Source organism: Phalacrocorax aristotelis, chromosome 5 (assembly GCF_949628215.1).
Source record: "Phalacrocorax aristotelis chromosome 5, bGulAri2.1, whole genome shotgun sequence".
Lineage (NCBI taxonomy): Eukaryota > Metazoa > Chordata > Aves > Suliformes > Phalacrocoracidae > Phalacrocorax > Phalacrocorax aristotelis.
Window position 1 is genome coordinate 17,238,496 of NC_134280.1, and position 141,824 is coordinate 17,380,319.

At 48.8% G+C, this 141,824-nt stretch overlaps 2 protein-coding genes across 2 annotated transcripts; one reads left to right on the forward strand and one right to left on the reverse strand.

The window, feature by feature from the left end:
- The first annotated feature begins 15,078 nt into the window (after nucleotides 1-15,078).
- IGFBP2 (insulin like growth factor binding protein 2) lies at nucleotides 15,079-79,145 on the forward strand. The gene is made up of 4 exons (XM_075093132.1): nucleotides 15,079-15,635; nucleotides 73,670-73,893; nucleotides 75,380-75,520; nucleotides 77,680-79,145. The coding sequence occupies exons 1-4, from the start codon at nucleotides 15,233-15,235 to the stop codon at nucleotides 77,845-77,847; spliced, it is 936 nt and encodes a 311-aa protein (XP_074949233.1). The 5' UTR covers nucleotides 15,079-15,232; the 3' UTR covers nucleotides 77,848-79,145.
- Nucleotides 79,146-86,467: 7,322 nt separating this feature from the next.
- On the reverse strand, nucleotides 86,468-108,126 carry IGFBP5 (insulin like growth factor binding protein 5). The gene is made up of 4 exons (XM_075093131.1): nucleotides 107,061-108,126; nucleotides 88,264-88,490; nucleotides 87,968-88,087; nucleotides 86,468-87,584 (listed from the first exon to the last, which is right to left on the reverse strand). The coding sequence occupies exons 1-4, from the start codon at nucleotides 107,389-107,391 to the stop codon at nucleotides 87,453-87,455; spliced, it is 810 nt and encodes a 269-aa protein (XP_074949232.1). The 5' UTR covers nucleotides 107,392-108,126; the 3' UTR covers nucleotides 86,468-87,452.
- Between the last annotated feature and the right edge of the window lie 33,698 nt (nucleotides 108,127-141,824).

Sequence of the window (141,824 nt, forward strand, 5' to 3'; positions counted from 1 at the left end):
ACTGCAGACAGACACCTTCTTGATCCATACACTATTGGTGTGGGCAGGTCCTGCCTGTCCCCATGACTGTACTCACACTGCTCAACCCATGGCTGGGTGTCTTTTAGCCTCTCTGTCCCTGAGAATTTGTTCTTCTTTTGTATGTATTTTTCTTATTCAGGATGCCCCAGCAAGGAAGCATGGGTGAGTGGAGGTCTTATCATATGGTACTGGGCCCCTTGGCATGAAAACACCACCATGCTGTCATTATTTTTTGCACTCGATGTGATAGTTCTTACAGCCATTCTTTGCTTTGACCATTTACAAGCCCTGATTTTAGTCCAAAACAAGCTTCCTTGAAATAAAATAGTCATTTTCCAGTCTTCCTGTAGAAGCCAAAAGTATTTTAAGTTGGGCTGGACTGGCCTAAACACAGGGTGGGGAGGCAGGCAGTAGGTTGGGGACATTTTAATAATGAAAAGAAGAATGTGAAAGGAAGGATTAAACTTGGTGTTTTATGTGTATTTATTGAGTCAATTTATAAGGTGCCTTTTGCAAAATATCTTGAGCGCTGCATGAAAAACCACAAAGCGAAATATTTGAAAAATCTGGACATGAAGCCAGAGTGTCCCAGCATACAGCCAGGCAGTGGAGGAGAGCCTGGCACTGGGAGCAGCTCTCTAATCACCAGGTACCAGCAGAAGATCTATGTCTGTAGGGCAATGTGAGCAATCAAGGGAAGGGCCTGTTCCTTATGGGCCAGCCAGCCACTGGTGGGTCTCTGTGGGCAGCCTGGAGGATGGGGTGGCTCAGGCCATCAGATCTCCTCCAGGCAGAGTGTCCTGGGGTGAAGGACCTTGTTGGAGACAGGGTGACCCTGGCTGAGCCAGGAGGCTTGGAGATGACCCATTGCAAACCTGGCCACTGAACAAAGAGTCCCCAGGAGCAGGGCTGCCCAGATGGGGAGCACATTGCAAAGTGCAACCATTGCTCCTCCTGTACTGCACGATCCCCGGCACTGCTGCCCCTGGGCCAGTTTCAGGGAGAGGCCAATTAACAGCCTGTTACAGTAATTTCACCTGGCCACGGCAAGAGCACAGATGTTTGTGGTACAGTCTCTGTTATGGGATTTTCTTGCTCGCAGCTGAAGGTCAGCATGAATGTTGACTCTGGCACGCTGCCGCACTGACAGCGTGTTCCCATGAGACATCCAGAGCTTCCCCTTTCAACTGCAGGGTTCTGCTCAGCCCTGCTGAGGGGCTACTGAGTGCTGCCCCAGGGTGGCTGCCTCCCCAAAACCTTTGGGAAATATGTGGAACATCTATGCAGTGAGGAGCACTATAAAGAAAGTGGTTAATGGAGTGCTTTGCAGTCACAGGCAGCTGGGTAAGCTCTAGAATGGTGGACTCCTTTTGCGCAGGCATATGAAAAATATTCTGTTGAGGGTTTAGCTGAATTAAAGAGCAGGTAAAGAGCTCAGAACAAAATTGCATGACCTCTATTATGCACCTTCTGTAATCTTTTTTAAGGGTGGCAAGGAACTGAAAGTGGGTAGAGCAGAAAAATGACCATGCCAATTGCTTTGAGCCACACAAGATATATTTTTTAACATCTGTAGTGTAGTTAATTTCCGAATGCAGTATTTTTCCTGAAAATAGTTTACTGTAATAAAAATGAAGGAACACCATGCCCAGGGGACAGTGATTAATGTGCTGTGCACAAGGACATTTCTTCAGGGGAGTTAGCATACCTACAAGATGAGGTTTCATTGCAGGAAATACTGTTCACCAAAATGCCGAACTAAACATATTTGAAGTGATAACTTTGCCTTACTAACTTGTGCAGTATCTGCTGTGACTCAGGCTGGGGGAGATGAGTGAGATCAACAAAACATTGTGAGCAGGGTGTACTTCATCACTTCCTTCCCTACAGTCTTCTAATGAGGAGGAGAGTAAAATACTTAAGAAACCAAGAAAACCAGCTCATAAAACTACATCTGTTGGCAGTGAGGCCCAAGATAGGACTTCAGTCTGGTTTTAGCTTGTGCTCAAGCCACAAAGTAGCCCTTTGGTTGTCTGGGACAATTACTACAAATAATAAAGCTTTGGCAATCTCTGTTGGGAAAGGTTGGATTCCCAGTAGGAAGAAGAACATGGGGAAGAGTCAGGGGTGCTCTAAATGTGATCTGTTTTACTAATGTATGGTCTGCTTGTCCACCTGTCTATCTGTCTGACCCAGTCTTGGAAAAGAGGTGATAACAAGAATTATGAAGCCCAAACCTTCTGCTGGGATCCTGAGTGAGAAGCATGGGCTGATGCACCTGTGTCTTGGTGTGAGAAAGACAGCATTGTCACTGAAGTTGGGAATAAACCTCGTAACACCAATGTAGTGTTAAAAGGCAGGCATTCTTTATTTACGGCGCCGGATGCATGTTAGGAGGAGCGATCGGTGACAATCACCTCACTTCCTGTTGTATGGTTTAGAGGTATTGTTTGGAGACTCTTCTTGCCTTGAGAACTTTACCAGGTAAGAGTAGAATTGATTTACAGCCTGGGTTTGTTTTTTTTTTCAGAAATATGTGTGTGCCCAAAGCAGAGTAGTACCTTTGTGGAAGATGTTAGAATAGGAGATGAAACTAAAAGTATCCTCTGGCAAAGCATTGCCAGAGGAGCTGGTTTGCATGCAGGAGGATTTGACCTTGAACTTTCTCCTGCAGTTCAAGCCAACATCCTCTACCCCCCAGGCCTGAAAAATGTTCCTTCCCCTTGTTTTAAAAATACATTTGTTATGTCTAATATTTCTGGCCAGAGCAATGGTACAGACTTTTACCCGCAGAGCTATGTGGGTCAGGGGTGGGAGGTGATTTGTGAGTGGCTTTAGCTGGGCTCACTGAAGTCCCCAGAGCAGTCACACCAGCAGAGCTGTTCTTTTCTGGGGACAGTTTATTGCCATCCCAGGGGATGGTGACTTTATTGTCCCAGTGTGAAGTACAGCCCTGCTAGACTTTCTCATGCTAGGCTGTGACATCACGTTTCCAGTTCAAGAGTGGGTTTGAAAGAAGATGCCCAGATCTCTGACCTGCTCATGTTCAAAGGACCTGCCAACGGGCTCAGGCTCTTGGTGTCTCTCGAGGACTGGAGCAGTGTCTCTGATCATCATCATGTGAACCAAGACTTGAATCTCTGCTGCAGGGCTCCAGGCCTCGTGTGGGGCATGTGTTCATGTGTGAGCAATGTGGCTAGCAGGTAAGTCCCATTCTGGGGACAAGCTCAGGTAGAGTAGTCATGTCCCATGTCATCCCATGATTTAGGTACAGAACATGGCATGGACAGAAGCAGTGATGGAGCAGGTTTGTCTGCCTGTGCTCTCAGAGCTCTGCACAGAGGTTGAAGCCAGACTGCCTGGTCCACACCCGGAGCATCTCAGCACCCAGACCCAGCTTCAGACTGGTTTTCCTCAGCATTGTGCACACATGTCCTCCACCACAGCTGTCAGGTTTTGTGGGGGAGAGCAGAGGCCACTGTCATGCTGCCAGGTGCCTGGGGTGAGTCACGGAGTGCAATTCCCGCCCCCCTCCAAGTCAGTCTAGACACAGGGGAAGTCCAGTTGCCTGCAAATATCCTGTCCCATCAGCTTCCCAGCCAAGCTGCACTGTCCTGGCTGGCCTGGGTAATTTGGAAGGACTTCAGTGGAGGATTTGGCAGGCTGATGTCTCACAACTCTTCCCAGTTCAGACCAATGTGGTCAACTGGTTTACCAAGCACTTTATACTGTTCATTGTGCTTTTACCCTTCTTTGAGTAATGACTGTTTATTGGCAAAATGGCAATGTGCATCTGGTGACAGCCTTTGTCCCCAGGTGAGAGGTTACCATTATGCTGGAGTGGGAGCAGCTACTGGCTTGTGTGTGAGAAAAGCAGGAGCAGAGGGCAACTGGGGTGATTTTTCAATCAGCAGTGTTGAGTATAGGAAGCTGGGTCCCATCTATGCCACACCGGGGTGGGTTTTCCAGTGAATTCCCAGCAGTGGGGAATCTGCGAGGTATCCTAAGAAAGACTCTACCTGTCTGGGAGGATGCAGGCAACTGAGCATATATCATGGCACCATGTGGATCACGCTGAACTTACTATCAAACCTCTCCAGGTGCTTATCACTGCCGTTGATTTTTTCAATGTGAATAGTTTGTCTAGAGAAGTTGACGTTTTCCCACAGACCATGATTTAAACCTCATGGGAGCTCATGTGCAGGCTGCTGGTGGTGTGTGTATACAGGAATCCTGGCTGGCTCCCATGCAGCTCCCTGCCCTGACTTGTTCCATGAAATTATGAGATGCAGAAGCTATCTCCTAGGAGATCTTTTGTGTTTATGCTCTGCTGGGTCGGGCTGGCCTAGAAAAGCCATTGGGCTGGGGGTTGTTTCTGCAGTGGTTAAGTGGCTGGAGGAGTTTGAAAGCTGGACATCTTCACATAGCACCAGCTATGCCCCCATCTCCCCTCTGTGGAGCAGGGCAGTCCTGCTAGGACAGACGGATGGCAGTACCCTCCTGACATCCACCTCTTGCTCTTCTAGGCATGTTAATGCAGCACTAGAAAGCAGTGTTAATCTCCTTCAGGAAGACAGACGCCTAAATCTTGAGAACCCGAGCTAGAAAACCTTGTTTCATTGAGACACTGGGCAATTCAGAGAGGTACAAGTGGCGAGAGGAAGATGTTCTTTTTTTTAACTCACCCTACATCACTTTCTGTATCCATTGCAGTTTCTAGCTCTGCCGCACCCTGTGTTCAGCTTTTCCCTACCCCTTCCCTTTGCAGTTCCCAGTGAGTGCATGCAGCCCTGCAGAAATGCAGCTCTGGACTGTAAAAGAGCTGACTTTAACCCCGGTGCTCTGGGTATTGGGCTGGGCTCGCCGAGCTCCTGGCATCCGGCAGAGGGCAAGCGAGCTAAGAGAGCAATCCCGTCTCTGCAATCCCTCCTGCGTTGCTCACATCAGGCCCAGAGCAGCAAATCCAGCAAATTGCTCAGGAAAGATTCTTTGGGATTGTTTTGGGCTCTCAGCCGACAAGATCACATTATCGAACCCCGTTTTTTTCCCCTTTTCACCTGGCTGCACCTTCCCACTTCTCCTGCCCAGTAACACCATATTTTATTCTTTGCTACACTGGAGTCCTGATTGGTACTGGTATAATCTTATATTCAAAATTCTTAGCTATTTTTCAGCCTTCCTAATGTGGCTAGATACAAGAAGTATTTTTTGTATGGTTTTTGTTCCCTATGTCTGTTTCCTGCTGTTTTGGAAGACATCTTCCTCTTTTTTTTTGGTCCACTTCGGAGCACAAGCCCTTGGATCTTGAAAGGTAATTCCCTGGAAGAGCTGCTGTTTTCCCAGCCTGCCTGCTGTAAGCAAGGAGCAGTTCTGCCAAAACTTTGCACAAACATTGCTAAAATTGTGCCTGCTGCTCCTTTACAGCTATAGTGCATCCATACATTCATGTTGTTACCTGTTACTGTTCCAGCTGGCAGGCATACAGTCCCACGCGCTGCAGGACAGAATTTCCCTAATCAAGTCCCCTTTTTTCTGGGGCTGTGCACTGTTCACCTTTAGACCTGGCTGAGGTTTAAGATTTAAGATTTAACCAGCAAATTAATAAAAAAAAAGCAAGCTTGAAGTGAAGCAGATATTTCTGTCTTTTTTTTGGGGGGGTGGGGGGGGAATGTTCTCTCTTTGTTCTCAGGACAGATTAGTGTTTGTGCATTATCAAAGTGATTTAAAGTGTGGTTCAACTCTCAAAAGGCACTGCAGAAAAACAGCACCAGTTGTTGTGCATTTGCTTCCTTTGAAGGGTCGGAATTGGGCTGTACTTGCTGCAGGCTGGAAGAGTTAAAAATGCTGTAGGAAATCATGTACTCATTTGCCTTTTAATGCCTGTAGTGCACAGGCTCCTAGTTCTCATGGGCTCTTCTGAAAAATCCCAGTAAGGAAGGTAAGTAGGCTTTACTCCAGCTCACAGCTGTTATGGTAGGTAAAAATGTAACCAGTTTATTGCTTAAAATAAGGGCTGTGTTTTCTATTGACTGCTCCCCATACACCCCTGCAGCTAAACCAGCGGTGCCCGCTGGGACAGAGTGACCCATGGGAGAGGCAGGTGCTGGAGGAGATGGATGGATCCAGCACAGCGCAAGAAGTGGTCTAGCAGGTTCTGGCTGGGGGGCTATCTCAAAGCCAGGGTGTTGCACAGGGTTCAGGGAGGTAGATTTGGACCCTTTCTTTTAGAGCTGGTGGGAGAGGGAGGAGAACCTGCATTTGCAGAAGACTCGTTAGAAAACAGCTCTCTCTGGTGGGATGGGTTTCATCTGGAGTCTGCGAGAGACAATAAACAGGAAGTCCCACAGTGACATTTTTATTGAGCTTTGCAGAGTGAGACTGTGCTTAAAAGCCAAATTTAGTTTACTTGAGTGGGAGCGTCTTCAGTTTTAATGTCCACTTGCTTTCAAAGCAGTGTGATAGAGCTTGGCTCATGCAGCTCCAATGTCCAGGCAAACCCATGATCTGGATCCCTTTTGCTATCTTCCTAAAAGTCCTCTGCCCTTCCATTGGGCTCTGTTGGTGCTCCTGCTTTGAGATCTTAGCTGTAGTGTTTTTGTGAAGGGTTAATTAGCAAGCTGTATTTTGCAGCAGAGATGACATTTTAAGGTTTAAGTAGCTTTGTACAACAGGCCAGTAAAATATTCTTGGAAATAGACACAGAGCTATAAACCTAAAATCATGCTCCACTGCTGAGTGAGACACCAGAATCTTTAATGAAAGGTCTGGTTAATAACTAGCATGTGATAGCAAGTGATGAGAAGAGGCTGTGGGTTGGGTTTGTTCAACATGGAGAAGAGAGGGCAAGAGCTTATTGCTGTATTTGACTCTCTGAAGGGAGGGTTCAGAGAGGATGGAGCAGGTCTCTTCTCAGAGGGGCACCACAAAAGGACAAGAAGCAATGGGGACAAGTTGCTGCGAGGGAAGTTCTGTCTTGATAAAAAGAAAATCAGTTCACAGGGAGAGTGGTTTAGCCCAGAGAGGCTGTGGGATCCCCATCCCTGGACATATTCAAAACTGGACTGGAACAGACCCTCAGCAAACTTTTCCAGTTCTGAAGGGGAACTTGGGAGGTCTCTAGTTGAACCCTCTGCTTTGCATGACATGCTTGCTTGTGGGGGGATCTCCAGGAGATACTGGTTTGTGGAGTCACCAGAGGACCTTTTCTTGGGGTGGAAGGAATATACAGCCTTGGGCAGTGGTGGCCCATCCTTGCTACTTTTGTCACGCATTTTCTTTGGCAGGGTATCCATGTCAGCAAGGAAATGGAGAGCTTGTTAGTCCAGCTCCTCTGTGTAACAGGAATCAGTGAGGGTCCAGAGCAGCAAGCCAGAAATGAGCAGTGGTGCTTGGCAGAAGGTTGCAGAAGAGGTCTTGCTAGTGGGCTGCAGGTCACTGCTTGTGTTCACAGGCTGGTACATATCAACATACTGAAGAAATTGAAAGACTCGCTGCCATGGGAGTGTCCTGCAAGGGGAAAGCCACCTGCCAGGCTGCCTGGCTGTCTCAGCAGGGCTGCAACAGTGCAGAAGGGTTCATCGCGTTACCGTGGAGTGAGATCATTCAGATCACCTCCTCCCACACCTGCCTTGACAGGTAGTGTGCTTTAAAGCATATGATTAAATATTCTGAGTTGAGGCTCTGTGTTTTTCTGCTGGCTTCTTGGTTAAGAACTGTTATCAGTTGAACAGCCGTGGTGCTCACCAGAGATTTTCATCTGTAGCTGCTAGCAGAAAAGGATGCTTTTATACAAAGTTTGCTCCTCAGTCTTTCTCCTGTGCTGTTGCTGAGGAGGGCAAGGGGTTTTGTCTGGAGGCAGAAAGGCAGAGCTGATGCTGCCCCATGTTGCCCTACAAGTGATCTCTGCCTGTACCACTGAGCAGGGACAGAGGTGGGACAGAGCTTGTCTGAGGCCAGGGGAGCTGTGGGATGAGGACCTGTTTCTGCAAGATGCTCCGTCCCTCGGCCACATCTCCAGAAATTAGTCAGACCCAAGAGAGGTGCAGACACAGGAACAGGGAAATGGGACTGGGGAAATTCTTGTTTTAAGAGTTGGTAGGGGGTCAAAGGCAGGACAGCCCTGTGTGCTCCCTAGTTCTGGAGTAGCTCCTGTTCCTCAACAGTCAGGAGATTGCAGGGACCTGGGGTTTGCTTTATGTTAGAGGTAAATATCAATGCACCGTCAAATACTTCTCTTGCCCTAGGAGAGCTCTGTGCTCTGGGGTAGGGTCTGAATGGGTTGTCTTGTCCCCAGCCAACACGAGACTGTTCCCTATATTCTTTCCAGTACTTGTTTTATTTGTCCCAGGAGATGAATACAGTTACTTCCCTGAGGAGGCTTTACATAGACAGCTAAAGACCAGCAGCTGGAGTCTTTTCTTGACGTGTAGTTGCACCACACTTTCCTTTCCTTCATCCTATTCCATCCAAGCACTTTCTGTGGGCTCATGTAAGCAATCACTGCTCCTCCTGGGGCTGCAGCCCCTTTCCACTCCATTCCTGCATGCAATGTTGTTACTCAAAGCAGTATCCCAGTGTGGTGCCTAGGAAAGAGCCATTTTCTCTCCTGAATAGGTTCTCCAAAGCTGTTATTACTTTTCCAGCAGCAAATACAAAGCAAGTGGAAATGTTGGCTGATGCTGCTAATGAAATTCTTAAACATCTACGTGTGCTTTGAAATGTTTTCATCCCGCTGCCCTGCTCAAGGGGTACTAGACACCAAGGGAAAGCCTGTCAATGTAAATGTCAAAGGGACTTAGGGTTCTCATATTTCTCAGGGGGATCCTGCCCATTTCCTATTTCCACTCTGTCACAGGGCTGGGAGGCTGTTCTAGCCCTCTCCAAGGGGCTGGACCCTCTAGCATCTGGGCTTACTGAAACAAAGGGATTCTGAATCTAACTTTTATCTGTGGATCTAAATCCCCATGGAAACCAGGGCACATATTGGAAGACTCAGTAGGTGTAAGCAATGTGGTGGCTCTTATGCCCAGGCCTGTGAGTTTGTGGGAGGGAAATCAGGGTTGAGTGGCCTGGAGAGGGAAGGTCCCTGAGACCAGAGAAGCAAGTCCTCAGGTAAGAAGCTAGGGCTTTTAGCCACCAAACCCAGAGAGTATTAATTCCCGTTCCCTGTAGGTTAGGGCTGGAATTTTGTGATGTCTGAAAAGGTACTGAAGTTTTGTGTCTTTGCAAAGAGGTCACCTTCTGCTGATATCCTGAGGACTGCAACTGGGAAACTGTAATACAGAAGCTGTGGGTAGTACCAGGTCCTTTAGCCATCCAAGGCCCACTTCAAACAGAGATTTGTTTAAAGTAGGAATAGCTCTGCAAAGATGTGCTGCTAACTTGGACTACGATATGGTCTCTTCCTTCCCCTCCCTCAGCTACATCTCCTTCATCCTTGCCAGGTCCTCTTCCAGCAGCAGTTAACCCTGGTACCTGCTGAAGTCAAGGACAGTCTCCACACAAATCCCCTCTGCTCTTGTTTTATTATCCCTATAAGCTGAGTCACTGTACCTGACCAGCGTAGGTCAACGTGTAACCCTTTCTGTATCACCTCCTCCTGGTCAGCTGCTTGGTTTCAAACTGCTTTGTACACCTGAGACTAATGAAAGGATCTTTGAGGGATGCTTGGGGATGAGCGAGGCTTTGGCTACCAGGGTGTCCAAATCCACAAGCCTCTGCTACGCATGGCAACTGCATACCACACAAACTCATGACACCCTGCCTCCCTCCTCTGCACCCTTGCTGGAGAATGGCGGTGCCTAGGAGACCTGCAGATATGAAGCACCTGGCCCCTGAGCCTGAAAACCACCACTGCTTTTTGCCTTCCAGCTAATGGGTGGTTTTAGCTCTCCTAATCTCTAATCAGTGCTGGAGAAACCTAAACAAACTAGCCTGGACCACTCCAAAGCACTTGTAATTACTGGATCAGGCTCATAGATAACGCATTTAGGGCTGCTCTAAAAACATCTCAGATAGGGTAAATGTAAAGAAAGTGGCCTATAATTGACCTGCTGACATTTGAACTCCGGCCAGGCTGATGCACCTGGGGAAAACAATTTGAGGATGGAGAGGGGGGCCTGGGGCATCAGGCAGATTCAGGCCTACCTCTAAGCATGACCTGTGGAGCAGACTGGAGCTGCAGGAGCTCGCGGGGTACCTGTGCTCCTCGCACCGGAGCCAACCAAGCTCCTAAGAGCAAGTGCTGAGGGAATAATGAAATGTGCTGGATGAGGTTGGGGGTGGTGGTGGTGTGGGGGGTGGGACAAGAGGCTGAGGTGTAACCACAGAGCAAACAAAAGCTAGTCACCACCAAGAGCAAAGGCTGGAGGGCAGGGACAGGCAGAGGGTGTGCTGCGGAGATGTGCAACAACCCAGGTGGTACAGCTCTGTCCCTGCCTTGTGTGAGCAGGGGGAGTGTTCAGAGCCTCCTCACTCCTCCAAGAGAAAAAATATGAGCTTCATTTCAGATGAGAACCATTCCTGCTTCCATGTTCAACCACTTCTGCTGACCAAGCCTGGTGGGTGGGCAAAATCTGGTCTTGCACCACTTGAAACTTAGCTCCCTCCTGCATGCCCTGGCAGCACAGGGCAGCACAGGTTTGCAGCAAACCTCTGGGCACCCAGCCCTGAGAAGGAAAAAGAGGTGATGCTGGCAACTTATTTCTGGGCCATACTTTTATTTCCTTGAAGGTTGCCATTTTCAGCATGATTGCCTTGCAGAGCAGCTAGCACTGTGGGCAGGCTGGATCAAGTGGACCTTGCAGTGTCTCCCTCAGCTCACTCCCACCACCCCATTTCAGTGGCCTCCTGTGGCCAGGGGACAAGGTGGTGTGGGGGCTGGACCGTCAGGGACCTATAGTCCTAGGGAGCGTGTAGGGAGGGACAGGGAGCCATTTTCCAAATGCCAGCTTAGGGAAGGGGAGCTGGGCTTGTGGTTGGTGTAGGATTTCCCCCCAAGAGTGTGTGAGACGGGGATCCAGCCCCCAAAGCTCTGGCAGCATGCTTGGCCTGCTGCTGAGAGTAAAAACGTGCTGGCTGGCAAGGGCAGGTCATCACCTGAGACCATGAACACACATGTCTTGTGAAGAGACTTGGCGTTGCTGTAATTGGATTTTAAGGGTAGTATGTTCCATTTGAGGGGGAGCCCCAGTCCCCCCTGCAGAGGGCAGGGATCAGGGCAGAGCTCCTTCTGTCCCCACTATCGACTCACCCTGACCTTGGGCATATCCCTCTGCCACCACCTGGGGAGGGACGGGGGTCAGGGAGAGCAGACCCCTTGCTGTCCCACCCTGATGTGCTTTGCAGTGAGTCGGTGGCAATGCCCAGGTCCCAGCCCCTCAGTGAACTCATGGCCAAAATTTGCAAAATCTCCAGAGAGAGAGCAAGGTGCTGGCCACCAAATACTCACATCAGGCCCAGCATGTATCCTTGCAGCCTTCCCTTCCACATCACCAGCCCCTCACCATGCCATCTCTGGGTCATGGGAGGTTTTCTCCAGCACTTTATGTCAGTCTATTGAAAAGGAGGCCTTTAAAAATAAGACAACTGTTTTATTCTTCTTTCCTCTTCTGTTTTTTTTCTTTCTTTCCCCCCTCCCCCCCATTATCCTGCAGGCTATAAATGAGGGAAAGGAAAATGCAGGAGGACACATTGTTTTCTCCCCACACACACCCGGAGCTGTAAACTACTTCTTAATCACTGGGAGCAAGAGGATCTCAGTGCTGGGCCTCCACTTTTTGTTTGTGAGTTTATTTTTCCTAATTCATCCTTGACAAAGGACAGAGCCATAAAAGAATCGACCAGCACGTCTGTGGGAAAAAACTGCCCTGAAAAGGGTCGGAGGAATACTGTAGCATTTCCAAACAATTCCAAGGGCTAAAGCCTCTGTGAGATGCAGCTTCAGCTATAACTTGCCTTTCTAGGAACAAGCCTACATCTGTTTGGCAATGCCATATTTCGTAGGGTAAAATAAACCCTTGAGAACAAACAGGCCAGCTTATCCAGAGGGGTAAATGCCTGGGAACAGAGCTCACTTGTTAATCCTAAAACTGTCAGCAAAGACCCACTGGAGAAATTATAGCTGGCCACGGGCACTCAAGCTGTTTTCTCTCTGCCTCCCCGCCTCCCCCCATCCCCACAACAGCTGTAAAATCTTCTTTATTGTTCTGCTCGAGTTGGAGAGCGGCACAGAGAGGTCTCCTGGCTGAGGGCTGCAGCAGCAGGGGCAGGGGGAATCTGATCCATTGTATCTGCACCGGCATTATTGCTTCGGTGGCGGACAAAGAAAATGATGGCGATAAAAGAAGGAGAACAGCCCGAGCACCTACTAAAGAGGCATATGAACAGGAAATCCTGGCTCATTCCCACATCTGAGCTGCGTACGGTTTCTTTCCCTCCAGGATCATTATGTTTAATGTCCTCCTGCAATTCAGGCAGCTGAGCCAATGGAGCCCCTTCCCTCCCCCTCCCTTCTCCCTTCCCTTCTCTCATCAGATTTCGAGCCCTCCCTGTGGAAAAATGATTTGTGCACAAGCAGCCTACACAACGGTGCTCATAAGGAATTTGCCCCTGCCAGGAGTTATTAATGACAGCCCGGTAAATGCCCCCAGCAAAACGGGCCGCTGCAAGCATCAAGTGCGTGTTGAAAAATCGGGTTTAAATCGTCCCTTGGGGAATGACCTATTGGCCACCTAAAAAAATGCAGGATTGGTTTGCTGTATAATTAAGTTCAGGCCATCTCTTGTGCTTACACATGCAGAAACCCAGATGTCAGTTTGGTACGAGTCAAAGTGCTGGGCTGCTTTTAAAGCACCAGGAGAAGAGACAGACTGTGGGGGCATAACATTTGCCACTGGAAGAAAACCTACTTTGAATACTTGGAATATTTAACTGACTGCAACAGATAATTAGCCAAACCCTCTTACGCCTCCAAATATAGATTCATTAGTCATATGAAAATATCTCATTGGAACCAAATGTGAGTCATTAGTGAAGTCAATGGCAGATCATAAAAAAGGTACCGAGAGCCTCCTTCCCCCATCCCCGAGAAGTCGTGAGTGTGCGGTGAAAATAATTCGTTCCATTTTCTATTTAACATCTGCTGGAAAATCTGTTTTAAAGGGAGGCTTTTGAGGGGCTGATTGTGTGCAGGGCTGTGCATCCCGTTTTCCCACTTTGCAATTTGTGGGTGTAACGAATGCAAAGTCTGTGCTGGGCTTTTTTCTGTATATATTTTTGTTTTTTTGTCTTCTTGATGAGATTTCCTTGAGTCACTCGGGCTAAAATTTGGGTTCTGTAATACAAAAAGGGATTCTGTAACATGAAGTGGAATAAAAATATCTTTGTTATTTGATCCTAATTTCAGAGGAACATTTTTGTTGGCTTGGAGTTTCGGAGTCCCCTATGCTCAGGACAATAAGTGCTGCAAGCAGCAATGAGTGCTGCTGCCACAGGGACCCCAAAAGTAACTGGAATCCTCTGGAAGTGAAATGGGGGTGGTTAAAATTACCACCCAGCTTGAGCGAGGTGCTAACAAGCAATGGTACGTTTTAAAAAGTGAAGCAAATGGGCAGCTTTTTCGCGACAAGGTATCTGCAGTGTGATGGGCAGCCAGAGGAAGGAACCATGCTTGATAAACTCTTGTAAAACCCAGGTTATTGTTTGGGAAGACCCAGGGACCGGGATGGGACGGCGTGCTTGGTCCCAGGATGTATCACAGGGATTTCACGGAGCGTGCTGAATGCCGCAGACCATCGTCCCACCCTGCGCTCGTCAATCCCACAAACGAACATGTTGTTGTGTAACTCCAGGGCCGTGAGTAATCCTGTGCTGAAAGTTGTGCCGCACAAGTCATCAATAGCAGCATTCTGCATTTTTCTTAATTTGAAGTAAACAAAAGCAAACCAACAAAAAACTACAACAGCAAATGTTAACTTTAAGCGCCCCAAAGCTGACATTCCCATGGCTGAAGGAACTCAGGCTGCCTCAGTGCCTGACTTTAACCATACAGCCCCACAATGACATTAACCGAGTTTTCCACCTCCGTTAGCTTGGTTGCATTCCCTTGATTTGTTGTTATTATCTTTTGTTGGTGAAAAAAAGCTACCTCAATGTAATACGCCTTGCACTTAAAATCCCCCGTGTAGCCTGTGACAGTCAGGCAGCAGGGAGAGGAGTGTGATAGGATTTGAAATGGGTATTTCACACCCAAACCCCAAAGCCTGGAGAGCTCTGCCTCTGCACTCCACGTCGTAACCCGGCTTTTGGGCACCCTCATGGGGCAGTGCCGCAGGGGAGGCGCTGAGCCTGCTGCAGGTGGCTTTGGTCTGGGAGTGTAAATGTCCTGTGGGGAGCCAGGCTGGAGATGCAGGCAGCCCTGTGGCCATGGAGCCCTGCGTCTCCAAGGGGGCTCACCCGATCTCAGGGTCCTGCTCCCATGGAGGCAGGGTGGCTCCTAGGCCCAGCATTTGGTGGGAGGCTGGATGGCACGCTCAGAGACATGGTGTGAATTTTGGGGTTGTCCTGAGCAGGGACAGGAACTGGACTCAATGATCCTTGTGGGTCCCTTCCAACTCAGGGCGTTCTACGATTCTATGGTGGGACTGACCCGGAGCCCAGGTTTTGCCCCCCACCATCCCCATGGTGGGACCTGCCTGAAACGTGGTTGCTCGTGTCTGGCCTGACACTTTTGGGGCAGCCGGGTGACAGTGGGCCCCCACCTGCCCCCCAGCCCCCTCTTGGCTCTCTCTGGGGGTGTGGAGATCACTCAGTGTGTGTGTCTCCCCCGGCACTGGGCGTCGCCGCGGGGCAGGACCCCAACCCTCTTATGGGGTAGGATCTCCATCCCTACCTGCACTCCAGTACAATGGGTGTGTCTCTGTGCGGCAGGCCCCGACCCCCCCCGGGTTTGCCCCCCTCTCCCCTTTGGGGTAGTCCCGACCCCCGCGGGGGTGGGGGGGGTGGGGGGGCGGGCGCGGGGGCGGCTCTAGGACCCGGCGGCGCCGCGGCGCGCCCGTCCCCGCCGCTCTCCGCCGCTCTCCGCCGGGCTCCGCGCCGCGCCGCTCGGCTCCGCTCCCCTCCGCGCCGTGCCGCGCCGCGCCGCGCCGTGCCGCGCCGCCGGGGGGCCGAGCGGCGTGTCCACCTGCCGGCCCCGCCGCCCGTCAGTCCCGCCATGACTCTCGGCGGGGTCGGTCGCGGCGGCGCGGCGCGGGCCGCCTGGCCGCGGCTGCTGGTGGCGGCGGCGGCGGCGGCGCTGGCGCTGGCGGGGCCGGCGCTGCCCGAGGTGCTGTTCCGCTGCCCGCCCTGCACGGCGGAGCGCCTGGCCGCCTGCCCCCCGGCCGCCCGCCCGCCCTGCCCGGAGCTGGTGCGGGAGCCGGGCTGCGGCTGCTGCCCGGTCTGCGCCCGCCTGGAGGCCGAGGCGTGCGGCGTCTACACGCCGCGCTGCGCCGCCGGCTTGCGGTGCTACCCCGACCCCGGCGCCGAGCTGCCCCTGCAAGCCCTGGTGCAGGGACAGGGCACCTGCGCCCGCCGCCGCGACACGGCCGAGTACGGCGCCAGCGCCGAGCGCCCCGCAGGTGAGCAGCGCCCGGCACCGGGGAGCGCGGGTCAGGCGCGGCGGCACGGAGAGGGGGGCACCGAGCGCCCCGGGAAGCGCTCCGGAGCGGGAGTCGGCGGCGGGTGGTGCTGGGGGACCGGGCGCTCTGCACCGCGCCGCGGGCACCGGGCACCGGGCACGGTGCGTCCTGCGCTGCGCAGCGGGCGTGGGGCACTCGGCACCCCGCACCCGCGGCCGAGCGACGGGGGCAGCCGCGGGGCAGCGGCGCACCGGCACGTCCGGGAGACAAAGGGATCCCAAAGGGGATCCTCCGGGGCAGAGGGACCCCTCGGGAGGGCAGGGAAGGGGGATCCCTGCGGGAGAGCGGGAGAGAGAGCGTCCAGGGAGGCACGAAGGGGGCAGGAATGAGAGGGGCGCTGGAGGGGGCAGGGGCGTGAGTGCATCCCTGGCGGTGCGGGGGAAATGGGGTGTTTGGGGGTGCAGCTCTCCCGGGGGTTAGAGAGGTTTCCTCGCACGGGGCAGGAACCCCAGGGGTGGGGTGCAACGGGGGGGGGGAATACAGGTACGGCCCCGGGGGCGGGCAGAGTGGAGGTTGGGGTCTTCTAGAGAAGAAAACCCATGAGGGCTGATAAGGGTGAAGTTCGGGGAGATGCAGCTGAGGGGAGGAGGCGTCCTTCGGGGAGCAGAAGGAGGGGGAGGTTCAGATTTGGATTTGGTGGGGGAGTAAAATCACCTTGGTGGGTGACGGATGCCCCAAAGATACAGGGAGGCACGGTGTGGGAGGCCCGTGTGCCGCCTGGAGGGAAGGGGGTGGCTGAGGGGCTGCGGGGGCCCTGCCTCGTGGGGAGCCCGTTCCCTACGGCTGCCTTGCCAGCAAAGCCCACCTCGGAGCTGGGGTGGCCGCTGCCGGCTGCTGTGGGGGCCCCGGCCCTCTCCACTGCCCTGGTCCAGGGGAAGAGGAGCGTCCCCCAAGGGCACAGCCCCGAGGGCAGGGCCGCCAACAGGCTCCTGACCTGCTGCTGCGGTTGCTGTGAGAGGGAGCGCTCCTGGGGATGCTGGTACGGCAGATCTCGGTTTTGTTAATGCCTCCTCTCCCTTGCGATCGCCCACAAGCTCTTTCCCTTTCTGTGGAATGTTGAAAATTGCCGAATCAGGTCTGGAGTAGAAATCAGCACCTTCTCCTTTGAAATCACCCCTCCTTGACTTCTGCCTCCTTGCTGGTTTTGCTCCCCTGGCTAGGACTGGGGCTCTGACCCTGTTTGCATAACTAGTTCAGCAGCACAACTTTGAATTCCCTCCCTTCCCTCTTGTTCAGCCTTTATTTAAAAGCACTCTACACCGGGCTGTACGTCTGGGCTTCGTTCCCTGGGAGGATGGGAGCGCCGCCGTGTACCTGCGCACGCTGCTCCGGGTACCTGCGCATGCTGCTCTACTCGAGGGGGAGAGATGGAGAGAGGAAAGTGAAGAAAAACCAGCCGCAGGGGAAACCTTGCACGTTGCAAACAGCTGCTTCTGTGCAGCCAGGCTGTGACTGCTGCGGTCCCCACTCCTGTCCCCACTCCTGTCCCCCCTCCTTTGCTCAGCTGCGGAGGGCTGTGGAGAGCCGGGATTCTGGAGAACACATTGATGTGAAATCTTGCTTGACTACAGAATATGAGTGTCAAGGGAGTGAATTTTATACTCTACAGAAGAAGCCAAGGGCATTTAGATTTAAGGAACCTGGCGCTGACTTCCAGGCTTATGCTTTTACAAGAAGTTGGGGGGTAGTGGTGGAGAACATTGCAGTCATGGGTTGAGAGGTGATTTTCTGAGTTAATGCTGCTTTTTTTTTTTTTGCTTTTATGGACTTTATTTCAGAATTATGTTACTTCACTAAGTGTTTTGCTTGACTTTATTAGCTTTGTTCCTTTACAATGGATGTGATTTATTTGACCGTATCTCTGTGTGTAATACACAGACACGTAAATAGCACAGTTTAAGAACACTTTAATGTATGTGGTGCTCTGTAATGTCCATAGGGGGTGAATAATAAAAATACTGGCACATCCTTAACCAGCGTGATGTGAAACATGCAGCTGGAATATTCACAGTCGAGCATGTCTTGGCAGAGGAGCTTGGACATCCAGAAAAGGGTTTGCTCTCGTCAGATTACAAAACTTTTAACAGGTTCTTGTAGCCATTAGGAAAAAAAAGACCCCAAAACCAAAACAACCAAACCCACAACAAAAACAAAACCTGAATCTGCCAGCTTCACTTGATACTCTTCTGTTCAGACTTGCATCATTGCTTCCATCTGCAGCGTTCCTGCAAAACATATATGAGGGAGAGCTTGCTTTTCGTTTAAAGCAGTGACAGGGAAAGCAGTCTGGCACCTGAAAGAGCAGGGATTGGAATTCCCTTTCAAATGCTGATGTCAAGCTAGTTTCAAGAGTGCCCCGAGAGCAGGTTTTTGCCTGCAAAAGGCAGGTGTTACGACTTTTTTTTGTTTTTTTTGTTAATGTGCTTAAAGGTATTTGCCCTTTTCCCCCTTTCCAGCTTGAAAAGGTTCCTTTGGCTGATTCAGGGCTGGAATGCAGAGCTCGTGCTATTCCTAAATTAAGAGGTTGGCAAGTTTTTTTGTCCCTGATGAGAGGCAGAAGGATTGCCCAAATGAAACAAGGAATAAAACTCTGCAAATTCTCCTGCTGTGGCTCCAGCATTGTTTAGTCTTCCACTTAGGTCTGTAAAGCCAATCCTGAAATTGTTGTAGGCGGAAAGTAACATAAACCACCATGTAGCTAGGAAGCAGGGGATGTTGCTCATTGCACAAGAGGCTTTGGGTATTTTGAAGATGTTGGGAATGTCGGAACAAAATAGCAGCAGTCTGTGGAAATCAGGCTGAGAACTTCTACCCCCCTCCCCAGGGAGGCGAGTGCACAAACTCCCACCGATGGTGGGAGCGAGACGGAGGCTCAGCACCTCCAGGGATCAGGGCCTCTGAAATAGTTTTGATGCCGCCGGACCACACTGTTTTACAGTTTATTTAAGGTCATCACGTAACAAACTTTACGTACTGCTGACTGAAACTGCCTGAACTGGGGACAGAGGGTTGTTATCGTGTGCATGAAGCTCACGGAGAGTTCATGCCAGTCTCGAGTATGTTTATTCTTTCAGCACCTCACCAAGATCGACACGCTGTTTTACACACAGGGAGCAGAGTGAGGACTGTCTGCACATCGTGTTAGGAGTCTGCATCCTGGCAGATAATGTCACAGTCCTCGATAGGCACCTTCTCTCCAAGCAGGTCTAGGGTGGCCCAGAACCAAATGGGTCCTGGAGTCACAACGTGCTTTGAGAGGCATTTCAGGTAGTGTTGGGGTCTCTCGGTCTCAGTCAGTCTCAGCCAGAGGATGGGAATACTGCCTTCTGCTTTGGCCATGGAAAACTGGAATCATGGGCTTGTGTGGTCTTGTCCAGCTGCCAGCTGCACCATCCCTCTTCCTTCATTCTGCTGGGTTTAGCTCTCTCTTTGGGTCAGAGTAGGCTGGCTCAGGATCTAACCCTGCAGAAAGCCAGTCCCAGGAAACAAGTCAATGATTTTCTGTCAGATCAGTGGCCTGAACTGGCTCAAGGTGCAGCAGGGTGGGTGCCAGTGCTCCTCAAAGGTGGGAACTTGTGCTAGGAGGTGTAGCAGGGCAGGTCTTAGCAATGTCAGCAAAATGTCCTAGTCTTGCCTGAATTATGAGAATAGCTGAAGAACGTCTATTTTCTCCTAATGGAGACAAGGTCCTAGGAACAAAACTCTGAAAAATAAGGCTCTCGAGCCACTGTTCAAAGCTGACCAGTTAAGGGAATTTTTTTTCTTCCCCTTTGCCTGTGCAGTTCAGTTGGGTTTGTAGTATTGTTTTATTTTGTTTGTGGGATATTTGTACTAATTTGGTCGGATTCACCTCTGAACCCACTGAAGGCTATTGAGACCTGCTTTGGAATCTCACTTTTTTGTTAAAACAAATGTGGGGTTTTTTTTCAGCCTATGCCAGTGCAAAGTAACCTTTCCAAAGGGAAAGAGAGCTGTGCAAAGGATGCAGCCGCAGGCAAACTTGAACTTGCAGGGCTGAGATTGCCTCATTTACCTGGTCAGGGACTCCCCTTTGAACTCCCACGATACAAAAACAGTGTCAAAATAGTTAACTGTTAAAAACAGAGCTCGTTTTAGCATCTAGCTAAAATCCTTATTTGGGTAGCCCCAAATGCCACACATCCTTCCTTAAGGGTCAAATGTGAAAACCTCCGTTTCCCCTTGGCAGGCAGCTGCTAAAAGACAGTTTAATGTATTGCTCCAAAACACAGAAGACTCTGAGGTTGGAGGTAGCATAATGTAAGTGGAATTTTAACAGCAACTTGAAAACCATGCCAGTAATGCTATGAGTGCATTTTTCACATTCACTTAACTGCCAGGAAGGCTTCTGCTTTTCTCCTGCTTTTATAAGGAAATGAAGCATCCATCATAATATGCATGTGCATGTGTGTATCTGTCCTTCCACCCCCACAACTTCTGACCCCATCAGTCAAATTGGCCAGATCTAGCACAGCAGTGGCGGTCCCAAAGGCACCGTGTTGCTAAAAAGTGGGTGAAGGGTAGAGGAGAGCCAGGCTATGAGCATCCCCCTCGCCCCATGCTAGATGCCTTTTGAGGCAGAAGCGTATGAGCAAGAGGGAGATTAGTTACAAGCGCTGCAACCAGGTGTCAGCCTGGCTTATGCAAGTATGGACATTACTAGATATCACAGAAGCCAACTGCAAGAACCAAATCCACAGGAGCATGTTAATATGTCCACAGCCACTACAGAAGCTTTGCCCAGGCTAAGCCAAATGTCTGCAGAGCTCCTCGCCATGGAATAAATTTTTAAAAGTGAAATGCAATTAATAACAGCTCTAAGGATGATTCGTGATTGAAAAAAACCCACACAGCTCATCTGTCCTTGCTGCCTCTGGGGCTTTGCCAGTAGGTCGACCAGGTGTCCAAGCTCCTTCACCTGTGTCTGGTCAAGAGCTAATCTGGTCGGACCCTGGGTAATCTTTAAGTATTAAGACAATAAATAACACCTTGTGGAGCAGCTTCTCGAAAATAACGCTACCCCCTGACCCAGTCCCACTTGAGGTTGCTGTAGGGGGAGTGATGGTGGTGTGAAAATGGTGGTTTGGAGGGAAGGGGAAGCCTGGGAAGATTTCAAGGCTCTCGCCCAAAGGAGAAATGTGTTTTCATGCTGTCCTTTGGCAAATGATCTGTTTCCTTCTTGCCCTTTGCAGTTGTTTCCTTTCCTCTGCGTTTCAGGCTCATACTCGCTGAGCATGGTATTTGTCAAGGGAACAGCAAGAAGCCCAATCTGTGAGAAAGTCCATGTCGTTTGTTTTATCCACATCCAGGAATTGAGCCGAGATAAACAACTCAGGAGGCAAAACAGTGAAAACTGGAATGCGAGAGGTGTGTCTGTGTATGGCTCTGCACTAGACCTGGCTGCAGTATAAGCTGGGGCTAATTTATGTGTCCAATAGGCGGCTGTCGCTGTTACCCACAAAGAGGACTGGATTTGTGAAGGCAGGGTTTCATCCCAGTGGCCAGCAGCACTCCTGTACCTGTTTTTCCTGGTCACCTATTCAGCACTAGTGACCTGGGAAGAACAACAGTTTCCTTGGTAGATTTTTTTTGTTTCTGCTTGGATTGGGCAATTCCAGCTTTCTGAGCGTGGTCACAGTTGCCTTCCCTGCTGGGGCTCTGATTCCTTCAGGGACAGTCTTTTGCTTTAGGCAGACAGAGTAAGGAGGTGGCCAAGGTAAAATGTAAAGATGCTTTTAAAGCATTTCTGTTATGGGAGAAGGGCTGAGCTTGGTGGTGTACTGAGCTTCCAGGTGTAAGAATTGCTGGTTTCTTTCCTTAAATCAGGGTAAAATACATAACTTCAATCCGGTGGCTGCTTAGAAGATGCCTTCTGCATTGGAGGGATGCAAAGCCATTGCCATTGCGTGCGCTTCCATTATTGCTTCCACCCATCTTCACCCCTGGCTTGCTTTTGGGGAGGTGCTGCCTGAATCAGTGCGTGTGTGGCCGCTTTTGAGGACATCCTTTGGCAGCACATATTGAACACATTGGGCTTGGCTTTCCAACTTGTCCTTGCTGACTGTTTGCATTTGCCAGAGGAGGCAGGTTTGTCCTCAGTGGAAAAGCGAGGCTTTACCAGATGGTATTAGCCTTGTGGAGAAAGCTGCGTTAGGGCCCCATGTCTGCCTGGGGGAGGGAGTTGTGTTACGTGACCCTTTGCTGTGTACCATGCAACAACATGCTGCTTTGTGGGTGCCGAGCGTGCTGTGTGATTTGGAGGCTAACCGTGGTGCGTGCTCCTGGTGTGGACTCAGGAGAGAAGGAAAAATCCTTGCTGGAGGTCCTAACATGTTGTACAGATTATTCATCCCATCTGAGCTGATCTCATGGCAGTTGTGCCCTGCTCCCTCCCTGTCCTTGTGCACATCCTTGTGCTCCGTCACACAGGTCTTGCTCCTTGTCTGGACCTTGGATAAGCCATGACAGGCAGTAAATCCAACAAAATCTTTACTTTTCTGGAAGGATGAGTTTTCTGCTGATTTAGCCGATTGCAAATCCAGTTTTATTATTGTTTCCACAAAGACAAACTACCTTCAGCAGACCCAGTCTCTGACTGAAACATCCTTGCCCACCTTCAGCAGTCAGTGGCAGCAGGCTGAGAGGTGTTTCTCATCCATGAACTGGACAAGTGTGACCTCATTAAACGTGCGAGTTGACATCTAATTACAAGTGACCGTGATGTGGTGGTTATCCTGGGCAAAGGCTTAAGAGAAAGGGGTTAATGCACAGTTATCAGAGATTTGCTGCAGCCCAGCATTTGACAACTTATTGTAACCACATTATTGATTGTCTTCTGTTCAGTGTTTTGCCCCACATTTAATTTAGCTAGATACCAGTAGGAAGGTAAAGTCTCTTCCTGCATTAATCTATGGTAGAAATAAATTGTTTTAGAAAGGAAAGGGTCAGTGATCACGTGCCTTTATAACCAGCTGGAATACTGGGAAAGATCAGGTCACTTTTATAAGCCTTAAACTATCCTTTGACATTGCGGCTTTTATTCTGAAGAAAGCTGCACTGTGCCTCTTGGCTGGTAAGGGAACAAGTTCACTGCCTGGTGCTCTCTGTAGTCAAAGATCCCATTAATTCTGCCGGCCGCAAGGAACAATTTCTTGGTATTTCATTCTGGACTGTAATTGAGAGTGACACAAAGCGCTGGTGGGAATTGGACCGTGTTGAAATCCCTGCTTTTCCTTACAATTTTCTGCAGATAAACCAGCTCAGGTGGGATAAGGGGATTTCTAATGCTCTGCCCTGGAAATTAATAATGTCTCCAACACCTTACTTGCTGGAGGCAATTTTAGAGAGGAGTTTTTGTGCCTCCTTGAAGCTTGTCCTTGTAGCCAAGTGATGCAGGATACCTACAACAGTGCTGTTCCAGTCACTTGCATGGCATTGTCTGTGGGAGAGTCCCTTAGCCTTCTAATGTAGGGAAAATTCATTAAGCTTTGCCCAGTACTTCTACTTGAGACCACAGCAAGATTTCCCTGTAAGATCTTGCTTTTCAGACTTCATCCGTGGCAGTCTGTTCTCTGCTCTGCTGGCTAGTTGTAGAAGACCCAGTCCATGTTAATGGACTTCTCTTGGCTTGATGAGGAGGTTGTCTGATAACCTTCTCATGTTTTCCTCTTGCTGTTTTAAAACTAGAAAAGGGTGGGTACCTGAGGTCCATATCCCAGGAGTTCTTGATGTTCAGTCTGGAGTGACTAGCGGGTGCAGTGAGTTGTTGAAGGTGGTTTTTGTGGTTTTGGGCACCCTCCAAGACCTTTTTGATACCTCCAAAGATTAGTTGTGTGTCCCTTGGTACACTATCTCCTGTAGGGTAGGGACCACCCTGTATGTTAGAAGTCCCAAATTTTGCTCTTGAGGGGAGCAGGACAGATCCTGAGCCGGCCCAGTGAAGAGCAGAGGCAGTGAAACTGGCCAGAATCAGACCTTTTTTTGCATCTGGAAGGTTGGTTGGGGGTCATTTTCTACTTGAATCAGGAGTTTTTGTCTGCGGTGCTTGGTGTGCCATTTGGCTGTGAGCTGAGCCGGGGGGAGACACAGGGTTTGTGACCAGCGTGATGGCAGCCCTCCCACACAGCCCATGTGGAAATGCTCGTCTCCTGTTGCTTTCAGCGGGTGAGTGGCTCACCTCCATCTGGTGCTGTTTCATCTGGCACTTCAAAAGCAAGCAAAAATGGGGAGAGGAACCCAGGTTTAGCAAAGAGGAATGGCACGAGGAGGAAGGGCAGGAGGGGTGGCTGGCACGGGGCTCCATCCTCTGCACCATTGGAGCCCAGGGCTCATGCTGGGTCTCTGCCCTGTAGCCCAGCACAGATGTGGAGCTACAGAGGCTGTGGATAATCTGGGGTGTCTGGCTTGGGGGCTTTCTGAGGTGCCTGGTTTGTGTCTTCTGGGTCCTGGCCACTGGGAGAGTTTGGTATGGGGTTGTAGGATCAGGGTGGTTGGCCACTCTGGTGTCTCTGTCAGCAGTGAGGCTAACCCAACAGCCCCGGGGCTTTCCGTGGCTGTTTTCTGTTCCTCCTGGTCCTCTTAGTCACCCTGCAGTGTATTTGCTAAAGACAAATTCTAGTTACATCAGTGAATTACGTATTGCTTCTTTGGGACACTTGTCAGGGGTGCTGCAATCCACCCTCCACACAGTAGCTGCTTTGCTCTTCTAGGTTTGCTGCTGAAGCAGTGCAAGGAAAATGCTGAGTGATTAACACTATAATGAATCTTACCACTGCTTCCTGAAAGTTGGAAGAACTGCTCCAGGCTCCATCTCAGGCTCTGACAAGGTAGCTCTTAGTCCAGCTGGTTGGACTATGTATCTGTGATGGAACCTTCCCCCTGTCTGCACTGCTGGGCTCCAACAGCTGTTCTTTTGCTAGCATAGTACCACCACTAACCAAGGGCCATGAGTTTGATACAGTCCCTGATGTGTAGAGGGCGCTTTCCTTTCTTCTGAACATCATATGAACCGGACTGATATAATGGCAGGGAAATCACTGCTGCACCATCTTGATCTGACTGTGGTATGAATGGACAGGTAAATCATCTGCCAGGATAGAAATGGACGAGGAGGCCTAAGGCAATGGGTGGCTATGGTAGGGGACCTCTTCCTTTGGCCATGGTGAACAGTACTGCCTCCACACCTTGTGCAGAGGTTGTTTTGGGAGGATTTTGTTTAGACTATTAGAAATCCAGGTTGTTACTGATAGCCCATTACACAGGACATTTGGGGCAGAAGGTCTGGATTTCTAGTGGTGTTCATCCATTCCTGGGAGTGGATGGTGAAACAGCACTAGAGGTGCTGTTTAGAGGCTAACCCTCTAACCCATCACTGAATTTAAAGAGCAGTCCAGAACTGGGGGAGAAAAATGAGACTATGGCAAAATGGTGCCTTCTTACACAACAGGTCAGCTCCCTGTGGGTATTCTGAGTCATTTTGTTGTTGTTGATTTTAGTGACTAAAATAAGTTTTATTCCATGCTTTTTTTCCCTGCCAGACCCCGGAGACCCTGTCACCCCCAGCTTTCAGGGAGTGAGACAGATTCCATTAATTCTTGTGCATTATTGAGGGATTTCGGTTGATGAGATTCTTGCCTGGAATTTCTCTGTGGAGGAGCCCAGCTTCCCACTGCCTGCAGATGGGACCCAAAAAGCTCAGCCTCCTAGCACGCTCAGCTGGGTGGTGGGAGTACAACTTCTGATGTCTCCAGGACAAATCTGGTACCCTGCTCCCTTCAGGGCACCTGTCACTGAGAGCATTGCCAAAGCTGGGCAGGTGGAAACGGTTGGCCCACAGAGCTTTGAATAATGTTGAACTGCCTGATTTGGCCTGATTTTGGAGGTCTAGACCTCTGTGCACGACTGGGGCATGCCTGGTCTGGGGGCACTGGGAGAAATTTGGCACGGAGCGAGCCCTCTGAGGCAATTGTTTTGTTTAGTAAAACTCAGTCTGTGGGAGTCGGTGTGAGGAAATAACAACATCCACTTTGGTTTCTGCAGTCTCTGTCCCGGGGGCCGGCCGGCTGTTGCAGGAGACCACAAGAATCCTGCTTGTGACCACAGCCAGATTAATGGCCATTTTGGCAGCTTTTCAGGAGTGAGGAATTTGGCCACTTTCACAATAATGGCTAGAAATTCCACATGAATTAATTAGTTTTATTACAGGACATGTCCTTCCTGCTCCTCCAGGGCTGCCTGAAACACTGAACTCATTACATGAAGATATGAAAATAGTACTAAAAATAAGAACTGGTATCCCAAGCCTTTGTGAGGAAACACGCAGGGTATACTGACATCCTCCACCAGAGGTGCTTCCCAAGCCATGGCTTTCGGCCAGATGAGATCTAAACCCACATTTTAGATCAATTACAGCCACTAAAACCTCAGCCTGCTCTACAAGGGTGTCTTCTCACAGCCTCTTTGCCCCTGCTCAGCTTAAGCCATTCGTCTAGGTTTCTTAATTGCCCCCACAGTTTCAGTGTAATGCAGTGTTCAGATCTGACCCTTGGATGTTGCACAGTGGAGACTGTGCACCTTCAGCCTCCTCTCCCCCATGGGATGGGTTTCCATAGCACTGTTCCTACCTTGCAAGGATATTTCTATGGTAGTAGAGTGCTTGGAAATACCCTTGGCAAAGGGTGCTCTGCATTTGAGTTTTGGTCAAGGGTATGCCATAGAAATGACAGCATGGGACTTTGGAAAGGTCTTCTCAAGAGCAACCAGATTAACATTAGATTGAGTAAATATTTTGGGAGCCCAGAGTTGATAACTTTCCCTTGCTTATGTTTGTGGGGAGTCAGCCTGTAGAAACTTATCGCCTCTCACGTGGCTTTTTAAACACAGATTGTCCATGGACCCAGCGTGGTTTTTTTTTAATCCCTTTTTAGAAGCACTGGTGTTGTCTTGAGATTTGCCTGCTGGTAAGGGGCAGGTGTGCAAAATGCATGCTGCTTGCTGATCGTTCCAGTGTTTGCTTGACGAATATTGCTTCAGATACTTGTGTTTGGACAGGGGGGTCTCCTTTTGAGTCTAACCCCTCCTTTCTGCTCAGCTCCACCTTTGTGAACCAGGGCTTGACTTGTTTGCTTTCTTTTCCCCTTGTTTTGGATGAAGTGAGTTCAACATGGCAAAGCTGACCAGGGAGGTGGTAAAATTCCTGCAGGTCCCACTGCACAAAGTGTGGTTTGGTTGGTGCTCAGCCCACTTGAGAATTGACCTCCATCCTGCAGGGACTAAGGCCAGCTGAGCTGACAAGGGCTGAAACACAGAATTTTCAGCATTAACAAAATGTGCCTGGTAAAAAAGAGGAAAAAATGGTAATGTAGACATAGATTCTTCTAATCTCAGACAGCTGGAAAGCTTCTGTCTTTCTAGTAATGTTTGTTATTGATTTCAGTCATTGCTTTTCTCCATTTTTGTGTTTATTCTTTTTATCAGGCTGGTTTCAAGGATTTGTTACCTTAACCCCTGTCCATTAGGCTGGTCCTGCATGTGCTGAAACCGACCTTTGCAAATTCAGACCACACTGAAAGTGCTTGGACAGTGCAGATATGACCAGGCAGCAGACCAACCTGGCCAAAGGTCCATCAAGCCCATAATTGTGCCGTAGGTGGTAGCTAGCAGTGCACAAATTGGGAATTTATGAAAAGAGTATGGAGTGAGCCTTGTGATGTGGGAACAGTGCTATGGAAACCCATGATGCTTCTGACACTGCTCAGCCCATGATTTCAGGGATTTTCAAAACACAGCCCAGTCTGCCAGCTGCTCGCAGAGGTACCTTCTTTGTTGGATGAGCTCCCCTCCTGACTTCCAGCAACAGGGCTTCAAGCACTGGAGGAGGCAAGCAAACCCTTGGCTATGTACATTGCTGCAGTGTCTTGAGGCTTTAGGATAGGAAGATCTCCATGGACAAGACCAATTTAGGGTTGCTCTTACAAATCCAGTTTGCTACCTGCTCCCGTCTCCCACCACCTCATTGCATCCAGGAGCAACAGCTGTGGGGAGAAGGGAGGACCCATCACTTGGGCTGTACCCAGTGGAAGCACAGCCCTGCCCAGGTCTGTTTTTCCCTGAGTTATGTGCTAGGAGAGTTCAGCCTCTGGGCTGTGGTCCTGGCAGCATCCTGTCCCCTGGAACTGACCTGCCGAAGCGAAGCTGAAATGTCTCAGCTGATGTAAAAAGCCACTTGCAATTGAAATGCAGTGGCTCCCTATAAATATTTAACTGAGTCTGTGTTTCTTCCCCCTCCCCCAGTTCTTGTCTCTTATTTTTCCCTGTTTCTGTGGGGATAGTCAATTGAATGCATATACCCTCCATGGCATCCCGTGATGAAGCTGCATTTTTGACAGTAAAGTCATGCATCTTGCTTGTCTCCTGTCATCATTACCCATGTTCAAGGCTGATATCAACCTCAGTGTTGAGTGTGTGAATAATCCTGTGCAAGTGTTTAGAACCCACTGTGGGCTGCCCACTGCCATATAAATTGCATCCTGAGAAGCTCTGCAGCATCTGCAGTAAGCTTTTGCAGCTCTTCTCTTGCAGTAGTCCACTGTGGACTCCATCAGATTTAGGAAACTTTTTTGATGGGGGTAGTTCCCACAATTCTGTCCATGAAAGAGCTGTGAATGGATGGGTCTTCAGGTTGTGTGGCAGAAGGTGTCTGCAATGCAAGACAGCAATTAGTGTGGTAACAATGAAGAGCAGCCTGCAGCCTGTGAGCAGCCGGCAGCCTGGGCTGTGCTTTGGAAATCCCTGAAATCGTGGGCTGAGCAGTGTCAGCAGCGTGACCTGAGCTGGGCTGACTGCCTGACGCAGGTACCTGGGGCTTGTTGTGCAAGCTGTGCCCTGTACTGGAGTAGCCCCGAGCTGGGTTGTTCTCTTCTCCCCGACCATGGACGTATGATACCACAGTGCTTGGAGGGGACGTAGCCACAACCTATCCCTCCAGTCTGGCAGGACATCACAGATCCGATACTATCCCCATGATGAAGCTGGGGTGTTTGGCTGGGGGTGCTAGCTTCATGTAGGAGCAATGCCATGAGGTAGGGTCACTCATCGTCACAGACAGCTCATAGTGGAGCAAATGTGAATTTCCCATCATGATGGTGGTGAACAGCTGCACTTCAGAGCCAGAGACACGGTGTTGGTTCTCTGCTCCGAACCAAGCCTCGTGCAGTACAGGGGCTGGTGCAGTGCAGAGCTGGTGTCCTGTCCTGGCTTGTGTGCCGCGGGGAGAGTGGGGCTTTGCTGTTTTCAGCTGGTGAGTCAGACTCTGAGTGGCTTTAGGCCAGGGTTGCAAGTTTGTTCTTTTTCCAGCTAGGCACATGCATCTGTTTTAAGGCAGCCAAGGCACAGAGCGGGCGGGACTGAACCTCCCAAAAACCCCTGCAGCTCCCCAAGGAGCCGGCATGGGGACCTCGGACTGGGTTTAGACACCAAAGTTTGGGCAAACACATGTTGCAATGCTGCCTGGAGAGACTTCTGTCCAGGGGCTTTCCTGAAGAGAGACATACCCAGGAAGCAGAAATAGCAAGTGACTAAATGTCACAGTTACATTCCTGCCATGTGAAAAGAACTCCCTATTTCCTTTTGGCTGAGAAAACCAACTTCCCTTTTCTCCTTCTGGAGCGGGCGAGCTGGCTCCCGGTGGCCGTGCCCTTGCGGCGGATACACAGGACGGTCCAGGTCAGGCTGAAAGGAAAACTCTTTTACTGGGGGCTTTTCACTGTTGTGCTCCTTTCTAAATGAAATGTGCAGGACTTTTACTGGCCCTTGTGAAGGCCAAGATGCAGGTCCGTAGCTGGAATAGGGTAAGACTGGCCTCATTTGGGAGCTTGTCTGGGTTTTGATGGGCGAGCTTCCCTCTGCATACCCTGTGCTGCCATCTGAGCTGCGTGGGGTAGGGGCTGGCATCCGGCTTTTTGTTATTCATGTAATTAATCTCATCCCTCCCCAACTGTGGGTCTGCTGCCTCCAGGCACAGACTGGCCCTGGGCACCTGCATTTGGCCTCTACTGCCAAAGTTAAGGAAGTCAAGGAAGCTGAGGCAGGTACTACTGGGTGTGTTGTTCTTTGGGATACTTATCCTTTGGTCCTGGAAGACCCAGTGACAGGATTGTGTCTCAGCAGAACAATCTCAGGAGCAAGAGTTGTTAGACTGAACAGCCTGATAGTTGCTGCAGTGGTGAACACTACAGAAACCGTGATGGTGCCACATGTCGCTTGGTTTGAAGATGCCAGGGTGAGGAAAACACTGAAAAGGCTCCAATGCAAAATCCCCTGGGATTTATTTTCTGTTTATTTTAATACTCTTTCCAATAGCAGAAGCCTGGGCTTTTGTGGGATGACAGCCTGATGGGTAAGGATTGATTCAGCAGCTGCTGAACCCAGGAGAGTCAAGAGGTTGGTCCTGATTTGCAAAAGACTTTTGGGGGCCTTCTGGGATCTCCTTGGTGCTGAGAAGAAAATATGCACCATTATACCTGTGCTGACCATGTGCATTCAGACCAGCATGTTCATCCCAGGCCCTCTTGCCTTGTTCCTTGGCTGCTGTTTTATTTCCCTAGAGCCCTGTACATTTTTCCCATCGCGTTTTTTTTGGTCAGAAAATTTATTTTTTTCTGCTGTAAAGTGCTGCGCTTTCTTTCTTCCTCTTGTTTTCTCTTTCTGCATTTCTGCCAGCCTCACCTTCTCTCCCCATGCCTGCTCTCAGATTTACTTTGCATATTTTCAGCGAGGTGCTGGGAGGCTCATTTTGACCTGTCTGGCTCAGTGAAGACCTGCTGAAACCTGCCGTTGCTCCAGAGAGAGGAGCTGTCACGGGCTATCCCGCCGGGGTGGGAGGGCCAGGTGCAGAGCTCTGCGTGAGCACGTCTAGAAGCTGTGGAGGTGACATGCTCTGGGTTTGGAGTACGATGGAGTCCACATGTTGGTTCCTGCTTGGGACTGATCATTTCAGTTTGGCTGCCAAACCATTACAAAAAAAAAAAAAAAAAAAAGGCAAAATCTAAGGTTTTATACAGGTAACTTTGAAATATTGGTGTTTCTGCTTGGGAGCACAAAGGAACCTCAAAACAAGCTTGCAAAGATGTTGAGGGAGACCAGCAGCAAAAGTAGTTTCCCATTTGACCATTTTTAAAGAAAGCAAAGGGGATGAACAGCCAGACTTTCAAGAGAGTCCCCAAAGAGCATGTTACCCAGTGACGCAGATGTGCAAAAAGTGGCCCCAAACTCTTCCTGTGCCCAAGACATGAACACAGGCTGTCTGGACTCCTACATTGTAGTGCTTGGGTCTTTCCAAACTATGGCATTTTAGTTCACGTAAGCAGCTAGTGGAGTTTGGGAGAGAGATTGGAGGCATGCAACGATCCCGCTTGGCTTGGTGAGCCTCCTGAGCAGCAGCTGCCAGAGCCCCAGGATCTCTGGCTCAGTGGGTGGGGAAGAGTTTAGTCCCAAACGGCCAGACTCTTGGTGGCTTGTGTTTTCATTGCTCTTCCAGTTCGTGCTGAAATTGTGCCAGAAACCTCGTTGGTGGAGCTGTTAGTATGCAGGCTCCCCTCCACCCAACCAGCCTCAGTACTGACCACAATCTTCTATTTCTTTTCCTTCTAAAAGGACCAAAAGGAAGCCTTGGGCTTGACCATAAGCAGACCTTTTGACTTGGTTGCTGTTATTGCTGTGACTAAACCCAAACAAAACAAAAACCTGGAACCTTCTTTATATGTCCAGTTGTATTTCCTTTTTTGCAGGTCATCAGCCAAACCTAAAGGCCCCAAACGGACCCCAGGTGTTTGCACAGTCCTGGTTTTCATGCAAACACAGTTGCTTTATAATAATGTCTGCAAAAATTTGAACTACTTTGAGGTTTTCCTACTCACTCTCTTTCTCAAGGGAATTTGGACAGAGCTTCTCTTCTCTGTTGCAGGTGTACTGACATGTTTTAGCCCTGGCGCTCTCCCTCCACGATGGGGCAAGGAGAAGGCCATCAAGAATCTATGGAGAGAGCACTGTGACTGTGAACCCAAGCGGACATTGGAGCAAAGCCCTACGATGAGGTTTTCCTGCAGGTGCCATTGACCCTCCAGATGGGTTAAATGTCTGCATCTGTAGCCACTCATTTTCCGCCCTCCTGTAAACTGAACAGGGCTTTCCTGGAAGCCCATCCCAAAGCTGGGGCTGGTGTCTTGCTATCATGTAGAGTGGTGCAAATCCAGCACCCAGAGGGCACTTGGGCTGGTGCCCGTCCAGTTTCCCGAGGGCGGGAGGGCAACTCTGCAAGGAAGGTTTTCCCAGGTTTCAGCAAGTTGAGTGACCGTCAGGGCACGTGGTTGAGATGGATGCAGACCTTCATCTCTTAGCTCTTTTTTCCCCGGTTACCTGAGACTCTGTCTCCTCAGCATGCAAATTCTTCTCTGCTTTGCATCGCCCATAATTCAAACCAGTGCAAATTGCTTTCCTCTGCCACTGATCTCCATTTTCTTTCTGCTGTCGTTGAGTTTTGGCCTTCACCCTTTGGGGGCTGGCACCCACTGAACCCAGCTGAGAATGTGGCCCTTTGTGCCGGAGCTGTTTGCGGGAGCCGGGGAGCTTTGCCTTCCCTGCTGTGAGCCTTTTTGGCTGGCGAACGCGTGCCCTTTTCTGGTGGGGAGGGATTTAGGGGTGAGGGGGAGGTGAGAGCGCTCCTTGTGCTGGAAGAAAAATGATGAATGACTCTCTTGTGCTTCTGAACAAAACCAGGAAATCGGGGGGGGGGCGGGGAAAAAGCAAAAAAGGAGGAAATGAGAAACAGTAAAGAGGCCTCCCCCGCCTTCATATAAGCAATCACTCCACAGCATCTGGAGCCCAGTAAAAGGGCCATTCCCAGGAGACCTTGCACTCGCCAGCCGCACAGATCTCCTTTATTACAAACTCCCGGCTCTTGCACCCCCACCTCCCCTGTGCCAGCTCAGAGGGCAGCTCTGCACCCAAAACCAGCTTATCGAGGGCAAACTGAAGTTCAGTTTCCATGGCCATCAGCACCAGAGATGTGTGTGTCCGGCTCAGCTAGCAGGCCACAGTCTGGATCAAGCCCGAGGACACGGGTGCATTGCTGTTGAGCCAACTGGAGCACCTTACATGGTGTTTGTGCTGGCACGCTGTCTTGTAGCGGCAGGGCTGACAGTACCTTGCCGGCATCATGTTACAGCAGCGGAGACGATGCAATACTCTATCTGGCATGAAGTCTGCTGAAGCAGAGTTGCCCCTCCTGCCCTCTTCCCTGAAATTGTTTTGGACACATTAGATGCATCAGGGATGAGCGTGGAGTTGCTCACTGGCCATCGTGGTTTGGGTCTGATTGTAAGCATCTTCAGGATGGAGTTAGCATCTTGAGAAACCCTGACATAAGCTATTTAGTTAAAATGATGTGGGAATACATAACTTTGTTGGGGCTGAAGGTGATGGCACTCCAGCACAAGCCATGGCCAATGTTGTCTCCATGTGGAGAGTAGTCCAGCAAAGCTCTGCTGCATTCTGACATAGCCACATCCACTTCTATCCCTGTGAGGTGTTCAAAGCACGCTGCAGTTTGGTGCAGTTTGAAAAAGCTCCTTTGCTGTTTGTTGAAAAATGTGTCTGGTAGGGACCTTAACAGGCCAAACTCTTCCTTGGTGTAATCTCACTGGCATTACTGGTTTACTCGTTGTGGAAGGGGTTTGTTGGCAGTGGGAAAGGTGTTCCTGGGTGTAGTTTTAAAACCATAACACTGATTTCAGAAATAGAGACCCTGTGAGGGGAGCAGCTCTCACCCATTTCCAGCTGGAGATGATCACAGTTGAAGCAGCTGAGCATCCTCATCATGCCAGCTCAAACATGGGCTACTGCTTATAGCTCTTATCCTTCTGTTGTCTCCATTAAGCCCCACCTGAACTTCAGTGTTAGGTGAGGGTAGGGATTCTGGCTCTTTGTTTCTCCTTCCTAGACTGAGAGGCTGCAGAGGAGCTTTTCTTCTCCTGTATGTAAGTCTGTTAGGTGTGTTTTACCATCCTCTGGTATGAGGATGGTGAGTGTTTCTGGCATGTATTTGGGTCCTGCCTGGGAATTTTCAGTGTTCAGGGCTCTGTAGGAGAATTGTTAGTAACAGCAGTAAAGCAGATACTGCGGAATCTTTGTGCTGATGGATACTTTTATTTCTTATATCCAGAGATATATTTTCAGCTATGATTTAGCACAATGCTTGCTCACCTGCTTGTGTGACTGTGATCCCGCTTTCATTCTTAGAAATCTAGAGGATATGATGTGTGTCTGAAAAATATATTTGCTGTCCTGTGTGGGCACGGGGAGACAAAGTTTCCTGTTGTGAAAAGGTCAGTCTAAATCACTGACTTCGATACTGGCAGCTGCTTTTGAAGAATCCTCTTATCACCTTGTGAGTAGAAGGGGATCCTCATCCTATTTCACAAATGCAGTGTCACAGAATCACAGAATGGTAGGGGTTGGAAGGGACCTCTGGAGATCATCTTGTCCAACCCCCCTGCTTCAGCAGGGACACCCAGAGCAGGGGGCACACGAACGCGTCCAGGCGGGTTTTGAATGTCTCCAGGGAAGGAGACTCCACAACCTCTCTGGGCAGCCTGTGCCACTGCTCTGGCACCCTTGCAGTAAAGAAGTTTTTTCTCATATTGAGGTGGAACTTCCTGTGTTGCAACTTGTGCCTGTTGCCCCTTGTCCTGTCAACTGGGCACCACTGCAAATAGTCTAGCCTCTTGACACCCACCCTCTAGATATTTGTGGGTATTGATGAGATCCCCCCTCAGTCTTCTCTTCTCCAGGCTGAACAAACCCAGATCTGTCAGCCTTTCCTCCTAAGAGAGGTGTTCAGTCCCCTGATCATCTTGGTAGCTCTCCACTGGACTGTCTCCAGTAGTTCCCTGTCCTTGAACTGCGGGGCCCAACACTGGATGTAGGACTCCAAATCCAGTCTCACTAGGGCACAGCAGAGGGGGAGGATAACCTCTCTCAATCTGCTGGCCACACTCCCTTTAATGCACCCTGGGATACTGTTGGCCTTCTTGGCCACAAGGGCACAGTGCTGGCTCAGGGTCACCTTGCTGTCCTCCAGCACTCCCAGGTCCTTCTCAACAGAGCCACTTTCCAGTAGGTCAGCCCCCAGCCTGTACTGGTGCATGGGTTGTTCCTTCTCGTGTGCAGGACCTTACACTTGCTTTTGTTGCATTTCACTAGGTTCCCCTTGGTCCGGCTCTCCAGGCTGTCCGGGCCTCACTGAATGGCAGCACAGCCATCTGATAGATCAGCCACTCCTCGCAGTTTTGTATCATCAGCAAACTTGCTGGGGGTACACTGTGTCCCTTCATCCAGGTCACTGATGAATATGTTGAACATGCTGGACCCAGCACAGACCCTTGGGGAACACCACTAGGAACAGGCCTCCAACCAGACTCTGCTCCATTGAGCATGACCCTCTGAGCTCTGCTGTTCAGCCAGTTCTCAACCCACCTCACTGTCTGCTGGGGCAGCTTCCATCTAAGTTGGCTGGGCTCAAGAGGAAAAGCAACATTGCTCTTGATTTCAGAGCAGCTCCCAGGATTGCTGAGTCCCCAGAGGGGGGTGCTAAGAGGGACAGTATTGTAAATCCCTTGTTTCTCCTGCCTGCAACTCAGGGCAGCACCTTCCTGAACTTGCTCTACATCTCCTGTTGTGTCCTGGGGTCTGGCTGCTCGAGGAGGGATGTGGGAAGCCAGACAGTGTCCCCGCTCTTTCCACTGCCTGTGTGAAACCCTGGATCAGCTTTGGGGTGACCCCTGAATTGCACAAATTTGGGGGCACTGATCAGAAAAGGCACTCTAAGCCCTGCCTGCAAGGTCTGAGTGGTGCTGCTGTGGGCTCCTTAGCTGGAGAGTAATAGAGTGCATGGCACTAGATGGCAAGGCTACGTTTTGTGTTTCATTTGGTCAGGGACTCGGCTGGGAGCTGGGTATTTCTTTACAGCAGTTGTTAAGATATATGGGGAAAGTGTAGGGCTTTCTTCTGCCACCAGTGCCCATAGGAGTCTGGTGAGGAGTGTCTGGTCCTCAAAGGAAGAGAACAACTTATTATTTCCCCAGTGCCTCCTTTTGGGTTCCTACCAGTGATGCTTTTAAAGCAGGGTCCTTGGGTGGCCAGGGAAGGACATGTCCTGAGTCAGCACTTGTTGCTGCTGCTGTGTCCTGGGCAGGGATGTGAAGCTTTGGGGAAGCTCAGGAGCATCGCAGCCTCCTCTGCTGGCCACCCCTGTGCAAGGGAGAGCTTGTGCTCTCGTTAGTGCTGGCACAAACGGGCAGCATTAGAGCCTGGTGCGTTTACTTTCTCTGGAAGTCACTTGATTGGAAACCCTGGGCTGGTTGACTGGATGACTGCTGCATTTTGGTCCGGAGCCCTTCAAATTAGCTGGGCCCACTGAAAGAGAGAGAAATCTCTGGGCTCATCTTCCTTGGGAAAAGGTCCTGAGGGAAGTCTGACTCCTCTGTGGTTTCTATAACACCATGCTGAGGTGTCTGCATGTCCTGATGTCTTACTAATTTGCCAGTGATGATTTTTTTGGAGTTATTTTTAACAGGCACATTGTGCAACTAATGGGCTTTTTATTGGTGGTAAACAAGCAGAGTTAGGCAGGAATGCTGCTGAGGCTGGACCAGCAGGATTGCCTCTCGGTGCTGTAGAAGTAACTTGTTCACTTTTTTAATTTAAAAGGAAAAAAAAAAAGAGAAAACCTATGGCTCTCCTGCAGCCTGATGTTACTGCATCCCCACTTGCCTCCCCTGTGGAAGCAGCGGCAAAGCACCTGAGGTGCATGCTCTGCAGCTTGTGGCCTGATTTTTGCACCAAAACCTGCTCTGTTTTGGTTTAAAGGGCTGTAACCACTTGCAGGGAGGTAATGGCTTTGCCCACCAGAGCTGGATCATGCAAGGCCCAATCCTGCCCTGACACAAATAGCTGCTCTCTGCCGGGCTGTGGCAGGATGCTTGGGACTGAATGCATGGAGCTGGTGGGTCTTTGCAGGCACTGTAGAAACCCCCATGTCTCTTATCATGCTTCTTGCTTGATAAGCTTAAAACTGTCTGTGGATATGCAGCATTTCAAAACCCTCCTGGGATGGGAGTGAAGTTGTATTGGAAACCTGTAGAATCAGTGGAAACACAGGTACCGCTGCGAACTGTGCGGCTGTTGCCTTGAGCGTGCCTGGTGATGCTTGGTGCATGAGCCCTGACCCATCACCATGGGGCTGTGCTTAGGGCACTGGGTCTCACACCAAGCTAGGAGCTGCCTGTGGGCTCAGCCTCGGTCCCTGCAGCATGTGTGCTGCCACCGTCCAGGCTAACCTCAAGTGAAAAGTATCAAACTTCCATGGCCAAGAAAAGAGTGCTGACCTATTTTGGACACTTATTTATATTCAAGTTGCTTCTCTCTGTCTCTGTGAAAAAGCTATTGTGACTCCAGAACTTTAAAAAAGTTTTTCCCCTCCTATAGCTTTTGTTTTTAACAGGATATAATCTAGGACTAACATCTGTATTTTCCAGTAGTTGGAATAAATGTCTTATTATCTTTTCTTTTAGTTTTCTTGCTGAAACAGCACTTTTACAGAGCAAAGCCAGCGCTGTAATACAGCTAAGCCTTTGGTTACATTGTGTCTCAACTTTCACAGGTTCTCTTTTTATTTAAAATCTTTGCTACAATTCAAAGTTTTCAGACCAAAATGGGAAAAAGTTGAAAATACATCACTGCTGTCTCTGTTCACGAGCCACAACAAAAAGTCATCTAATGTAGGGTCACAAAAATTATGGAAAGCTGTTGTTTTTAGTTTCTTCTGTCACTTACTGGCTGTATCACTTTGCTGAAATACTGATCTTCTCCTGAAAGGTCTTAATGGTGAAAACGTTTTTGGGTTGTTTTGCCTTGTTTTGACAGCTAGCTATTCTCTAGCTTTATATGCTGCAGTTCACGGTTAATTTCTGGTGTCTTTTTAAATTGAAACTGTAGTGTCTATGACAAAATTGTATCACTGGAATAATAATAAAATTTGAATAGCTTGGTCAGTGCAGCTGTTTGCACTAACCCTAGCTGGATACTTGTCATCCTGCATATTTCAGTCAACAGTAGGCATGTAAGTTAGATACTTAATGAGCAAGAAAAAAAAAGGCAAATGCTATGGATATGTCATCCATATGAATGAGTGATGGGTGTTTTAGTCCATTGTATTCCATGATTTTTCCTACTTTATTGCAGGAACTTTTTTATGTGTATCTTTTTTCTCTCTTTTTTTTTTGGTTTATAAGACCTGAAAGAGCAATGGTGAAAAAACTGGGAGCAGCTTGATTTATGGAAATTGCAAACCCTTTGGCTTCACTAGCCAAGCTTGCAAATTCACTGAACGTACCAGCCTTATGCTTAACTAGCTGTGCCTTGTGTAAGTGCTCTACATGAAGATCATAGCCAACTCATAGAAGGTCAATGGGAGCCTTTCCGTCATTCTTGCCTACAGTTGGATTTGAGCCAAAGTATATCTGAGAAGGATTAGGGAAGTTTCTTTGTTAGGCAGTTGTGATATGTGGCTTTTGTGTCTGTCATATCTATGTTCCTCTTTTCAGTGTGTCTGTTGTGAAATTGCCAGTGTCACATTCCCAGACAGACACACAGCCACCTATACCCACCTGTGCATTGAGATGTCTCTGTGCATTGATGTGGCTGGATTTGGGACAATCTCATTGCACTGTGGCAGAAGGGCTATGCTGGCTGGTGCCCTAAAGGGTGCTGACCCCATGGGCTCCCAAAGCTTATGGCTCTGTGGTTCCCATCAAACACAGCTTCTCCCTGAGACTGGCCAGGGTGCAGTTGTCCTCTGCTCATGGAGCTCATCCTGTGCGAGACTTTGGAGAGGAGGACTGCAGCCTGTCTTGTGCCTGCATGCTATCATAATGTTGATAGCGATCTGGGCAGCCAGATGCTGTGATGCAGCCTGAGGGTGCTGAGTCTGTGGGTGGCCTTCATCCAAAGTCACCAAGGAGTGGAGAGCTGGAGGTAGAGCACTCATGGTACAGCAAGGCAGAGTTTTTCAACTTCTTTCAAAGAGGAACAGCAGTTGAGGCTTGTAGCTTCTGGTCCAGGACCTTGTACTGACACAAAACCGACCTGAGGACTCAGTGTTGCCCTTAGCTGGAGTGAAATAGATCCCGGCCAAGTGAAGCCCTCCGTGCTGTATGCTGGGATTGGAAATGCCAAATGCTTTCAACTTTCAGTGGTTCATGTCTGTTTAATTTTTTTTTGTGGCCCCTGTGTGTTAAAAGCATTTGTAATCTCTTCTGAAAGGAGGTAAATCTGGAGATAGAGCTAGTTCCTACTGCTGCAGTGATCAGAGGTATACAACAGCTCTGTGTCGTGAGTGATGTGTGCTTGGGCTTGGTTGTTCTGACTTGGCCATGGAGAGAAATATTTTTTGAATACTTTACCTGTGTATAAATGGTTTCAATGGGCACCATTTCTTTGCTTTCAGTAGAGCAGTTCTAGGTGACCTATTGCCCTAACAAGGAACACAGCTTAAAGAAATGATGGGGTCCAGAAGAGATGCTTATTTTGTCTCCTGAGTACCCCTCATAGGCTGCTGCAGATGAGCAATGCTGTTGGCACCTTCTGGTCAAACCTGGCAGGGTGCTTTCAAATGAGCAAGGAACTTGGTAGTTTCCCAAATCCATCTGGGATCTGCTGGATTAGGCATGATGGGTGTGGATGCTCAGGGACTCCCAAGAATTACTGATGTGTATATAGTCCTGATTAGTTCTATCTATAGAATGCTTAATGCAATACACTTACTGAGAATTGAAATGCTCCTTGTTCAAAGAAAGCAGAATTCTCCCTGCAAATAAGAACTCAAAGGAGGGATGCTCTGTATTGAGTTGGCATGTTTAGCATAGTTTAGCTACTCCACTGTGAAAGTGAATTCAGATTAAGCTTCCCCTGTGTAAACAAGTCAGCTGTGGGATTGTGTTGTGTGATGAACCGATGCAGTGAAGTGACATTTGTAAAGGACATCTGTTCTGAGCACAGGGAGTGTCCTTGGAGCTGGTGTTAACTGCCCTGGCTGGTGACATCAGTAGAGGTGGGGATGGAGAACACTTTGGGGAATGTATTAGACCCTCCACTTCGGTGCTTAGCCCTCATATATCCTATACGTAATATATCTGGTCTAAAACCACAATTTTCCTATACTGAAACCTCATGGAGAGAGCTTCTTTTTCCTTGAGTCTGTCAGAATTCAGTCCCTTGTACTTTTGCTTAGTTGTTTTCATGGTGCTAATGATGTTGTGCACACATGTGTTGGCTCCACACCTTATACAACAGAATGTCAACAGGGTAAATTTTTGATAAAGTAACAGGGAAAAACTTCTGATATTCTGAATTGTCAGTTTCTCTGAGAGGTTTGGATCCAAATCTGAGGCTTGGATGTTCTTCTTTCCTTGTATTGTTGCCACCATACTTGTCTCTAAGCAGGAAGACTCTGATTAAATTACAGTGCAGCTCTGTTAATGTACAGGTATGGCAGTTCCCTTAAATTTCATATTAGTTTTATTTTTTATGTGGTGAGTAATTATGCTCACACATCCAGAGGGTCTGAGGAAAGAAGAGTGCACAGCAATTGCTGGATATGCGTTTCAAAATTCCCTGTGGAAAACTGTCTAATTAGATTTAATGAGCTGGCTGGTGAGCATGCACATGTGTGTGCTTTCACCACCTCTCTCTAGCTAACAGGATCAGAAGTGCTCAAGTGTGCTCAAGGAAAATTGGATGAGTATGTGGGAGAGATGTTTTTGCACTTGCAGAGTGCAGGTTTGAAGCAGTCTCTTACCTGTGTTTCTTATGTCTGTGCTATAATGAGAGGCTTCCATTGTGGAGGTGAAGCATTTGATAATGCAGGTGGTAAACTGAAAGTGAGGTTTGCTGTGGTTTCAGCTGCTTAGGGGAGGAGGGATGGGAGCAGAGCATTTTTGATAGTTGATATCCCATCCTCTGTAATGCACTCCCAGGAGCTGTTGGTGCAGGGGTGTCGCAGAGCTACAGTAGGTCACAGGACATGTGCAACCAAGCCACCAGGGGAAGGTTTTAATTTAACTGGAGACAAATGGTCAGGGAGGCTGGGATTTCAGTGAGTGAGGTGGATTAGAATCGTCACGTTTGCACCTTGCTGCATCTTGGGTTGGCTCCTCTGGCTGGTTTCCCACCCTTCCATCGCTGGAGACAACCCTGAGTTGGCTGTGTGTAATTTGGCTTTTTTGCAGGGGTCACAGCCATGGGTCAGTGCTCTGTTTCCAGGAAGGACCGGTCTGGGTAGAAAGCCATGCAGAGAGGGTGGCCATTTTAATGAGGGGTTTCTCTTTGTATTTTCTCTTTTTTTTATTAATTAACCTTTGTTTTCTGTCAAGAAAGCTGTCCCGAGGCACGACTTAGAGAGGCAAACATGCCCAGACAAAGGGAGCATTAAGCCTGCACAGAGTGAGGGGAGAGGGTTACACCTCTAATTACTTTGTGTGCATGTAAATTTTTTTTTTCCCTCTGGTGACTGATGGGTCTTGAAAGGACTTGCTGGAGTTGGTGCATGATTCACTGGGGCAGAGCGTGTTCTGGGCTGAAGCTGTGGGCTGTCTGGGCCCCAGATGCCAAGGGCAGGTGATGCCCTCGCACCCGTGTTGCTCACGCCTGAGTCAGCGCTTGTGCAGCACGGCTGCTCCCAAGCTGGGGGTCAGGCCGTGGGGTTCGCTGTTCATGCCCCAGCAGAGCTGGATGGGAGGATGGAGAGGCTTGGTTCTGCCATGCGAGTGCTGTCTTGAGTGGGGTGGTTGGGAACGCATTGAGTGGCATCTCCTGGTAGCAAGGTACCTTTGTGAGTGCTCAGAGCCATCCTGAGCAGATCTGAAGCACTGAGCTGCAAAACTACTTCTGCCAACCCAGGGGCTAGAGAAGGAGACAGTCCTGAACCTCTTTCATGCACCTCTACCCTCAAATGGGGTCATAAGCAGGGAAAAAGGGATTGGTACTCTCCCACCCTCCCAATGAGCAGCAGCCTCTAAACCACCCAATCTACCATCCTGTCCCTTCCTCTGGTCTTCATGCGTGGCCCTGGAGCCCATGATAGACACTCCAGCTCTCCTGAACAAAAAGGGACCCGGGTTTGTCCAGGAGGGAAGTCAGGGCTCATGATGTTCATGTGGGAAGCAAGAAGAGAGAGGAAGGGGAACTGGGGTGGAGGTGGAAAATGGTGAATAATCAGTTGTGGGGCTGTTGTTCAGGGAAGAGGAGGAGAAGCTGGGGCTGCCTGGGAGAGGGGATGCGGAACTTGTGGAGTAGGCTGCAGTCCTGGCCTCGAAGCCAATGGATTAGAAGGGCTTGGCAGGGAGTTAGTTCTGGTTTTAGGCAAACAGTGTATAATATAATGTGGAATTCAAGGAGGAAGCTCCAAAGCCAGTGGGCTTGGCTGCTAAAGATCCCACTGGAGGTAGTGCATTTTAGGCTGATTTCTATAAAGGTTTTTCCTTTCCCACTAGTTTTTTGATCCATTGACCAGCTCCCTGCAGGTGGGGTGGTGCAGAGGTCTGACCGATTATTTCCTTCTTGAAAGTTTGGTGAAAATTGCCAGCCAGGTAGATGAGGAAAGGCCCTGCTAGGGCCTGCTTGGAGAGGAAGGCTGTAGTGTGGGTTCAAGTACCATATTAGACATCAGCATTTACTTGGGTGCTAGTGCCCAAGATGCATTCATGGGTAGCACTGCTCCTGAGATGGGTGGGTCTCCCTTCGGGAAACAGTGCACTTTCTGCACTAAAATTGTAGAATCATTTTGGTTGTAAAAGACCCTTAAGATCAAGTTCAACTGTAATGCTGCCAAGTCCACCACTGAACCATGCCACTAAGCACCACATCTACATGCCTTTTAAATACCTCCAGGGATGGTGACTCAACCACATCTCTGGGCAGCCTGTTCCAGTGCTTGATAACCCTTTTGGTGAAAAAAGTTTTCCTAATATCCCATCTAAACCTCCCCTGGTCCAGCTTGAGGCTGTTTCCTCTTGTCCTATCACTTGTTACTTGGGAGAAGAGACTGACACCCACCTTGCTACAATCTCCTTTCAGGTAGTTGTAGAGAGCAATCAGGTCTCCCCACAGTTCAGGGATGGCCCCTTTCTTCCACCTCCCAGTTTTATATTCTCACCAGGTGAAATGCTTCGGACACCCCCTCCTCCCCTCTTGGGGACTGCTGCCTTTGAGGAAGCGTCATTTTGGCTGTTGCTGAGAGGATACTGTCAGCCCCAGGGGTTTGGGGAGGTTGTTGGTCCTGCAGGGTATGGACACCCTCCTGTGCATCTTGCTTAACCCTGGTAGGCGACATCATGCAGGGAAAAAACAGGCCTTTGGTTAGGGTCAGTTTGGCTGCTTTTAGGGTTGTATAGGAATACCCTGAGACCATTATCTCTTGGGAGTGATGTGGCCAGAAGAGATTCTTGCTGGGTTAGATTTTTGCGTATGGAAAAAGCCTAACCCTGCCGTGGCAGCTGGGAAATGCAGGGGAGGGGGGCCCTTCCTTGTGCTGGGTGGTTCCAGGTTTGCGTCCTATAGCTTGAGAGATGGGGTTTCCCGACTTCTGGGCATGCTAATCAATAATTTAGGTAGATCTTACCGTTGTTTTTTTTTCCTGCTTTTCCAGCCTTCCCTTCTTCATTTCATCAATTCCTCTCTCCTGCTGGGAGGTGATCCCATGCTTTAATAAATCTCAGTGTTCTGGCAAAAATATGTCAGCAGATTTTTTCCCCACTCTGCTATGAGTATCTCTTACATTGTTTTCATTAATGAAAAATTTTCTCTAGCAAAAGGGAATGAGCATCTTTGCCATTTTGAGGAAATTTCTTGTCCAGCCAGGGTGGGGAAATCTGTACCCAGTGTTGCCTGTTTGGTTGGTTACCCCAGCCCTTCTCTACTGATGGAATATGAGTTGCATCTTACAGCTTGCAACAGGATTATAAGCATTGTTGGGGTCTGCATCCCTGTCCCCGTGTTGTTGTCCCCCCACCCACCCAAAAAGAAAAAAACAAACCCAAACAAACCAAACCCCACAAACACCAAAACCACCCAACTGTCTGGCGGAGCTGAGGGACTGCAGCAAACCACCTCTTTTGCAGGAATCCCTTTTGGCTTGAAAGGAAGTATTCATGCAGTTATGCAATCCATGTTGAATTTTCAATTTGTCACAGTTTTCCCCTGCCCCCTCCTTTTTGTCCACCAGCCCAGCTAGGCTCCTGCTGAGGCTCTTCATTGACTGACACGCTTTAGAAAGTGTCCTAAAGTGTAGATACAGTCCTGATTCGACAACCCTCCGTGCTCTGAGATCTCTGCTTGGAACAAGTAGCTGTGGTGCAGAACGTGGGTCTCAAGTCTCTCCCTGTTTAAGGTTACTCCGCCAGGAGGTAAAGCCATGATTTTTCATCATAAATTCTTTTCTGAGAGGCTGTGGTTGCCTGGTGTCTCGGCTTCCCTCCCTGCATCCGTGTGGGAAAGCCGCTAGCATTTCCAAGCAGTTCACAGTCCTTGCAGGAAGAAATCTCAGAAGCAGAGGGCTGGGTGATTCTCTGCAGCCATAACCTGAACACGGTCCCAGTGCAAAGGTACTGGGAAAAGCTCGGGAGCCTTCACTTCAGTAATACTGGCCCATATGGGTAGTGGCTGAGCTCAGTGTTTTATTTTGCTCAAACAATTTCAGATGCAGGATGGGAGTGTTCACTGCTTATCCTGATGTAGGAGAGCTCTGCCACTTGCAGTAGGAACCTGAGCTGCTGCTGACACCCGTTAAATATCAGTTAGGAGCCTACCTGTGCTATGCATCAGTTTAAAATTTTAGTTTGGTGTGGATTATTTCTTCATTAGTTCCATGTAAAAATAATCCTCCTCTTCCAGGGAACCTGCATGGGGTTTGAGTCAGCATCTTGCAGGGCAGAGGTTTCTTCTGTTGGCAGAAGCAGGGCCACTGAGCACCAGCCTGCTCTTCCTCCACTCCAGTTGTGAAACAAAATGGCTTAGTCTAAATCACTCCACATGCTTCAGTTTCTTATGAACTAACTAAAGGGAAAGCAAGGGGCTGGATGGGTTGAGACTTGGGGGAGCACTGCATGCAGGTGGCTGCCATGGCTCAGCTGGTGTCCCAGGAGGCTGCTCTGAGCAGGGTGGAAGTGTCCTGTGCTGCCTCAAATGTGTTTGCACCAGTGCTCCTCTCATGTCAGGGGGATCCCATGCACATGCGCCCTGGAAGGATGGCAGGGAAGGCTGCTGCTGGGCCCTTGCTCTTGCCGCAGGGCCCAATGTTTGCAGAATATCTGCAACAGGAATGTGAGGGTGGGGTTGTCATGAGAAAATGGTGAGTGGGGCTTCTGATCGCTTTCACTTGCATGTGTTTCCTGCCGCGGGAGGAGAGGGTGTCTGAGCTGTGGGGTGGCCTCACGCTGAAGGAGTCATGCTTGGTGATGCTTGGGAGCACTGCCACACACACTGGCTCTGATTCACAGTGGTGGTGCAAATGTCTGGGGGATGGGGGCTGGAGCTGAACTGCTGTGAGACAGGGTAATGTGGATTATTTTTCATTTTACTCTCCCCATTCAATACTTTTTAAGGATCAGTGGAGGGGACTACAGATAACAAAGTAGCTGTTGCCATTCACGAAAGAATTTTCTTTTGACTCCCTAAAAGCTCCTGCAGAGAAAATAATAAAAATTCACTTGCTGTTCTCGTTTCCAGGGTGTTCATGCCTTGGAGATGCACCAAGATGGTGGAACAGAAAGGGTGTACACCTCCTGAGGCTGTGGTTAGGAATCTGAAGAACTGTTTAAAAAACTATAAACCAAAGCAGAACAAAGCCAATCAACCCTTTCCTAAGGACCACTTTTGCTGCTCTCCCTTAGCACAGCACAGGCCTTGAACCTGACACCCCCATCTTTTCCTGTGCTGATTTCTGTTACTAATTTCTCTTGCTGCAACAAGTGTTAAAATCCCAGCTGCTAAGCAGCAGGCCTGGGCTGCGTTTCAATCCTCCCCCCCCCCGCCCCTTTCCCAGGGGCTGTCGACGTGCCTGTGCTTGCATCCTTTGTGCTGTGTCCTCCATCCTGACGCAGCTTTTTCCTTTCTCTCTCCTCTTGCTCTGCCTCTCTCATTTTTTAAGGGTTCAGGCTGGGGATGTGACATGGTGGGTTTTTTTGGGTGTATGACAGCTTGAAAATGTCCCTTGAAAACTGTCCCAACCTGAGGAGAGCAAAGAATTTGCGAGAATATTTCAATTGCTGAGTAGTTCAATGGTCTCTTGGGTGACATGGCATAGGGGCAAATACTGTTCCCTGCAGACAAGGCTCATTGGAGTTGGGAGGTCTCTCACCTGGAGAAGGTGCCCCTGAATTCCTCCGTTGCAGTGTGGCCAGCCCAGCCAGCCTGCAGGGTCCCCCTGCCCTGCCGTATTTTGTTTGGATCCTGAAGTTGCTTTAAGTGAATTAAAAATTAATTCCTCCTGCTTCACGCAACCCTGTCCCTGGGTTTCCTCCACATGGGATGTGCTGAAGTCAGAACTATGGGAACCCTTCCTAGCCTGGATGGTGTTTGGGGTAAAACATCCCATTCCAATGTGCAGAGCTGCTGGTCTTTGCCCCTTCCCTGGTGTGTCACCCTGCTGGCATCATGCACACAGGGACCATGTCTCCTTGTTGCAGCAGCTCGGGGCAGGCGGTGAGCAAGTCTTGTCTGCAGGCTTTGGGAGGTGAGCAACTGGCTTTCTGCTTCCCCACAGGCTGCTCCATGACACAACTGTCCCCGCTTGTTTGTGCTGCCGTCTGAGCCCCAGGGATGGGGAGGGCGGGTGGGATCCCCTGTGCTGCTCCAGGGCCTGACGCTGAAGCTTTCGACATCCTCGCTTAGCACAGGCAAGTGCATACGTGTGTTTTGTGAGGCTGGGTTCACCGTGCCCATTCTTTGCCTCTCCCCCAGCCCTTCAAATTCCCAAATCTTACATTTTTGATCCCCGTCATGTGCATGCACACTTTGTGTATCCAGAGTGCTCTGAGCATCTGATTACAAAGCGCGTATCCTTCCCCCTTAACATCTCTGCAGTGTGCCATGCCATATTAACTCTGTCAGGAGGGCATCGGGGTGATAAAGTGCAAACACGGTTCTTGTTTAGCTCTTGCACTCAATAAAGACTTCTTTTTCTTGTTTTAAAGCAATGTACTGGCTGTCCCATTTTGAGCCTGGCTTTCTTCCAAACAAGCCTTGTGTGTGGGCACGTGTGGATTATCTTTGTCTCTATGGCTACCCTGAAAACTTTTGAACCAGAAAAATCTACTGGAGGGAACGAGCTCTAAGATTCTGGTTTCCTGCAGCTTTTATGAAAATAGTTGCTGGGTGGTGGGACTGTACCTTGTTCACATCTCCTGATGGGTTGTAGCAGAAACTCAGCCAGTATTAGACATCAGAGATCCAACAACCAACTCTCAAGCACAGTCTCAGGAAAGAGCTACAGAAAAAAAACCCAAACCCTTAAAAACAAAATTTTGTTAGTTCTATCACTGTGGTGCATTAATATTAACTAGGTCATTTTACTAATTACCTGTTCATCTGGATGTAAGGGGCAATTGATAGCTTGCTGATGGGTCCCAGCTGGAAACTCTAGAGCATGAGAAACAGACCTTGAGAGTCACGTGTGGGCAAGAGGGGGTTGATTATCACCTCCAAAAGCTCGTTTGCTAGGGTTTTAAATCATTTTGGCAATCCCTAAGGTTGCATGTGGAATGAAGTGCTCTCTCTGATGAGGGTTAAACATGTGCTTTTTCAGAGAGAATTAGCGCATGTAAGTGATTCACTGGTGCGTGCTTGCTAAGAGCTGCTGTCAACATTTTGAGAAGATAACAAGCAACATCAGTTACAAATATCATCATCATTATTATGTTTTGGCTTTTTTCAGGCACCTCCCAGTTGGGGATTTAAAGATGTTTCAAATTAGTTAGTGTTTCTGGCTCTGGGATATGACTTGCTGAGACTCCTGTCGCAGTGATGTCTGTATTCTGGGTCTCTCTGGAGCTTATCCCAGGGCGAGCATTGTTTCTGCTCCCCTTGTGAAGGTCACATGCTCTGTGGTTAGTGTGGAGGAACTAAAGCAGGGGACTGGAAGGGGAACCTCATGGACCACCTTGTGTTATCACATTTCCTATGGGTGTTAGGTCTTTTAGAGGGGAGGTATTCATTGGAGACTTGTTGGCTTGTCTTGTATCATCAGTTGGATGTGCCAAGTCCTTTTTCTTCCTCTGCCTTGACCCGCTGCAGTGGGAGACAGCTACTGTCTGGCACCAGGAGTTTCTCCAGCTCTACCTTGACTCTGGGTGCTTCTGTGCTAGGCTGGACTTTGGGGGTAGTTAATGCTGAGGAAAGGAAGATTTGATAGTAAGCAAACATATAGACTCTTGTCAGTCTTTCTAGACTGACTGTGGGAGTCAGGTCCTATGGATGACTTAGCCTGTTTTTAAACAAACATAAGTGGTGAAATTCCTCATGTTTCAGGCATTCCATTACACGCCTGGTATAATAATCTTTGAAGCCACTTAAAATATTTGTTACTCATTTTGTGAAAATTGGCAGAGATGAGACCCTTTCAATACTTTGAATTTAATGTCAGATTCACTGCATTTGTTTGTCCATTCACCGTACGGAAAGCATTCATCTGCGCTGGTCCCCTGGAGCGGTGGCCTCCTTAGTTCTACTGCCTGGAGGACCCACCAATGCGTTGTCATTTTGGGCAGAAGAGATGCTGAAATTGGCCTCCTCCCCCCCAGCCCAATAATATTCTGGCAGAAATCTGGCCATCTTAAGGCAATTGTTCCTTTCTGCCATGTCAAACCTTTTCTTTCTTATTCTATCCATTCTCCCTGAGAATTGCTGCTGCTCCCACCCCTGCTGATGGCAGGTTGACATCTATCAGACCTTCCTGGTTCCTTCCTTAGCAACCTGAGCCCAATTCCCTTAAAGTGTTTCTGGATCATGCAGCACAGCACAACCTTCAAGTTCAGAGTAAGCTGCTACAGAAACGGCTGTAGTCTCCAGATGCTCACCCAGGTGGGAATCCTCATTATGGAATGGGTTTGGGCTGGTGTTTACTTGGCATCAGAGCAGAAGGGAGGATGGGGTCGCAAACTAACATTGCTCTCAGATGAGAGAGAGCAAAGGCTTGGTCCAAGACGTGGAAACATGGAGGGGAAACAAAGAAAAGAGAGAAGAGTGACCTTCCCTGAAACAAGAGCTGTTGCTGCTCAAAGCAGGGAGTGAAATAACATTAGATATAATTGATGTTGTAGCATAAGTGGTGGAGACAAGGCAACAGAAACAGGGAGGTAGCTGCCTCTGGACATCTGTATGTGAACAAACAGCTGTCTCAGGAAGAAATTAATTTGCCCTGGGAAGAAATTACTTTGGATGGGAACTGGTTAGGGCAGGTTTACTTAAGCACAAGGTTGCATCATGTAACCCTTTTCCCTCCCTGTAGGCTGTCTGGGGATTTCCTGGCCAATCATGTTCACGCTGCTTTCCCTGGGTGCTTGAGATATTTCTAATAGGTACTTGTGAACAGCTGTGGTGGAAGAGCACAGAACTGGCCTAGGTCATTAAGGGAAAACAGGTTCAGAGCCACTAAGGTGATTTGGGGGCATTAATCAATGCCTCCAGTGGAAGATAAGGGTTGGGTTTTTTTTTCTTTTCTTTGCAGCAGCCTACTGAAGGCATGATGGATCTGGTGAGATAGGTATGTGGCTGCTGTATTCATGGAAGCAATAAAATAAGATTCTTCACTGCCCTTGGCCTGTTGTGTTGCTTCAGGAAGGCACTCTCATCTTCCAGTCATTAGTCATCCTCCTGTTATTTTGTGGAAGAGATTATAACTAGCTGAGGAGATAGGGCAATATGAGAGACTAGGCTGCATCGTACACCACTGAATTATTCCTTTGTCTTTGCCTTGTCCTCCTTCCAAACCTATGGCCATCAAGACCCTACAATGGAGAGCAGGCAAGAGCATTCTTTATGGTGGGAGGAGCAGCCAGTCTGGACTTGTGCAACTCAAGTTGCCTAACCCTGGAGTTACACTATCCATTGTGAAAAAAACAAGGGCTGGAGTCTGGAGCCCAGGACTCTATTCCCAGCTCTGCGTGATCTTGAACAGATGACTGTCAGTTGCTCCAGCTTGCCTGTCTGCTGTATGTAAGCATTGTGATGGTGCTGTGTTGATTTCAGAGAATTTATGAACCTTGATGAATTCAAGGAGAGTGAAGACTCTGAGCTGAATGACTTCTCCGTAGTGGGGCTGGTTAGTGCAGCCTTTGGGTCAGCCAGGCCCCAGGAGGTTCAGCAGGAGCAGGTGGATTCAAGGGAGCTCAGCTTCAGGACCTGAACCTTGAGATCCATATTAGTTAATCCAGTCATGAAGCAATGAGATTAGGGGCGGTCAGCTCTTCCCTTAACGCCTGACTGTTTTTCTTTGATGAAGAGGTCTTTAGGAGACAAGGTTATTTCTAAATGGGTTTGTTCAGCAAATTGTATGCTGGGAATCTGTTGCCGTGGAGGGACCTCAGGTCAACACATTCATCCTAAGTGATAACAATAGCATTTGATGAAGTGGCTCAGGTGTAGAATTAGATTTATCACTTCTGGGCGGCAGAGTCTGACATTTGCTCCCAGGGTCTTACAGTTCTTTCAGGACCAAACCTCGTTGCATCTGAAGATTTTCACTGACTGGGAGCAGCTTCATCCTCATGAGTAGGTAGTTACTGCCTAACTTTTCGCAAGGGCAAGTCGGAGGCTTCTGTTGCCTCTTACATGCCTAGGCTCACGTGTGTTTTGGCACGTACACCTCTTTGATATGAAAAATGACTGGGTTGAGAAAATGCAAATCACTTGTGCAAAATTGCTGATTCTTGTTGTATGGGAGGGGAAAAAAAGGCACACCCAAATCTTTCCTGAAAGTCCCGAGTTTCAGGAGCGTTCAACCTCTGCCACACTTGGTAATCACAGTGCCTGGTGCTAAGCAAGAACAGGAGTTTTTCTGCAGGTAATGAGGTGATACGGTTAGGTGGATTTTGTTTGGTGCTATGGGGAAACATCTGCATTTCCCCACCCCGCTGGGTGGTTCAGGGTGGGAGCCATGTCAGGGTAAGTATCCAGAGGCAGCTGTCTCTCCTGGGTTTCTGTGTGGGGTCAGCTTTGCTTGAGATAAAAAGCAAGTCAGATGCACAGCTCAGGGTTACTGCCTGGGGTTGTCCCAGTTTTGGGCAGCTGCAGTGCGTGAGTTTTTTTGTGAAGAGACAATCTTTGGAGTGAGGCAGGTGGGGTAATTACCACAATCCTTTCCCTCTCAGATTTCACTGAACAGCTCCAGCCTTTGCAGGGCTGAAGAGAGAATGAAACCTGACTTCTCTCCCCTCCCCTTTTCACTTTAACTTTTTGTATGTGCAGAGATAACAGTATGCCAAAATAAAGTGGAATTATTTCTGTGGCACTAAAAGCACAGTCAGTGTCAGAGCAAGGGACTTGCACCTAAATATCTGTTCAGCATGGCTGTATGGCTGTCCTTGCCATAGTTACAAGGACTTCCTTTTATCTTCTGGCTTGGTGCTAACAGTCATTCTGTCAAAGATGGGATTTTTATGATCCCTTCTTTTATAGATGTGTACTGCTGGATAGAGTGGTAAAATTACTTCCTCTAGGTCTCATAAGGGGGAAGCAGGGTAGGAGGGCTTAAATCCAATTCTCTTGAATCCCAGTTCATTAACTTAGCCCTGAGACCGTTTATGGGATCTTGCTGGTGTCAGGATTGACTTCCCTGAAGCCTGCTATGTTGCACCAGCGTAAACTGCCTTAAGCAGATTATGGCCAGGGCCATATTAGCTGCTTTCAAGGACTTTACTGTGAAAAACAGTGCACAAAAATTGGAGCGGGAGCTGAAACAAAGACAGTACTGAAAGCAAAGCTCTTTGGCCTCACAGTCTGTAACACAATGGACACTGGGGCTTTCTCGGTCTACCAGAATCCATGTTTGTCTTAGTCTAATTCATTCGCTTTCATTTGCATTTCCCCCTTTTTTTTGGATAACATTGGTTTTGATGAAGACATGCCAGAGCCTGTGACTTCTATGGCAAGTCCTTTCACAGTCCCTTACATTGAGACAACACTCCTGACTCTATCTCAAGCAGACCAAAGATGAGGATGCCAGCAGCAAAGGCTTAAATGATTTTCAGGGAAGGGTTTTTGTGGTCATGTGATTTGTTTTCTTTAATGGTATTCTCAGAAAGGAGGAGGGTCTGAGTGGCTGTGATCAGAAGTCAAGGGCCCCAGAGCTCGCCACAAGCACTAGCATGTAGACTATGAGGACTGGTAATGATGTTGTCCTAGCCATAGTAGTCTAAAGACATAGGCAAGGCAAGTTTTGTCGGGATGGATAGCTTTTCTTATTAGGCTGGTGACAAGCTTTCAGATACATGAGTTGAAGTCTGGAACAGAGAGGGCAAATATTCAAAGCTACGTTCTGTTTGAGAGGAAATACTCCAAGCTTAATGAAGTATGTTGATCAGGTAGGTTGTTGCAGAGAAAGGTAATTCGTACCTGCATATGAGAAGGTGTTAGCAAAAAAAAGTGAAATTAAGGAAATTACCCTCTATGGAGAAGAGAATTTACCCTCTGTTGAACATAGGATTAGCTGGGAGGAGGCAGGACAGAACTACAGCAGGCAATCAAGCCAATCTCCCTGTTGAAACTGGGCTTCCTAGTATCTATCAGACTTATAAATGCTTGTTTCCAAGCTCACCTTTTGAAGGTGTTTTATGGGTCTCTCTGAGGACCATGGCTGAGAGGTCAGAGGCTGCCCAAATAAAGGGATGTGCCTTTTCATAGCATAAGTAGCTGAGTTGTGGGACCACTTGCCAGAGGATGCTGTGAATGCTCAAAATTTCCGAGTTCTCAAGGGGAGACTGGGGAAGGTAATGGGGATTAAAATCCCCTCAAACAGTCTTTGATGTCCACCCACTTTTGCCTACTGTAGTAGATGAGGCTGTGTGGACCTGTGGTCTGAGTTGGTACAGTTGTTTTTGTGACTGGCTGGTTGTTTTGAGAGACATCCTGGTGATGGGACCACTTAAAGGTATTCACAAAATACCTTAAGAGACTGCAGTCTAAGTATCTTGGGGAACAGCCATTGGAGGGTGGGTGGGCAGACAGAGTGGCAGACTGAAATGAGGGGTGGCAGGGGTTGTGTGGATAGATCTCTCTGTAATGTTATTAGAAAGATAAATGTTACCAAAATAATATTGCTCTGTGAACTTAGGAATGTATCTTAATATCTAAGCGTACACATTGGCAAACACATTGTATTAATAAGGTAAAACATAGATATTCCTGGATGTGATAGCCCAGATTTTTTCATTAAATAGTAACAACACCCGCAAATGGAGGTGCTATTTTAGGTTTTCTTTTGGTGACAAGTGTTGATGTTATAGGAGGGCCTGGTTGTACAGAGGAATCTTGGACTTAGTGCTCATAAAATGGATTCCTTTTAAACTAAATGGAAGCCTAAACAAAAGTAGGTCTGGAATTACGATACTTGTCTTTGAAAGGGCAAACTTTGAAAAATTACAAGACCTGGTGGATGAAGTCATCTGGGCAGAGAAGCATGAGAACTTGAATGCAGAGGATGCACAGCCTCTCTCTAATTCAGAGGGGCAGAAACTTTCTGGATCGAGGATCCCAAGGAAAGGAGGAAAACAGTGTAGGAAAGGACTCCAGGCTGAAGCTGGTGAATAGCCACCTTAAAAAGTATAGTTGGGATTAAACAGAGAGTCTGTAAGGAATGGAAAAAAAGATTAATCGGCATAAAAGCAATGTCTTGGAGGTCAGGAAGGGTAGGGATAAAATGAGAATTGCCAAAAGTCAAGCTGCTTCAGGCCTGGCAAAGGAAATTAAAACAAATAGCAACAGGTTTCTCAGCTATATAAATAAAAAGAGACTTGAAGCCGCTGTGCAGTGAGGACCAGCTGGAGATTAAAGATGATCTAGGTATGGCTCCAGTATTAACCGAACTTTGCTTCAGTGTTCAGTACAGTTGGAGAGGATGAGGACATGGAAACCTTGAAAACTGAGGGAAAAAGCCAAAAGTCAAATAATTAAATTGATTGAAATCGATTGGAGAGCAGAGGCCAGGAGCACCAGCCCCACTTTCTGAAGGGACCAGGACCAAAAAAAAAAAAATTTCACTGTATCATGTATAAAGATATTTAGGCCATGGTGGTAAGTAGGAAACAAGGACCCAGTATTTCAGATTGCCAAAGATGGGGGAGTGATTCAAACAAATACAGACCTATTAATACAACCTCAGCTGTGGAAGACAGAGTAATAAAGGACTGGAAGGTAAATGCCAAGCAGATGGAGCAAAGGTGGATCATGCCAGGCTGAACTGATACTTTTGTCTGATACACTGTACTTTTGTGAAAAATCAGTTATCTTCTTTGTGTGATCTCCCATGGAGCAGTAGATACAAATGCATGTGAGAAAATATTCCTTAAAACAGGGACAAAGGGATTCAGTTTGAGAAGTGATGAGGGAGTGACAGAGGCTTGTGCAGGGATGGTGGGATTTGGCTGCAGAGGACCCCAGGGATAAGAAGTGAGGTGTACCTGGCTGTGGGTTTGCAATCATGGCTGTGGTGGAAAACGTGGGTATTGAACCCTGGTGATTGTGCTGGGTTGGGTTCATTGTCATGGAGGGAGAAAGCTCACAAAAACTCTTTAGGATAAGCGATGTGGAGGGGTGACAGGGTCAGGAATGGGATAAAACTGAGTAGCAGTTTTACTGGGATGGGCAGTGAAAGACCAGGCTGGAGAATATGATGAATGAAACTTGAGCTAGCAAAATCTGTCAGTGAACAACTAAGACCTGTATGTTTTAATCGATCCCAGGGTGAGGGTGGACTGCCACTCAGTTCCTGTTTTGCAAAAACCACCCAGGCTCAACCTATATCCAGAGAGAAGCATCCCACAGGGGGAGGGAGGTGTTAACCCCTCTGAAAGCAGCTGGCAAGCCCTTGGCTGCAGTCATGAGCTTGAAAAAAAACAGATGTGGGCAGCCGCAGGTGCAAGGGATGAGCTCCAGGGGAGCTGGAGCATGTGCCGTGGGGAGGGCTTGGCTGCTCCCTCAAGACACGGGAGGGGAAAGAGCACCATGAGCTAGGAAGAGTGTTGGCATGAGAACAGCATACCATAACTTGGCTTTAATAATACCTCATCTAGAAAACACAGCATCTTCTGCTGGTTGCAGCACAGTCCTTCTAGAACATCTTCTCCAGATACTGTGCTGTTCCCGGGGACGGTGGTGCGACGTGGCTGATTGCAAGTCCCACATTCAGTGGCTCAGGAGGGTCTTGCGCTAATACCAGGGAGGATTTTGTTTTGCCCTTAAACAAGATATTTTTTTAAAATTCTTTTAGTTCTGTTCATGGGCCCAGCAGATTTTGTCAGTGCAGAGGGAAACATGGGGTCAGTCTTCCCATACTAATGTTCCTTCGGCTTCAGAAAAGGGAATTTTTTGCCATGGGAGAGTGGTTGTTAAGGATCAATATTTATCCACCAAATTAAAAATAAAATTGTGCTCTCAGAACTTGAGGTCTGGTTCAAAGTGCAGTTGGATCTAGGCGAGAGCAGTATTCCTCTTTCACAAAAAGTTACGGTACTGAATTTCAGAGGGGATGGAGACGCAGAGGTTTGGGGTTTTTTTTCTGTCTTTGTTAAAACTGTTTTCCAGGTGCAGGATCCCAGTCTGCTTATCTGTTTTCATTTTTAGATATATTTTATTTTTAATTGTAGCAAACCAAGCAGCATGTCGTACTTTGACCTAAAGCGAGTTTCCATGTATTTATTTATTTACTGAGATTTTATTGCTCAGCATTTCAGGGTAAGAGAAGTGTCCTATGTGTTTGTTTTCTGTAGGCTCTAGAGTTTGCCCTGCAGCCAAGCCAAATTATCAAGCCAAGCTTTGGGGGGAACTGAAATGAGGAAATCTGTACTCTGTGACCTTAAAATGTCAATGAAAGGGGATCTGGGGAATGGAGACATGGCAAGTGCTCAGAAAGTGAGTAATTGCAATGGGGAAATGGGGGAAGATTTTAAAACAAAGCCCATGTACAATGCCAATAACTAGATAATGTGATAAAGTTAGGAAGCCCTTCATAGAGAATCAGTTGCTCAAGAGGAGGTATCAGGTGCATTGTCTGAGGCCAACAGCCCCAACAGAAACAGGAAGAAAGATAGCTGGCATCTCTGATACTTTAATTGCAAATGAAACACAAGCTGACAGGAGAGAAATTGAGAAGTCTCATATGCCTTTAAGGCCTCCAGAAGGCTCTTCCCCAGCTTACAGTGGCCCTTTGAGGATTGCTGTAGAGTGATTTATTCCTGTGACTCAGTGAGGGTTGGATTTTAGGCATTTGCTTCTCCCTACCTCCAAGCTCCCACAGTGTGGTCATGCTGCCTTTGGGGCAAAGGAGCAAGATGCACTTCAGACTATTTATGGCTCATTCTACAATTTCATTCTGGGAGCATCCCAGGGAGGCTGATGGCTGTTTCAGTGCCAAATATTCATCAGCCTTCTGCCATTTTCCAGTTAATTTGTCTGGATGACTTCTCCAATCACTTCTCACATTTTCCACCACCTGATGCTCTATTAAGAGTTTGTTCCTTTGTCTGTCTCTGGGGCTGTCTCATTGTATCAATGCAGCCTCGTTTCCTGTCTGATTTAAGGATTTATGCTAACCTCATAAGTTGTGGCAACTGATCAAGGCCTCTTTTGTAAGGAATTGTCATCTGGAGACCTCCATCCCACGCTCACCAGCTCTACGGTAGCAGGTCTGATCTTAGCACTGCCTTTTCTTCTGCAGAGGTACTTGGTTTAAGGATCAGCCCATGTGATGTCAGGTCTTCTCCTAGATACATCCATCTCTGGTACTTTTGGGTTCATTTTTCACAGCTTTAAGGCCAGAATGAGGGTATCCCATCCTTAAGCCTGACTGTTGGTCCAGTTCAGACCACAGATTTTTGCTGTATGAATTGCTGTTTTGACTACAGCATTACAAAATATATTAAATTTTGACTTTAAAATCACTTGCAACAGGAGACACCATCACAGCCCTTTTGTAAACTGTGCCAGTGGCTAATTAATTGGATTGTCCATGTCTGTCTCATCCAGTAAAGTCTTCATCTCAGTAACAGTTGACTATTTGCAAGTGTCATTAATTCCTTTCTGGTCTTCATATACTTAACTATAGGTGAAGTCACATTTTCCCTGGTTGCTCTTTTTCCTTTTTAATATCTTATCTGACTGATTTATCCTGCTTTCTTCTGTGATGTTCCATTGCCATTGTATTTTAGGAATGAATAAGAAGCTTGTGGAGATTTTTTCTGTAGGTTTTATTCACTTTTGCTTTTCATTATTGATTAGTAGTTTCCATTCTCCTCTACTGTTACACTCAATAATAAATATTTGTGCTGCCCCATCAATTTACATAGTATTCTGCAGACATCAAAAGAGGTGGAGTCCTGCCCTACTGATCTCTGGTCTTTCCATGCATCTCCCGTGCTGCGGGGGGGACATTGTGAGGAGAGATGATACAGCTTTGCTGGGGAGGACCCAAATATTAGAGATGCTGAGTACATTTAGGTCCTTTGGAGCTCCCTGGGAATGGAAGAACTTCCTACTTCTCCTTCCAAGAGAGGGGACGACATACCCACTGGTAATATTTTATGCAAAGAGGGTAGAAGTACTCTGATAATTTGCTTGACATGTCTAGAAGAGGTGGCCCATGCACTGCATTATGCAGTCTGGTCTCTGTATGGAAGCAGCAACTGCTGCCAAAAACCCACCGATCTTTTGTTCTCTGCATGTTGGGCTGTTGCATGATGAGACCCACTGACCAGCTTTGCAGGGCTCGCTCAGCCTGCTGCATGGGGTCCTCTGCTGAGGTGGAGAACCAAGCCTGCTTCCAGTGAAAGCTGGACCTGCCGACTCTGTTGTCTCGGCTGCTGTAACAAATTCTGTCTTTAAATGCTCTCTCCCTGCAGAATTTGCATCGCTGCTCTCGTGAGGTGGTAAATGCTACTAGTAACTCTTCACTGCCGACTACAAATCCTTCCCTCCAGGGCTACCTGTTTGCTGCTCCTCCAGGCACACTTTCTAAGTAATGTAGGAGGGAGACATAGTGAAATGAGTCTGTAAGTCAGCTGTTACAGCTTTATGAATGTCTCTGGTCTGGAAGAACTTGATGGTGAACAGATCAGTGGCTGTGTAGTGACAAACCCAGTGGAGCGGGTAGAAATGAGATCAGCCCAAGGATTTTCTAACCCTGGTATTCAATAGGAAGAGTCAAATGCAAACATGATGATTGCAAGCGCATGTGGCTGTCCATCTTGAGGCCTGTTCAGTGAAAACTGGGTTTATCTGTTTGCCAAGAGCAACATACTGCTCCCTTTAACCCTCAGCAAGCCTTCCAGCTTTAGCCCGGCTGACACCATCACGGTTTGTTTAGCAAGGCAAAGCACAGCAAGGCTGAGGGAGTGGTGGGAGAGAGGCCACGGCTGGGCTTTGTGAAAGGCAGGGATGGGGCAAGGGAGAAAATTAGGAAAAAGCAAGTGTTTTGGTGCAGTTTTAGAGTGGGACCTGCAATGTTCACAGTGGTAAGTAGCTGGTTAATCAATGCCAGATAGTCTGTTGGATGTCCTCTTAATTACTTCAGCCTGTGCCAGACACTGATATCCTTGAAACCTGAAAAATCCCATTAGAAGGTGCTTTCATTGGGGCCCAGCCAACATGCTTTGCAGGCTTTTGAGAAAGAGCAGCCCGTGACAAGACTGAGTACTGATGAGCTGGGGCTGTTGGGGCAGCAACAGGGGCGGCACTGGAGGGGTCTCTCTCCATGTCAAAGCACCCCATGCAGCTTGTCAGGAACTTGAAATGAATCCCTCACTCTGGGGTGGCGTCCCGGCTCTCCAATTAGACAGGCAGCAGTAAGAACTGCTGCTGCTGCTGTTTTCCATGCGCTTTGGCTTAGTTCCTGTGCCCTCAGCTTGTGCCAAGGCCTTCTGTATTAGAAAAATGCCTGGCCTTTTCACATTCTCTTTAAAGAAGAGGCGTCCTGGCTCCCAGCCCCTCATGAGGGCTGTGGTTGATTTCGGAGGTGTGATGGAGGCATGTGTGGCACACAGCAGGTGCACATTGCTTTCTGAAGGTCACCACTTGATTAGGTGGTCTTCAAAACCTGACTCAACAGTGTGTGAAGGCCTGTACTTTGGTGTTTATGTCTTTCTGAAGACTTGCTCCTAGGGGCTGGGATGGATAGCTGTGAAATTGTGAACAGGGGAGGAACGAGATGATCACTATTTTTCAGTTTCATTAGGCATCCTGTGAAAAGATCAGGCAGCACATCTGGGGGAGCAGGGCACCGAATTAAAACATGAAAGTCATTGCTGTAGGAAGTTGGAAATGTCCTTGGTATAAATGGCTTCTAAAAGGAAGTATAGAAATTAACAGAAGGATGGCTGTCTATGAAATATGATGATCCATGTCAGCCTCTGGATCAGAAGGTCCCTATACCACTGGTTTCCAGAAGCAGAAGAAAAGATCAGTCATTACCCTCCTCCTAACTTTTGCTGCTGACCACAGCTGTAGCTGCTGATAGATCACGGAGATAGCATCCCTGTGCTGGAAGAGCGTACTGGTACCTTGGCAAGGAGACATGGAGAGTCGTGCTGGGGCCTCAAACAAACTGCATGCAGCTGGATGGGTGCTCCTCCCTCAGCCTCTGTGTGGATGAGCCTTTGCATCATGGTCAGCTTATATTTTGGATTTGTGACTGTTTTGATCTCTGCACAAGGAACCACCAAAGCTTGCTCCCCTTCTTACTGGCAAGCATTGCTGCAGATGCCCTCTGCTGTCCCCTCTCCATGGCTCTCAGTTGAAGGGGGTTTAACATGGGTTGCATGTAAGCCATACTCAGCTCATGGGGTGCATGGACCCTGGGTGGAGGGCACGGGGGGCTCTGGCTGCGGGTTTTCCTTTTTATGTACTGCAGTATCTAAATTCTCTGCCTTGCCTAACTTTGGAAGATGGGGTGTCCTTGTGAGGGTGACTTGGGTTGGTCTTCCTGTGGGTAGAGCCCAGCTGGGTTCAGCTGGAAAGCCTAAAGAGGGATTTTTTTAAATAGGAAAGGAGTTTCTGATTTGTGCATATGAGCCTTGCTGGAGGAAGGGAAGAGGGCAGGGAGAGGTTTAGAAATTGTAATTTGCTTACTGCTTTCCTCCCAAGGAATCCAGAAGAGCCAGTCTAGTTAAAGATGGGACTGTTTTCCTCTCCAGTGAAACAAGAGTGCCCGAGTAACTCTCAAACCCTAAACAGCAACACCTACTAACAATTTGGGATAGGAAATGCAGAGCTCAATTACATTTTGACCCTCTCACTTCACTATTCAGATGTGTCTTCTCCTGGGCTTGAAGTCTTGTTGGACTGGGGCAGGAAGGACCAGGGGAGCTCATTCAGCTGCTGCTAGTACGCCTTGCTTTTTGCTCGCTTCAGGGGTGGCTTTTGTGTTTAGACATTTGAGAAAAGATACCAGGCAGCGGCGGATAAAAGATGGCTGGACTCAGCACTGCAGCATGAAATTAAACTGGAACACAGCATTGGGAAAGCTGACAGTGCTTTGAATGTCTTACTCTCATAAGAAGGGGGACAGGCAGGACATCAATGCTGGCTTCCATCGGAAGAGTTGAAAGCCAGAGCTTACAAGGAAGGATCAGAGTGGCACTGGCTGAACAGGACTCCCTTGTGGGTGGGGGGCAGGAGGACAAGTAGCTGGTGGTCGGGGCAGCACGTTTGGGGAGGTGACTGGTGGGGGCAAGGAACGTACCTGATGAGCACGAAAAGCAAGTGGTGTGACTGAGCACCTTGCTTCTGAGTGTTCGGGACAGACTGTGTGGATTGCTGCGTCACAGCCATGATGTGTGATGAGGCATCACTTTTCATCCAGCCACTTACCCTGAAGCTGCAGTAGTCCTGGTTTCAGCAGGTCATCCTGCTTTCAGCAGGTATAAAGCTCCTGGGCTGCTTGTGTGGGTTGCATCCTGTGTTAGCATCAACTAGCATAATGTATCTGCTATGCATTTGGTGCTTGATGAAAGCCAGGCTGCCTGCTGAGTGATCCCACCCTCAGTCCATGGCAAGAGAAATACTGTCTGGGGCAGAGTTTTACAGCCAGGCTTTGGAGACACTGCTGGTACCTGCCCATGCCAGATCATGGCCCGAAAGCTGTGGAAACATGCTGGGCACAGGTCCCTGGGAGGGTGCTGCAACCCATCAATGGTGCCCCAACTCCTTCCTGCAGGAGGGGCCGTTCCTGTTGTTCTTCCAGGGGCTGGGAAGCACTTGGGGTGGCTTACTGGGAAAACAGCCAACTTTGCAGCCACTACTTCTCTCTGTTCCCAGCTACTGTGTGCCTGGCTTCTCCTTTCACAGGGAAACACAGAATCTTCCAGCGTAGGAGCTGGCAAAGGAGCTTGTGGGTAACCTTTCCTCTGTCTGGGGGCATGAAGGACCTTTGCACTTCCTGGAAGGGATTTCAAGCGCCCCATGCATTGGATGCAGGCTTCCTGAGCTGGGCTTTTCTGTTGTTCAGGCCACCTGGAAGGATGTACCAGAGGAGGCTCGCAGCAGGATTGTGAGCAGTAGCTGGCACTAGCGCAGCCTGTGTTGGGTGGATTGAGAGGGATATGGGGGCTGTCCTTTGATTCTGCTTTTCCTGTTTGTTGTAACTTGGCAGAGGCAAAGTTTCAGAGACTGCAGGGGCAGCAAGATCCTTTTCCTTTTCTTTCTTTTCTCCCTGGCTTGTACTGGGACACCTTCTGCCAGTTGCTCTGATTTTTTTCCGGGGGGACAGAGGAAGAGTGGGAGGGGTGGATTGGTGTGTTGAGGCTCTTCAGCTTTGGAGCACATAAACCAGAATATTTAGGATGAGGTTCATTGTCTAGAGGGGAGACTTCCCTAAAAGCAGCCTCTAGTGTGTGAGCAACTGTCACGGGCTTTTGTTCCTGCTTCAGGTGGGATTTCAGTGGAAAGGACTTTAAAAAGAAAGAAGAAAAAAACCCCAAACTCAAAATGCACAAAACCCTTTCCCCAAGGCCTGTTCAGAAAATGGAGGTAAAGCAGCAATAAAGTCAAGTGCTCAATTAAGCCAGATGTACGTGCTTTAAAGCACTAACAGATGTGGCAACAGTGGCTCTAATGAAGTGGAGTTTTATGGATGGAGTTCGATGGAGGTAGGTGGGTGGGTGTGCCCGTTGCTTCCCAACAGGGAATGGTGTAGCAGCGCTTTTGTTCTGGGGGCTGATGAAAGCCCTTGGAGGGTATGTGGGTGCTCGGGGCTGATGTTTCCCATTGTCCCCTCCTCTCCTGCCCCCTTGCCTCTGGGACAGCTGCAGTTATGGAGATGGCTCTTTTCAGTTGCAGTGGTCTGTCTGAGAGCAGTGAGGGTGGGTTAATTATAGCACTCCAGGGCAATTTATCTAACGACAGCCTCCCACCTTAGTGCTCCTGGGAGGTTGCGGTGACCCTCTTGATGTGCTCCTTCCCCAGACCCTATGCCTGGGGGGTTATATGCCCTTAAATGACTGCCACATTTTGTTTTGCAAATTTGGGGGTTCAAAAATGCAGCAGAAAGCTGTGAGATGCTTTCAGCTGTAAGAAGATGGATAAAGGCCAGGTAAAACCTGTTATTCACATGCTGTACAACACCTGCAACATATGGGGTGAGCGATACTTGCTGTAGAGCAGCTGGCTGAGTTTTGGCTGGGGAGGCTCATCTGGGCCAGGCTTAGACAGTGTGCAGGGCTGGTTTGGAGGAGAACTTAAACACCAGTATGCCACAAACCAGCTGAAGGTGTCCAGTGTTTTGGGATGAACTCCATGGAAACGTCAGTCCTTCTTAAAGCCAGGTGTTTTCTTGCAGAAGCTCACTGTTTTAACTAGTTGGCTTGTTAGCACAGGCAAGGGTGGTTTTCTCTAACTTGGGAACCACCCCACCACCACATAACAGCAGCTCTCCCCTTTAAAGGGCTCTTTACCACAAGCTTGGGTATCTTCCAAGCCTTTAGGTGGTAGCCAGATGCTCCCACGAGGAAAAGGAGTGCTGTGTAAATCAGGTGCACAGCAAACGCACCAGGGCATTGGTGCTGTACATAAAATGGTTTCTGGAGCTGTTTGAGTGGAGAGCTGACCATTGCACACCCAAACTTCTCTTCCAGTGGTTCAGCTGGCTTATCACATCTGTCTCCACCACTCTGTTTTGTGGTGGTCTGGTTTTTTTAAGCTTTGCAATGCCTCCCTCCTCCTTGGGAATGCAGCTGACTGATCTTCCCCTTTCTTTTCTTCCTTCCTCTACCACAGTTTTATGACTCTCTCTTCCTGCCTTTTGCTCAGTGGGAGTCTGCATACTCCTGACGTTGGAGCTTGGGCAACTTCATGGGTGGCCCAAAATACAGAGTCATTTGGAAACAAAGTGAGATCTAGCCCCTTTCTCTATAAGGGCAAGAGACCAAAGCAATGACACAGCAGGGTGAAGCAGCAGGCTGCCTTGCACTGCTTCCCACCCACCTGTGTGGGCAGAAACTTCCCCTTCTGAAGGCCAAGTGACATTGATCTGGCCATGCTGTAGGCTCTGGATGTTGGAAGTCACTAAAGGACCATAAAGGTAACTTGCATCACTTGCGTATGCATGGCTGTTTTATGCCATAAACAGTCATTACAGATCAGCTGATCTGCAGTAAATTGCTGCCTTCTGGTAGCCTGTCCATGAGTCCGAGCCCTTCGTGGCATTACTGCGTGTGTGTGTTTGTGTCATTCAGCAGTGGGACAAATGCCCAAGTCTTAATTTTGGCAAAACTGTTTATTTCAGTAGCAGTGTTTTATCAATAAAGACTTAATGCCTAAAGAGTGGCAGTTGCCTTATTTCACTAAATGCACATAGTAAGTTAAATAGTATGTGTGCGTAAGAAATACACATGCAAGACCAGGTTCAGTCCCTTCTCATGGTGTACTCTAACATGAGGGTTCAAATTCAGCTCTGCCCCTCCCTGGGAGAAGGATAAAACAAGGATTAAGGATTAAGCAAAGTGACTGCAAAACTGAGTGAAATACTGCCCCAAGAACAGATGAACAAAGAGTTTTGACATAATGTGAAACAATTGCTATGTTGTTTAGCTTGAACATCAAATGAGAAAAAAGCCTCAGTCTGAACAGCTCAACTTGGGGCTTAAATGTGGGATATGGCAACTTGGTAGTTGCCCCCATGAGGAGGGAAGGATAAGAGTGCTGGAGGCAGCTGGGAGATGCTGGTGGGCAGAAGAGACTCACAACTAAATTACAGCACATAATGCCTCTTTCCACCTACAGTTCAGTGCTCTGGTCTTATTTGTAGGCAGCTTGTCCTTTGTCCCTGGGGAATGCAGGTTCCTGGGGAACAGGCAGTCACAGGGTTGGCTTTGAGGGCTGGTACTTGAATAGGGGGCTGCATGGGGGCAGTAGGTCCAGCAGACCTTGAGGTGATGCTGGTGGTAATTGCCACTGGGCTCTGGCAGGGTTTCTGAAGGGAAGGTAGGAAGGAATTACCTTAATAATAGTGTGTTTTGAAAAAGGCAGACTTTGAGGAAATGCACAGTGAGATTGGGGTGGGTGGTAAGGGGAGTCCTGGACTGAGCCACTGTCTGGAAAATCGACTGTGGAAAAGTGAGATGTTATTTAAAAACTAGTAATACAAATGGCTGAAGTTCATTCCATTTTCATGCAATAGTCATAATAACCAGAGAAGCCAATGGGGCTGAGAAGGGAGTGGAGCAGTACCGGAGATAGGCGAGAGACAGCTCTCGCAGGCAGGGTGGAGCAGTCTCTGACCTTTTGAGGGGTTTAAGTCTTCTTTGCTTTACTTGTAGTATTTTTTTTCCTCCTGATTTTAAAGCTTTTCCACCTTTCTGCAGGGTGGAAGATCAGACTTTGGCTGGTCTGTGTGAAGCCTCCCCAGAAAGCACGCAGAAATACTCCGCTGTAGGATGATTCTCTGGTCATGCCCTGCCCAGACCCTCTTTGCCACTAGCCGTTGATCTTAGTGGGGGTCATGATCAGGCACCAAAAGGCACAGTTGGGCTTCCAGAGCCAGAGGACATATTTCTAGTGAGCTACGCCATTCGTGAGGAGCCAGAACAGGCAGAGGGCATTGCTAGAAACAACCCCTAGACTATCTCCCCTAGCTTCTCACATGATAAAGACCACAAAATTTACTCTGCTTGGAGCAAGGTGTCTCATATTTGGCTAAAGCATCCTATCCATGAGACACATTATATGGGTTTGAAGACCTGGAATGGCATAAGTGAACACTTCCTCCAGTAGCACATCCTTCCTTGGTGCATCTTCAAATTGATTTTTGACAGCCTGTCTCAGGCTAACTTGGTATTTGCTTGTCACTGCCTACACCTAGAAAGGTAATCAGCTTGAAATAGGAGAAGAGTCTGAACAGATCCTGTATATTATACTTTTTACAAAAATGTGTGAGGGACCAGAAATGTTTAGTGTGAATTTGGAGAATAGTTTTTTGTTTGTGATTGTGTGTCCATCAGATCATCAGTCCTTCATCAGCCCTTTCTGGTGGGCTACAGAGTGTCATACCTGGGAATCGCACTTGGTAAAATTCACAGCTCCTGCAACTCTGCCAGCCTCTGGCTCTCCTGCAGGAAAGAGAAGTGCAGCATCCCAATGCCAAACAGAGATCATCTAGATAATAATTAACATGCAGGCACCCTTATGGAGGCTGCAATAAGGAAAGCTCTTCTGTGCTTGCATAGTCTGGACTGTGGGATGCAAAAAGCACTGATGGGCTTGGACTCGGAGTCAGAGATGAGCCTGTGTTTCCTAAAACAAACTGGGGAAATAAAGGTAATTCAAACACAGCAGTAAAACCCGTAAGACATGAACCGAGAATTTAGGAGCCAAGCTCATGCTAGAAGTTGGTACACGGTTTTTAGGGTATCTGGGGCACCGAAGACCACATGGATTCATGCGAGTGACTGGGGAGGGAGAGCAGAGACTTGGCCTGGCAAGGTTAATGGCTTGTTTCATTCAGGCAGAAGCCCCCAATGACTAAGTAGCAGCTACTCTGGGGATTTTATGGACAGGGGTCAAGGTCAAATCGGGAAGATGCAGTGCAATTAATTCAAGCTTGGAAATGTTTTCAAGTTAATTCGTTTGGTTCTGCTGGGAAGGTTGCAGCTTTGCGGAGGGCTAATCAGAGAAGTGTGTTGAAAGGGCTGAGATACGGTTCGCTAACAAGGGGGAATGCTTTTATGGTGGCAGGGAACTCAGAGAGCCTCACTCAGCAAAACCTTTCAAACATGTTAAGGCCTTTCCCCTGAGAAAGCTGCCTTTACACATGTTGAAGTTAAGCACGTGCTCAAAACTACTGTCATCAGCCACAAGATGAGAGCCTCTGGCTCCTCAGCTTTAGGGTGAGTCCAGAGAGTCCCTGCTGTTGGGATGTGTTGGGATGCTCAGCAGCCCCATGCTCGGGCAAAGAAGTGGGTGGAAGAAAAGCAGGACTGCAAGTGGAAGCTGGGTAAATGAAGGACTTGAAGTGTTCCCCTGAATTTTTGAGGGACGTGAACAGTGTTTTCCCTTATCATTCTTGGCACGCAGCAAACAACTGAGGGAACAGGATGTTGCAAACAACACTTGCAGGCTTGCTGTTGGCAGGAGGAGGACTGGAGCAGACCTTCCCCAGTGGTGGGTTGTGCTCCGCTCGGCCCACACGGAGTGGGCTGGTGATGTGCTACATGGCCCATCAGTCGAATCGTTTGGAAAGAAAGCTAACAAAACAAACCCTGCTATTTTATCTCTTCAGCCTGGCTGCACATTTCCATGAAATGGTGGAAACTTATTATTTTTGAGAATTATGTTCCTGTTTGAGATGTAGTTGGCATTTGCTGACGTGTTTGTAGATATATTGGGTGGTGGAGGGGGTGGAGGACTAATAGGGAGACAGGCAGTCATGCAAACACATGCACATGCAGAAACGCAGAGACAGGCTGTGTTATTGCACAAGGCCTGTATCCTTGAGAAACCAGTCTACAAACATGATTAAAAAAAAAAAAAAAGACTGTTTGAAATAAAGCCCAGGGGAAGGGATAGCTCTGTCCCTCTTCTCCTCTCATCTGACATCAGGTCCATTTCAGTATTACTTCTGTGCTTGGTCCAGGGTACCAGAGGAGTTTGTAAGTTATGGGGCACAGGCACTGGGTAAGTTTTTTCTCTGGCTCTGGACCTAGGTGCTCTCCAGCCACCAGGAATGGGTGAGAAAAGAGATCGAAGCAGGCTGCTGAAAGCTGCGCTCCCTGAGTCAATGTTCCTGGCACTTTGGAGGAGCATAAAGCATTTCCCGTGGGATGTCAGAGCCAAAGGAAGGCACTGTGTGCCCCTTGGATCACCCCTTGGTGCCAGCCACTCAGGGCAGGGAGAGGAGCTTGCTAAGCAACCCCTGGCCAGAACATACCATTCCCTCCCCAGTCCTGCCCTCCCTGCTGGTAGAGGTGCATGGCAAAAATAAAGGGTGTTTGCAGAGCCCCAGGGGATCTCAGAGTGCTTTTTGGACAGCTTATCACAGAAGTAAAACAAGCTCTTGGAGACTGATGCAGGAATTTTCTGGCTGTGGTGTGCAATTGCCTCTCGCAGTTACTGAGCAGCTTGGCATGATGAAATAACCCTGGGGAGTGCAGGCAGGCAGAGGATCCTGGGAACCCACCCTGAGGAGCTCCTTGGCAGATGGAGAGATGCTCTGAACTGATCTCCATCTCTGTCTCATGGGAACCCATGGTTCTGAAATTGGGAGACCAGCCTTCCCAAAAGCTGGGTGGCATGGATGCCCCTGGGCTGCCCCAGGAATGCTGGCTGTGTGTCCTCTGCAACCAAATCAAAAGCTTAAATGTCCGTGTGTTGCCTGTGCAGAATTGGATGAGGCTAAGCAGGACAGGCTGCTGGCTGGGAAGAGCGGACCAGGAGGAGGTATCGGGGCGGTCCCTGTAGTTGAATCCAGAAAGGGATCATGCATGACGCCTCCCCACATAGGCCTGTCAACGGCTATTAAACCCAATCTAGATGTAACCTTTGGCTTTTGAATTATTGATTGCCAGGAGGAGAGCTGGGGAGGGATTGCTCTGTAATTGTGTTCTTTCTTCTGCTCCTTCCCTGAGCATCCATGGTTGGCCCCTGTGAGAGTTGTCCAGTGGCAGGGGAGCTTCTCTGCTCTGCATCCCTTCTGGGTCCCTTCTCCTCTCATTGCCCCCTCTCCTACATGGACCATTGCTCGTGTTCCCTCTGTGGCATTTCCCAGTTGTGCTTTTTTTTTTGTGTGTGCAAAGTGAAGAGTGAAACTTGAGCAGCTGCTTTGATTTTGTCTGACTCTGGAGAGCTGTATCCAGCCCGGCTTGATTATGCCTGGGGCCAGACCATGTACCGGTGCCCCCATGTTTCCCCTTTGCTGCAAGCTGAGCACTGACGGATGCTGTGCTGTGGCTCAGTGCTTTGCAGTTTGGCAGCGGTAATCAGCAAACCTTGGGTCCTTTTTGGTGTAGGATGGGCCAGAGGGCCTGGGGGGGACTTTGTTCTTGGCAGCTCCTGCTGTGAGGAAATTGCAACGCCGGTATAATCCCTGCTGGCAAACGTTTTCTGAGGTATCCAAGCTCCAGGTCAACAACACCCACAGCAGAACTATTGCACAGGAACCTTTGCCCAGGGCTCTCCTAGAAGTACATTGCAGACTGATGAGGCAGAGGTCACTGGGGCTGTGGTCGAGGTTTGTCGGCTCCTTCCCCACCTTCCTGCAAGTAATTCTCCAGCCATGGCTGTTGTGCATGTTAAAGGTCAGGTTTAAAGGCCCTGTCTGCTCTCAGGCTGTGAAGGACAAGCGCTGGATTCCTGTCAGCCCAGGACAGGCAGGTCTGCTCCTTAAAATAAAAAGTGGCAAGCAAAACCCAGAACAGGCACTTAAATTATCCTGAAATGGTAGAACTCGTGGCCACAAGAATATAAAAGTGTTGGGGGGGGAGCTAGATGAGACAGAGAACACTGCTCAGGGTGAAAAAAAATCAGTCTCTGGATGCTGCATTCCTGCAGTCCCAGGTGCTCTCGCTCCTGTGCATGGTGTGGTGCCAGGACAGGAGCACAGGCTCCTGGGTTCGCTCATTGATTCCCTGCATGGCTTTGGGCAATGCTTTCAAATTTTTCCTTGCCTTTGTTTTTCACCCTATGCAACCCAGGATGAACACCTCTCTCTAGGGTAATTAATAAACTGAAAAGTGCTTTGATGTCTTCAGAGGGAAAGTACTGGCCAACAGAGGCTGTGATTGCTGCAGGAGGGAAATGTAAGCCCCATCCAGCCCAGGACACAGCTGGGACCCGAGTCTAGCAGGACTGAAGTCAGGTTGTTGAAGGCCACTTGGGTGAAACTTTCTGTGGGTCTGGGACCTTAATCAGTACTTAAATGCTGTGCAAACACCCCAGGCAGATAAGCAAATACATGTGAAACCCTTCGGGCAAGCTGTTGATGAAGGAAAGCAAGTGCAGAGAGAGCAGCACTGGAGAGGACGGTTGCTGTCCTTGGCATGGTACGTGATCCCCGTGATACAGGCTGCCCCTCTCATGCTAAGTGAGTGCTACTGGCTTGATCTTGTCCTGCAGCCCAGATATGCTTTGGGGCTCTTCAAAGGGATAAAGATGTATTTTTAACTTCAGGCAGCTGCCTTTTTTTGTGTGGTGCTTTTTTCCTGTAGCTCTGGAACTGGCAGATGGTTTTTAAGCCCCTCTTTCTCAGCCATCTAAACAGAGGTACCTAGAGGTGTCAAACCAGATTCCCGAAAGTTTCAGCACTGGAAATTGGTAGCTGCTTTTGAAAATGTTGGCAAGACTGTGCAGCTCTACAGATGTTAGCTGATGGCCATTTGAACAGTCTTTCACTTCAGCCAAGTCCTCGCCCCATTGAAGCCAATGGGAATTTTCCTTGAAAAAGGCCATAAAGAAATCATTTTCTTGGCATGGAGAGAGGTGTTTCATGGGCCCCACATCAGTGTTCAGGAGAACTTCAGCTATCTGCCTTGATTCCTGCCACACTTGTCCCACCCTGCATGAAGTGCTCTACCTTTTGATCCAAAATAGCACAGGAGATGTTTTCCACATGCCATAGGAAAATGGAAGAACTATAAAACTTAATTGTTTTGGATTTTGGCACCACTCCATTCACAGATATATTTAGGGTGAATTGAAATTGGTCAGCAAAAGGGCGTTTGCCAGGATGACAAACAGATTAGGGTTGTATATCTGAGGCAGTTGCATACCTGCCCATCCCATGCTGGTAGGGTTGATGGGTGGCTTAAGTTTTTTCAGGGATAGTCATAAGCAAGCATGCATAACTTGCTTCTTCTGGGCAGTGTTAAAAAGCATTATCTGGCTGTAAAAGGCATTGTTTGGCTTTTGGCATGCTCTGTGTTTTCCCAGGCTTGATGTCTCCACTCTTGTCATTGCTACCTGACCCATTTGCTTTCTGAAATGTGTTTTATCACACCTGATGCTCAGCCTTCTCCCGTGTATGCAGCTCATCTGTGAAGGAAACACCGGTGCTTTGCATGTGGGGGCAACCTCTTCTGTCCCATCTCCCTTCCCCAGCGATTGAGCCATCCCTGCAAGCCCCAGGTCAGGAGAGCTCCCCCTAAGAGCAGCACCAGATTTGGGAGAGGGAAAAGCTGTGATGGGGCTCTGGTGTCAGCCCCAGGTGGATCAGTCCAGCTTGGCAGCAGGGCAAAGGTATCGCTCACCATGGCTGGCTTGGCCTTGGAGAGGAGAGCTTGCAGTCAGTCGATAGCAGCTAGACCTTCCTGGTCTCTGCTGCTGTGATGGTGCCTGGGGAGCCAAGACCAACCTCTGCTGTCCCTGGGTGTGTTCATGCACATGGGCTTGCACACTCTTCTCCCATCAGTGGTTTTCTTTGGGCTGATATTTGTTAGCATTGGAAAGTGAGAAAAATGAGTGAAAATATTATCAGAAGCAGGTTTTGTGAATGAATCAGCCGACAAGAGGCTTACCAGCTCGCCTTCATTTACTAGCACAGTGCTTATTTGGGCAGATGTCTATATATTTTAGTTGGAGGCAGGAAGGAGCGAGAATCGATGAGGGAAGGCACTGCTTCCAGTTTGCTGCTTTTCCGTCAGTTTGTGCCATTGGTTTTCTGAATGAAGCAGGGGACTGCAACGTGTCGGAGATGCAGCCCTGCTGCTGTGTTCATTCTTCTGCTCTTGTTGACAGCTTGGTGGGACACCAAGGAGAGGAGCGCAAAAGATGTCAGAAGGCTAAAACCCTCCTAAGCAGCTCATTGAGGATCAGAGCCTGGCCAGCCTTGCCAGTCTCTTGTATGGTGCTTTTTCATTTGATCCTGTCTGAAGGGCGGCCTCATGGCCTTCTCTCTTCTCACTATGTGTTTCTAATTAACGGGGAGACTGGTGTATAAACAGAAGATTCCTGCTCAAAATATTCCTTGTCCGGTTCCTAGGATGATGGCCAGATGGCAATTGCCAGGCAGCAGCCCAGACTTTGAGCTCGTGCATCTGGCTATCAAACCTGGTCCCAGTTCTCATCTGGAGCCTGTATTGAGGAAAGTCATGGACTTTGCCAGATTGGTTTTGCCTCATGTTTGCTTTTCAGTTGCTACCTAAGCAGCTAAAAACCTGCAGACCAAACATGTTTAGTATTTCTGGGAAGTGGGACGCTCCCCGTATTGGGAGATCTGAGGCCAAAATGGTGAGGAAGTTCAAAAGGATATTGGACAAATCCATTGAGGGATGGGCCTGTTGGTGGCTTTTAAGCCCTGTGGGTCAGATGCAGTCTTCAGCCATGAAAGTGCTTTTACTGCTGATCTGCAGCACAGATTGGGAATGGTCCTTCTGATGTGTGTCCCCAAGCAGCTGCTGATGGTCTCTTGTGGACGGCATGCTGGGCTGGGGTGGCTCTTTGATGCAGCCCACTTGGGCCATTCTCTTGCCATCAGTCTGCAGGCAGCCACACGTTTGCTGAGTAAGTTCATACAAAACTCTTCTTGCAGTTTCCCCAGTGTATGCCTGGGATTGTAACACTTGAACAGAGCTTGGAAAGCTGTGGCAGAAATAAAATGCTGTTATGATTTTTCACTCTCTGTCATGACAGTAGAGCTGTGCCCTGACAAAACATCACAATGCAGCTTCTGAAAAAAAAAAGAAATATTAAAATCTGTAAATGCTCTGCATGCTTGGTCTTCCAAGAAGCAGGAGAGATCCATAAATTAAACATTGTTACATGAGCTAAAGCATTGCTTGCCCTCCGTCGTGCACAATTTGATGTGATTTCTTTACTTCTATGTAAGTGCCTGAGTTCCAGAGTGCTGGAAAGCTGAAATCAGAGGTGCTGGAGAGAATGCTGATGTTGGGAGGCTGGGTGCTACAGTTTCTACTTGGTGTATGCTAAAAGACACGTTGTGTTTGTCACCACTGTAGGACCAGAATGGCCTGGTCTTTTGCTGGTGTGGGACCTGTGGAGCTCCTATATACGGAGACATGTACAGAGACGTGCTTAGCCTGGGTTATTGCGGTGAGAGGTGATGTGCATGCATGGGTTGAATCATAATTTGGGCTGGAAAGGAGCTCTGGAGGTCTTGGTCCAAGCCCCTGCTTAGAGTAGGGCTTCTTCAATGTTAGATCCAGCTACAGAGTTAGATACGCTTGCTCAACCAGATCAAATCAGGCACCAAAGAGGGGTTAGCTGTCACCTTCTAGGCTTCTGGAGCAAGCAGGAGGAATTGAGATCTGTCTTTGTTGCCACCACAAAGTCCGAAGGGACTGGTGTCTGCAGCGTTGTGACCATTGTGCCCTACTTTGGCAAGGATTGCTCTCAGAAACAGCATGCAGTGATCTGGGAAAATCCACAAAGCAGAGAGTTGGAGGAGGTGGAAAAAGTTGAGTGTTTATCCCCAGATTTCTGTTAATTGATTTTGAAATGGCTGAATTAGCTGGGGGTCTTGTGGCTTGCAGCAGTGGCAGAGTTGGGCCCAGGACACATAGGGCTGCTCCACGGTTAGCAGAAGTGGCCAAATGCAGAAGTAGGAGAAGCTAAATGAGTAATGCACTGTATGACAAGTGATGTGAAAGAGAATACGGCAAGGATGATCACTTGAAATGGCAGGATCTCCAAGGGAAATTAGAGTGGCCGTAAAACAGAGGCAAGGTATGTTTGAAAGCAGGCCTGAGAATTTATTTTAGCACATTAATATTGAGGAAGTATTCCTGGAGATACTCTGGGGGATGATAGATGGACCCAAGGTATTGTTACTAATCACTGTGGTTTTAAGTTTTGGAGCTGAAGTACTTGGCATCCCTAACCTAACTGGACTTCTGATGGGAAAATTACATTCTTCGGGAAGTAATTTAGAAGGTCAAAGGAAAACCAGAAAGAACTTCTCCAGCAGTGATTTCCCCTGCTCTCTAAACTGTCTTTTAGTGTGGTAATAACTCCAGAATGAAAGGATCTATTCTCACCTTCCAGATGAAAGGGCTAATGCAATTTAAAATTTTTGCATGCAAAGATTTTATGGCTTGGTAACCAGCCATGCTTGAAAGCGATCCAGGACAGGATGAACACGTGAGAGAGTGCCTGGCTGAGCTTGACCCTTTCCTTGTCTTCCTTGTCTGCCCTGTCTCCTGCAGATAATGGCGATGACCGGTCCGAGAGCATCCTTGCTGAGAACCACGTGGACGGCACCACGGGGATCCTGAGTGGAGCCGGTGGGAGGAAGCCCATGAAGACAGGCATGAAGGAGCTGGCAGTTATGAGGGAGAAGGTGAATGAGCAGCAGCGGCAGATGGGCAAAGTCGGCAAGCCCCATCACAACCACGAGGACTCGAAGAAGTCGCGACTGTCGACAGGCAGGGTGAGAGGGCAGGGGGTATGGGGAGCTAATGGAGGCTGCTGTGGGGTCACTGGGGAATGCTGAATGCAAGAGCCTTAGTGACAGCTGCAACAAACTGTCTTAAAAAGAAAAAAAATAAAGAGAAAGAAAAAAGGGGGAGAGAGGAAGAGGAAAAAAAGGAAAAGCAAACATTTGTTTTGGCCTGAAGCTGGGGCCGAACACACCATCTCATGAACTTTGAAGTGCTGGCAAGGAGGTGGTATTTTCATTGCAGCTTCACCTCCTGACAGCAGAGCCTGCTGGCTCAACACCTACCTCTGCAGGGTGTGAGCATGCCCTTTGCCTGCAGACCAGCTGCAGACCAGCTTTCTCACACTTTCTCCCCAAGCAAATGCTAGGGGTGGCCCAAAGGGATTTGGGAGGTGGGAGGGTGTCTGCCTGCTGCAGGGCAGCCCCAGTCCAGATTGGGAGTGGGGGGCCCAGAGCCCCCGAGAATGGACTGTGGGGCTGTCACATAGCAGGGAGAGAGCTCGGAGTTCTCCTTGTCCTCTTCTTCTCTGTCCCTGTCTCTCTGCCCTCCAGTCCTTGGCCGTGGTTTCCCTCTAGTGGGCAGCTTGGTCAAGGCAACTAGATAGGATGGGGGTGGAAAGGCACTCCAAAAGGTTCCTATTTCATCTTTCTATAAACATATAGGGTATTTGTATCTGGGGAGTGCAGGGACAGAAAGGGGCTTTAAAAGAGAGCCCTCATCTCCTCCAAGGAACAAGCAAAGCAGAGGTTCAAAATAAGGTGCACGCACCATCAACTTGGAGAGCTCCCACACTGCTGCTGCTCCTTCAGAAAAAAAAAAAAAAACAGCAACTGCAAAAGCAGAGAAGTGTGGACTCACTCTGGCTCACATCAGGCATAATTCAACCAGGGTACCTTGGCTGGAAGCACTGGCTTGGCGCTGCTGTGGAGCAAGAGGAATGCCTCCAGAGGCTGGCTTTGCTGGGTGCTCTCATTCTCGGGGCTTCCCCTCCACTCACATGGGGTCTCACATGCTTTGAGTTGCACTTCTGGCCCAAAACTGCATCACAGGTGTGGGATATAGGCCATGCTCATGGAAACCCTCCTGGCCGGTCAGGATTAGTCCTGCTTCACATCACTTGTCACCATCAGTGGGACCCATGGGAGCATCTCTAAGGCTTTTCCTTCTCTGTGCCTCTATGGCCTGTGACCTGGTGTCATGTTGGCTCATGCCTATGTAAGGCAAATGGCACATGGGAGAGATGTGTATGTCTCCCTGTGTGGGTCTCCACACATTGGCATATGCAGATGTGCAGCACCGATTTTGGGTGCCTGCAGGTGAAGTCTGCAGCGGACCCAGTGGCAAACCCATGTCACGAGGAGGTGCACAGAGGTGTTCATCCCTACTGGTGTTTCTGTTGTCTAAAGTGTAAACATTGAATAGTCCCATTGCCCTGACTTTTTTGATTTTGTTTTCTGCTTTCTGGTCTCTTTTCAGACCCCTTGTCAGCAGGAGCTGGATCAGGTCCTGGAACGCATCTCCACTATGCGGCTGCCGGATGAGCGAGGTCCCCTGGAGCACCTCTACTCCCTCCACATCCCCAACTGTGACAAGCATGGCTTGTACAATCTCAAACAGGTAAGTGGGGAGACCCAGAGCCCCAGGGCTGGTCGCACTTTCAGTGGCAGACCTCAGCTTAACATGCGTCCCCCTGTGTGCAGTCTTGGGGTCACACATAGCTCATGGCTGGGCTGATGTCATGCACATGGTGCAAAGTGTGGGGTAAATAGCAAACCTTGCATTTACCTGGCAAAACCTGGCATGGACAGGTTAGTAATACCCAGGTGCATCTGCAGCCACGGGCTAGCAAGAGGAGATGAGACCCACATCCATGCTTGCCTGCGAGCAGCCCAGAGATGGAGCATCTGTTTAGTTCAGAGCTCCTTCTTCCCTGTGAGGGCTGCTTATGTGTCCAGGTCTGTTTTCACATACTTTGAGCCAAGTCTTGTCCTGGTTGGGCCCCGCTACAGAGGAAAAGCAGAGAGGGGCTGAATGCTGGCCAGTCCTGCAGACAAAGCAGAAAGCAATTCTCCTGGGGTCAGGAAGGTTCTAGCACACTTTACTGGTTTTCCTCCACAAATTAAGGCTGGTCCCACAGCTCCAGGAGGGATTCCTTCCAGATGAGGGTGGAAGTTTGGGGCAGCATCCTTCTGAAAGTATTTACAGGGCCCAAAATTACTCAAATGACTTAATGTGTGTCTAAATTTTGACTTCTTGGCTTCATTCATGCAAAACCAGCAGGTGTCAGCAGCTGAGGCATGAGGAAAAAAATGCCAGGAAAAACTTCTTGGGTAGCAAAACACCAGCTTGTCCAGGGTTGACTGACAGCCACAAGTGAAGAGTACCTGGATACAAGCACCCCTTACAGCTATGTGTAACTGAGCCTTTGGAGGGGACCCCAGAAAACCTGCCTGGACCCTCACCCTCCGCCTCCCCCTGAAGAGCCCCATGGGCTGGCTGGATCCCCCAGCACGAGCACACTTGGAAGGGGGGTGCATGGAGCAGAGCTGGCAAATTCCCTGTAAGGAGCCATGCCTGGGAAACGAGCCTAGGCAATGCAGCGATGCAGTGTGTGCTGCAAAAAGAGATTCTCTGCTGCTCCTTGTGCCTGGGAAACAAGTCAGCCTGCACTGAAGGGTGCACATGGGTTACACACTGGTCACTGCTCAGGAAAAGAGAGGGGACAAAAATTGCTTTCCCTTCTCCCCCCAAACCCTTCCCTGGTTAAGGGCAAACAAGGCAAATGTGAAGTGATACCCATTTCCCTCCATCTGGGTTTCCAGAGCTAAGCATCACCTCCTTTTTGTTTGCTGGAAAGCAGAGGCTGACAAAAGCATTCCCAGTTGCTCCCACCTCCTGTGGCCTGTGCTCAGGTGGAGGGTGCTTGGGTGTGCTCTTCTGCTGGGGAGGCTTTTTCTTCCTCTCTTTTTGTGCTTTTTATTCCCATGAACAAGGCTGCATTTTGACCTCAGTCCAGCTGCAGAAAATGGCTTGGATTCAGCTTTACAGAGTGTACGGAGAGGCTGGCCTGCTGGAGTAACCTCTGTGTCTCCTGCTATGCCCTATTCAGAGACATATCTGCTGGGGATGGAGGGCTGAGCATCAAGTTCAAAGTGCCTGCAGCCCTTCCAGGGCAAGAGGTGGATAATAAGCTTTAGGGCAAGAGGTGGATAATAAGCTTTAGGGCAAGACCAGGCTGGTGGGGGTCAGAGTCCAGGCCCAGATGCATGACGGTCCCCCTTCTGGGACAGAGTGAAACCCTGTTTGGAAACATGTTTGTGCCTGGCTGTGGGGACCTTGCTCTCATGTTTCAGTTTGTTTAGCCCAATTTGCCAGGTGAGAAGCTTACACAGCTCTTCTGTCAGTCTGTCTCATCCTTCTTCCCCCAGGGATTTTTGACTCTATGGATGCTTTCATCCACAGTTGACAGAGCAATGCATCTCAGGGGCAATTGTCCTTGTGGTTCATTAAAATTGGCTTCTTGGACCCTGGCACAGCCGCTGGGGGAAGAGGTCCAGCCCTCAGCCTGGACTGCTGGAGGAGTGATGCCGGTGCAGCGCAGACCCTGGGTTGTCTGAGTGCAGCATCCATGGATCTTGCTTAAATCCATAGTGCCAAATTGCTGGAGAAACCCCAGCTCTGTTTGTGTTTGGGCTTTGGGCTGGTAGGGCTGGGAAGGGGGTGGTTTTATCCCTCTATTTCCTCCTCTGATGCCTGCCCTTTTCCTCTCAATGCAGTGCAAGATGTCGGTGAACGGGCAGCGGGGCGAGTGCTGGTGTGTGGACCCCATCCATGGGAAGGTGATCCAGGGTGCGCCTACCATCCGCGGGGACCCTGAATGCCACCTCTTCTACACAGCCCATGAGCAGGAGGACCGGGGAGCACATGCCCTGCGAAGCCAGTAGACGGACGTGATCCTGCTCGCTGGAGGCAGCTCGCTGTGGCCCCAGTGTTGGATTTTACATGGGTTTCAGCATGTCTCTTTAGGCTCTGGAAGAGACTGGGGTTGGGTCCTGTGTGCTGCCCTCCTTCCCCTGCTGCCCGGCTCCTGGGGATGGGAGGGATGACAGGAGGGGAAGGGCGGTGGGGGGGTTGCAAGGAGAAGGGACTGCTTTCCTATAGTCTTTCACCCAATGTAAGCCAGAGAACAGGTCTTTTTTGCTCCTCACCCTGCGGCCCTGCCTCCCTGCTGCTTTGCGGCATCTTCCCGCACCCTCCAACACGGAGCGCCGTGTGCTCCACAACACCTCCCAGGGGGCAAAACTCCTCGCCATGGGCAGGAGGGGGACAAAAAAAAAAACAAAGGAAAAAAGCCCACCCTTTCCCCCTCTTTCCCTCCCTTCCCCGAGACCAAAGACTGTAAATACTGTGTCGCCTGCCTCTTGTGTCCTGCCGGTCCCCTGTGCCCTAGCCTGGCCTTCAGTCCTGGCATAGGATGTGGTGTGGGAGGGAGGGAAGAAGGAAAGCCCCTGGCTTCTCTGCTGGCGTGGTTGGATGCATCCCCCAAGGAGGCATCAGTGAGGGAAAGGGCTAAGAATGAGACAGCCTGCCCCAAAACACCCCTGGGTGCTTCCCTTCCTGGTGCTGGGCACAGCCAGCCCTGCAGGGACTTGGCTCCAGCCACTGGTCTAGGAGGATGGGGCCTTTGAGTGACGGTGGAGCTAAATGCTTGGTTTTCCAGGGGGTTTGAAGGGCTATTGCCCAGTATTTCTTAGGATCAACTTATGCTGAGGGAGCTAAAGTGAACTTGCTGGGGCTTGGTCGAAGGATGCCTGTGTAGATTTAGGATAACAAGCCAGGGAGTCTCTCGCTCTCTCATTCATTCTTTCTTTGTTTCTAGATAGGAAAAAACCCCATCTAAAACCTGCACTCCCAAGCAGCTGCTCTTGTCCCTCCATTTTTGCTTGGGACTGGAGTGAGCATCTGCTATTCAGCACACACTTTTTCTTTTTTTTTTTTTTTTTTTTTTGTAAGTAAATTACAGTATATATCTTGCTTTGTAAAGGCCCTGACACACAAGCACCCCTCTGCCCACACACACATTTGTATAGATTAAATCCGAGTGATTCCAGGTGCTCTGAGAGGTTTTGCGCTGGACATGCTGCTCCGAGGAGAGATGTGTCTCTGCTGTTATTTCACCTGTTGATTTCTTTCTGTACAGAACACACCAACGCTGAGAATAAATAACTTCCCTGTCGCCTAAGCAAGGAGGTTTTATTATTTTCTTCCTTTTTCTTTTTTTAATACGGATACGATTTGCAGAGCAACTGCAAAAATCCTCTCCTTACAGTAAAAGTCTCGGGCTTTCCTAAAATGAAATAAAGGGCAGGGGCTGGGGGAAATAAAGCATCTCCCAATTTTTGCCAAAGGCTTCTGAGCAGGAAATAGACTCCAGCTCCCAGGTCCTCCACGAGGTTATATTGAAGCGGGTGGAGGAAGGAGGTTCCCTGGCAAGCGTAGGGTCCGGCTGGGAGCACCCTGTGCCTGCACTGCGTGTGCCAGGCAGCAAACCTGCCTGACCGCGGCCCGTAGGAGTGGGACCAGCCCCTGGTAACTGCTGGCACACCACTGCAACACCAAATGGTGCTTGAGAAACACCACATTGGGGCCACCACTGCTGGTACCCCCTCATCTGAGGACTTTGATCTGTATAAGGAAAAGCAAAAAGCCCAACAGGCTCTGGAGGAGGGGGAGCGCTGGGGTTTGTTGCTTTTTCTCTGCTTCTTGGCCCCACATTTCAGATCCTGAGTGCAAAGGGCACAGGTGGTCTCTGCAAATCAAGCCCCTCACAACTTTGCAGGGTTTTGGATATGACAGTGGAGGAGACAGGGAAAGAACCCCCTTTGGAAAGTCAGGGGTAGAAGTGTGTGCACATGGATGTGTATGAGAGGGAGTGAGAGTGCATGAGAGAGAATGGAAACACCTGCATGTGAAGCCAAGTAACTATAAAAATGCTACCTGTTTTCTAACATCTGAGGGTGTTCTGGTTTTTCATGTAAACTTTGCACATGCTGGCTCTCATCTGCAGTTTATATTTTTTGTTTAGGAATCAGGAAGTTTTCTCCTGCACTTCTCTCTTTTGGAAAAGCTGAGCTGCATAAAGTTGGAATAAATTAAATGGGATGCCAGAAAACTGTCATATTCCCCCTCCCCACTCTCCTCTGTTTGCAGGACATGTTTCCTGATACATCACATGCACATTTGGGCCTGTTCAGCTTTTGTCCTGGAAATGTTTAAACAGTGGGCCAGACAAGTGGCAATGGGAGTTGGGCCTTTTATTGTTACTGGTCCCAGTTGGATGAGCAAAGAGGAACTGGTGTCGCTCATCCACTGGCCTGCTACATTCTTGTTCCACATGTGGTACCTTGTGAGACTGCAAAATGCAACCATGCCCTCGAGTCTTCTCAAGTTGGTGTCTGGCCAGCATGTGTGTGGACACCACCTCCCTGCCTGACAGCAGCTATATTTGGTGGAAAAGTGTGGTTGTGTCCTGCTTTGGTGGGAGGAGAGGAGGGCAACATGAGTGCCCTCTCTGGTATGATGCTTGTGGAGCCCCTTGAGCAGCTGAGAGGCTGTGTAAGAGCAGTGGTTTCCTGCTCCTTGAGCGGGGAGCAGCTTTGCAAGGGAAGGTCCCTCTTACCCAGTGCAGGGACCACGAGGACTTTGGCAGATGCTTGGGCAAAGGCTATAAGGAGAAGGGAGCTCTGCTCTTTCCAGCTTTCTAACCTTGGTATTTCAGGGGCATCCTGAGTTGGCAGTGGCATCTAAGTGTGCTCTTAATTAGCCAGCAGATGGACCTGTTCTCAATGAATCATCCAGGTGCCTTTAAACATCTCACTATGGTTTTGGCCTCCTCTGAACCCCATGCAAAGTTTTCCTCGGCTGAGCAGGGTGCTGCATGGATAAAGTCTCCATGGTTTTCCAAGGGCTCCTTTGCTCAAGGAGAGCTAAATTTGAGCCAGCCAAAAATCCAGCTTTAGTGTTTCTGTGTGAAGTCTTTGCCCAGAATGGGCTGCTAGGAAGGTGCAGGGAGGCCTGGGCTGCATGTGGGATCGGGGCTTGGCTGAGGTGCTCCACTCACCAGGGCCATGGAGACAAGTCTTTGAAGATCCTGCACCTTCTCCCAGGGTGAAGAGTGCTGCCTATGGGAGAATGGCAGCATGCTCAGTGCCTGGGGCACCATGGGGAGACAAAGAACAATAATTAAAAAAAAAAAAACTCCAACCCATATGCATTCAGTTAAAATTGCAGCCTTGAGGGAGAGGCCCTGTGTGACCCCTGACTGCCAGCAGCCAGGTGACTGCAGTTTCCCTTTGGCCTCATCAAACGAAGGCAAGAACCACGGGGCTGCTTCCCCATCTGTTTTTTCCTACCCCATGCCAGGATGTTAAGTGGGATAGATGCATGCTGAGGGGCTGGGCAGTGGTGGAGAGCACGAGGAAAATGTAGGGGGACAGGAGGCAGTGAGTATATGGGACTGCATGGGAGGTGGGGGACAGCCAGTATGGGGCGGGGGGATGTAAGCTGGAGAACATGGGAAAACAAGCAAAATTAACATTTAATACCACCTGTTTTGTCCCCTGGAGGGAGCTGAAGGCAGCTCAGGAGATGCCGTGGGGGATATGCCAGTAACACTGTGGGGCACGAAAATGTTCCAAGCCAGCCGCTGCCCAGGGAGGGCTGGGGGTGGCAGATGTGCCCGAGCCCAGAGCCCAGCCATACCTGGGGCCACACTGTGGTTCAAGGGCTGGAGGTGGCCTTTGCACCTGAGTCAAGAGCCTGACGAGGACAGGAGCCCTCAGCCCGGCAAAGGGGGCTTGCAGCCAGCCAGGCTCCTCACGGAGGGGCAGAGATGGAGCAGTTTTCGTTAGGTTTCCCCAGGGTTGCAACACAACCTGGAAGGCTCTGTGTGTGTGTGCATGTGTGTGATGGGTGTCACTGCTTGGATCCTGGCTCTGGGGTTTCTTCTGGGCCACCTTTGTGCCTCCTGTACTCTGGGTAATCAGGTACGCAGCCAGGCATCAGGACCGGGCCAACTGCACATGGGGTACCAGCTGAAACCCCAGTAGCTCTGGTGTACACACACAAAACTACACTGGCAAACTACAGTTTTAGTATAGCATAAATATTATATATTAGTATAATATAAATAATATTTAATAGAAGTGAGAGTAAGGCTGTATGGCTGTATCTATGTACAGCTATAGCTATAGCTTGTGGGTAAGAATACAATTTACTAGCCCACTAGCTGGGGACGGTGAGGAAGAGCACTATCTTCTCGGGTGGAAAGCGCATTTTCAGTGCCCGTGTGGATGAAGGCAGCAGCCTTGCCTCCCTGGCAACCCACGGTCCCCAGTGGGGGCCAAAGGGGATGATTTTGCCTCCCACCCTGCTCTGGGCACATGGGGTGATGCTGGCAGCTGGGCAGACAGAGGGGCTGGGGGGCACAGGAGGGAGGTGAGGGGGTGTACAGGAGGATGAAGGGTGATGGCTGCGTGGGTGGAGGGGGGGTCAGATCCGGCACTGGGGAGGACATGGTTCAGTAGGAAGAGCCACTGAGGGCTACCACAAGGTGTCTGAGGACCACAGCCTGGCTGGGCTGGGCTGCCCCAGGGATGGCGTATGGATGGTCCTGCACACTGGGATCCTGGGGCCCAAATCTTCCCAGACTGAGCCCAGAGAAGGCCGAGTCTCAAATACCACATCAGATTCCAAACTGTGGGGCCCAGTTTGTACATAGCAGCTGGGGGCTCAGCATCACCAGCAGCCAGGCCCTCTCACCCTATAACCCATGTGAATGTGGGTGCTGTGCCCCACTGCCACATCCATGCAACTAAATTGCTAAAAACCCTAGGGCAGCTCTGCTTTAAGAATGCTCTAAACTCAAACTTGCCATTTTACCACTGACTTAGCAGATTGCTCCAGTATCAAAAGCTCTCCTAAACCATTGCCACCACGTTACCCTGTGCCCTGTACCTCCCCCAGCCCCCCTGTGGAGCTGGCTGAGCCCCCCAGGTGCACAGCATGGCCAGCGTGGGATGCTTGGGGCTGGAGCAGCTAGCTGGTGGGCCTGGGCACACAGACACTCCATGAGGGTCAGGCACAAGCTAACTGAATGCATAACTTTATTAAATAAATGCTTTGTCATGAGAAAAGACAAAGATCAAAGAGTAACATAAATTATAAGTTGAATAAATAGTATACAGCAATCTTCACTTTTTAATAAAATGTGAGATTTTTTTTAAGTACAAAATGCTAAACAGAGCATTAAGCTCTTCTTCCATTGTCAGTTTTTCACAAACTGCTTTTTTTTTTCCCACCAGTAAGATTATGAGTATTTCTTGTTTACTGGAAAAAAAAACAACAACAAAAACAAAACAAAACAGAGCTACCGTATGTATGTAAAGCTATAAAAAGCTACCGTAAAATGTGTAGTGAGTATTGCTTAAAGATTAAAAACCAGGCAGGAAACTCGGAATCTGGTGTGTTTTAACAACTGTGTTACAATGGTGGGTAACGTGCGCGGTGACGTCTGTCCTGGTGGCAGTGGCAGGGGGCTGGTGGGGCTGGGGAGGGGGGCACAGTAGGCAGGGCTCCTAGCCAGGGCCAGGACAGCGGTCTGGAAGCAAGGTGACCTGTCGGTCCTTAAATATACAATGCTCCGTTTGGGAAAAAAACAACAACAACAAAAACCCCAACAGAAAAAAGAAAGTTTTCATGGGGAAGGGGGAGAAAAAGAGAAGGGGGGGAGAGAGAGCGGAGAAATAGTGCAAAATGCTCTTGTACTAGTGGTTTTCGAAGTCCACTGCAGTACAGACAAGGGGTAGCCCAGCCGCTGGGCGCCGCTCCCCGGGTAGATGTGGCGGAAGGGCTGCCCTGACCCCTGCGCCATTCTTGTCCTCTCCTTCCCAGCCAGCATCCCGGGTACCGGCACGGGCTCGGTGCAAACACTGTGGCTGGAGACCCCCAAGCCTCGCACCTTCCCCTAATGCACAAATTGCCAGCATCTCCCTGTGTGCCTCGCCCCCCCCCCCCCCCCCAGCTCCCAAATCTGCCCCTTTAGGTCTTCCCACCCCAAATGCGAAGGGGTGCTGCTGGGTGCTGAGAATGAAAGCACCTCGTCACTGCCAACCCTTCCTGAAGCCACTTTCACCTCCAGCCCAACCCCAGTCCTAAATATTAGTGCAGCCTGCGAACAGCCTCGTCCTGTTGGGGAGCCTCGAGGGATCGGGTGGCCAGGGGGTTGCTCGGTGCCATCCTGGAAGCTGAGGTGGCTTGGGGTGGGGCAAGGTGGTGCAGCCTCATCCTCAAATCCTCCTTCCCCCAGGCTGGTGGGGACAGGACAGGTGGTGCCGTCCCAGCGCTGGATGTGGGAAGGAGGCTGTGTGGGACTGATTTTGGTATGCTGGGCTCTAGGGGCCATGGCTAAGACTCACTTTGTAAGGGGAGGTCAGGGAAGCACCGTTTGTCCCCCTCCCAGTGTCACTGTGGTAGCTACATCATGAGACCACTACCAGGCCCCCAGTTGGGCTGCATCCCCTGTGAGCTGACCCTCACCCTGCAAAAGCATCAGCCCCAAAAGACAAGGTCTGTGGGGAGCTGCTGTTTCTCTGCCTGCTCCCATTCCACCCCAGCAGCATGTCTCCTTTCTCTGCAGCCAAAGGCTTTCAAGTTTTGGGAAATCAAACAACAAAACGAACAAACAAACAAACAAAAAAGCAAGAAAGGTGGAGAGAGAAGGAGGGAAGGGTCCTGGGGAAGGTGGTACTGGCCTATAAGAGTCGGGAGGTTTTGCACAGGGATCGGTGAGTGGAGAAGATGGGAGACAGTGGTGACAATGGTGACCTGTGGCCCTTGGGGTTCGCACAGGCTTCTCCTCCACCTGCCTTCTTTACCCCACTCTTCACCCCAACTTCACCGTACCATTAACCCCCCACCCTTGTCAAACTGACCCTGCTCCATCAGCCCTGCAGACCCCAGAGGGGTCCCTCCCTTGGCCCCAACATCCATTGTCCTCCCCTCCAGCAATGCAGGGGTCACCCTGCTCCTGCAGGTTTTTTTGGGGGGACAGATGTGCATTTGGTGGCACCCCCTTCTTTTTGGCAAGGGAGGACACCTCGCCCCCGGCTCCAAACATGCACCACCAGGTCTCAATGGAAGTCCATCAGCGAAACTCATCCCCACCATAACTCCAGGGGAAATAACTGTGGGGTGTCCAGTCCTGCCCTCAACTGGGGCAAGTGTCCTGGTGGGGGGGGCCTGCAGAGTGCTCAGGGGAGTGATGCCATGCCATGCGAGGATATGAGGATGCCCAATCCATGATGGAGAAGAGCCTCTGCCAGAGCCTCTTGCTGTTGAATCCCTCTTGTCTAGTCCCCGCTGGTGGGGACCCAGTGGTGCTGTGGACCCCCTTTCCTCCCTGTCCAGCTCCATCATGCTCAAAGGGGCTTTGGGGTGCAGAAACCTTCCCCGAGATCAGCCGTGTCCTTTGGGCAGTGCTGGCTGCCACCTCCAGCTGCATCTGTGGGATGTGGTCCCTGGTGGGTGTGTGTCTGCCCACTGGGACTGCAGCACCCAGACCCCACGGCTCACTTTCCTTTCCTTCCTTCCCTTCACTGCAGGTTCTCCTCTGAGCACCAACATCCTGGAGACCCTTGTCATGGGGAAATGAGAGGCAACAGTCCCAAAATTGAATGTAAAAATTAAAAACAACAAAAGCCAGGAAGGCAACTGAGAGCTGTCCAGCATGCCTGAGTCAGCGGGTCTCCGCAGCATGGTGGCTGCTGTCACTCAACAAAGAGCTGGATCCCAGGTTAAAGGTGAGGGCCCGTCACAGGATCTTACTGCAGGATGGCAGAAATCAGCCGTGGCAATGTGAACAGTATACTCAATGTAAAAAGATGGAGACCAGCATTTTCCTACCCATGGGGAAGGCTATAAACCAGCCTTAACAAAAATCCAAGACAAAACAAAGTGTAGGTTTGGTTTTTTTTTCCCCTGGAGCAAACCACTTTTTTGGCTATGAAGAAAAAAAAAAAAAACCAAACCCCCAAACTCCATAGTTGTTTTTCCTCATGGCAGCAAAGGGTGGTGAAATGTTTTGGCCCCAATCCTCCTGTACCGATGTAGGGATGCTTCAGTCTGGACAGCGATGGAGTATCTGCGGCATCGGCTTGGATGCAGCCCTTGGCGTCAGCAGGGCCCTGATCCCACAGGCACTGATACTCCTCCATATCTCTGCTCCTGTGCTTAGTCTGGCAGGTCATTATTATTTTTTAGGAAGGGGCAGCATCTCTCCCCCTCCTTACAGTTAAGCCCTCCAGATTGCAGGTTTCACGGTGAAGTTTTTCAAGGAGGAAAAGCCACGTCCGTGCACACACACGCTCACACACATGCACACGCACGCAGGCAACAAACGGTTCCACACTTGGATGGACAACAGTCAGAGTCCTGCTTGTCCAAAAAAGATTTCTGACCTCCCATTTGAGAGGAACTGGATGGAGAAGGATATCTTTCCTTTTTGGATTATTTCCTTTTGAAGTCCACAAATATTTTGGGGGGGTGGGGGTGGGGGGTAGTCATGCTGTTGCAGGAGCTGTGTTCCCCTCCCCGGCTCATCTCTAGACACGAAGCCAGCAGTCCCACTCCCTCTCCCGACGTATCAAAATCTGCCTGGATCCAGGGTGGTTGTTTGAGACTGAAGACAAATCAAATCAACTCATGTGAGTCCCAGCAATGTGGGGAGGAGACTCCAGAGGACTGCAGCGAGGAGAGGGAACACTGGTGGCCACAAAGTTTTCTCTCGAGACCCTTTAGAAAATGGCTGGCTAACCCAAAAAAAAAAAACCCAACCCCCAAAAAAAGAACCCACCCGAAACCCGTACTGGAAAATCACCAACTCGGAGAGCTTCCTACACTGGGGTGGCCTCTGCTTGCAGCAGGGGGGCACAGGTGGCGTCGGGGAGAGGCGCAGGATGGCGGAGCGGCCGGGGCTGGTTTGTCTCTGGCTCTGTCCTTTCCTTGCTGAATCCTTGTTGTCAAGAGGCTGCTGTAGATTCCGAGTCCTCAGTTTCTTCAGGGTTTTTTCCTCTTTTTCTTTTCTTTTCTTTTCTTTTCTTTTCTTTTCTTTTCTTTTCTTTTCTTTTCTTTTCTTTTCTTTTCTTTTCTTTTCTTTTCTTTTCTTTTCTTTTCTTTTCTTTTCTTTTCTTTTCTTTTCTTTTCTCCTTTTTCCTTTTTCCTTTTTCCTTTCTTTCCTTTTCCTTTCTTTCTTTTGTTTTTTCTTTCTTTTCCTTTTTTCCTTTATTTCCCTATTTCCCTTTCTCTTTTTTCTTTTTTCTTCCTTTCTCTTTTTTCTTTTCTTTCCTTTCCTTTCTCTTTTTTCTTTTCCTTTCTTTTTTCCTTCTTACATGAGATGAAAGGAATCGGAGTCCCGGGGCGCGGGGAGGTGCAGAGGGGCGGGAGGAAGGGAGCCTGGGTAGGTAGTGATGGGGCAGAGGGAGGGGATGCAAATTCACTCCACGTTGCTGCTGTCGAACGCGTGGCACTGCAGGTCTCCACTCAGGTAGTCAGTCCCCGGCAGCTTCATGCCATATTTGTCCACGCACCAACACAACCCACGCTTCCGGCCTCGGGAGGGCTTGCACTGGGGAGACACCCAAGGGCAGAGATCAGGAGCTTGCCACCAGACACTGTGTAGCTCTGTCACACTGGGATCAGGATCAGCCCTGCGCTTTGCCCTTTTCACCCCAGCGATGCAATTCCCTGGGTAGAACCCAGCTCTCTGCTTTCAGGACATGTCCATCTATGCCCAGTGTTCTCTGACTTTTCCTCCTCCCACACCAGCTCCTTCAGGATGCTTGCCTCAGGCCAGATGGCACTTGCAGCCATCAGCAAGGCCACCCACCACCAGCTGTGCCTGCAGATGCTCACAGCAACCCCCCCACCAGCTCAGCAGAACCTCTATTCTTTCCAGGGCAGCAGACCCTCCCTGGGTGGGAAGCATCCCTCTGTGGGGCTCTTTCTTACCTGCTTCCTCTTGTAGAAGCCTTTTCGGTCGCAGTTGGGGAGGTGGACAGCACGGGGGACCATCCGCTGGCTGCTCTTGAGCTCCTGCAGGGAAGCCTCCATGTGCCTGCGGCAGGGGCCCTGCAAGCAGGGAGAAGATGGAGCATGAGAAGGAGAGCACCCTGCAGCAAGCCTACAGATGCAAATGGCCCCAGGTCCCCCGTCCCCTGCCACTGGCACCCACTCCCAAGAGAGGCAAAGCCCTCCCACACCCCCTGCCTATGGGCGCTCCACAAAGGGAAGGCAAAGGCACCCACCAGCTCAAACTCTTGCCGGAGCTCAGGGATGACGACACGGGGGTGCGCCGTGTTCTCTGCCATGCCCACGAACTTGGCCAGGGTCAGCTTCTTCCGGCGGTCCTTCTTCAGGGCCTCAGCCTTGAGCTCGGAGAGGCGCCCATGCTTGGGCCGGTAGGACTTTGGTGGGTAGGTCTCCTCTGTCATCTCTGATGTGGTTGGTTCCTCATGCTCTCGGGACTCCCGTTCTGGAAGGGAGGGAGTACCAAACTGTCAGGTCTCCATGAGCTGACTGGGGCTTGCTTTTGCACAGCGAGCCTCCTGTCCAACCCCAGAGGACATCTTTGCACCAGGCAGGATGGGAACAAATGACCAGAGAAATCGTCTTCCCAGCTGCTGCCTACAGCTCTGGCTTTACCCCACTGTGTGGGACTTGGCATGACTTTTGTGTGACCCCCAAGCTCAGGACAGGAAGGTGACTGAGAGCACGGAGGAACTGGGGGTCAGGATGGGGTCCTACATACAAGGCCATCATCGTTTGTAGTGCGTCAGTGGAGAAGGACTGGTGGGCTGGTTACCCCAAACCCAGAAAGGACCAGATGACACACAAAATGTGGCAGAGAAGCCCCTCTTTAGCCATGGTGAGAGGATTGTGACAAATTCACACCCCACCCCTCTTTGCAGATGCAAGAGTAAAAGTCAGGGATACTCAAAGATGAGACAACTCCAAACAACTCCGAAGTCAAGGTCAATCCCACAGCAAAGCCACCACGTGGTTGGGCAGACACTTCAGCAATGATGCCAAAGATGCAGACGACAAGTGCTGGGATCTCCAAGGTCCTCGGTCTGCAGCCCCACGCTCACAGGACCGAACCAGCTCCCATTCGCTGGCACCCACTGAGCAGCTGGCAAAGCCCAGGGTAATGCTGCCGAGCAGTGCTGCCTGACCGTAGCTGCCACCGATAGTACCGAGAGCAAGGGAGGTGCACATTTAGGCTCTGCCCATGGCAGTCGCCTTCCTATACACCCCCTGCCTTGCCCCAGCGTGACCTGTGCCGGCAGGATGCAGTCAGGAGCCCTGCATGGTTATATATAGGAGAGAGCTGGTGAAAGTCTAAACTTAGATGACTTGTGACATTTAGTACAGCCACTGGAGTGAAAAAGGGTTATTTCTGGACTAAATCTGAACAGAGTTTAAGGCTCCTGAGGCTCCTGGTCTCCCAGTCCCTGGTTCCCAGCACTGCACTGATGCCAGGTTTGTGCCAGGGCCAGCAGGCAGGCACAGGGGAACCCACTGTGGTGGAAGGAGAAGCATCAGTGGCTGAAAACCCTCCCTGCACTCTGTCTCCCATGACTTCGATGCCAGAGAACCTGGCCCATCCCCGCCTGCAACCCCATGGTGAAGATCGCAGGGCACCAGTTTTGCCCCTCCTTGCAACATCACTGTTGGAAGAAAAGAGAAAGGCTCGGTATCAAAATAAAAGTGGATAAACCGCCCCCCTCAGCAAGGCAAACAGGAGTCTCCCTGCAGCCCAGCTGCTCCCTGGAGCCCAGGTGCACCCCCGGGGGAAGAAGGATGGCTCGGCCCCAGCAGGGCCCAGGGAGGGCAGCCCGGCGCGGGGGGACAGAGGCGCTGCTCAGCGGCAGATGGCAGCACCGGCCTGCCACACGCGCCCCCGGCGGGGTGGCCTTGGAGGCGGCCGAGGGGACAGGCTGGTCGCTCGGCACCCAAGCCTGCCACGGCTGCCAGCCTCCCCTCCCTCCTTGCCAAGGCAGACCCGCCCTCCCCCAGCAAAACTGGAAAGTTTTCCACAGCCACTTATTTATTAAAGCAGCAGCATTTTTTTCTCTTTCCACAAGAACAGAGCTGGGACAGCATCCCAGACTCAGCACCCTCCTAACTGCCCAGAGCAAGGTAAATAACCCCGTGGACTATCCCAAGGACTCGCACATATCCGCAGGATGGGATTCTCTTGCTATTTTGCCACATGATGCTCGTATGTTTGGGGTTTTTTGTCTTGCTGCAGGACTCAAAGGCCCCCGCAGGATGAGGTTCCTCTATTATAAGGGGATGACAGACAAGGGACAGGGAAGAAATTGATTAAATTGGGCGTGACCTTGTCCCCCAGGAAATGACACTGTACAAGGTGCAGTAGAAGAATATACTTTGCCACAAAGATGTTGCGGCAATCCGAGGTCTGAAAGGAGACCAGAGACATCTGCAGTGACTAAGCCCTTTCCACAGCAATGAAACACGCTGTGATCTGTCTCAGGAATCCCCTCTGGCACTGACTGCCAGGGCCGAACATGGCAGAGGCAGGGCATCTCCCTCGGCTGCCCTATGGTAATTAAGCGGAGAGGAGGATTCACACTGGCGCAGGCAACCCTACAATAACGCAAGAGGGGCACAGCTCATTACCTCTGCAATAACAAATATCAGAGGCACAGCTACCTGGGCAAACCTAAAATAACAAACAAATAGGACAAGGCACCAAGGATTCAGTCAGAAAAACAGCACGGGGTGTCCAGTCCCTGGTACTCGCAGTGCAATGGGTGTTTGCAGCGGCTCAGCCTGCTCATATGGTCAGCAGCTTCAGCCTCTGCAAACACCTTATTTCTCTGCTTTCTGCAAGCTGCCAGCCAGCCAGAGCGGGATGGAAGCTGGGGACTAACATGGGGCCCTTTTCGCAAGGGGAGATGGGAGTCATAGCAGCCCAGAGCTCTGCAGAGGGACCTGAGAGCTGGTGTTCACTGACAGCTGCCCAGCTCCCAGCCTAACTCCACTGCTGGCTGCAGGGTTGAAAAAGCACCTGGAGCTGATCCCCTTTGCCCTCCCTGGCATGCACGGGTCCCTGCTCAAGTAGCAATATGACAAGGGATGGCTGTGTTGGGACTCCTCCATCTGCTGCTCAGCAGTGGTGTCCAGTTTGGGTCTTTATTTCCCAGTGAAAGCCCCATGGATGCCTTGAAGGGACCCTTTCCTCCACCCTCTGGTGTTTTTTATAGCCTAATTTTCTTCAGCAACAAAGCTGAAGCAGTCCCTGCTCATACACTCAACTACCTGTGCCCTAATTTGATACCAACCTGACAATTTTGACAAACTGAAGGGCAGAGGTCTCTGACACACAAACTCCTGACAAGGTCTGGGCAGCTGGTGATGGTCATTCCTGGTGCCAATGCAAGAAAGGCAGAGCACCCATGCAGGCTGCCCATTTTGCCTCCTGGCTGGCTCATCCACATCAACCTGCAGCCGCCTGCTGCAGCTGGGACCAGACACCCACATCAGCATCTCCAGAGTCCCTGCACCTGCCTGCCCAGCCTCACGCACCAGCTCATTCATGAACTTCCATCTGCCTCCCTGGGGCTGTTTCATGGCAGGCAGCAGTCACCACTGCACCTCTGCTCCCAAGGAGACCCCAGCAGAAGCAATGCCCAATTTCCCTGAATGAGCCTTAATTGTGCCTGTCTGAGACTCAGGAAGGAGGCTGGAGTTCCTTCTCCCTCGCTGTCAGGATCTGGCCGGCTGCACAGCCCCTTCCCTCCTACTCCCATCTGCCTTGCCAACCCAGTGACTGGGTTTCAGGCAGGTAGCTGTTTGCAGAAGAGCATGCTGCATCTCCTTAATTCAACTATGGGCACAAGGCATAGGCAGGAAGGCCCTACTCACCATGTCCCCAGCTGGGGGACAGTGGGAAGCAGGAGGTGAGTGGCTCTAACATCTCCATCCTTTTTCCCCACTCCTCAGGAGGAGGTGACCTTTCAGCAGAGGTCCCAGGCTCACTGGCCACACAGAAGAATGACATTGCTGGCCAAGTCGAGGATGCCTGACTAGCCTGGAGGCAAGACCTGGGCTGTAGCCATCTCAAGGGGATGTTGATCCTACAGCCTAGGCAGGAGACTGAACTAAACTTAGAGCCACCCAAAGGCTTCATGGCTGGTCTAATGCTGTGGTGCCCATTGAAGACCCTGGGAAAGAGGGGTGAGCATCTGGAGATGCTCCTGACAGAAGTCAGGCCAGAAGACCTGTGTGTTGATGTCCTAATTCATGCAGGCTCCCATAAGCCCTGGGAAGCAGAATATAGCCACAGCAGAGCATGGGCTGTCCTCTGCCCTAGAGCTGAGGGCTTAGTGCCCTCTCCCTGCTCCAGGCTGGCCGGAGGGAGCTGCCTAGCAGGAGGCATTTCCAATCCTTTCCCCCTGCCCCTGCAGAAGGGACACAGAGTAGCAAAATACCAGACACAGTTTCGGAGAAGCTGCAAATTGCTCCTGTCCAGCTGCCTGCTGTCCGTGACAGGCATCACCCAGAGAAGCCTGTGCGCCTTCCTGCACCTAGGCCAAAACCCAGCCGGGGTGCTTCTGGCCTCCAGACATGTGTGAGGTCCCCACGGGGGGAGGGTGTGGGTGTGTGTACACATGTGGGTGTGGGGTGTGTGGGAACACCACCTCCCTGCTTGCTGACATTACAGAGAGAAGCAGGAAGCTTGTTCCAAATGGTTAGGAGGCTTGAATTTTCGTAACACATTTTCATCAGTTTCTGGCAGGAAGGTAGGAAAAGCATCTATTGACCACTGCTGCTAATGATCCGTGCTCGTTACATCCACAGCGCACTGCTAGAGGACTTGCTGTCCTGTTCAGACACCCAAAAAAAAGCGACATGCCCCTAAGGACAAGCACAACCATAGCACAACCTTGCTAAACAGTCCTCTTGATTATTATCATTATTTACAGCATGAGCATTAGCATAATACACCACGTAAGCAGGAAGGTGTCGGAGAAAGACTTAATGGGGATCTCAGTTAAACCTCTGGCATAGGAACGACAGCAAATGTCACCTTGAGAAGTTGCCCAGTCCTTCCTTTGACCCCAGACTTGGCGACCTCTGTTCAGAGGTGCTCACTGCAAGATGGAAATTAAGGATTATATTACCCAGGGCCAAAACATCACTGCTGAGAGAGCAGTGAGCGTTGCCCACTATACAGCACGGTGCAACAGTGCACAATGTCTGTGCTCTCCACCGGAGGAGGATTAACCCCAGGATGAAGAGCCACCTTCCAGTGTTCCCATGAAAGAAATATCCTTAGCTACAGGACTTTACAAGTGATCCCCCACCCTGCTTTGACAATGGGCTCCTATTGATTTTGGGCCCTGGTGGCAGCTATCTTTACACACCCCAGTTTCTGTCCCATTGCTGCTTACAACAACGCGGCATTTTCCAAGCCTAGCTGGGTGATCTCTGACACCCTGACTTTCTTCCTGGCAGGAGGGACAACATTTTGGGATCAGACACCTAGGCAGCAAACACTGGCGATAGAGAAGGGAAAAAATTTACAGGAGAGGCTGGGGGAGAGAGGGAGGGATTTTTCTGCAGTTCCCATCGATTGGGACCCCAAAGCACTAATCAGCCAGATCTGTACACTCCCTCCACGCTTCACCCATAACAACAGGTCCCCAGCACAAACAGCTGCAGACTCCTATCTACAGCGGCTTCATTATCTGCCCAGGCCCACGCCAGCTTCTTACGTCTTTCTGCTGGACTTTACACGCACATGCAGGCAGAGGCAATGATTGCTGAAATCAATCTTTGTCTTCTTCCCTGTACCTACCAGAGGGATGGGATCCTCCCATTTCTCCTTCCTCCCCCATCCTTTATGGTACTGGTTCTTGCTGGGCAATGCAAAGCAGTTGCTGGCTCCTGGTGGCTGGGAGAGGAGGAACATTGGTGCTGTCCCTGAAAACAGCTTTTGCACTTGCAAATCACGTTAGAGATGTACCTATTTTTCTTCATATTGGGTCTTACACAGGACATCTGTGCTCAGGTCCCTGGCTGGTAAAAGCCTCCATTGTGCATTTCCTCCAGCTGCCCTCCCCATTTGTCCCCACTCCAGAGGGGTAGACGTGCCTGACCTACACTGAAACCTCCTGGGATGGGCAGGCAGGTTCCTCCCCAGCCTGGACTTGCACCTGTGACCATGACAGGGAAAAAAAAAAATCCCTCCCTCCTGGTCAGCACACAGGGATGGCCTCTGTGTTTGCATTCCCAAAATGCAGGCAGGGAAGGGATAATGCAGGCAGGGAAGGGATGCAGAGTGAGGACGGTCATCTCATCTCGCGCCCTTTGGCAGCTGGGGAGCACAACTGAGCAAAAGCATTCCTGAGCTCCCTGGAGGCTGCCGGGATCAGCACAGACAGAAGGGAGCTTTCACCGCCCTAGTGAAAAACAGCTCATTTATGTTCCTATTGCAGACACAACCCCCTAATGTGGTGGTGAGCAACCCCCAGCCCCTCATCACAGCCCTGCAGCGGTGGGCAGCAGAGCCTGCTCAGGCACGATGCCTGGGGCTGGGGTCACTGCTCCAGACCACCGCCCCAGTGAAGTCAGGCAGTGATCTCAGGCAGCCGCCCAGCCCGAGGCCGTCTGGCACCCACCAGAGGAGGAGCAGCCAGGGCCGGGGATGTAGGCTCTGGCCAGTCCCTCTGCTACCCCAGGGCGTTGGCTGCTGCAGAGCCAGCTGCAATGTGCCTTGGACTTTCGACGAACTTTTGTGCTTTGGTGGTGACTCTACAGCAGCCGGTGCGGCCAGCCTGGTGGGGACTGGTGAGGGAGCATGCTGGTGATGCTTGGAGGAGATGAGAGACTGGGAAGAGACACTACACACCAAGGACAGAAAAATAGCAGCCCAGCTTGGACTGTCACCCCACCTCCCCCAAGTCACAGCAAAGCGCAACAGGCCTGTGTCAAATAACGCCTGTCCACTAACAGAGAGGTGTTGGAGCTTCGCTGGATGGCTCAACTCCACGTCTAAATCATTGCAGAGATGCTGCACCCTCCAAATCGTGACCAGCCCCATCATTTGGCTTGGGTGTTGATTTTAGGGTGGAGCAACATATCTCAGGAGGCTCCACTTTCTCTTCCTGTGACTCCAATGGTCTCACTTAGGCCTCCAAAGGTCTGAAGTTAAGAAAGATAAATCCCAGTGCAGATTCCCTTGTAGCCTGTGGTGCAGCTCTCATGAGTGGCAGTGCCAAACTGTTTTACAGGCACAGGAGCAATAGTAAGAAAACACAGACCCTATTTCCTTCACTGGGAATTAGGTACCTCAATGGCTTCCAAAGGCAGCATATCACCTTTGTGATCTGCAGAGCGTGGAAGGAAGTCTTTAGCAGTCAAAGCGTCGTTGAGCACCCACAAAAACACGCACTTTGCCCCACCATGGCCAGTCGGCTACCAAAGACATATGATCAGAGTCCAAATAGTCCACTGCCCAAAAGCCACACAAGCTTTTGGAAGAGAGCTCTGGGGTATCCCAGTACCTTAAATCCCTGTGACAGCACGGTGAAAGTTGCTGGGACATCACTCTTGCCCCACAGAGACACATTTAAAGAGAAGGATAAGGATCAGTGGGACCAAGCTCAGAGAAGAGATGGAAATGCAACCAGGGGATGGGAAGGACTCAAATCTAGGTTAAGATTTATCTTCATTTTATTAAGCCAAGGCCCAGTGTGATGCTTGGGGACAGCTCAGGAATAACTGGAAAGCCTCAGAGAGTGGGGATAGATGGCAGAGGGATGTGCTATACTGTGGCTGGGTTTTTTTAATGTTATTGTTTGGGCTTTGCTGAACTAGCCAGGAAGACCAGCTCTTTCTCAGGAGATTTTTGTCTCCTCAGCAGAAACCTGTGGATGCAGATTCTGCTGCATCAGCCAGGGCTCACCTGCAGAGCATGAATATCAGGTGCTTGGGCTGCCCCCAGGTTCACATAGGATTCATGGGAAAGGGAGATGATCATCCTGATGACCTCGGTGTCATCATACAGAGCTGGATGGGGGAGAAATGCAGCTCAGCGTGTGGGAGAGGAACTCTCAAAGGAACCAGCTTGTGTTTTCATCTGCTCTGGAAGCACAGGGCCTATCTGTAGGAACTGATCTCTGGGTCAGCACCACTTCTCCGCAGTGCCAGCAAGTGCCGCGGAGGTAAGAGAGGTACGGCTATGGGAACTTAAACCGTAAGGAAGGCTCCGCATTGCTGTGTGCCAAATGATACTTTCCTGAGCTGCCCTTCCTTGCTGCAGCCACAAAATAAAACTCCCTGGAAGCAACTCTCTAGAGCAAGGAGAAAAGCAGGTTTAGAGATGGGGAGCACCATGATGTAAGCTCCTCCCCTAGATGTTGCTAGCTGTTAGTTCAGCAGGCTCCAAGCATCTATGCTGGGCTGAAGAGCCAAGCTTGGGCATCAGCTGGAGAGCTGGGATGGTTCTGACCTGGGATGTACAAGCAAGGACTCACTGTTGTCTTTGACCTGTCTCCTTCCCTCCAGAGAGCTCCTAAATCTGGCTATGATGAGTTCTCAGCAGAGGCTTGGGAGCTAGCAATGCATATATAGGACACAGGAAGTTCAGGTGAAGGTCTGGGCCTGTGGCAGACAGGGAGTGTGGCCAGAGACTTGGGGATCCCAGCAACAACTCTTTGGTGCAAGGGGGAACACAGAATGTCTAACCAGTAAAAGAGCTGCGAAACTTTCCAGAGTTTCTCCCTCCAGTAAGACGATGAACATGCATCCATCCATTACAATTAAATTATTCCAACGTGCGCCATCTTGCAAAATTGCAGGCATTATGTTTCTAAATAGTTGCTTGTATCAGCCTGACATTTCCTGAACAAAGTTATCTTCCAGGGAACTGAGCTGGCAAGTGGAGGGGAAGGAAGTATTTCAGGATTAGATTTACATCAAGAAGCTCCTGTTGCTGATGCACTGATGATAGGAAGATAAAGCATATTTCCTTCATGTCATCTGGAGACTACAGATGTTCACCATTCCATATGCTGAAACTGCAGAAAAAGCTGAGTTAAACTGAGGAATGACCCAGAGAAATCTAAATAAATCATCTTTCAATATCATAGTGACCAAGACATATTTTTCCTTCCTGGAAAAGATTAAATCATTCAGTCTTTCTTAGTCTTGCGTCTTTTCCAACAAAGCCACCCTAGCTGCAGGTTCCATCAGTTGTAATAAAGGTGGCAAAAAACCCACCAGGCTGCCAAGGAACTAAGAGCAGAAAAGAGCAAAGAAGGAAAGTCAGGGAAGAAGACTGCATGACAGTCTCTACCTAACTGACAGTAAAAGTGAGGAAAATCTAAAGTAGCTCCTGAGAAGCATTGCTTAACTGTTTACCAGCAGTTTCTCCATGGGGTTTATCTGTGGCAAAGACAGAAAAACCCTTCCTAGAAAACAATCATATTTTCAGGTCTTCTGAATGAAAACAAAAGGGTGTGAACTGCTCATCTGGCCACGAGGTATGTCTTTAGGAATGAAGGAGGTGTGACAGATTGGAAGAGAAGCCTAATAGCATCCATCAGCTATCATTATTGTATGAGAAATAAGGGGACAAGGAGGACTTTTTTGGATGGAGGTATCTCAACAGCAGTGGTGGAGGAAATGTCACTAGGGAGAAAGAGTAGGTAGCTTTGCCCCCTTGGACTATGTGGGGCCTGTCTCCAAAAGGTAGGTGTCAATATACACAAGATGTCAGGAAACCTGGACTTGAAAGCAGGATGCTGCCAGGACAGTGACTCTATTTTGATCACTGAAACCCAAACGTGACAAATCATAGTAGAGCCAGGTGCTAAGAAGGCCTTAGAAAGAGAACCATAACGAGGAAGTGTTGCTGGCGGCCATCAGAAGCTGGAACATCACTGTGGATATTGTAGCATTTTACCCTGAGAACAATGTGCAATTAAGAGGAAACCTCCATATTAAAGAAGATGATCCTGAGAGGAGGATGTCCTACCACAGATGTTGCTACCACAGTTTATGCTAAGCTTTCTGGCCTACTTATGGATGAAAGTGGCTTTTGCCTTTTAGTCAGGGTTTTGAATATGATTTAGTTTCCTACCAGGCAGAAGCTTTTAACAACTGGCCTACTGGAACTGGATCTGGGAGATGCTGCTCCCACTGGAGGCTGGTGGTCTCCATCACAAGATCCATCCTCACTTATGTTATTGAGGGTCTCTGTCAGCCTCAACAGCAGCCAGTAACTGGAAGAGCCAAGAAAGTCAAACCCTTTTCCCGCCCCTGAGAGAGGTGAAGGCACATCAGGTGGAGTCTGGAGATGCACCTGTGTCAGAACTGGTCCAACACCACAAGTATTTCAGGCATGCAGCTGTGACTACAACCTCCAGCCTAGCCTGGATTAATTTCTAGGCTTTCAGCCTGACTTTCACAGCTCTGCCTTAAACCAGATGGAAAAAATCTGTGAGGTCATCCATTGCTCATCTCTGTGTCCACACCAGATGACATATTGTCACATGCACCGTCTGACCTGACTTTTATGAGCTCCAAGTGAGGAGATTTCCACCTCTCCTCTCAGGACTCCCTTCTACTTTCTTAATGGCTCCTCCTTTCATAAAGCCTTCTCCTGGAGTAGGCCTGGCCATTATTTAATCTCCCAGTCCACCTAAGCAGTACCACAAAAAAGTACCAGAAGTTTGATGTTCTCGCCCTGACAGTACTGATAAGAAGAAACTTGTCCAAGCTTGACCTTAATGGATGACTCTTGCCTCTCCTGGCCATTTCCCTCCGCACACCATACCATTGCATACACTAACCAGTTCCCTTTGGTCCAACATGATGCAAAGATGCTTTTCAATGTTAAAAAAATACCACGGGTCACTTGATGGAGCAAAGGATGCAGACCTCCATTCTGGGGTCTAAAACTCCAAGAGAGACAACTGATCACCCTTTGCTACAGGTCCGGAGCCTTTCTGGAATGATAAAATCCCTGTTGCACTTCATTGTTTCTCCTGCAACCTCAAGCCACCTCCGCTATTACAAAACCAAATAACTGAACACTGAAATGGTTATGAAATGATGCAGTAAAATTTCACCCATTTCTGCTATTTCTTCAGGAAAGCAGGAATCACAAGTGAAAGCAAAGTGACTGTATGTTGCTTTGTGTTTAGACATTATTAAGATGTATTAAGACATATATGTGGCTGTGGCAGCACCATAATTGACTGCTGGACAGGTATAAGACATGCAGTCCCTCCCTAGTAAAACTTTTTTTTGTTTTCCAGCATCTCCTTTAAATCAAAAAGTGAAAGCCATGTTCCATAGTTGTTCACTGGCTTATTTAATCACTAGGTTTTCATCATTAGTCTGATTAGACATAACATCTGGTTTCTTAAGCATGAATAATAAATGGATCTGTTGATTTAATTGTCTTCCGAGGATGAATCCCATCTGAATTTGGAAAAAGAAAATATTTCTACTGGTTTTCTACAAAAAGAAGTATGACTATTGGCCAACTTTGCCCCCAAAGTTACCTTTAAGATACGTTCCCTCTCTTGTTTAGCTAGGGGATCTTTTCCTTAAGTTATCTGTCAGGATTACCTTCTTGCCCTTAAATAGCAATCAGACCAGTTATCTCCATCAACAAAACAGTTACCTCCATCAGTGAGCCAGCTGTGTCCATCCAACAAGCAAACAAACCAAACTGCAATAACAACCCTCAAGGCAGGCAGCTGCTAAGAGCTTTCCAATCCTACTGAAGCCAACAGCATCTTCACTTTGGCCTCACAGTCCTTTGACGATTGAGGTAGCTGGCTCCCACGAAGAGGATTAGGTGCCTGAAAGCCTATGATGCTCTCGGCTTAGCGAGAAGGTGCTCAGCATCTTGCAGGATCAAGCCCTGCCAGGCTAATAGGATGTGCCAGTTTGCTGTGGGGGGTATTGACACCCCATTTTCACATTCTCTCTGAAAAAGGCAGTACCAAAATGGTGGAGGCACAGGGGAAAACTATAGGAATATCAGAGGGGTCTGGAGAATGAGGGCAATAGTGAGAGCAAGGCTTTATGCAGACACACACAATAAGTACCCACTGACTCCACAGGCATAAATTTGAAATGCCTCCTCGAAGTTTAGCCTGTTGACCAGAGTCTCTCTCCAGCCAGGGAGGCTTAGACCTTCCTGCGGGCATAGCTTAAGGCAGGTGTGATTTCTCAGCCAGAAGCTGATGGCTAAAAGACATGGATTAGCGTACTTGTCCTGGAAACATCATAAACAGAAAGGAGATCCACCAAAACATACTGAGAAACATCTTCCTCGAGAGCAAATTTCCTACGTTCCCCAGGAGTCCCAAATTTCTGCAAACACATTACTCTGGCTTCTGCTGGGATTAACTGAGAGCTGTGGACTGGCATGAACACTGAGGGGTCCCCTCAGATCGCTAGCATCAAAGAGCCACCCCCAAAACAACATCTTGCTGAGAGTTGCCTTGGCTACACAGCTGAAGGAATAGAGACTGTTTCATGGTGGTTGAGTGGTGAGAGGGTGAGGGACTTCATTCCTTCATCACCAGACGCAATGTGATCCTTCCTGGTTGGGCAGAGGCATCAAGCGTGACCTGTGCTCAATGATCTCAGATAGGCAGCCCCAGGGTCCAGGAGCGCTGGCAGAGCAGCCACCCCACTCTGAGACCCACGGGCAGCCCTGCACATCGCCCCAGGGAGACCCAGCATGGAGGCTCTTGCTAAATGGACCTGGGGGGTCCAGGTCTTGGAGGATAGCAGCACACAGGCCAGGGTTCCCTCTCCTTGCCAGCATAGCCTCCTCATGCTTTTGCCTACACCTGTCCTGAGGATAAACAGATAATATCTATCTTTTTACCTGCAAAAAAATCTCCTTACAAATGACTACACGGTTATTATGCTGGCTGCCAGTGAGTTCACCCAGGGCAGACTCTTTGGATCATGTCTGACCTCTGCATGCACCATGCATTCAAATCCTGCTGCTTCCTCCTTCTCAACGCTGGAGGTTGTACCTCCTGCCCTCAGCTTGCCACATTTCAGCAAATTTGCCATCTTTCCGCAATTCAGTTGTTCTTTCCCAGTCTCCCAAAGGTCAGTTGCTGCCTAGGCAAAGAGAAGTTTGCAGGGTACCAGCACACTCAGTGCCCCTGATGCCATCTTCTCTACCGATGCCACCAGGCACCGCTGCCCGCCAGCGTGTCCTCCAGCCCTGGCATGCAGTGGGAGGATCAGCTGCCCCTCTGCAAGTCACAACCTATCCGCACCTTCACTGGGATATCTCTTGGGGTATTTAACTAACATAGACCTAGTCCATCCAGAAAATACAACCCACCTCCAAGCACAGGGGCTGAGTTCAGATCCACACAGCTGGCTGGGAGGAATATCTTGCCTCTCTCTCCTTCCTTGCCTCCCCTTGTTTGATATGCTCACCTGCTGTACCTCATTTCTCAGCCCTCAGTGGGAGGACAGGGTAGGCTGGTCTGTATGCCAATATCTGATCTTGATGGCAAAATACTGATGTGCCAGTCATAAGCAGAACCACTGCATCTAGGAGAGGTCTGTGTGTGTTGCCTGGAAACCATTCTGCCCCCAGAGCCAAAAATGCTCCGTGTGTGTGTTTGCACACATTAGATGTTTGTGCAGGCATGCGTGGGCGTGTGAACATGGGTACATGTGTGCATATGCTCACATGCATATTTTCCTTGTGCGTATTAATCCCGCTGCTCTGCAGCCCACATCGAGGGGCAGGTGTGTTCCAGCCAAATTCGGCTTTTATTTATGTCTGACCTTGAATTTGCACTACTAAGTGCTTGGTAAAAAGGTAGGCAGGATTTGCTGTGCTGTGGGCCCTTTTATCTCCCCTGTGACTTAGCACAGGTGAAATGAGCTGCAACTGTTCTTAGTGGCTCGCCCCTCTCAGCAGAGGAGGACAAGCCTAGGAAGGGCTGAGGTTCCTGCCCCGCTTCCCAGACTGCTCCCAGGCTTTCCAGTTTGGGTGAAGAGCACTGGGAACTGCCACCGCTATAACAGCTCCCCCAGCTGCTCCTACATCTGTGCTGCCTTTCAACCCAGCATGGGTAAAACTTCCAGCAGACGTTAGGAGGAAGCAGAGCACCGCACTGCGTGCGAGGCAGCGCCCGCTCGCTGCTTCTCCTCCTCTCCTTCCTCCCCGGCAGCCCTGACATATGTGTGCCAAACTATGCAACCAGAAGAAACCAGGGGCTATCCCAAGCTCTCCTACCCCTATCTTCAGAGCCTGACGGGACACCTCACCCCTCAGTCATGCAAATGCTTCCAGTCGCACACGACTGTGCTCGTGCCACCAACGTGCCAAAGCTGCGACAGTCATCTGGGCACAGGATGCTGGTGCTTAAATGACATGAGGAGGCACACAGCCTTCCTCCAGCATCCCTCAAGTTTGCAGAGGCTCCCATTTAAGGCCAGCCCATTCTCCATGGCAGCAGTACAGGCTCTGGAGGGGCTCCCTCCGTTCACAGCACTCCAGACCAGCCCTATCACTCACGCATGCACGCGCGCACACACGCACGCACAGAGCCACGTCTTTTCTCCGGTGAACTCTGCTGGCACCCAGCAGGAATTTCGTTTGTATCAACTACTCAATATTCTCGCTCCTTCTGTAGGAACCAGGCTGCCGAAAAATCTTTCCAGCCAAGGCCCCTCCTTTCCTGTTTGAACCACCCCATCCCTCCCTCCCCTGAACACACACACTGCAGAAACCCAGCTCTCTTGCTGGCACCTGATGGATTTCACCCTTTTTTTTTTTTTTTTAAATATTGTTATTGTTGTTGAAACTTCAGATCAAAAGAAAAATGGAGATTTTCCTGTTTCGGATCCGAGCGTTTGCAGGCCTGTTGCTACTAGCTTTTGCCTTGACAGTTCGAGAGCTGCTTTGCACAAAGGACCTGCCGCTCAGCACCAGCCGGGTCCCTCCCCGAGCGACACATGTTCACAAGCCAGCGCGTCCCAAGCGCCCCGCTCCCACGACCCCTGCCCTAACCCTCACCCTCACCCTGGACCTCAGAGCGGGGCTGCCCACCTGCCCCATTGCGTCCCATCACTCGCCCCTGACGCCCCTCATTCCTGAACGGGAAGGAGAAATGGGGTGGAGGGAATATGCCGAGGAGGGATAAAGGACTGCACCGAACATGAGCTGCAGGAAACTTGGGCTCGGCAGCACTCCTCCTCTGCCTACTTCCAGCTGACGCAGCAAAGATGATTTTCTTAGGGCTAATTCTCCACCCCCCCTTTCCCCTCCTGGTTATCGTTGGCTCACGGTTTCGTGAGGAAACTTGCCAAGCCTTGCTTGCTTTCTAGAAAGAGAGCAGGACTGAGAGAGGCGAAGGAAATATTTGACAACCTTTGTTTTTCCACAAGCCTTTTTAGGACAGCAGGCTCCAATCTGTGCCCTCCGCTCCCCGGTGCTTGGCCTGACCTTGCTGTCTCAGCAGGAGGAAGTCTGGCGGGAGCGCAGGGGAGAAAAATGGAAAGACGTGGTGTATTTCAAAAGAAACCTAAACAAAACAGAGAAAACCCAGAATCCTGCAGCCTCTGCCATAAATGAAGCCCATTCATGGTTTTTTACCAGGAACAGTCAATTACAGCCGTGATGTTTGGCTTTCAGTAAAGGATGGTATCTGACTGTTGTGCCAGGAAGGACTGCAGGGACCATCCTGTCAGTACCTACACATCCGTCTACTTAAAATGAGCCTTACCAAAGCTCTTTAATCCCACACTTGCTTTCATTTCCGACCTCTCAGCAAACCAGGAGCACATCCTGCCCAGCAGCTCCAGCGTTTCTCAGTACTGCTGTGCCCAGTTTACAGATGAGGAAACTGAGGCACGGTACCTGGGAGCATCTTGTTCCCAGGCAAGACATCTGGTCTACAGGAGAGCCAAGCCCAGCCTCCCAGGCTTGGGCTCTTGCAATACCGCTTGTAATGTTTCCACCTCGAATATAAGGAGGAAAGCATCTGCGATTTTAAACTCCGCCAGCACAAGAGCAGAAATAGATAGAAATGCAGTTTGATCTAGTCCTTGCTGCTGTCACACAGTTTATTTTGCAGAGTGCTGATTCTTTCTCGGCGGTTTGCAGCTCAGGGCCAATTTTGGTCGTTGATAGATCGGAGGGCCAGGCCAGCTTCCCCAGTACACAGTCCCTTCACTGCTGGCCAAACTGGCAGAGGCCAGAAAGTTCAAGTCAAACTTCATTTCTTTCCTTGCCCTGTTGCTTAGAAACACGCCTATGAAAATATACTTTGTTCTCACACGCTACCAGTCAAATGCCAAGAGAGTTTTTTCCCTCTCCCATCCTCAGGAATTCCTGATTTATTTTTTATTTCTTTTTTGCAATCGCGCAAATCTCAAGAGGAGCCTGCCAGTCTCCCGCGGCTTCCTGCAGCAGCCTCTCCAATCCAGGCTCATCTCCTGGCTGTGAACAAAACCCGCCAAAAAGAGCCCCCTGCGGCGCTTGGGGAGTCCAAACTGGAAGTGCAGGTAGTGCCAAGGGGTTGGTTTTGCAGCAAACCTGCAACTTCTTTCCTGTCCCTCTCCTTGTTCATTCAACACGTGTTCCTCATCCCAAGAAAACCAAAAGCAGAGGTATTATGAGGGTACTGGCCAAAGTTTTCATGCAAAGCACCTGCCAAAGACCCAGTTTCCTTGGGAAGGGCAAGGCAGGTGGAACGAAAGGAGATACATGCTAGGAGCCAAGCACCAAGGCTTTTTTGGGTGCCTTCGGTCTGCATGGGGCACCCTCGGCCCCACTCTCCCAGCCGCTGCCGCATTTTGGCTGCATAGCTTTGCCTTCCCGACCACACTGCCTGCCCCCAGCCATGCACACACACGCACAGAGTAAATAAACACCGGGGATGACGCGCTCCGGGATACTTCGCATAGCTCTGCTGCCAGTGGGTTATTGCCCGGCTTCCTGGGCTCCACAGCAGGAACGCAGCTCCTGGCTTCACCCTCCACTCCCTGTGCAGATGCCCTCCCAGGCCTTGCACCTTCCAGCTCCCCTTCAGAAAATCAAGCTCAGCTTTGCTGTTTCTGGCTGATTTTAAGGGAGTTTTGACATTTGTTGTCATTTGAGGGAGGGAGGAAGTTATGCACACAAAATCTGGTTTTGCTCTGAAGGATGGAGCGTAGCAACACAAACCACTGCCTGCAAGCAGCAAAGGGGAAAAATAATAAAATCATCAAGATTTATTAGGTGCTAGAAAGGACAAATGGATTCCCATTGCGTGGGTATAAGCAGAAGCTTGCTAACCAGCACAAACGACTTTTTCATGGACCAACAAAAAGTGGGGGGCTTGCTTCTGGGTTTTTTTTTGCCAAGTGGTTCCCTGGTCCCCTGGATGTGCAGACATCCTCCCTGCCTCCCTTTCACACTGTGGCAGAAATACAGAGTATTTGGAAGCATATAGGGAAAGTGTCCTTGCATCAGCTACAGAATCCAGAAATGGAAGTTTAATGCGTGCCAAACTGAAGGAGCGCTTTCTTTCGTGCTTTTGTCACGTGCAAGGTGCAAACATTTCAGAAGCTTGGCTTTGCACTGCTGCTTCCACGCCAGCCTTCATGCTTGCTTTTAACCTATTCCTTCTGATTGTTAGCAACAGCATCATTATTTTTTGTTTTCAAAGATTCCCTGTCCCTAATGCACCTGCACCTCCCTGGGCTAAAACCCATTGTCCAACAAAGACGTCCAGCAGTGGGCAGCCAGGAGGAGCAGGCTGCAATGATCAGGAGGAGAAAGCCAGAGGCCGAGCAACAAACCTGGGGGGGGCTGAGGACTTTGGGGATGGGGCAGATGGTTGCAAGGAGGTGCCCTGCCCGCCCCTGTATCCCAAGGAGCAGAGGCCAGCTCAGGCCCCAGAGCAACGTGGAGGATATGGTGAGGCAAAGGGATCAGGGAGAGGGTGAAGAGAGGGATGAAGGGAAGACGTAAAGGATGCAACTGGGGAAGGACCGGGATGCAGCTGTGACTAAGAGGGTGCATCTGGGAGGTGACGGCAGAAAAGCTTTCCATTGGGGATGGAACAACCCAGAGGTGATGATGGAAGGGGGCGGTGGGGTGGGGGAGGCTGTGAGATGATGCAACAGGAGGTTCGACCAGGGCATGGATGGAAAGAAGGATGGGAACAGCAGCAGGGGGCATGGAAGAACAGCGAGGGGGATGGAAGGGTACCCGCAAAGATGGAAAAGCATCCTGGGGGGGATGGAAGATTAGCCAGAAAGATGGAAAAGCATCTGGGGGGTGTGTGTGTAAGAGCAGCTGGAAAGATGAAAAAGTAGCTGGAAAGGTGGAAAAGCAATAGGGGGATGGCAGAGCAGGTAGCGGAAGTGGTGGTGGTGGGGAAGAAGCTGGAAAAGAAGAAAAGCAACCAAGGGGCTTGGGAAAGCTGCTGGTAGAGGAGGTGGGGAGGAGAAGGAATGGGGAAATGGAAAGATGGAAAAGCAGAAGGAGTGTGTATATGTGTGTGTGAGATAAAAATCAGGCAGAAAGATGTAAAAGCAGCCAGAAAGATGGAAAAGCAGCTGGTGGTGGTGGAAGGGAATGGAAGAGCAGCCGGGAAGGCAGAAAAGCACATGGGGAGGGGGGTGGAAGAGCAGCTGGGGAGGGTGGGGATGGAAAGGCAGACGGAAAGATGGAAAAGTAGCCGGGAAGGCAGAAAAGCAAGCGGGGGGCATGGAAGAGCACCTGGGAAGATAGAAAAGCAGCCGGAAGGGTGGGAAAGCAGTAGAAGGGGTTGGGGGGGGGGAGGGCAGGGAAGAGTAGCCAGTGGGAGGGAGTAGAAAAGCGAGCGGAAAGATGGAAAGAGAGCCGGAAAGGCGGAAAAGCAAGCGGAGGGGCATGGAAAAGCACCCGGAAAGAGGGGGGAAAGCAGCCGGGAGATGGTGGTGGGCTGGAAAAAGCAGGGGGAAAGATGGGAAGGGAGCCGGCAAGGCGGCAAAGCATCCGGGAAAGATGGGGATGGGAGAAGCGGGGGTCACTCACCGGCCTTGGCTTGCTCGCGGTAGCTCTTCTCGCTGAGGCAGACGGCGGTGCCGTGGAGCAGGGCGTGCAGCGGCTTCTCCTCGCCCTGGCGCGGGAGGCAGCGCAGCCCGCGGGCGCAGCGCTCGGTGTAGACGCCGCAGGGCTGGCCGGCGGGCAGGGCGCAGGTGAGGCAGCAGCCGCAGCCCGGCTCCTTCACCAGCTCGCAGCCCAGCGGCGGCGGCGGGCAGAGCGACAGCGCCTTGCCGTCGCAGGGCTCGCACTGCACGAAGGAGCCCAGGCAGCGCGACAGCCCCGGGCAGGCGCCCAGCAGCACCAGGAGCCGCAGCAGCATCGCGGCGGGGATGCTGCGGGTCGGGGCGCGGGGGCTGCCGCCGGCGGGGGGCGGGCGGCGGGCGGCGCTTGCCTTCCGCTTGCCCCTTCGGGGGGCAAAAAAATTAAAAAAATGAAAAAATTTCAAAAAAGAAAAGGGTCGGGGAGCGAAGCCCCTCTTGCAGGCGCCCCACTCCGGGTTTTTTTTCTCGGGGTGCGCGACCCTCCTGCTTTTCTTTTGGCGGTGGGAGCGGGGGGGCGTCTAGGTTTGCTTTGTCTTTTTTTTTTTCTTTCCCTTTTTCTCCCTCTTTCAGCTTTTTCTCGCCTCGAGAGGGGGGATTCGCACCGCGATCTGCGGGAGCGCAAAAAGAGGGGGAGGGAAGAAGGGGGGAAAGAGAGAAAAGCCTGCAGGGGTTGCACAGCCTACAGGTTGCAGGGGGAGGCGTGGGGGAGCAGGGGGGTTTGGGGAGGTGGGACGGCGATTTCACACACTCGCACGCACACACACACACTCTCAAGTCTTCCCAAAGGGCTGGGAGGAGGCAGGTTGGGAAGGGAGCGGAGTTCCTTGAAAACCAGTGTCCTGCTATTAATGCATCAAAGCAGTCAAGAGGGGGGGAAAAACCGCAGGAGAAGGAAGAGGGGACGCAAAGCTCCCCTTCCCTCTCTCTTCTTCTGCAGGAGGAGAAAGTCTCTCCCGACGCAGCGAGCTGCTGGGAAGCTTGGTATGAAGCAAAGTTGTGTTTCGATCGGCTCTGTTCAACCCTCCTGCTTTCCTCTTCCAAGATTTGCAAAGGCAAAAAAAAAAAAAAAAAAAAAAAAGCGGAAAAGAAGCCAAAAAAAGGCAAAAAAAAAAAAAAGAAAAAAGTTTTCTGCAAAGTTGGAGTGTTTTGTTGCAAAGTCTGCAGAGGAGCAGTAAAAAACGGGGAAGGGGAAAAAAAAAAAGAAAATAGAGGGAAAAAAAAAATCCACTTTGTAGATCTCCCAACACTTTTCCCCTGGAGAAGTTTCTAAAGAGACTGAATACTGCAGAACAGGCTGTCTTTTAAATAGACTGCCTCTGGCTGCCTGCCAGCCCCTAGCTGCAATTTGAGATCCCAATGACACCTCAGCTTGACTAGGTGCCAGCAGCGAGGGCCCTATCAGTGAACACTCGAGCCGGTGGGGGTGGGGTGCACAGCTTCTGACTTCTGGGCTTCAAACCCCGGGCAGTGATCAAGGATAATATTATGAGGCGAGACAAGGGGAGGAGGAGGAGGGGGAAGGGGAATCGGGGGGCGGCGGGGCGGGGGGGGGGGGAGCTCAGATCTCCACGGTTTAAGCAAAAAAAATGGAGAAAAGGGATTGCATATGGGTTGCACGGCAGCCTGGGCTGCAGGGAGTCTGGGAGGGAGAGATCAGGGCTCTGAGTTTGGGGAGGAAAGAGGGGGATTGTGTTAGCAGGGCCTGATCCTGCACACTGTACCCTGTGCTGGTAGGGCAGGGACCCCCATCCGCTGCCTGGGCAGCTGGTGGGCTGGGGACCCTCAGGGAGGAGGGAGCTGGTGCACACACCTTCCCATCAGCTCCAAAGGTGAGCGCACTAGGGAGACAGCTGGATGCGCACCAGGGAGCCACTCTTGCTTGCCCTGGTCTGGGAAGGAGCCTTTGTGTGCACAGGGTGCCCAGCTCTCCTTGCCTGCCCCTCTGCCCTTGGGCCAGGGGTAGAAACACTGGGAGGCTTTGCCCAGTGCCAGGGCGTGCCCCTGACATCCCCAAACAGCAAGGGTTAATGCAGCTGGACAGTGAGCAGGAGGGAGGGCTGGGCTGCTTGTAAGAACTGTGTTAGATTCCTCTTTGGAGAAGTTCGCTGTTGCTTAGGGCATGCCAGAGAACACGGGGAATTTTGCCATGTGAAGTCCAATTTGCACGTTTTAGCTTATTCTTCTTCTGCCTCTTGCCCTGCACAAAGTGGGGAGCGAGAAGGAAAAAAAAAAAAAAAAAAGGCACTTTGTAGTGCTCATCCTCTGGCCTGGACAGCTTGCATTTTGTTGTCTTTTGTTCCACCGCTGCATTCCTAAGGGTTACAGCTCTCCAGGCCATGGTCCTTCACACTTGCCTCCCTCAGTGCTCATTCATTGCTAGGAATGGGAAACTGGAAGCATGGTGAAGGGAATCTCCAAAATTGCAGTGTGCAGCCCCGTGGCCTGCCCAGGCAGCTGTGCACCGGGATGTTACACCTGGAGCAGAAGGAGAGCTGAATCCAGCGGGGAGGAATGGCTGAGCAAAGGGGTGGGAGTTTGCTCACAAACACAGGGTTATCTACCAGGGGAGTGGGAAATTAAAAGGGATCAGCTAATTCTGGGTGAGGTTTTCATGCGATTCAAGTCAGCCCCCCTTCCACATATGCACACACTCCTCCAAAGCCTCATGTTCCCCAGGTTTCTTTTTAGATCAGTCATCTATGCAGCTGCATTGCTTGGATTTTGCCACTAGAATGCACCCTTATCTATGGAAAGAGGTCGGATGGTTGCTTAAAAGCATTAACTCCTTCTTCTCCAAAATTTCCAAGTGTAAGGCTTTTTTTGCACCTCTCAGGTGTTCCTTCTTTTACTGCCTTCCTGCCCCATGTAGACTCTGTAATAAAGATCAACTCACTCCTGTCCTCCCCACTCCTTTTTAAAAAAGAAATCCACATTTCTAAGGTGTTTTTTTCTTTTCTTTTTACCAAGAGGTTTTCCAGAGGTTTTATTTAATACTACCTGAATCTCTGCTTAGATCACAGTTAACTGCCAAAAAATAGGCACCCTTAAGGTAAGAAAAGCCACCCCCAAGGATTTTATCTAGAAGTGGTTTTAAATGGTTTCTCCAGTTGACACTTATGACTTTTATAGCATATTAATTGCATCCTGCTGCTCATTTTTATGAGGATCTGCCACCAGTCTGAATGGGTGCTTTGCAGAAAATAGCACCAGGCAGAGAGCAAGCCCTGTTCACCTGGTGATCTGGAAGCACTTTGTGAGAGGGCTTAGGGCAGGAGAGGATTTGCTTTCCTCATTCTCTCCTTCACCCCTTAAGAAATGCTGTGCCCCATATATTAATACCTGGTACAGAGACAGCGAGAGTATCTAGATGGGTGGAGGGGAGGTTTCACTCCCACTCCAACCTGTGAGACGCAAAATGGTGAGGCGTGTACAGAACTGCCTCCATCGAGCCCAGCTGCAAGCTCTGGCATAGGCGGCTTGGGCACGGCTCGATCGCCATGAGGCAGAGATTTTGCAAGGGATCCCTGGGGAAGCTGCTCTAATTTAGGGCTGCCTGGGAACTTTCTCCTGGCCTTTCAGAGGCCAAAATCCATGTGGTGTGAAGTTGTCTAGTGCCTATCCTCATTTCACTCCTACGTTGTGCTGCAAGGACCTTCATCCATGAAAGCATGCCTGGAAACTGAGTCATATCCTCAACCAGAAGATGATAAGGTTTTAGCCATGAGGTGTGCACTGATGGTGGGTTTTCTCCCACATTATTAAAGTACCCTCAGCCATTGGGATCTTGGATCCACCTGCATTGGACCACTGAGCCCAGCAGTCAGGATGGAGTTGCAGATGAACACCTGGTCTGTGCTCCTCATGAGGGCTATCTTTTTGTCAACTTTTGCTGACACTGCAAGAAAACCCCCACTACCCTAGGAAAGCAACGGGGCAGTGTGCAGTGTACGGCTGGTCATGAGCTGTAGGAGGGCCTGTAGCTAACAAAGATCACATTTCTCCTGGCTTGTGCTCTTCCAAGGGAGATCACAATCATGTTTTATGTTTAGAAGACATGCGTTCTTATTTTGGGGGAGTGAACAGAGAGCATTCAGAGGAAACCAAGGTTTCTATTAGCATCTTCTAATATCCTTCATTACTATAGGCTCCATGTGTTACATGTGGCTCTGTTGAAAAAAAAAAGGAAATAATTATCTGGAAAGCAGGGACTGTTCTTTACATCTCAGATATGTGACACTTCATTATGATACTCTGTAATGTGCAAAAGCACTGACTTTCCTGGGTATGATAAAGAGGATGGAACATAGGCTTTAATCAGTTTGGGCAATCTGTGTGTTTTGGAGACACTTAGAACATCAAACAAGTTCAGGCAATCTAGAAAGATCAAGAACTGAATCACTGATACAAGAGTGAGATTTTTTTTCCTTCTTCCTCCAAAATCATCATCCAGTTTGTGTAGATCTGAAACTCATTAGCAAAATAGTGCTTATATGGGAGAATATATAGGGTTTTTTTTTCATGTGCAAGTATTAAAAAACACCAACAGGTTGGGAAATCAGGTGCCTGAAACATCTTTATGGAAAAAACCCAATATTTCATCCTTGGAGGGAAAAATGACCAGTGACAAAAGTGGAACTGATGGGACATGTCTGGGGCAGCAGCGCAGAAAGGGAAGGTGGGTGACAGCAGGTGGTGTAGATATTGACAAGGTACTTTGCTTTGCGTGGAGACTGGGTTGAGTGTCAGAAGTAAAATGTCGTTTCTTCCCAAGATATTTGTCCTTCCCTTGGCCACTGCCTTTTTACTTGGGATGATAACGCCAACAAGTGTTCACAGCTTCATGCAGGGAGCCCCTTTCCAGCAGGCACGAGCAGTCTGTCCTGCAGCGGTGGGTGTAGTAGAGCTAGCGAGGGCTAGGTGGCATACTGGATACGTTGAGAGTCACCTCCAAGGACTTCCTTCCACATCCAGCAAGGGCTAGGCTGAATGAAATTATCTCTTTGCAAGCAGCTTTCTGTGTCATTAAAAAAACAAAGCAACCGATGCTTCCAGTGAAGACAGCATCAATGTTTTGCTTTCTAACATGCCTCATGGGGGTATCAATTTTAAACCACATGTAAAAATGGAGTCTTCCCTCACCAGATCAGTGCCTGGGTGTTCTGCAGGGCTGTGTTGGCTCTGTTTCACATTATCAAGGCTTGACTGCCAATATTTCCAGTGATGACTGGTGACTGGGGTGCCTTTATCTCCCCATGGCCCATCCGAGTCAGCTTGCAAGGTGGGGGGATTCAGTAAGTGAGGGACATCAGATCCTAAGCATCAGGAGGTCCTCAGAGTCTTTCACAAGGACCAAAGCATAAAGGCTGTACTGGATGTTTAAATGATAGAGGCAGAAATGGCTCAGGGGACAAATTCCTCTTGGCTGAGCACAGATGAAATTAGTTTCTTCTGCTAATGGGGAAAAGACAGATGTTTCATCATGAGCAGACAACAGAGGTTCCCTTTTGCACCTCCCTGGACAGAGCAGAGAGCAGAGGTCATTGCATCGCTGGTGGCTCTCAAAGGACCTGAGGGCAGTCCCCAAGTGCGGGAAGAGTGGCTCAGTGTCCGGCCCAGCACACATGTGTGGCCCAGCAAGAGTGGCTGCTGCGACTCTCCCAGCTCCCTGGCCATGCATGCCATGGGCATGGGCTGGTGTATGGGGTCTTGCTTTCTTGGGGTATCAGGGAAGTGCAGTCTGGCTCTGGGGAAGAGGTGCAATGTCCTCCAGAGACTCTGGATGACAGAGGGGTGAGTTGCAAAAGCAGCTTCAGTTTCCCCTTTCTGCACAATGGGCTGATGAGGCTTTGCTATCTCAGACAGGACTTGGTGGGTTTAAAGGGTTGTCTTCAAAAGCAGTTGGGAGATCTTGTTGAGGAGCTCTGCAAGATGGAAATACCCCTGTGATTTGCTTGCTTTCCACCTCCACCTTCCCCCACTCCGTGCTGCCCACATTCTTTTTTTGTTATTAATTGTTTTAGATTCAGACAATGCCTCTCCTTTGGCCTCAGGCAGACGCACTGGCTGAATCACTAAAACACTTTAACACACATCTGCTGAGGCAGCAAAATGCAGTATCTCTCTTTTTTTCTCTGCCTCTCTCTGCCTCTCCAGTATCACAGTCAAAAGGTGACCGAGACACAAAGTAGATCTGGAATTAGCTGAAAAGGGAAAGTGCTCCCAGCTGAAGTGCAGAAAACACCTGCATCTAATAAAAACAAATGAGAAACATCATCAATAACCAGAAGAAAAAAAAGGGTATAAATAAAAGGAAGAGTATAAATTCAGATGGTCTCTGGGAAACTTGAACAGATGTCTTAGCCTGCTGTCTTCTGGAGGTATTGTCTAATTATTTACCTTGTAGTGCAATAAAATACCGGGGGTTGCCGTGTCTCTCTGGCATAGACTAAGGAGCTTTAGAAACCTTGCTGTGCAGATGGATGCCATGGTGATGGGTGACCCAGAAATACAATAGATTGTTGCTATGGCAGGAGAGGGGCATCTCCTGGAAGAAGCATTTGTCCTCAGAAGGATGCTTCTTTCTGCCCTGTAAGGTTTTGCAGGTTTTGCTATAAGCATTAGGATAATGATTTAGTGTAGAAAATATGCTTGTAGTTGGCCGAGAATCCAGAGGTCCCTGTGCTGGGTGTGATGTGGGATGGCCTTTGCCCTGTGAGCATGTATCTGCTGCCCAGCCCCGTGAACTGGCAGTAAGCAGTGCTTTACCTGGAAGAGATGACTCCTAACTGTGACCATGAGCTCCCTCCAAGCTGCTGTGCACGTTGATGCCCAAATGTTTGCATAGCGCCTAAGGAGTTGGCGTAAAAATAACCTCTTGGGCCCTGCTGATCATTTTTTTTCTTTTTTTATCTTTCAACCACTCTGGATTCCCTCCTGCTCTGTGGATGGCCCAAAATGGATTTGGGGTTTTAATTTCCTTTTGCATTGCCACTTGTCTGGAAATGTTCTTGTCTGAATTGGTATCACCACCAGGAACACGCCAAAACCCCTCTCCAAAGGGCAGGGAGGAGTACTTTTCATGGAGAGCCCCATGGGTGGGTGTCTGGCTGCACCGCTGACAGGAGTGAGTATGGATGTTTTGGAGGCTTTTTAGAGATGAGGACATGTGACCTCTACAGCCTGACTCCAAACAGCGCTCAGAAATCAGGCTGTCTCTTCTGCTGAGGTGCCACAGAAGTTCCCAGGGATGCGCAGCTACTCTGGGATGTGGGGATGGGAAGAACTGCCTGTTCCTGTTTATAGCCCTTTTGACTAGGGAAAACCTTCCTTTCACCTCCCTTTGACTATCACACCTCGATTCCTTGCAGAGTTTGCTGCTGGTGGGATGCCTGTGTACAGCCTTCTTCATTAAATACCCACAATGAGTAGAGCACTTGTGTCATTCAAAGGAAAGTTAAGATCCCCACCAATCTAATCCAGTCTGCAGCTTAGACCCTCAGTTTCCCTGTTGTGAAAGGGAAATATCCTGCCTCCATCCCCTCCCAGACACTTGCATGGAGCCTCATCCCTGACAGTCTGCAAAGTGCTGTAAGGTCAGGTATGCATGTAGTGTTCTGGGGTCCTGCTGAGACACTGGGGACAACAGCTTCTGTAATGGGGATGCAGGCTCATGCAAGACTGGATGGAGACAGACCCAAACCAGAGGGGCCCTCAAACACTGCTTGGATACATCCTCTTCTTAGCCACCAGTAACTGGCCTGGATGTGGGCTCATGATTATATCCCTGCAGTAATTCCCTGGACTTCCCCTTAACCCCACTCTATAATTATTCATAGTTATTTTCTAATGGCTGTCCTGCCACTTGTTTTCTTTCTGGCTTTCCTCTTCTTCCGAGTAATGAAAACACATCAATGGCCTTTCTCCAAGAACAGTTATTAAGGCAGTCACCCCTGCCTATCCCCCCTCCCCTCATTTAAAGCCTTTCAAGCTCCATTGGATTTGTGGCCAGAGTTTGCATCAAATTACTATTTTGGGGTTGCCAAAAAAAGCACAACCAGAAAATTTGGAGGGGAGGTGGGAAGAAGAAGAGAGAGCAAAAGTCGTAACCTTCCCAGATCGGTATTAATTACATTTACAATAATTACACTGTTCCGGACAGTTACACTGCTGAGAAGCAGGAGGGTCAGCTCTTGCAGGGAAACCTGTGTGTGCATTTCAGCCTTTGCTTTTCCTCTAAACCAAGTCCTTTGTGACTCACAGCTGCTGCTGGGATGCCTCAGAACCCAGTGGGATGGAGAGGACAATGCGTATGTACAGGGAGGGCGGATGGCTTCACACCCTCGATGGCAGAGCTTGCTCCTGCGAACGGGTCCTAGCTTGGCTTGCCAATTTGCCACCTCCTCTGAGGCCAAATTTCAGTGCTATGTTTTGTTAACCCAATCCCCTGAGAGTCCAGAGCATGGCAGAGGCCGGGTGCAGGATGCAGGAGTGGGGGTGACTGTCTAAAGCTGTTACTCAAGGCAAAGAAGAATTAAGGGATGCCACCTCGAAGCTATGGGCTGAGCTGTGCCTCATTCAGATCTCCCAGAAACATGCCCATGCATGGATGGGTCTAATGGATAAAACAGCAATTCGGAGCAGCCCTTGTGAGTCAGACCGTTCCTGATTTATCCAGAGGGGTGTAGCAATTAGGGAAGAAAGCAAAGATGTCAAAGGGCACTTGGCTCTCCTCCAACTACCCGCTTCTTCTGGCTCCTCTTTCTGAGGCCACAGTCCTCCCCCATCTCCTGCGGTGCTGAGATCCCTGACAAGTCTCTCCCTTCCACCACAGCCCAAGTTATTTTCTACTCTCATTGCCTGTGCTTGACATTTCCTGCTTGAAACCCCCTCTTCTATCCTAAGCCAGAGGTGTGGAGACCCAAATACACATCAGAAGCAAAACCTCAAAGGCATTAAAATAACACATTTTGTCATTGACCCAGTTATCTGCATTTTCAGAGCTGTCTCACTTCAGACCCATCAAAAGCTTTGGATCCCACATATTCTCACCTGTAATGTGATATATTTTATGCCTTATACCAAATGCCCTCCCTAAAATTGCATATCACACAGACCACTCGGTGATGAGCAGAAACACCCACTTACCAGTGAGGAAACATTTTTGTACAACATCTACTTCATCTCCAGCCTGTGAATCCTGATCCTCAAGGGTAAGCTAAAATAATACTGACTCGAACTGAAATTCATAACTCTCCTGGCTGCGACAAATCACAGCCTTAACAAGAGATATTCATTTTATGGCATATTACAGCTTCCCTTACAATTTACCTGTCCCACAGGATCCTAAAGACAATAATTATCCATCTGTCTGTCCATCTAGGACCAACAGGTTTCCTGCCTCCCCTTTTCCATCATCATCCTCTGCTCTCCCATTGCTGGCTCCCTTAACATAGACAGGCAGAGTCACCACAGCAGGGAGCCATGGGTGGTGTTTGTAAGCCAAGAATAGATCTCCCTGGCACTCCTGACAAATGGCTTGCAGCAGTGGTCCTGCTTGTTGTCCTGCTTGTGCAGTAATAAGCAAAAGTACATGGAGCAAGAGCTGTAGGGCCCCGGTACCTGCCTGCTACTCTAACTCTCTCGCCTTGTTGGTGAAGGGAGGCATTTTCACTCTGTGAACAAGACATCCTTTCCCTTGCACTTTGTTTTCCCTAGGAAGCATCCTGACTCCTGTTTCTGCCCTGCCAGCCCTCCTGGTGGAGTGGAGCATCGCTCACAGATGACCCAACGGAGTCCTTGCCACCCTCTGATGAACAGCCCTGGGATACACACAGGGTTGAGACTTGCTCTTAAAACCTATCATTTTTCACTCAATATTAAAAAGAAATTAAAAAGTGGTATTAAAGCATATGCATAAAAGAGATAGTTGAACCAAGATCAGATGCAGTCCAGGAGGCAGTGAGGGAAAATGGGAGTCTGTGCCCAGCATTGAAATAGTGGAGCATTAAATGTATAACTGTCTCTTGGGCTCCCAGACTCAAAGCATACATCAAAGGCCTGAACTTGGTCCAAACCATCACTTATTTTTTTCTTCCTTCCTCCCCTCCCCCCCCCCCTTTTTGTTTTTGGAGGGGGGAATCTCCACAGCCTCACATGAACCACGTTTCACAACCTGGGACAGGCGTGTAACTTTCTCTGGACTCTTCCTATTTTCCTTTCACAGCCATGCCATGGTAGGCTGAGGGAGAGGTAGAGGAAAAGGCAGACTTACTTGTGCCTTGCATTGGTACTAACTCCTCAGAAAAGACATTGGGAGGTTGAACGGAGCATGCGGGTCTCTTGGCAGAAGCCAGCACCCTTGTGGGTGTTGGTTGTGATTCTTGTGCTTTTGCAGCCTAGCGAAATGCAGTGACTCAACATGCTCATGCCAGTGGGTGACATCTTCGTATCGTGATGCATGTAGCGGCATCAGGAATTAATTCAGTATTCCCCCCGCACAACAGGCTGACAGGAACTCACTCAGACCAGAGGCATCTCCAGTACACATGACATTGTGTCTTTGAAGGCACTTCTCGCAATGGTCTTGGGAAAGCACCAGCTAACTGTGTGCTGCTTGGCAAGAGGAGGGTAACGGGAGCGGGGCAAGGAGGCTGAGCCCTCCTACAAAAGGAAATTCCAGGAGAGCTTCTCCCTAGCTGTGGGTCGCACATTCCACTGGGATCCATGGACCTTTGGTCACCATCCCTCTGTCTGGAACAAGTCTGGTGTAAATGCTGCTTCAAGTCATTGGGCTTTCTCTAGGGCAGTTAATTAATGGAAACCTGGGATTGAACCAGTGTGTGCAAAATGGGCAACAGGGGGTAAAGGGCTCAAAAGAAATGTGGCCCAACTTGATAGGGTAGGCATACAGGACATAGTGCCATGAAGTGCTGGCAGTTTACAATGGAGTTAGGAAGAGAAACAGGGATCTTCCTCTCCTGCAGCATAAGAAAGCTGGAGGCCCCTTTCTTGGTATTGAAATGTCATATTAGGAAGTAGCACAGTAAGCAAGCGTCCTGGCAATGATGACAAGTCTGCCAACTTTCATATACCAGAGTGATGGATTCTTCTTCAGGATAAGAACTTCATCTGTGAACCAAAGCCTGTGCACAAATTTAGGCCAAAGGAAGAAAAATCATGCCTCCCACTTGCCTTCATTTTTATGGCCCATTTGCAGTCTTTTTTTCCAGACTTTTCAGCAGCCTCTTCAATCTTCCTGCAGAAATCCCTCAGGACAGCCTGATCCAATATAAACTTTACTGTAGCAGCTTTCCCAGGTGACTGGCTCCTATAGCTATTCTCTCTGCTCTAGCTCTGCCTGAAGCCACTACTTGTTGCCACATCCTTGATGCTTTTCTGAGGTCTTCAAGTCTGTGAATAGCATGTTGCCTGATTTCCCATCTCTTCCTTGAAGACCTTCTTGTCTGCCTCTTAAAATCTCATATTTTCAAAGAGCAGGGAAAGCTTTCAGGCCTTGTACTCTATGTCTCACTGTCCACTGAAACCTTCCTAAATCTGAACATATTTCAAGTGCAGTGGTGCAAGATGTTGGAGTGGTCACAGTGAGATTCCTGTAAGATCTTAATCTCCAATCTTCCACCACCTCATCGTCAGCTTTAATCACACTCTTCCAAAACAGTGTAGTAGCCTGTACACCCTAACTAGCTATGCTTGCAGACTCCATGCCACCTCTCTTTACACATGTAAAAGTTGGTTTTCTGGTTGAAGGTAGTTGTTGAGCTCTTTCATGGTTAAAGATAGGTGCAGGGGATCTGAGATGTCCCCAGACCTGAGAGTTTTGGTGGATGTTGAGAAATCCTGTCCTTTCCAGGGTCACTTGACTGCATGGTGACTGCTCCAGTGCTCGCAGAGCTAATGCCTTCAGTCATTCCTCCAAAATAGCCTGGCTTTTGTGCCTTGGACTCCACTGCTTTTCCAGCAGGCTCAGGAGCCGTTTGGCTGACGGCCGCTCAGCTTCCAGGACCAGGCAGGGGCGGACGGCTGCAGTCACCCTGGTACAGCTGCAGCCTGCACGGGATGTCTTAGGCTCAGTCATGCCTGCATCCGTTCCAGCTGGTGGACGAGCCAGGAAGGCTGCTCTTTTAGCTGAAAGGGTAGCTGGAGAGTGGCCTTTGACAAAGTTTGGACTCAGGACTTCTGTTCCTGGAGCTGCCTGGATACAGTTTTAACCGAGCATGATGTATGTGGCTGCTGAGTTACCATCCCTAATCTTTTTTCCCTCTACCATAACCAGTTTCCATAAGCATTGTAAGGCCAGCTCTGAAAAAAAAAAACCCAAACCAAAAAAAACCCCCTCTGTCGAGGGAAAAGATTAGTTAAGTGACTACATTTCCTGTACATCAAACGGCTGAAGACGTACAGGTTTCCCAGTTTCCAGGGCACCGTAAAAAGAAACACAATAGGAAGGGGGAATGAGATTAATGGGAAAAACGTCACGGTCTGCTCTCAGCCAGAGCAGTCACACCAAAAGTGATGGGACCGTGCCAGTGGAGGTATGAGCAGGATTTGGCCTTGAATCTGTTAAACGAGGACATTACCCGAGTACCAGATTACACAGACTAGTTCTCTGAAACAAATCCTGCTAAAGTAGAAAGGATTTGTTAGGAGGCTGCAAGGTCAAGAAAGCAAGATTATTGGTTTAGCAGCCTTCTGCTGCGCTGGGGACCCCAGGCGATGGCAAGCACAGCTCTGCCCAGCATTTCACATCTTTCGCTTTGTCATTTAAAAACTTGTAAAAAGGAGAATGAGACATTCTCCTTTCTTTCTCTTCAATATTTGCACAGTTGGAGTAATTCTTACTCTGTGCTTTTTTTTTCCTCCCTCAGAAAACAAGTGCTTCAATGCCCTTATTTTCTAAATAAACTGAACATGCCCACACAAGTGCACCCACGAATATTAGCAGCCCAGAGCGCATGACCACAACAACGAACCATTTTGTAGCACAGTCTTCATGAATATCCTGTTCAGACCAGCCAAGCCCCCTGTTCATAAACAGCTCTATAGTTTCTGTTAACCAGCAGCCCTCCCGTAATGATCTGTTCTGTTCAGCCCCATACCCTTTGGTGACCTCCCAATAAAAGACCCACTATCGCTGTGCAACTTGGCCACAATTAATCAATGTAGCTCAGGGCTTGCAAATTACTTTCACCCTTGCCACCCATTACTTTTGAGTGACCCTACAATAACAAATCGAGATCTGCTGGCAAAATAGTCAGGTATTTTTATACTTTTGAGAATACCTCAAAACAGCTCTCTAAATAAATTTTTTTTAGCCACTTCAGAAATGAAAACTTCTGGCCAGAACTTTGATTAATGTGAGCACAAAGAAATAGTAATTTGGGGGGAATGGCAGAGATCACTTTTAGTAGGTTAATTGTCCAATCAGGAAAAAGAAGGAACCCAGAGTCAGTCTGGAGGATCCAAGTCCTGCGGCACAGCACAGATCGCATCTATGGGACTTCATTCTGTTGTCGCCCGCACCCCACAAAAAGGAGGATATCACCCAGTCACCCATCTTATGCCTGGGCTTGTCTCTTGCCTGTGTGATACCTATCCCAAGGCTTAGAAGGTGCTATGACAGCTGTGACTAGCAGTTATATAGCGCAGACAGTCACATGCTGGTGCTTGAGCTCCTGTCCTCTTTAACTCCCTTGCGCAAGCGCAGCCACAGCCTCTGGTTTGTGCCCTCCCCCGCCCCTGCCCCCTTCGAGTGTATTGTTTGCTGGTGGCTAATGCTGTGGCTGAGTCACCTTCTTCTATAGCGGGTACTTAATTTCCAGCTCTCTCCTTTATCTGGTTGCCAGTTTTCATGAAAACTGTAGGAATATTACATCTCAGAGGACCCCACAGTGCTGTCAGATTGGGTTGAAATGGACCAGTGGGTTGAAAGCTATTGCAAAGTCATGGGCACACAGAAATGCCCATATGGCTGAGCACCATTCAGTTCACGGTATCTGGTGTCACAGCATTGTGGTGGCTTTTTCACTGTGTCCTTCATAAGTCTCTGCCAAAGTCACAGTCTGGAATTTGTCCTGTTTCACCTTATTTTAGCACCTGGGGTTGAAATGAATTTTAAAACCAGAGGGAAGCACAAAGAGCTGGCACACAGTGGGGTCCTGGCTCTGATCTCTCCAGAGCCACTGACTCACTCTGTGATCTTCAGCAAGGCTGTTGACCTGCCTGTGCTTTGTGCTACACAGCTGGAAAATGGAGTTTAAAAAAAAAAAAAAAAAGCGATGGGAACTGCACTCAAAAGAGCAGATGCAAAGATTTTCTAGAAAAAGAAATCACCCAAGCCCTGCCACTCCAGCCCCCACAGTCGTCCTTTCTTCTTTGCACCTTATAGTTCAAGCAAGGAGCAGTTTAAAGTGGAAAGTCTGGGTCTGTGTTTTCTTCCATGTTCTGGATCCTCCTTTAACTGTGAAAATGTTCAAAGAGAAAATTTGACCTGGCAACAGTTTCTGAATGACCTCGCTTTGGCTGTGAAATCCACTTCAGCTTTGCAGGAGCAGATTTTTATAGTCTTCTCTGGTAAAGGAACAAAAAGATTTTTTATTATTATTATTATTTTTCTTCAAGAGGAAACTTTACACAGGCTGTGTGTTATGCTTTCTACCAGCACTCAAGGTCAAATCAGCAATTCTCTTCTCACTGTTCCCCACTCACTTTATATCACCCAAAAAAATAAATCCCTTCCCTGCTTTCTCACTGCAGATACTCCACAGCAGCCTAGAGGAAGGACAGAAGCACAAGCAGAGAGCGTGACATTTCTGCCATTGCAGCTACCCAGAGTAAAGCCTCACATCTAGGCAATATGATCTTGTAGCTTAAAGTTGCTAATTATAATTGCTTAACAGAGGTGTAACAAATGCTACTTCCTAATTTGAAGGAGTAGTGATTCACAGAAACCTTGAGCTATCCTGGACTCCCAGATCCAAGTTCCTTACACTACAAGACATTGCACTGGAGATAAACACCTCCAGTGGATTAACTTCAAGCCATAACTCAAAAGTGGCCAAAGACACCACTGGTGAAGATTTGATAGCAACTGCTCTCCGGGTCAGTAGTGAGTGCAGGATCAGAAGCTGTGGCTGAACATCTGGGGATCAGCTGGAGCTAACTCGATTCTCCTCAGGTACCCTATGCCAGAAGCCTTCTGCTGAACGCTGCAATAACTTGCTGCAGGCCATTTTTGTCAGGGCACTAGATGCAGCACCAACCATGTACTGGCTGAGAAAGAGCATTTATGTTCGCTGAAAAGGCTTCACTATGCATGGCAGTGGTTGTTTGCATATGGAGCCATATGCCTCACATCTCAGCAAGATCCACAAATGAACACATTAGGATTTATATACTTGCACACTCTTAAGAAGTTGAACCTTAGGTGACAACTAATTCTAAATGATGTGTTAAAAAAACGATAGATATGCAATAAGGGCTAATCTTAACCTGAAAAAAAAATGCTTCTCTTTGTCTCCTGGTCTGATCCTTGGAAAAGGAAACCTGGTCTCTGATATTGACTTTCCTCATGGCCATAGGCAAGTCTTAGCCTCAACTTCTTAGCCTTATACACTGGGCATAATGAACATTTCCTTTTAGTTGGCCAGCGCATACCTTTGTTTAGTAGGCTTGGCCTGGGGAATAGCATGTCCCAGGGCCTTTCCCAGTAAAGGTTGTGGAGGTGGCTACCACAGCACGGAGGAGGGAAGGGAAGGGAATTTAGTTACAAGACAAGCTGAACTGACTTGTGCCAGGCAGACTCCAGAGTACAGTCCCTGATATCTTAGGATATATAAGGCCAGCATGTCCAGAGTTGTAAATGAGACATCACATCATTAGGGCTGAGAGAGTAACAGACTGAGGAAGGGGAGACAGGCCAAGGACATATTACAGTATTATCTTATTGTTCCTTTGCACTCTCTTTCAATCAAACTGTGTTCCCCAGCCAGCATTTTACACATGATTATGGGCTCTCTGGGAGCAAAGACTATCTTTTAGATGCATTTGTGCAACTGCTGAAAAAATGAGGTGATGTCCTTCATGAGAATTTCCACACACTAGGGATACTAATGATGCCTGGATGCTCAGGGGAAGGGCAAAGGAGTGCTCCCCTGCTGAGATGCTACTCAACAGCAGAGTTGAAGGTCTGTTTGCTTGTCTTGCTTGTTCCAAGTTGGTGGGGCCATCTAAGGAATACCTGCATGATATTTTGCAACCCGACAGTTCATTCCTCTGCCAAAGCTGTTCCCATGTTGGGAAATGCTCACCAATAGGCTCACCTGCATAAGAATTGCCCCTGCCACCAGTAGGTTTTGTGCCTACATGTAACTGAAATGTGAGGTCTAGGGAATATTGCCAGAAGTCTCTTTAAGGCAATCTTTATTAGGTGATGTGGATGTCTTAGTTGAGGGTTATTTTCCCTCTTAAAGGCTAATGTAGGAAAGAATCACACCATGAGCTCAGCCCTCCCATGAACTGCCGACAAACTGTGTCCACAAGGGGAACAGAAGCGGTGGGATGAGCCATGCTAGATTATGGAGTGTGGCCAGATGTGCTGAGGAGTTTGTGACGCTTGTTCCTTGCTATGGGTTTAACATGCATGGGGGACTGCTGATCCTCCTGCGGAGCTGGAGCTCACTGTTGCTTTGAAATCATCTCTTCCTCCCTGCTCCCTTGCTGTGGAACGCCCGGCTCCACCACTGTGACACTGACGGTTTTTGGGGCGCTCTCTTTGCTTTCCCCACACTTCCACACAAGCTTTTCTTCTGCAACCTCTCTGGTGTCCAAACTTGTCTTTCTGTCCATCTGGATGACGTACTATAGCTTTTCCTTCTGCCCACCATTCATCCCATCTCTGTGCTCCAGGCTGCCTCAACTGGAGAGGCTAAGGTGAGTTAGGGAGGGTGGGAAGCAAAGCAGGGAGACAGGAGTTGTAGTGACCTGAAAAGGCCATTCAAAGGCACCCAGGAGTCAGTTCTCTGCATGCACCATCCTGGCCCATGCTTTACAGCCACGGGCAGGCAGTGATGGAGAACTCCCTGTAGGGAAGCATAAGGTGCTCTGAGCTGATGCTTTCCCATGCACCACACCCAGCAAAGCGGAGCAGAGCAGAATGGTGTATGGATGTTAGGCAGCTCTGAGAAGTGATAAAAATGGCTCATTACGCACTGGCCTGTGGCACATGCTGAGCTTCTTCACCCCTGGTACTCAGGGACTTGACAGAGGGTGTGAGCTCATAGGAGGAACATAGCTGTCGCTACTCTAAATCCACTTTCATCCTTGTCCTGGGAATTGGAGACTTGTTGGGTCACATTTCTGTACATCCTGTGTAACCCTGCTGCCTGGTGCAGATAGGGTGAGATCCTTGAAAAGCCACTGGTGTGTTTGCACAGCTAGAGACCACCCGGCAGGCCACTCAAATTGAGCCATTCACGAAAGCCCCGTCCACAAGCCCTTCAGTTCTGCCTGGTAACTTCTCACAAAACCCTCTGAAATCTAAGAGAAAGAAATCAGGCAGCCCCTGCCCAGGACAAGCCCCAGCGACCAGATAAAAAGGAACAATCCCCAGTTAGCAGTTGTTTCAGGGCCATCTGTGTTTATACATAATCCACTGGATGTGGACCGTGTGAGGAGAGGAGAGCCTGGTGTCAGCTTCTTGTGAAACCTACTGTGATGGCAGGACAGCAGGAAAAACTTCTGGGATGCTTATGGCAGGATGGGAGGGGCCACTCCCATGTGGGCAACACCAAGTCAGGCAAAGCAGGGAGGGTGGTGGGGAAGGAGGCAGTGGGGAAATTTAGGAGTTGTATTGGAGTGGTCATGATTGTGGCTGGGATGTTTGCTCAGCTGAGAACGGGAGAAGCTGTCATGCTTGTTACATCACAGGTGACCAGGATGGGGTAGTGGGGAATGGGGAGTCCACTGAAACTATAGAAGACAGTAACTCAGGGTTATATCCAGGAGGGAGCAGGTGGGGGTAATCTCCATTGTGAGCAGTCCTGCAGTTCAGTGCTTCTCTTTTCCTTCCCCTGGGGAGAGGAAAACCTGGTTGAAAGGGGCTTTGGCTTCTGTTTTGGATGGATTTGGATATTTCATCTGCTTTATTTAAACCAGTCCACATTTTGCAGGGTCTCCTCCTGTAGCAGCATTTCCATACCACTAATGACACTTTTGGTTTGGTTTTTATTGTTGTTGCACAGTTCTGAACTTTTTTTTTTTGCTTTTCCCAGAGGGAGAAATAAACGCATACTATTATTTTGACAAAGAGGTGAGGTTTACACTGTATCCAGATGTGCCTGGTGGGCAGTTGTACAGTGTGTTATGTTTCTGTCTTGCATTATCTCTCAGGTTTTGACCCCAGTGGTGCAAAGCAGACCTTAGGCACTTAGAAACAACACACTTGGACAGAGAGAGAGCAGCAACCTTGGAAAATGATATTTTCCTCCATCAAGTGCTGGGTAATTGTATGAGACAACCCCAGATTTTGATACCTTTTGTTTCCAGTAGTGCCTGGAGTTTTGGCCCATTGCAGCTATCTGCACTCGCACTGATTTTGGCGCTGGCTCCCAAGTCTTCCTTCCAGCAATCAGATCTCCTCCTGCCGGAGGTCATGCTCAGGCCTGAGTGATACTACCACACTCACATGTTTTTCAAGAGCTGGATATAACTGTAGAGGTGGCTGAACCTGGGAACAAATGTCCTGTTATGCACAGAAACACTGTTGTGCTCATTTTTGATACACCCACTTTGTGCAGCCAAGGTGCTGGTGGGCAGTCCATGTTTGGTTGCCTATGGTGCAGTGGGGTGCTTTGTGGGACTACAGCAGAGTATGCAAAGCTGTGGGAGGTTTGGTTCTCTTGCTAAGAGCACCATTTGTGAATAAAGCCCATAAAATGACCAAAGGTTGTCACCTCTCTTTAATATGAGATACACAACCAGCCAGGATAATGTAGTAACAGCCGACTTTGGCATTTTACTGGGCTGTTTGCAGTCTTCCAGCTGGCTGTTAGGTCTCACAGTCGTGTTGTTCTCCAAGCTGAGCTGTATTAATTTTCTCGACCGACCCAGCATCAGCTGCTTTATTGTAACCCAAACTTGCGACAAGTAATTAATTTTCTCTTGCTGTAATTGCTAGTAATAAAACAGGATTTCCACCCATCAGAAGGTCTCAGTGCAAGAGGCGGGTGCTCTTGAGGGCAGTTGTGGCAGCCCATCAGAGGAAGGCCTAGTGCTTGAGACTTGAAGTGCACCTGGATTTTGGTGGTGCCAAAACCAGCACATGATAACATAGAAAGATGGGAGTTGACATCTTTCTAGCAAAAAATTGTAAGGAAATGGGCCACAGCTTCTACCTGAGGCAATTTCAAACAGATTTCTAGCTGTACATGAGCCAGCTCCCCCCAGGCTATTAGTCCTCTTTTCACGCCCCATCTGATGTCCATTTTTCTGTTGCATTTCTGTGCTGTACTTAGGCTTGGTGGGTTCCCCCAACCATGTGGAGCTGTTTGATTTAGCAGCATGTGCGTGTGGTTTGTAGTTTTTAAGTTGCAAGATTTGTAAGCTATTATAAACAAAAAGTCCCAGCCAAATCTTGCTGCCTGACTGAGCTATCAGCATCTCTAGATGTGTAGGAGAGGCCATCCTTCCCGCATGTTTCGTTGTAACACAAGGGAGAAGAAGGAAGCATAGTAAAGCTTAGTACTACATAATTTACCGAAGAGTGACAGCTGATTTGCATTTTAGCTAAGACATCCAACAGCAAAATGCAATCACTTTCACACATGCTCCAGGATTCCTGCTACATGACCTTGGACACATGGATTTGATGGACAACGAGTTTTGCTGAAACCCATTACAAATAAGGGAGAAATGTGATGAGGGTCCAAGGAAGTTTGGAGTGTTTGTGTGAGAAGGTTTGTATTACAAAAGACTTCTGTGAAACGTATCCCCATGTGAGCTCAGTATTTCTCCACTGAAAGGTTTGTCTCTGCCCCTGCTGTGAGGTGGCCAGTTGAACAGGTCCATAGTGGGTGCCAAGAGATGGACAAGAGGGAGCTGGCTGAGAAGACGACTCCTGAAGAAAGGACTGACTCTGGGATGAAGGGTCAGGCAGTCTGGACAAGGACTGTGCTCCTTTTACTCTGGTGTCCCCACTTAGAAATCATCCACTTGCTGGCAATTTTAAATCTTGCCAGTCAAAAGTAAGGTTTTTAAAATTTTTCTTTCCATATCTAGAGATGCTGGCATAATACTGTCTGCTTTTTTTTCTGAGGACAGAAAACCTATCCTAACAGAGACCTGTTTCTGGCACGTTATCAGCCAAGCATGACCACGGAAATCTCTGTGTTTTGTTATCTACTTTACTACTCCCCCTACAAGGAGCAGTCTGTGATCTGAGTGTGCTACTGCCAGACCAGGGGACTCAGTGCCTCTGGTCACCAGTAGCCAGCATAACACACGACCATTACTCATGACAGCTCCTTGGGCTGAGATTCAGGCTTAAGATCCTTCTGCTGGGAAAGAGCCCTTCATCTCACTCCAAAGAGCATCACTTGATTTTCCTCATCACCAGCTAACTCAAAATAATCCTCATATTTCTTCCCTGTGGGCTCTTGTGAGTGCTGGGGAGTGCAGCTCTGTGCCACCTCTCTGAAACAGCTGCAGCAGGGACACAGCCTGCCTTCATTTCTTTGAGCCAAAAGATGAGCCGTCCTGGAAGAGGAAAGCAACATGGACAAATAACAGGACCAGCATCTCAGCACGGCTGTCCACACAAGCAGTGAGCTGAAAAATGCCGCTACAGGCCTACCCTCAGGCTGGGAATTCAGATCCAGGCTGCTCTTTCATGTCTCCCTCCCCTTCTTTCTCTTTTGCCAGATAATATAGAGCAAAATCAGGACTCACACACCTCGTGCAGGGCCACAGTGTCTGCTTTCAGCTGCCATTCCCAGGGTGTGTTTGTGTTCAGGGTGTCTGTCCTGGCTGGAGGTGGAGGCACACCCTGCTGAAGACATGATAGACCAATGGGCTGCACCTGGGACTGTAACTAGTCACAGTTGGATGGGTTTCTGCTTTCAGACCAGCCTGCTCCAGCCAGCTACACACATCCTCCAGGCAATTTTCATGTTCCTGGAAAGTCCTCCCAAAAACAATCACATCATCCAGATCAGCGGAACATGTGGCCCACTGAACAGCTGCCAAAATCAAATCCATGTGCCTTTGAGAGGTGCTAGGGGAATTGCAGAGACCAAAAGGCGTCACGTTAAACTCAGAGAGTGAGACACACTGTCTTTGGACAAGCTTCTTGGTGAGTCTGCCCTTGGCAAAACCACTGAGCCCGTTTGGAGAGGAGCACTGCTCCATGGTGCGGGCAAGTGCCTTGGGCAGCTCCTCTGCCTGCTTGCTTTTCCTTTTGCCTTCACTTTTAGTACTCGGTTGCTCAGAGGAATTCTGGCTACTCAAGCCCGGTCTCCGCAGAAGAGTGCAAGCTCTGCTGAGACCACCCAGCAGAGGGGCTGGGTGCAAGGGAGCCCCTCTCCTGCTGGGTTTGGTTACCAGAGCTCGTCTCATCCTTATTCTGTTAATACAGTGCCGAGAACAATGGGACCTCAATCCCTGCTTTGGGTCTTAATGAATAACAGCATTATCAGCTGAGGCAATCAGGCCATATTTGGGGAGGATGCACTCTTTCCTTCCAGGAAATGATCCTGTAGAGCAGCTCAGCCCCCAATGGCAGCCTGAATGTGAAACTTGTGCGACAATAATGTCTTGAAGGCCTTCAACCCCCTCTGCCTTCCCTCTATACTACACTTGCTGCATTGCCCTTGACACTTATGAGAGGTTTTTTTAATAACCTAGAATATCAGCAACCCTCAAGGATATTTGGGAGGATGCGTTATTCCTACTTTCTTACAAACAAAACTAAACCCAGAGTTTCCCCTAATTGCTTTACTGAACAGGCTTTTCCTTGCTGGCTCCTGGGAAATGTGTTTGTATGTTGCCATTGAAGTCTTAAAAGAAATGGATGAAAAACATGTGACCCCATGTCCTTGCAAAGAACTTATCTGGTAACAATCTTATCCCATTGCTGATTTGTCAACTTACAAGCCAAAGGAATGTTAGCAAAGGGGAGAAGCGATGAGATGTCAAATCTCCAGTCTCCCCCTGCCAACCTCCCTTTCCACCTAACATCTGCCAACACAGGGCTGGATGTAGAAAAAATAGAGGCTACGCTTGCCAGATGGCTGATGGATAATGGCACCATTGTGAAAATTGGCCAGAGCAGCTCAGACAGCAGCCCTGCCACCCATCACAGCACGGGACAACGGCTCAGATGTCTCTCATTCATCTCCAGCCATATAGTGGGATCTTCTCTCCAAGACCCAAAAGACCTCATCCTGCCAGATGCAAAGCTTTCTGCAATCTCCTGATTTAAGTAGGACTGGAGGGTTTCTTGGCATCTCTCAGGAACAAGCATTAATCCTTTTGGGTTGTTGTTGCATGGTGTCAGAAAAGGGATGGTTCTGATTTTCCCAGGGCAGGCTGTTGCAGAGAGAAGGTGCTGAGATACCTCCTGTAGGACCTTCTCTGGGGCTGTCAACCCTGATACATTCCTAGCTTTTTTTTTTCTTCCACCTCTTCTGCTCATTTGTGCTTTTTTGGATTTCTGTCAAGGAGGAAGGTTTTTATATTGGTTGAACTTATACCTCAGTGACTCAGCACTGGGCTTAACCAGAAACTCAGTTGCCCCGAGGAGATATGGATGGAAGAAATGATCGTGCATGTGTGTGTATGTGTGTGTTGGCAGGGGGCAACTCCTTCCCCAGCCTCAGCTATTCATACACTTTGATTTAGGAAAGCCTGAAGAAAGCTTTCTTGATTCCTCCTTACTCGTGCCAAGCAGAAGCAGGACCAGGCATTGTGCTCTGATACGCTGAGATGTCTCCTTCTGTCATGCTCAGCGGCTTTTCTCCTGGTGCACACAAGGAGGTCTCCGAGAACAGCACTTCCAGCTAGTTTGTAACTCCAAAATGCGTCAGCTGATCGCTATCGTGTCTTGCATACCTGTCAAGTACAGACCATGTGTGGAGTATTAACTCTGCAAAAAAGGGGCTGGAGCACTGGAGCAGGATGGTTAAGGAGATGAGCTTTAACTCTTTCACTGTAAAGGTTCCTGCTCACCGGTCAAAGCCCCCATACGTTAGCAGAACCGGTGCAGGGGGATGCAGAGCCACCCATGAGGATGCACAGGGACCAAGTGGGCACCCACGAGGTGAGTGCCAAATGGGACTGGGGGAGGGCGGGGGGGCCGGGTCAGAACGAGCCAAAGGAAGCAGTTCCTCCTGCAGTGTGTAGTTGATCTGTCAGATGCATGGCCAGAGGATGTCATGGATGAAGAAAAGCTTCCAGGGGAGACTGGATGAGTTAATGAAGAAGAAATTCACTAGGGATTAATAAATATGTAAAGACTAAACAAGTTTAAGTAGACCTTGGGGAAACAGCATATATACTTGTCCTTACTTTCCCCAGGCTGCAGGGATAGATATATGTGTGCTCAGACCCAACTCAGCTGCCCTGATGTCATGCAATCTTCTAGCTCCTTGGCAGCTGCCTTAAGCTGAACCTTGCCTGGGACCCTGAGTATGTCCTTCCTGGAATTACCTTGACTGTTCACAGGGAATACCAAATACTTCCCTCTTTGTCATCATTAACAGAATGAGGGGGGAAGTGTGACTTGATGATAAGCTGAGGAGTTTACACACAGCTGCTGGTCCACAAAACAACGTTCCTTGTCTGCGAGGTTATTGGAATGGCAGCTAGAAGATGCTCTGGCAATACCCACAGACATACCCTGGCTGTTAGCTGGGGAATTAGTACTAAAATGTTCTTCTTTTAGTACTTTCAGTACTTTCAGGCATTTCTGAGCATCTTCCCCTGTTATGGAATCCCACTTAAGGTTAAACTCTGTAATCACTTGGAAATGAAGAGGCCAAAGCCTCCTTCTAGTGCACCCTGAGAGACCAGGCTGGTGTTTCTGCTCCCACAGAAGATCTTTGTTGTCTTCTTGCTCTGGAGGAAACCCACAAGACTGAACCTTACACAACACATTTGGCAAACAAGGCTGTGGTGGAATTGTGGCTTTGTGACCAGATTAAGTGATACAGGGTGGGAAAGTCCCCAGAAATCGCACCAAGAGCAAAAATGACAGATGTAGAAAGGAGAGAAGACTGCTGAAATAAGATCTACTAACCCAGTGATAGGCTGTGAGGGGGAAAATATCATATCAGGGAATAGCAAAATCACTCTGCTGTCCCATGGGGGTCTGGCACAGCTTTACCAGAGAGGGAACAACCCAGAACATTAGAGAAACAGGATAAAATGAAGGAATTCATCCAGTGAGTGGCATGTTTAATATTACATAGTCTCAAGATGGGGCTGAAGTAATTTTAAGATGTCTAGTATTTAGGTATTTGCCACAGCAAGCTGTATAGATCCTGGTTTAGGCAATGGAGAAAGATGTGTATCTCTAAGGAATATTTATCCCAGCCTGTCCCAGAGATGGAGGGTGTTCCTCATTGGAGATGCCTACTTTTCTCCATTAACTGAATAATCTAGACAGCTACTTAATTTAGTCACCTAGTTTACAAATGGCTAAAGTTGGTGGGATGAACATTAGCGTAGGTGAGAATGATCCCTTCTAACCTTCTTCATCTGATTCATTACATAAATATTCTCCTGCACAACACTGAAGAAGATACAAATGTTGTTTTCACTATGTCAGTTACAACAAGAAGTACTTGACAAGACAGCAGAGGACCCCTAGGCCTTTGTGCTGTATTGTAGACAAAAGAATTACTAATGTGGACTATATTCTTCTTTCCTTTGCAACTAGCAGAAGAAGAAACAGATTTCAAAGAATTCTGATTTTATAGTAAATGTGTCGGTATTTTTTTGTAGATGACAGAGCCTTTCACGAAACTGAAATTTTAAAGGCAGCTTGCATATACAAAGATCTCACCACAAATTACTTTGGTATAACTTCTACAGCATGTATCAGGCTCTTCTGAATACAAATTCCCAGTTTCTTTGTGGAAATGTTCCTCATATTAGTGACGAGGGTCACTGTGGGGTCTGGAGCAACTAAGGGCTATTAGTTTGCTTAATGTAGCACAGCCAGATAGAACTTTATTTATTGGTCTAAAGTGCTCTTCAGGGAAGGTCAGAGCCAACCCCAGGGTACACAGGCTTGAGCTAATGTCATAGAGATTGAATTAATCTGAAGAAAGAACCGTCTCTGGTGTGAAGAAACTAAGGCTCCAAGAATGAAAGTAGGATGAGTCAGTTGCTGGTCTGGGACTGGCAATCACAACTGCTGCTTTGCTGTCCACAGAGCCCTACTGCAGTGAATGGGGCAGTCCTGTCCACTGACTATTCTTCAACTGGGGCATTGACTCAGCAACATACTGAGGCAGGTGCCAAAATTTTAAATTTATGAGTAATCCAAGGGGTTCCAGTGAAGATGTTACACGAACAGCTTGCATATTTCAAACTAGGCATGTGTTTTAAAAAGAGGGGGAAGTCCCTCATTCTGAGAGTATGGTGAGGGCATTAGGGACTGCTGTGTTTCAGTCATAGTTTTATATCACTCTCTTGTATTTTATTTGTTAATGATCTACTTCAGAGTGCTCCTTTCTAAGTCTTTTCTATGTGGAAGTCTTTCCATGTTTCTGCTCTAGATCTTTTTTTTTGTTTACATTATGTATTTTCTGAGGGCTGGTGACTCAAACTATGTTTGAGGTCAGGGAGCGATGCTGTGTACACAATGGCATTTTAGCACTTTCAGTCATGTTTTCTAGCCTCTTCCTAAGAGTGATGTAGTCTCTGTTGGACACCAAGACCTTGAGGCTACAAAGGAATTTGGCACAAGACTTAGGGAACAACTCTCCAAATTTCCCTTTAGAGGTGTTCTTTTCTCAGCACACCTCATTGCTGTCTCACTGAGAAGCCAGTTTGCTTTCACCGAGGTCTGCAGAACTTTTTAAAGTTTCCTTAGGGATTTACATATGTAATATACAAAAAATATGACTATAGCTAGGACAGAAGGTGGCATGGAACAACACCACTCAAGTATTTCTGGAGCAGAAAGAAGGATGCTCTGTCAATCTCAAGCCACAAAATGGACTCAGGAAGAAGAATGCAATTTCTCTGCAGTAACTCAGCCAGAAAAACAAGGCCAATGAGCTTTTTCCTACTACATGCAGGCTGGAATCCTCCACTCTCTCAGACTGATGTGGTCATTGTTTAAGTCCTTTGTCCCTGGGGTGCTGTCAGACAGAGGCAGGGTGTTCACTTCCTAGCACTTCATGAAAAAATAGAGAAGATAAAGGAACATGGCTCCTTACAGCACCTGATTGTTAATTGACCATCTCCATATCAGCTTAGCCAAAGGAATTCAAGAAGACTGATCCTTCCAGTAGGATAGTTGAAGACTTTTAGGCCGCGCACATGGAAGAATCTCCTGGGGCTTTCTCTTCTGGCACATGTGGATGTCCTAAGCCCACACTTGGAATCTCACCAGGAAAAAGGATACTCCTAATTATCTCCTACTCCAGGATGGCCTGGCTTCAAAGAGATCCATTGCTCTGTGGAGGGTGGAGTAGAGCTCTAGAGGTGTGGAGCAGCCTCTTTTTCCCACTTAGTTTTTACAGGGACATATGCAACTCTCTCAAAAACACTGTGTTCTGACTCAGGGAGGTTAAATGATGGTGTCTTTAAGGAGCTGTGATGAGGTATCATCAGGGACAGAAGATACTGGTGCAGAATGTTTTAAATGCAATCAATCTGTACGACTTAAGACAAAAAGCATCATTCACACTCACACACATCCAATTGGCAAAGCTTGCCAATGCCCACAGAACAGCCTATATAGTTGGATCCTTTCTCAACCACTAAAAACATACCAAGAAGAAAAGGATTTCACTTCTTCTGTTAGCCTGAAAACATGAGTTTTTAGAGGGACTATTAGTATCCTGAACATATGGCAAGTCCTTGCATTGCCTGGGGAAGCTCTTGGTTTTCCAGTAGAAAAGCTGTTAAACCAGTAATGGGGAACTGGATGTATCAAGTGTTTATGAGTCTTCCATCTGTAGGCCAGACAGAAACATACTGAGTGTTTTGGAGTATCATCAACCCATCTACAGAACCGTCTGGTTGACCCCAGGTAAGTGATGGACTTGGCAAGAAGCAAAAAAGAAACAAGGATGGCAAGGGGAGGGGGGAAGAGGTAAAGAAAGGAAGATGGGTGCAAAAGGAAAAGATATAAGGTGAGGAATGTAAATAAGCCTGTTCAAATATTACAGAAGTAAGATCATTACATTTCTTTACCCAAGTCCTTCACTCTCAAACTGATAAACTAATTAGAGAGATGAATTTTACAACTCCCTCAGCCTACTGCATGAAAATCCATTTTTTTAGCTGGTCTGGCCAAATTCTGAGGAGGACTCCAATCATGTTTGCAAAAGAAAATGTTAGTGCATGGTGTGATCAGCTAAATGACTGGAGGGACCCAATTTTCACTGGTGAAGCAAGTAAACAGCAAAGTCATATTTATATTTATTTTTTTCAAATTTCTTTTCTTTTTGGCTTTGGGAAGTGCTGAACTTCCCACCCTCTGCAATGCTGTCAGCCTGAAGCATACAGACATCTGGCGTGCAAACAAATTGCAGCCCAGGCAAATTCTGTCTTGTAGTTAAGTTTGTCAGTGTCTCCTTCTTGCTTGCTCGCTTTCTCTTGCCCTTTCTTCCTTCTTGCTTTCTCTCTTCCTCTCTCATTCTTTCTTTCTTTCTTGCTTTCTTCTTTTCTGTTCTCTCCAGCACCTGTCTTTGCAGTAAATTAGTGGTCCAGCCGCCTTCGATTCATTCCAGAGGGAAAGAATTGGAAGGTTACAGTGTGATGACACCCCCATGGCTAACAGCTAGACTCATATAAAGCATGTTCTCATTAAAGCATTTCAGTTTTTATGATGGAAACCAATCCATCACAGTCAGCCATAGGGTCTTAAATACATTTTCATTTCTAGTAAAAAGGCACTGACCGCAACAGTATACGGTCAATATATTCTCAACATGCTTCATGATCTTTAAGTGGCAGGGATGTTTACAACAGCTTATGAAATCACTGGCAGCTGTAAATACCCCACAATAGTCCTCACTCTTTTCTGATTACTGAAACAATGATTCTGGGTCGGGGAGATACGGAGATCCAATGGGTTTTAGTCTGGACAGAACTGGCCTGAAGTTATACAGTAGGAGACAGTTCATACTCCCCCTTCAGATTTAATTTTCTTTCACACTTAGTGTGACACAGCTGTACTAAAAAGAGGTGACGTGGGAAATCAAAGGCCTCCTTTTATTGAACTGTAGCTCCAGTGCCAACACCAGTGCCTTTTAAAGGCCATTTCCAGGAAAAAAGGAATCACTTGTAACTGTTTCCCAGCCTGCTCTTCCCCATCTTATTCTTTAAAGAACATTTTTCCAACTTCAGCTTTTCCACAGAACAGAATTTCTGTCTTTGAAAGTGAGGAAGAGGATAGATGCATCACATTTAAAATGCATGTTATGAATGGGGTTTATTTATACTCCTTGGTGTTCATAAAGTTCATTCGTAAGCCAACACTAGATTATTCAATAAACTGTATAAGCAAAAAGATAGCACTCTGTAAGAGAGGGGACAGAAAAATTGATACAGAGATACTGAACAGTGAGGACAATGAAACATAATGATAAGGTGTCTCAGGATATCAGAGAACTAACAAGTGACGAGACTACCTTCCATGTTATAAAGGGAAGTTTTAAAGATGGATTTCAAGGAAGATGACATCATAATTTCATAGATATTTGTAGTGGGTTCCTTTAAAGGATGTGGGAACAAAATATGAAAGGAGCTGTCTGAAAATGTAAAAAGCTTTTATATAGACGTTGATCCTCTTTCATAATTTATTTTTTAACTTTTTAAAAAATTTCATTAATTTGAAGCCATGATTGCTGTTGGGCTCACTGCTGGCCCTCCCACATGCCCAATGCACCATAGCAGTCTTGGCTTGGCCATGCATTCCAGCAAAGCTAAAGAATGGCAAGAGCTGGGAGGGTGTGCAGGGCAACCAAGAGAAATATGGATTCTTATCGGCCTTCCAGATCTTCAAAGTACTGCATGAACCGAGGCTGATGCTGGTGATTGGTTTGGGAGCAAGTCTGAATCATTGCTAGCAGGATTCCTGGCTGGAACCAAGGAAAGTTGGCAAAATGTGAATGTTCGTCACTGACTGTTAATGGAAGAGGAAGAACAGATGGTATCTAATTCAAAGAGGGTAAGCAAGACTTGCCCAGAGCTCTCTTTTCTTCAAAACTGCCACTTTTATTGATTGCAACAGCAGAAGAGCTCACTTTTGGTCGTAGAGAGTGAACTTTATTTGCTCTTCTTTTTGCTGAGGTTCCAAGCTGCGGTCTTGTTGCCAGTGGGTGGAGTGGTGAAACTTATATTACATCTACTATGGCTAAGCAGAGAACCTCCATTTCCGGGGCTGTCAACTGAACCTTCTTCACACTACAGAGAGCACTTCATAAATGCAAAAAAAAAAAGTGAAATGTGATCTTGCTGGAATGGAGATGTATCCAAAAGAACTGTGCTTTGCATTGTACAGCCTTCACAAGGAGTCAGAACAAATATCCAGACTTCAATGCGAGACCAATTGGAGTTGCTCAGTCCCTGTGGAGATGAGATGTAGAACTGGAGAATGTAAACAGATGTGGAGACATTTTGATGCATTTCTGAAAAGACAAATGACTTTCGTGCTGCTGTATTTTAGAGTTCACTTCATCTCCTTATCAAAAATATGATGCAAAAAGTAATAGTCACTTCATTTTCATTTCTCAATCTGTCTGGAGAGCAAAAAGCACAGTCATCTAGTAGATGAGGTAACAACAGTGCCTAACAACTGTTGGGAAAGACTTGGAGAGATTAAGACACTGAAGAAAAAGGAAAGAATCATCAAGAAAGTAAGAGTCTGAAGGAAATCACAATGATAGGCTGAGATCTTGAAATTAGCATGTATTTATTTATTATTGCAGGCAGGTTGATTAATACATGAGAGATTCCAGCACAGCCTCATCCAGCTGGAATAGCCAATGCAAATGATGAGTATCCTACTAACCCCATATGGATAAAAAGATTCCACAGAAACAAGGAACTATAGGATACAAAATAGGTGGAATTTCAGCTTCCGCGTCTTGTCTCCCTTTTTCTGCAGGGGAGAACCACTCTGTGAAAAAGGTAAGTCTGGAGCAGTAAAAGGCTGGAATATTCTTGGCATCTGCAGAGCTGACTTCTGTGGGTGGACAGAAGATGTGCCAATAGCCAAGAGCATCTCTGTAGCTAAGGCTATTGAAATGGCAAGGCCTGTTGTTCAAAGATATCTCAACCAATTTCAACTAACCAATGATGTGGCCTACTCAGGCCAATATTATGGACAACAATAAACAAGAGGACACTGTGTCTCATCAGTCTCATGGATATAACTTTCTGCTTACAGCTGTATTTGGCAAAGGCTTGTAGGTGGTTATGGACTTTGAGTCAGTGGCTGGGCTTGGATGGGAGCCTTCTGGCTTTACAGTCCTGCACTCTAACCATCTAATCTCTCAGCCCAAAGGAAATTGCGGTGTCCCTGTGGGCCCTTGGTAAGACACCACAGCTTTGTTTGTTGAGTGCTTAGCTTTTGATGGGGATATTTGAAGGTTTCACAGATGGCAGTCAGTGACTCCCTTCTCTTTTTCTACCTGGAGGCTGCCAAAGGATGGCAGCAAAGAGGCAGATGTCAGAGGGACACCAGGATGTAAACAGAGGGGTTATGTGCAATAGAAGAAGTGCTGGATCTGCTTTTTCTGTGAAAGAAAAGCATACCATCCTGGAAAACAAACTATCTGGAATACAATGTTTTCTGCAGTTTGGTGCTGCTAAAAAAATGCTGCACTGGCATCTCTGCAACACGATACTTCAAAGCAAGAATATGGTTTGTTATTACATTTGCGGCCAGTAGGACTTCGTCGTGGTGGAGGAGATGTCCTCAGCTATGGCTGAGTGTTTAGTTTCCATGTTCCTTCTGTCCTAGGATGGCAGTCAGCAATAATTACTTCAGTGGTTTCTACCCTGCAATTCGTAACCTCTTGGGACTATACACAGCTCCACAAATTCATTCCATGCGACCCCCTTCTAGCAGGATGATGAATTCTAGTCTCTTCTGAACTTGATGTAGATTCACGTGGGAAAGCTAGAGAAGAAATGCCAGTTTGCTGGAGTGGCCAGTGCCAGGCCAGCTTCCTGTAATGAGCCTTCTACATTTGGAAACAATCCTGAACTGACAGAGAAACAAACATAATGATTGATCTGAGACATGATTTAATAAACTACCAGCCACCAGATCTAGACAGGTGAGGAAAACTGACCACTGATAACAACTGTTACGCACAGGAGTGTTAAGAATATCTCTTGATGACACAAGAATATGGGCCTGTGTCCTTTAAATCTGTTGCAAATTCCTGTTATCTAAGCATGCTTTGCTGCAGAACAAGAGAAGAGGCACTTTCTTTTTGTTTTATTGTTTAACAGAGCTCCTGTGCCTGACATAATCTTTACACTTGCCTCTCCAGTTAAGTCTTTTTTTTCTTTTCCTTCCCTGGTGTTTGCATGAACTTGGTGAACCCTCATCACGTGTGGCAGTGTTTATATTTGCACAGGCTGTTCTGCGTGTCTCTGTTTGTGTTGCCACCACATCTATATAGCTTGGCAGCAGCCCCACGGCTGTGTTTCAGCTGCATATAAATCAGCCTCCCTCCATCCCCCTGTGTTTCCATCTGTTTGTCTTCCCTGATTGCTCTGAAATGTTACAGGGCATGGGGGTTAGCCTATGGCTGGGCCTTTCAAACAGAGATAGTACAAAATAAAACCTGAGCTTCTCCTCCACAAACTCGACTTATCAAGGTATGGAGGTGTGGTGTGTTTGTTTGGTGTGTTTGTTTTTGAAGGGAGAGGAGAGGCCTCAAAACAGGGACTAACCCCTGCTAATGTAGTTTTCAAGCCTCTATTTTCCCAAAAAAAGTTGGTGCAGAAGCTCTGAATTCTCCTCTGGACTGTGGAGATAATTATCCCTTAGCCCTTCATTACATGAAGATCTCCCCTTCCTCCCACAAATTTAATTTCTACTCTTTCATTAGTTATCACTTCTAGTTTCATTAGTTATAATATAATTAGTTCACTCTTTTCTTTGGAGAAGGAGGTGTGACATGGGTCCAAAGACTGATGGCACAGGGAACTGAAGGTAGCTGTTCATCCAGGGAAAAGGGTGACAATCAGAATCTGTAGACGGTGATAATCTCCATGTACAAATACATTGCTCCAGAGATCTTCTCCCAGACAGAGTTCACAACGGGATTTATCATGTATGCAGCTGATTGAATTACTGTGAACCCTGGAAATAAACTTCTATCCTACACAGAGTGTCCATGCTTATCCCTTGTCCATGTCTCCTCTCTCAGGGAACGGATACCCCAAGGGAACAGAAAATGGAGCATGTTGCCCTTTGGCCTTTGGCACTAACTGGCCAACCAGTAGAGAAGACAAGGACTAAATGGGGAGTTTATACCTCTCTCAAATATTAGAATTGCCTGTTCCAAGAAAAGTGAGAAACACTGATAGGACAAAATAAATGGGAGATAAAAAAGACACACACCCCTGTTGTCTTGGTGTACTTCAGTCAGGTGTCAGACCTGAAAAGCAATGTTTTCTCACCATGTTTGTATTTGTTTGGTATTCTGGCTTCCTTCTGAGCACAAAACTGAAAACAGGCTCTTCCCTTTTACATGTAAGTGCTAGGAGGGCTTTGCACGGATGTTCTAGCTCTAGAAGGAAGAAAGTACCAACAACCTAATCTCAGAAACATTGTAGACTAAGTGAGAAAAATAGTGAATAAACTTGAATTGGCCTCTGTTGTGGTGTGAGCCCAACTAAGCCCGACACAACCACTTGCTCTCTCCCCCCTGGTGGGATTGGGGAGAGAATCGGAAGAGTAAAAGTGAGAAAACTCATGGGTTGAGATAAAGCCAAAACCAGCACATCTTCCCAAACCACCCAGCTTCTACTCCACAAAGAAGACAATATATCCTTACCTACAAAAAATTGATTAAAAATAATCTGTGGCTGCATGTTCATATCTTTTTTTCCAGCCTTCTCTCAAACTGGGAGATGTTTGGGCTTGGTGCTCTAGTTTTTCTTAGCTCTCTGGCTCCAAATTTGAAATCTTCAAAAGTTACGTGAAGTTGGATCTAATACTTAATTTTACTACATTCCGGAGAATGATGGGTAATGCCTGTTTCGCTACATAGATAAATCCTTATATGTCTAGTAGTGCTTTGTTACTAAACCTTTGTTGGAGTGTAGGGGTGGCTGTGATTTTGTTTTTGATGGGAGTAACTGATTTAGAAATTCAGAAAAGGCAGATATCCACTGTGACGTGAACGTCCCCTCCTGTTGCACTTTTATTGAAAGAGAGAATCTCTAGGTTGTTTTTCAGTCTTTCTGATGTTCCAAGCACTGTGTAGATGTCATTAAAAAGCAGACTTGCAAGAAACCTTGGACAGTATCTATCTGTGGAAATCTCACAGAACCAGAGTGGTTTTAATGTTCACCAGAATATTTCCATGAAAGTTCCTAGGATGCCAGGGAAAGCATTGACTGACCACAGAAAACAGATACGAGACAAGTGCATGACAGCATTTATATTATTTTTAGGGAAAAAGTATTAAGGATCCAGCTGACAGCTATACTGGCATATCTTTTTTTTTTTTTTTAAAAAAAGCTGAATGGTAAATTTTAAGTCTGTGTTGTCTGGTCTGTAAAACAGTGCAAGAACAGGCCATGACTGGCAGTACAGGCCTAGGTCCATTTGGATTCAGCATTTAGAGAGTGGAAGAGAAGCAATTGGGTGTCAAAAGACAACAGTAGGTTAGATCACAATGAGGAGACATCCTTCCCACCCACTGGGGACTTATTTGCTCCTTAGAATGAGATGCAGCTGTTCAGGTCTTAGGACAGGAAAAAAATATTGCAAGAAAAGATTGATCTGGACACAAGTCCCTGGCAGGGACTGGTGAGAATAGAAGTCTGGAGAGTAACTGAGCTGCACTATAGCCAAGGCTGGGCCTGGGGGAGCACCCCCTATGGAAGGGATGCAGAAATTGCTACTGAGGTGCTGAGATCGAAGATTTTGCCAGGGGTGGAAATAGAAGTGGTTTGTGCCCTTCAGACTAACACCAGGAGCCTCACTCATGCCTGAGAGCATTAGTTTTTGCGCTGAGCTTTTTTTTTTTTTTTTTGGCTGGAAATGCATTTACGGCCTTGACTTTTCATGTTTGTGCACTTTATAAAGTCATGATCATATTTTATTGGGCTTTTACAAAAAGGCCTCTTAGGGCTAGCAAAATTCCAGCCTAACAGAAGAGGCTGAGGTACAGAGACATGCAAGAAGGGAGAGACAAGAGAAGGAGCTTGAGAGAGACAAGTAAATACAGAAGGGCAGGCTGAGGGCAAAGCAGAAATAAGCTCCCAT

Coding starts and splice junctions, on each gene's coding strand:
- IGFBP2 (XM_075093132.1), top strand. CDS start 15,233: ATGACTCTCGGCGGGGTCGGTCGCGGCGGCGCGGCGCGGGCCGCCTGG. Junction 15,636..73,669: donor CAGCGCCGAGCGCCCCGCAG/GTGAGCAGCGCC, acceptor TGTCTCCTGCAG/ATAATGGCGATGACCGGTCC. Junction 73,894..75,379: donor CGCGACTGTCGACAGGCAGG/GTGAGAGGGCAG, acceptor GTCTCTTTTCAG/ACCCCTTGTCAGCAGGAGCT.
- IGFBP5 (XM_075093131.1), bottom strand. CDS start 107,391: ATGCTGCTGCGGCTCCTGGTGCTGCTGGGCGCCTGCCCGGGGCTGTCG. Junction 88,088..88,263: donor TCCGGCAAGAGTTTGAGCTG/GTGGGTGCCTTT, acceptor CCCTGCTTGCAG/GGCCCCTGCCGCAGGCACAT. Junction 87,585..87,967: donor GCTTCTACAAGAGGAAGCAG/GTAAGAAAGAGC, acceptor GTGTCTCCCCAG/TGCAAGCCCTCCCGAGGCCG.